The sequence below is a fragment of the Bufo bufo genome, chromosome 7 (genome assembly GCF_905171765.1).
Source record: "Bufo bufo chromosome 7, aBufBuf1.1, whole genome shotgun sequence".
NCBI lineage: Eukaryota > Metazoa > Chordata > Amphibia > Anura > Bufonidae > Bufo > Bufo bufo.
The window spans coordinates 217,846,364-217,990,542 of NC_053395.1; the positions used below are offsets into that span (position 1 = coordinate 217,846,364).

Below are 144,179 nucleotides of genomic sequence, written 5' to 3' on the forward strand. Positions count from 1 at the left end.
CACAACACCTCATCAGGGCCACTACCACTCCCATCCTCTGTACCAGCTCATCTTGCTTCTATACCAGCTCCTCTGATTGGCTGGAACTACTGTCAATGAAATTAAACCAAGGTGGCTGAGGCTACACGCTGTCGAGACGCAGCTACTGAAAGTGAAGGGGAGTCATGTTGAAACCCACAAATTGCTGCAAATTTGCAATACAGACTGTGCAGCATGATGATGTTGGGTTGTACATCATGGGTCATGCTAAAATCACTCGGTAGCCTTGGACTAAAGGACGTTAAGAGTGCAAAAGCTCCTAGAAGAAGCTGAGATTCTATCAGCAAAATATCCATCGGGATGGTCTTCCAGGCAGAGAGACTGGGTACTGCTGCCATCTGTGGGGTCTGTCATCCTGGGGTCAATCACCAATAGGTGTAACAGTAGTATTCTCTTTCAGTGACAACAGTTTACTCTTCCCATGGCTCACACCTTCTCTCGTTGTCAGCACTTTGCCTGGAATCTCTTCAAGGTGGCAGAGGGGAAGAAGGCCAAGATGTGGTTGATATCCACATGTGCTACAGTGTCACCCACTATAGACAGTCTCTAACAGGTGCTATCCTGCACATCTCTATCCTTACAACCCCCTCACACACACTATCCTCTGTCCCTTCATTTCTGGTTTGCTCGCTGGAGTAAGCACACTTGTTCTTTATGAAAATGAGGGCTTCAGTCCAGGGGCGGACTGAGAACTCTCAGGGTCCTCGGGCAAAATAGATCAAAGGCCCCCTTCCAGGCCCCACCCATGTTCCGCCTCCATCCACGCCCATGTTCCGCCTCCAGTCACACCCATATCCCGCCTCCACCCCCGGTCGCAGTCGCACTGCGATCGTTACGCCCTTGATCCCATCACTACAGAAATACAGTGCCCCATACCTCTTACATCCAGTGATGTAGATGTTCTCTCTCTGTCCTCGTATTCTCCTTTCAGACCAGACCACCATTTTGTCGCCATTTTCCGTCTCTGCAGTTTGACAACAAAACATTTTTTAGTTTACTACTTTTCCATCATCCTCCCATCTTCTGGACAAATCATCCTACTACCCCCAATACTGTGCCGCTGTGCACCCCAATATTATACTGCAGAAACAGATAAACCCCCTGATAATACCAGTACCACACATAGCCTCCCCATATAAAATACCCCTTCTTTGTGGCCTCAGTAGAAGCCCCCATAGTGCCCCATAATAATGTGCCAGTAAGAAGTGCCTCTCTTCCCCCCATGTGCCAGTAAGAAGTGCCTCTCTTCCCCCCATGTGCCAGTAACAAGTGCCTCTCTTCCCCCCCATGTGCCAGTAACAAGTGCCTCTTCCCCCCCATGTGCCAGTAACAAGTGCCTCTTCCCCCCCATAAGCCAGTAACAAGTGACTGTCGTCCCCCCATATGCCAGTAACAAGTGTCTCTCTTCCCCCCATATGCCAGTAACAAGTGCCTCTCTTCCCCCCATGTGCCAGTAACAAGTGCCTCTTCCCCCCCCCCCATATGCCAGTAAAAAGTGCCTCTCTCCTTCCCCCCATGTGCCAGTAACATAATCCGGTATAAAAAAAACAAAACACTTATACTTACCTCCATCACACAGCGATGCGATGCAGGCCTCTTCAGGCCTGTGTCCCGCGTTGTACGGCTCAGGTGGCGCGATGACGTTGTTGCGCTGCCTCCACCGGCCTGTAATAGGCTGCTGGCAAAAGGCCTGCAGCCTAACAGAGGAACAGGGAAGGGAGACGCCTCTCCCTCCCCTACAACACAGCCATCTGTATCGCTGTCCTCTGAGGAAGGCGATACAGATGACTATGGAGATGAACGCTTCCACAATGGAAGCGTTCATCTCCCTGTGACCTGCCGCCGCTGCGGGCCCCCTTCCTGGCCGGGCCCTCGGACCACGTCCAAAGTGCCCGACCGCTCAGTCCGCCCCTGCTTCAGTCCCTAGAGTGGTGTGGCCAATACTGGAAAGCTGAGGTGCACCAAGGGGGTAAGCTCCAGGGTAAGCCCTGATTTTAAAAAAGAAGTCTTATTTCTTGGGAATGTTGCAACTGATTTTCACAAGTCAGCTACAGTCCTGATCAAAAGTTTAAGACCACTTGAAAAATGGCAAAAAAATCATATTTTACATTGTTGGATCTTAACAAGGTTCCAAGTAGAGCTTCAACATGCAACAAGAAGAAATGAGAGTGAGACAAAAAAAAATTTGAGCATTCAATTAATTGAAAATAACGATTAAACTGGAACAGGCTGTTTTTCAGCTGATCCAAATTTTAGGACCACATGCCTTTAAAAGGCCAAATCTGTGCAAAGATGTGGATTCATTGTCATTTTCTGTCAGGTAGTCACACGTTGTGATGGCAAAGGCAAAAAAACTCTCCCTTTTTGAACGTGGTCGGGTTGTTGAACTGCATAAGCAGGGTCTCTCACAGCGCGCCATCGCTGCTGAGGTGGGACGCAGTAAGACAGTCATTTGGAATTTCTTAAATGATCCTGAAGGTTATGGAACAAAAAAGTCAAGTGGAAGACCCAAAAAAATTTCATCAGCACGGAGTCGGAGGATCCAATTGGCTGTCCGTCAAGACACTGGACGATCCTCGACCCAAATTAGGGCCCTTACTGGTGCTGACTGCAGCCCCATAACCATCAGACGGCATCTGAGACTGAAGGGCTTCAAAAACTAAAAATGTCTTCAAAGACCTCGTCTCCTTGAACGCCACAGAACTGCTAGTTTGGACTTTGCAAGAGAGCACCAAACATGGGACATTCAAAAGGTGGAAGAAAGTTTTATCCTCTGATGAGAAAAAAATGTAACCTTGATGGTCCTGATGGTTTCCAACGTTACTGGCATGACAAGCAGATCCCACCTGAGATGTTTTCTACGCGCCACAGCGGAGGGGGCGCCATAATGGTCTGGGGTGCTTTTTCCTTCAGTGGAACAATGGAGCTTCAGGAAGTGCAGGGACGTCAAACGGCCGCTGGCTATGTCCAGATGTTGCAGAGAGCATTCCTCATGACTGAGGGCCCTCGTCTGTGTGGTGGCGACTGGGTTTTTCAACAGGACAACGCTACAGTACACAATGCCCGCAGGACAAGGGACTTCTTCCAGGAGAATAACATCACTCTTTTGGCCCATCTTGCGTGTTCCCCTGATCTAAATCCAATTGAGAACCTTTGGGGATGGATGGCAAGGGAAGTTTACAAAAATGGACAACAGTTCCAGACAGTAGATGGCCTTCGTGCGGCCGTCTTCACCACTTGGAGAAATGTTCCCACTCACCTCATGGAAACGCTTGCATCAAGCATGCCGAAACAATAACGGCGGAGCTACTCATTACTGAGTTCATGTTTGGAGGTTGGATTTCTGTTTTGGGGGGGGGGGGGGGGGGGTCTAGTTTTTTTTTGGAGGTGTGGTCCTAAACTTTTGATCAGCTGAAAAACAGCCTGTTTCAGTTTATTCGTTGTTTTCATTAAATTGAATGCTCAAAAAATGTTCTGTCTCACTCCCATTTCTTCTTGTTGCATGTTGAAGCTCTACTTGGAACCTTGTTAAGATCCAGCCATGCTACATAGGATTTTTTGCCATTTTTCAAGTGGTCTTCAACTTTTGATCAGGACTGTATCAGTATAATCAGCAGTGTCAACCCTACTAGCCAGTATGCCTAGTTTAATGGGTTTGATGCTGCTGACAGGTGTTTGTTAAGTGTGTGGCGTCCCAGAGCTTGCTTGCAGTTATAGTTTTGCAACAGCTGAAAGGCTTCGGGTTGGAGAGGATTGTAATAGATGACAGAAAACTACAATGGGTAAGTGAATAGTGGTTTAATGTCTGATGCATTGGAGCCATAAATGAAGCGAATATATCTGAAAATGGATTTTCTAACCAGAGAACACTTGCAAGGAAAGATCCTGTAAAGCAGGAATCTCGCATTTAGGAATGCATCATTGAGCTCAGATTACCCCACTAATCACAAGGTTCAGCACCCCTTCTGACGTGTGTTCTGTGCTACCTGGATAAGCCGCCCTCAGCTATAGGTGGAGGAGAACATATAAAAGAGCACTTATCTGACTATAGGTACCGGAGATTCACCTGAACATCTACTTGATGAGTACCCTCCTTAACTCCAGGTTTGGAGAACAATTGAATGTTTCTTCTCACATGATGCAATACAGTAAAATTCTGCAAGTAAGATGATTGCCAGGTGGCTTCCATGTCATATGTTGTCCGTTATTATGAGAAGTCCTGTGTGTTGACTTACCCTCGGGTTTATATTGCCATTATTCGCGCCAAGCCTGGCTCCACATTTCTCTGAAGTGCTTTGTAATTAAGAAGCTTGGAACATTTTTCATTCAAGAAGTGAACACTGAAGATCAGAGAGACAACTAGTCAAAAAATTGTAGCTTCACAGTCACTTTCCATTTTGTAATGGTTAGTGAGTCTTTGCTGAGCAGGCCTAGAGTTAGGATGTGCTTGTTTAAGCTGCTGAGGGCTAGTCCTAATCCAGGGAACCTTCATCCCGGAGGCTGAAACCTGCCAGACAAGCAACTGAACTGAAATTCTACTCCCAGAGAAAAAGAGAATGGACATTCTTTGATGGTTGAGAACCACTTAAGGCCATGCTGGACTGACAGAGTAAGGTAATTGCCTGTGTATGGCAACAGGTCTTGCTGCATGTGGAAAGGTTAATTGCCTTTGGCGTACACCACACTTCTGAGATGGACTGGCCATACGGATTTGAGATCTGCACCCCGCAGACTGGGCATTGCAGAAGGAGTTAATGAGAATAGAATTGAACGCAACCAATCATTGCTACTGCCTATACACGCCTATAAGGAATAGCCTACTCTGTGATATACCTCAGAACTGTACCTATTGCCACTATATGTACTGCAACTCCCATCATCTATTCAGTAAAGAGGGACTTTGTTGACTGCAACAAAACAGGCTTGGTTATTGACTCTTTAGCACCCTGCTACACACACAGCTAACACCAAGGGTGTCCCCACCAACACCAGGCAAAAGTCCCAAGTCCGAAGTGAAGAAAGGATTGTACCTCTCCATTCACTGCATGTTCAGCCCAAGGAGAGCTGGAGTAGGGTTGCCACCGAGGACTACAACCACCATCTGCTGCCACTCCCTTCCTCTCCATCCCAGCACATTGCAAACATTACCTCCCCAATAGCACTGCCAATCACAATAAAGCTGAAAACACCCCCAGCAGCAGATACTACGATGCAGCACAAAATACAACCCAAGTAGCACCAAATGAATACCACAGTGCAGAACAAAATACCTGACCACCATTTCCACACTGGCAGCAGTACTGTTCCCCTAACTACCACTTCCTACTGGCAGCAGCACAGTCACATTTTAGTTTCTTACTCTTCACAGACTGGCAAAAGCAGGACAGGGCAGGAACAGTGATACTGTTGGAGGAAGGACAGCATCTCTCCTGTAGTTCTCCTTCTACTTTTACTGGGCAAAGCACTGGTAATGATGTTGTCATAGGTCCTTCAGCCCTTCTGACCTCAGAAGTGCACTGGTCGGCAACATCAGTGCAGTCCTTTTCCTACCCCCTGACATACTAGATCATGAGGAGTCTGCCTGGTAGGGGCAAATTACCAGTCCTGTCTGGTAAGGAGAGATATGAAAGAAAAGACTTATATCAAATATTAATAAGCGGCAAGATCTTTGTACAATCTTCTTTCAGCTATAAAAAAAAAAAAAAAGTACACGTAAAATCTAAACAAAACGCTGTAAAACTTACACTGATTAGCCATAACATTTAGACCACTTACAGGTAATGTGAATGACGTAGATTATTTCAAGATGGCAGCACCTGTCATGGGGTGGGATGTGTTAAACAGCAGTTAAGCGGTTCTTGAGGCTGATGTGCTTGAAGCAGAAAAATGGCCAAGCGTGAGGATGTGGGTGACTCTGACAAGGACCAATTGTGAGGAGTAGACGACTGGGTCTGAAAATCTCCAAAACGTCTGGACCTGTGGCGTATCCCCTGTATGCAGCAGTTAGTGCCTACTAAAAGTGCCCCAAGGAAGAAGAATTGGTTGAACATTATCCCCGTAAAGCCTCAGCTTCCAAGCTCTCCCTGCTCAGTCAGAATGACAGCCTAGTCGTCACCTGCAGAGTGGTACGCACAGGAGGGGGGTCGTCGCTCCTGAGTCAGCACATAACAGTATGCAGAAGCACTGAGTAAATCCTGTGATATAAGGTATATAATCAGCTCCATTCTATACAGAGTCACGCTCCTCAATCAATAAACGTAATAATTTATTAGCAGTATAATGTAAATGCAGTAACAGTCAACTCCACCATCTATCATAAGAAGCGAGATACATTCAATCCTGGGCACCACCGCCTGCAGCAGCCCAGAAGCACGGTCTAAGACTGAGGCCGCAGAGGTCAGACAGACATAACCCAATGGCCTCCATTCGCCAACCAGAAAAAAAAAAAATAGATACTTCCCCTGGTTGGCATTGGATGGCAATATATACTGTGTTCACCTGTAGGTGCAGAGGAGTCCATGTGAAAAGGATAGGACCAGGACTGGAAAAACATGGCTGTTGTCTTCTAGAAATAGGGCCACACCTGTTCATGGGTTGTGTCTGGTATTGCAGCTCAGCTCCACTGAAGTAAATGGGGCCGGACAGCAATACCACAGGCAACCTGTGGGAAAGTGTGGAGTTTCTGGAACAAAGCAGCCATGTTTTCCTAATCCTGGACAACCCCTATAATACTTTATGAGGCATTGTGCATTAAAGAGTTTTGATCCCTGTGCCATGATTGTCTGAAGGAGAGTTTAAAGGACCACTCTAAATCACTGTTTTATGCCTAGTGCTCGCTCTGCGGGGGTGGAGCATGAGACAAAAATTCTCTCACTGGTGTTTGAATCCCTGTATCATGCTCCGCCTCTGAGGCCCTGCTTTAGGTATAACAGAGTGCACCAGTTTTGCCCAGAATATTCCTATAAAGATACGTCTCTCAGATATGACACCATGGGATTAGTAGTCTCCATTGAAGTAACCGATGGTCTTAAATACAGCACCGGACAATTAAAAACAGGAACACTGTATAATAGGAGTGTGTTTGTGTCCTCTGGATATGAGGAGTCTTACCCCAGGGTGCGCCTGTCACCGAATGCTACATAGCACGTACTGTAATATGGAGGATGATGATGCCACCTGTACAGGAGAGCGCCATAGTGGCATCGGGAAGACGGAATAGTTTAAAAAATAAATAATACTCCATGTTCTTCATATGTTACAGAGGTGATCTCATAAGCACAGAACGGAGAAGAACCTTCCCTGTCCTACCAGGGATTGTCCACAATGGCGGGGGGGGGGGGGGTAACTAATACTATCCAATCTCCACTGGAAACAAAAGCTTGGGCCTCCATCAATGTCTTCATCAAATACCAGCTGTGGGAGATACGCCCCCTGCAAATCTTGAAAATCCCTGAGAAGGATTCAGAAGATTGAGCTGGAGCTGAGGTGGCCCAACGTCACATCTTCAGCAGGAAGACAGAATTTTTAATAGAAAAAAAGGAGGATGTTTTTTCACAGCCATTTTACAGAAATAAAAGTCGCCTTGAATATTCAAGGCTCCAGTCTGTTGTGCAAGGAGGTTGTGACAGGTTATCCTCTTACTCCAGGTCTGGACACATAAATACAAAAAGTTCTTCAGAGGGTTCTGCCTCCTTGCAGTCTACGATGTTGATCGGGAACCGCTCATATTATTCCTGTGTATTGTGCAGGTCACGTAATCACCAAATCAGTTACGCTATAGTCACTGGGTCTGGGAATGTCCCGGAATGCCACCACTAGGGGGCGTATTTGGTCACCTGGCCCAGCTGCTGAATTGACTGTCCTGGCTTGTTACAGACTTGACGCTGCAGCGCTTCTTCACAATCATGTTGATGTAGGCTCTCATGATCTTGGTGATCTCTCCCACCTGCAGGAATAAGAAGAAGGATGGAGTATTACTAAGAGTGTGGATAAGTAGCAACTACAAATGCAGCGTCCCACTCGTGTACATGGGCACTGCAAATTTTGTCATATTCATGTTATTTGCATATTTCAGTGACTTAGCAGTAAAATCCCTGTTAACAGGCTGTCAGGTGCACTACACTTATTCCTCCACTAGATGGGGATAGCACCATAGTCTATATATACCACAGTTCAGGCCTAGTTGGTGAGTTGTTGGTTGAGGTAGCTGGAGTGAGGAGCAGGGGGAAGGAGAGGAGCCAATTCGTTGTCTCAGTTGTCAAGCCAAGAAACAGGCATAGGTGTAACCTTCCTCTACCACCTACTCTTCTGGAGTGCCAAGTGGACTTTATAATTTCTATGTAAAAGACAAAGGAAGGAAAATAGCCATTATACTAGGCTTTAGGCTCCTTTGTACCAAGGTGAAGGTTTATTAGCTTCCGGCAGCCTCACCGTTACTTCAGAGACAGACAGGCCATCTGTTGTAGCACTTGTATGTAGAAGATAAGAACCTAAACCACCGTTACTGAGATTAGAACAAGGCAAAGAGCTAAATACCAGTGAGAAGATACCTTTCATACTCTAACAAGACTTTAGCCTGATACAGGACCACACATAAAGCCTGTTATAAGGGATTTACAGTATTCAGGTTCCATATACATGAGAGACTGTTTATATCTGGATGTAAATTGCTGTTCAGACCCTGCTTACAGTAAAGTTCTCAGTTGGATTCGAACCCTGTCTCATTCTTCCATCTCCATACTACAATCACTCATCATTTTGCACCACCAAGGTGCTGGCGTCACGGTTTTACCTAATTGAGGGGCCCAACCACACAAGCACCCAGAAAATCCAACCACCATCAAGGGCACCTCAATCCACACCTAGCCAGTGTCCCCTGTAATAGAGTGTGCCCCGGAGAATCTGGTGCTGTTCTCCCCTTCACTGCACTGCTGGCCCAGGGAGGCATCTGCTAAACCGTGAGTACACGAACTATTGCACCCATCGGCCCACCGTGAGCCTCACGTGTTTTCCCCTGCGGTACGGCACGCTGCACAAACGTCTGCTACAACCACCAACATTACTACAACTACTCCACTAATGATAATATAATACCATACTGCTACACTACCACTATATTTCTCTAGTACACTACCACCACTACAACTATATTACTACTACTGTACTAAACTACATACTACTAGAACTAAAAATACCAACTGATTAATACCACCACTACAAATTAACTAGATTTCTATTACTACCACCAATACTACTATTACTAAAGCCTTCTACTACTACCACCACTAAATACAACAATATTACTATTAGTACCAGAACTACTACTATTTTACCACAACTATATTACTACTGCTTTTACTAACCACCACCACAACAGTAAGTACAACAATATTACTACCACTACTACTATTACAACTATATTACTACTGATTTTACTACCACCACTTACTACAACTATATTACTATTCCCACAACACTAAGTACAACAATATTACTACCACCACTAATATAATACTGCTACTACAACTGTATTACTACTGCTTTTACTACCACCACTACTCCTAACTACAACTATATTACTACAACAACAACACCAAGTACAACATTACTACTATTAGGCTACATGCACACGACAGTTTTGTGTTTTGGGGTCCGCAAATTGCGGACCCGCAAAACACGAATGGCGTCCGAGCGCGTTCCGCAATTTGCGGAACAGCACGGCCAGCCTTTAATATAACTGCCTATTCTTGTCCGCAAAGCGCGGACAAGAATAGGACATGTTATTATTTTTTTTGCGTGGCCACGGAACGGACCAACGGATGGGGACAGCACACGGAGTGCTGTCCACTTCTTTTGAGGCCCCATTGAAGTGAATGGGGCCGCATCCGAGCCGCCAAAACTGCGGCTCGGATGCGGACCAAAACAACGGTCGTGTGCATGAGGCCTTACTAGTACTGCAGCTACATCACTACTGCTAGGCTCCACTACTACTAAAACGATATATACTACCACTACACAATTACTAAAACTATAATCGGGATCTTTCTAATGCCCCCATAATGTAATGACCCGGAGTGCCATTACCACTTCTTTTGACGCCTTGCTACATTTCCTATGAGCTAATTTATATCACCTTATATCACTTGATGTATTTCCTATAATGTGCATATTTATTACTAAAACTGTTATGTTCAAGTGTAATAACCTGGTCCACCAGCAGATGGCGGCAGCAATAGGCAGAGATAGTTTCTCTGGAGAGGAACCTTCTGGTTCCTCCCAGCCTTCTCTAGTGAGGAAGGAGCTCAGTGTTAGGGAGAAGTTAGTGAGCAGTTCTAGTCCACCCTCCTGGAGAGGTTGTGTGCTGCCTAGCAGAGCGCTGCCTGCTCTGCCAGGCCCAGAGGCCCTGCCTATGAAGTCTACATGGTTACTTGTCCCCTTCTGGGCTTGCATTGCCTCCTTCCAAGCTGACCCGAAGCTTGAGGTATTCTAAAGCCAGGACAAGAAGTTCCTAGGATTATAAGAGACAGACTGCAGCTAACTTAAGTTCCAGCAGAAGAGGAAGAGTTTCCTATTTATCCAACCAAGTATACAGGGCTGAGAGAGCTACCGCATAGCAGAGCTGAGATTGTTGCAGAGAAGTATTTGCCTGCCAATATCTGCTGATGACCAAGATACTGTTTGGAAGCTGTTTAGATTATCAATTTATGGCAAGTAAAAGCAACTGTTCAATGTTACTACAAAGTCTGGACCCCATTTATTTCACTTTATCCACGTTCACCTACCCCTTTTGCACTGCTTTGTACACATCACGTCTGGGATCCACGGATATCCAGGTAGGAACACCGTGACACGTGTATATAACATCTACAGATACTGTAGGCCATCCTGCACCACTCTGGCAATCCTACCTCTGGGTACCAACATTATCATCTACGAAGGGAGCCTTGTGCTTCCACTGCTTAACCGCAGCTTCACGTTTACTTGCTCTAAAAGAGAGACATATTTCGTAGAAACCTCCGAAGGGTCAAGGGATACCCCAGATGCGGCCCTGTGGGTGCGTTGCAATTACTCCCTCTACTGCTCTATTTCTACTATTAATACTGGACTGTACCAGTACTATATACGATTCTACTAAAATACACTAGTACTAATACTTAGTTACTACATTTACGGTCTCAGACATTCCCCATGCTCTGCTCTGTCCAGGGATTTGGAAGAGCTCATCCTCAGAAACAGTAGGGATCACAGAGGTCGGATGTCCCCTTAACTTAAAGGGGTTGTCCCATCTCAGCTTTTTTAGGGGGCAAGATGGTAAAAACTAGGGATCGACCGATTATCGGTTTTACCGATATTATCGGCCGATATTGAGGATTTTGAACGTTATCGGTATCGGCATCTATTTTGCCGATATTCCGATAACGTATTGGGAACACAGAACGCGCTGCTGACAGCGCGTTCTGTGTTCCCTCCGCAGCACAGGGGAGAAGGAAGCAGTGTCTCCTCCCCCTGTGATGCTGCTGCCGCCAATGGCAGGAGAGGAGACAAGAGGAGGGGAGGGGCTGTGGCCGCTGCGCCACCAATGAAGATGAGTCTTTCATTAATTCATATACAGGAGGCGGGAGCTGGGAGCTGGCTGCGGATCGCAGCTACCGCTCATAGAGGTCGGGAGCCGGCTATGTGAATCTGCAGCCAGCTCCCGCCTCCTGTATGTGAAAGAGAGGTATCTTCATTGGTGGCGCAGTGCGTCCCCCCCCCCTCAAGCCCCCTAGTATTAATCATTGGTGGCGCAGTGCGGCCCCCACCCCCATCCCAATAGTAAAAACATTGGTGGCGCAGTGCGCCCCCCCCCCCCCCCCAGTATTAATCATTGGTGGCAGTGGCCACAGGATCCCCTCTCCCCTGCTCCTCCGATCGGAGCCCCAGCAGTGTAATCCTGGGGCTCCGATCGGTTACCATGGCAGCCAGGACGCTATTGAAGCCCTGGCTGCCATAGTCAGCTCCATGCTGCTGTGTGCACAAAGCACAGAGCAGCAGGGACAGTGTGAGATCCTATTCACCCTGATAGAGATCTATCAGGGTAAATAGGACAAGGGTTCTAGTCCCTAAGGGGGCTAAAAGTTAGTAAAAAAAACCCCACAAAAATATTAAGTATAAATGAAAAAGATTTACAAAAAAATAAAATAATAATACACGTTAACAATAAACATAAATTTTCAGCAGATTTGTGTAGGAAAAAAAAAAATTTCCTCAAAAATAAAAATACCCAGAATATCGGTATAAATTATCGGCTATCGGCCTGAAAGTTGACAAATTATTGGTATCGGTATCGGCCCTAAAAAATCAATATCGGTCGATCCCTAGTAAAAACCACAGTAAGTGTCAGCTGGGGGTGGGGGCGGAGGTATGAAAAGCCCCGGGCCGGCTGCTGTCCGCTGTATCCTTAACTCCCACAGCGGCGGGTAGGAGCTACTCAAACAGCAGAGCACAGCGAGCTCCTCTGTGTGCGGTAACTCAGGAGTCATGGAGGTAGCACAGCGTGCTGTGCTCTGCTGTTTGTGCAGATGCCATTCTCTGCAATGGGAATTACAGAAACACAAGATCGCTCGACCATTGCTTATTCATAATTATATAGTGTGGGCTCAGCATGCACGTGAAATCTGCATCCCCTGAATTTAATGGAGGCCAGCTGGCATTTAGCATAGGTTCCTGTCCTAAAGAGATCGCCTTGCAGTTGGCAGACAGGCACAAATTATTTTGTACAAAATGTATTTGCCAAGCAGCTCGCATTTATATAATTAGCATAGCATTAGCACTGTTATATGTGGCATCATTTTATATATTTTGTGTTTGTAGAGTGCTGTTGCCTTGCATTTGATTGTACCCTGGCAGGCGCATACTGTGGGTATTCCTGTCTTGCCAGGGGATGAGCCTCAAGAATAATTTCCTCTGGTTTTGTACAACAAACCTCAGGCCGACGCGGCAGGAATATTCACCAATATCCACTGTCCCAGAATGCTGGCGCATTTATAGTCTGTGACTGAGCAGGCAGTTCTCAGGAGCCTTCCCAATAATTGGCTGCTTGTCAGAGGAGGTGAGAGCTGCAGTTACATGTAGCAATCACTTCCACCCTACAGGGATGAGCAATGGCTACTGCAGTCACTCGTCCACATACAGATTCTTCATGTGAACAGCGATCTGCTGCCCCGAGACGATGAATTATGTGTCATCATGAACGATGATTTCACCCAATGAGGTGGCGCCTCTACATGGGCCGATTATTCGGAACGAACGTGGGTATAAACATTAGGGTCCGATAATTGTTCCTTTAGTCCATAAATGGAGTGAGGATCACCACGCCATTGGACACACCAGTTACTATTTATGGACTACTTCTCGGACAGTGAATTTTGGTGAATAAGACCTTGGTTGCCGTGCACTCGGTTATGTTTGGACAGATATCGAGAGGACGTGAGACCTTACTTTTGTGAGTAGTTGTCTTAGGCTGAGTTCACATCGGCAATCTGAACTGGTAGAGGAACACACTGTCGAAGTTTACTGTAGCCAGTATAGCCGGATACCACCGTGCACCGCCGGACTCCCATTCACTAGAATAGGATCTGGCATATGTGCTGGTTTTCAGCCAGACAAAAATTGCTGCGTGTAGTAAATTTTTGTCTGGCCAAAAACAGTGACCGGATCAGCGCGCCAGAGTTCACAACGCAGCCTTACTTTACTCCAGAATCGTGCACCAAAATTTCGGGGCATTTCTAGTGAATGCTATTACATCTTAAAGGGTTTCTGCAGTTCTTTTAAACTGATGATCTATCCTCTGGATAGATCATCAGCGTCTGATCGCCAGGGTCCGACACCCGGGACCCCCTCCGATCAGCTGTTTGAGAAGGCAGCGGTGCTGGCAGTAGCGCCGCTGCCTTCTCGCTGTTTACCGCTGGCCCAGTGACGTCACGACTAGTATCACTGGCCTGGGCGCGGCTAAGCTCCATTCAAGTGAACAGAGCTTAGCCGCACCCAGGCCAGTGATACTAGTCATGACGTCACTGGGCCTGCGGTAAACAGCGAGAAGGTCATGGCGCTCCTGGAGCCCCGCTGCCTTCTCAAACAGCTGATTGTCGGGGGTCCTGGTTGACCACCGCCGAGGATAGATCATCAGTTTAAAAGAACTGCAGAACCCTTTTTAAGCCACACTCCTTTGTTGAACAAGTAAGAAAATGTCCACAGACTATAATAGATGTAGTGCGAAGCGCGCACGCCATTTGTTTGGCCCAAATTATGCCAGAATTCTGCGGCATTTAGACCAGTAAACTCCGTGCTTGACCCAGTGAGGACACTGACCTGGGTCGTTTCAAAAAACATTTCTCTGTCGTCTACTGTAATCTTAAAGGTGTTGGGCTGAGGAGCCCCGAAGAAGATGATGTGCTCATACTGAAACGTCTCCAGGGGCTTTGGATCTCCACGTTTGTAAACAGAGACATTCTCTGTGCTGACCCCCAGCCACAAATCATTGGGAAATCCTCCTTCTTTATACTGTGGAAAAAGGACAAAAATCACATCAAATATTTATAATTATCAGATACAATGAAGGCCTAGTACACAGGAACCCTGCCCTAAATACAGATGTCCATACGGGGCAGCATTATAGTAGTTACGGTATATTCTTGTACACAGGAGGCAGTATTATAGCAGTTATATTCTTGTACATAGGAGCAGTATTATAGTAGTTAAATTCTTCTACATAGGAGGCAGTATTATAGTAGTTATATTCTTCTACATAGGAGGCAGTATTATAGTAGTTATATTCTTGTACATAGGAGCAGTATTATAGTAGTTATATTCTTGTACATAGGAGGCAGTATTATAGTAGTTATATTCTTGTACATAGGAGGCAGTATTATAGTAGTTATATTCTTGTACATAGGAGGCAGTATTATAATAGTTATATTCTTGTACATAGGAGGCAGTATTATAGTAGTTATATTCTTGTACATAGGAGGCAGTATTATAGTAGTTATATTCTTGTACATAGGAGACAGTATTATAGTAGTTATATTCTTGTACATAGGAGCAGTATTATAGTAGTTATATTCTTGTACATAGGAGCAGTATTATAGTAGTTATATTCTTGTACATAGGAGCAGTATTATAGTAGTTATATTCTTGTACATAGGAGCAATATTATAGTAGTTATATTCTTGTACATAGGAGCAATATTATAGTAGTTATATTCTTGTACATAGGAGCAGTATTATAGTAGTTATATTCTTGTACATAGGAGCAGTATTATAGTAGTTATATTCTTGTACATAGGAGCAGTATTATAGTAGTTATATTCTTGTACATAGGAGCAGTATTATAGTAGTTATATTCTTGTACATAGGAGCAGTATTATAGTAGTTATATTCTTGTACATAGGAGCAGTATTATAGTAGTTATATTCTTGTACATAGGAGCAGTATTATAGTAGTTATATTCTTGTACATAGGAGCAGTATTATAGTAGTTATATTCTTGTACATAGGAGCAGTATTATAGTAGTTATATTCTTGTACATAGGAGGCAGTATTATAGTAGTTATATTCTTGTACATAGGAGCAGTATTATAGCAGTTATATTCTTGTACATAGGAGCAGTATTATAGCAGTTATATTCTTGTACATAGGAGAAGTATTATAGTAGTTATATTCTTGTACATAGGAGGCAGTATTATAGTAGTTATATTCTTGTACATAGGAGGCAGTATTATAGTAGTTATATTCTTGTACATAGGAGCAGTATTATAGCAGTTATATTCTTGTACATAGGAGCAGTATTATAGCAGTTATATTCTTGTACATAGGAGAAGTATTAGGCTGAGTTCACACGGGCGAGATTTCCGCGCGGGTGCAATGCAGTAGGTGAACGTATTGCACCCGCACTGAATCCTGCACCATTCATTTCAATGGGTCTGTGTACATGAGCGTTTTTTTTCACGCATCACTTCTGCAATGCTTTAAAATCGCAGCATGTTCTATATTCTGCGTTTGTAACGCAGGACAGGCCCCATAGAAGTGAATGGGGCTGCGTGAAAAACGCATTGCATCTGCAAGCAAGTGCGGGTGCGATGCGTTTTTCACTGATGGTTGCTAAGAGATGTTGTTTGTAAACCTTCAGTTTTTTATCACGCGCGTGAAAAACGCATCAAAACGCATTGCACCCGCGCGGAAAAAACTGAACAACTAAACGCAATCGCAGACAAAACTGACTGAACTTGCTTGCAAAATAGTGCGAGTTTAACTGAACGCACCCTGAACGCATCCTGAGCCAATCCGTCACGCCCGTGTGAACCCAGCCTTATAGTAGTTATATTCTTGTACATAGGAGGCAGTATTATAGTAGTTATATTCTTGTACATAGGAGGCAGTATTATAGTAGTTATATTCTTGTACATAGGAGCAGTATTATAGTAGTTATATTCTTGTATATAGGAGACAGTATTATAGTAGTTATATTCTTGTATATAGGAGGCAGTATTATAGTAGTTATATTCTTGTACATAGGAGCAGTATTATAGTAGTTATATTATTGTACATAGGGAGCAGTATTATAGTAGTTATATTCTTGTACATAGGAGGCAGTATTATAGTAGTTATATTCTTGTACATAGGAGCAGTATTATAGCAGTTATATTCTTGTACATAGGAGCAGTATTATAGCAGTTATATTCTTGTACATAGGAGAAGTATTATAGTAGTTATATTCTTGTACATAGGAGGCAGTATTATAGTAGTTATATTCTTGTACATAGGAGGCAGTATTATAGTAGTTATATTCTTGTACATAGGAGCAGTATTATAGCAGTTATATTCTTGTACATAGGAGAAGTATTATAGTAGTTATATTCTTGTACATAGGAGGCAGTATTATAGTAGTTATATTCTTGTACATAGGAGCAGTATTATAGTAGTTATATTCTTGTACATAAGAGCAGTATTATAGTAGTTATATTCTTGTACATAGGAGCAGTATTATAGTAGTTATATTCTTGTACATAGGAGGCAGTATTATAGCAGTTATATTCTTGTACATAGGAGGCAGTATTATAGCAGTTATATTCTTGTACATAGGAGGCAGTATTATAGCAGTTATATTCTTGTACATAGGAGCAGTATTATAGTAGTTATATTCTTGTACATAGGAGCAGTATTATAGTAGTTATATTCTTGTATATAGGAGACAGTATTATAGTAGTTATATTCTTGTATATAGGAGCAGTATTATAGTAGTTATATTCTTATACATAGGAGGCAGTATTATAGTAGTTATATTCTTGTACATAGGAGCAGTATTATAGTAGTTATATTATTGTACATAGGGAGCAGTATTATAGTAGCTCTATTTTTGGATATAGGTGGCAGTATTATAGTAGTTATATTCTACATTACAAAGCATAGGGTAAAATCCACAGCAAATCTGCTAAAAAATTCACATGTACTCACTGCCTTCCCACGGCTCCTATATAGATTACTACTTGGCGGGGAGCTCTTACCTCGACATCAAACAGCGTGGATCCATATCCCGGCCACTCAGTAACAATCGTCATATAATTCACCATTGCCTGGTGCTGGGACATCCCATGAAGACGACTCCATTTCTCCGCTATACTGGTACGTGCTGCTGACAGTTCCTCTTTCACCCACATCTCCATCATCTGTTCTTCCTCCATCTTCTGTTTCTTCATAGAGCCCACTTTGAAGCCACGTTTCAAGGTCCCCTCTAGAAAGCTGGTTCTCCTCCTCTCCAGGGTCTGACCAGACGTGGTGCTGCTGGTTTTAGTGGCCTGAAGAATTTTGTTCTTTAGTCTCTGAACAGGGTAGACATTTTCCAGGGACCATGAAACTTTAGCAAAGTTTCCATGCTGATATTGCAATCTTAAGGCCGCTAAGTGTTGTAAAGTGTCTTCTGGGGCTGGGAAGTGACCACTTGTTAGACTTTCATGAGCCTGGAAAAATTTTAAACCATCAGCCACGCAGTAAAAGCAGAATATGTACCTGTATATTCTATCTTATATTATTTCATGATTTTAAAAAATGTGAAAAAGTGTTTTTCACAATTTGCTTTCCTTTGCAAGGTCTACAGTGTATCTATTCCTATGTGTCGACGACAACACGTCCTGCTTGATCCTGCAGAGTTGTCATGGGGGCACCTTTAGCTTCAGTGTCCATGTCCTAACTACCTTAAATAGCGGCAGTCATGTATGTATGTTAGCGGACATCAGATAATAATCACCTTCATCATCAATGTCCCCATGGCAATACAGGAAAGCAGTGTTGTCATAGGGACACGAGAGAAGAAATGAGTACTTGTGAACAGAGGAACTGCAGATATCGGGGTCTATCACTTACACAGTGTCGCATCCTAATATACCTTACGTTTCAGTTTTTCACCATTTTTAAAATCTCAGTTTGCTGTCAAAGAATGAGAACATTCCACTGAGGGAAATGAATACATACAAGTTTGTAAGGCTTCCAGTACTACGCCTGTCTTCAGAAAGCTCCCCCTAGTGGTGGGTGCAGGCAGAATTTTATCATTAGTCACCCCCCCATCTAGGACAAAACCTGGATAACTATGTCTGCGCAGGAGATTTGGAGCTCTGTATCAGAAACATTAAGCTCTGATCTTTATAGACATATGTATTATGAAATTGATACAGAAGACGGGGCTTATTTTAGTCTTTAGTCATGTCCCTCCAAGGAGTTCGGATTTAACAACTATTAGAAAGATATCGGATGGAAACATAAGAAATTTCACAACTTTTTGGAAAATCCCATCTTTTCAAGATATTCTAGTTTAAGGATATAGGGATGGCTATAATGTCTTTCCGCGACACGGCTCTGATCAGCCAGGAAGATGAAAGATGCTCAGATTCTCTGATAAATAAGACAGACCTGCTCAAACATGAAGGCAAACTCCACGCCCTCTCTAGGAACGCTCTGCACGTCCAGGAAGCAGTAGAGTTTGAAATACAGAGTCCACTGAGCAGATTCCTCCTCCTCGTCTCCTGTGCCGGCAAGTCTGAGAAAAGAGACAGGGGGCGCCACACGGAGTGAAAATACAATAAAAGGAGTGAGTGTGTAAAGAGCTAAAATCTGTAAAGATGTAGTACAGGTTGTTATATAAAGGGTGTGCTCATTTTTGCACATTTTACAATTTACATCTAGAATTTACAATTATTTATCTGGCGTTACATTCTGTATTATACTCCAGAGCTGCACTCGCTATTCTGCTGGTGCAGTCACTGTGTACATCCATTACTTATCCTGTACTGATCCTGAGTTACATCTTGTATTATACTCCAGAGCTGCACTCACTATTCTGCTGGTGCAGTCACTGTGTACATACATTACTTATCCTGTACTGATCCTGAGTTACATCCTGTATTATACTCCAGAGCTGCACTCACTATTCTGCTGGTGGAGTCACTGTGTACATACATTACATTACTTATCCTGTACTGATCCTGAGTTACATCCTGTATTATGCTCCAGAGCTGCACTCACTATTCTGCTGGTGCAGTCACTGTGTACATACATTACTTATCCTGTACTGATCCTGAGTTACATCCTGTATTATTCTCCAGAGCTGCACTCACTATTCTGATGGTGCAGTCACTGTGTACATACATTACATTACTTATCCTGTACTGATCCCGAGTTACATCCTGTATTATACTCCAGAGCTGTACTCACTATTCTGATGGTGCAGTCACTGTGTACATACATTACATTACTTATCCTGTACTGATCCTAAGTTTTACAGCAAGACACGGAGGCTTCGTATTGCTATCTCCTTCTTTACTTCCACCAATAGCAGCAAAGGAGAAATTAACATAAACATAACAATAAAGGACCCTCCCCTAACAGATCCTATAATAAGCAGTGTCCTCTTGCATATCTTCCTCTTTCTTTGCTGCTCCACCAAAGCTAAGTTATATCTGTATTTCATGGAGTTTTATTACATGTTATGAAGCTATTATGTCATTTCCTTGTGTTTATTAAGGATTGTATAATATAAATAGCTTCTGCCCTTTTGCAGGGTCCTTTTTTCCCCCTCATTTGTGGGTATTGAGTATTTGACAACTGTATTTCTCCTACGCCTATTGCGTTTATCATTAGGGGGTCATCCCCCCCCTTTCCCCATTCCATCCTCGCTTCACCCGGCGATTTATTTCATTGTTATCTCCGTTCTTGCTTGGGGTGCGCTCTGCGCCTCCCCTCCTTCCTCCCTACCTTCATTCTCTGCCCCGATTCCTCCCCGCTGGTTCCCGGCGGTCTAGGTGTCGGCGGCAGGTTCCGCTTTGTTTCCCGCGGCTCCGAGATCTCGGTGGCCATTTTGGGGAGCTCCCGCCCGTCCTCTCGCGGGATTTTGTAGTTTCTCTACCGTACAGGCCTCTCGCTCGGCTCCGGATCGGCTCCTGCTCTGCAGCGCTTGGGGTGATTAACCCCTAGTTAGGTAGCTACCTCCTCGGTCTTTGTGACCTCTATTATATAAGACATCCCTAATTAGGTTTTTCTACCACTAGTGTATTTAGTTATAATACCTAAATATGTCCTCTGACCGCTCTCCCTCTGGGTCCAATCCCCCCCCATCCACTGGGGACCCCAGCTTACCAGCTATTAGTGCACAGGCCCTGGAGCTACAACGCTCGGTGTCTAGTGCTATTATTGAAGCTATGGGATCCATGTCCTCTATGATTTCACAGACCATCTCCCAGGCCTTGTCTACCCATGCCCCTGGCCCCTCCACTCAGTTGCCTGTACTTACTAGCCCGCAGCCTACCATTGAACCTCCTGCCCAGGAGACTTTGACTGGTGTGATTCAAGCCACCCATGATAGCGCGCTTAGATCGTGCAAAAGAGCCTTACCGCGCCAGGCAGAAAGGGCGCGAACGTGGAAATGTGCTAGAGCACAAACTAATGATATAGATTCAGATTTGGAATCTGATATGGAGGCTTATGCGGAGGCAAGCGGCCAATCTGAAGGGGAGATGGAGATGGAACCTGAGTTTCCAGATACCGCTGGCCCTAGGCATTCTACCTCTGGGTCCGTGGGCGCGTCCGCCACTGCCCCTAACACGGATTCTACCCTGGTGGATCCCTCAGGCAACCCATTATTTGATCCTGATGCCCTCCACCATCCTAGGTCGGCGGAGTGGCTGCCGGTAGCTCATGTGAGCGATTACCTTGAGCATTGGGTGCGCCGTCCTCTGAGCAAAGAGGCGCGCAGCAAGCTCCGAGCGGAATGCCCCAGACCATTGATCCCCAACAAGGTCTGTGAAACGCCATCTGTGGATCAAAAAATGACACAGTTCTTGGCTAAAACCGGCTGGAATCCCCGTAAGGGGTTAGATTCCGCAATTAAGAGTTGTCAGGATAAACTCCTTGACCTCTTTGGCCCCCTAGCCAAAATCTTTGAGATGGCCGAGTCGGCCAGAGCTGACAGCTCTCCGATAGATCCGGAGGAGCTTACTGGCTGGATACAGAGAGCAATTTGTATTGCGGGCAGCACCAACTCCTCCCTGGCCATTGAACGGCGTAAAGCCATTCGGTTTAAAATCGACCCGAAATTGGCCAACCTGGCACTCACTGAGACAGGGAAGGATGCTCAGGGTCAACTGTTCGGGGATTCCTTCATCAAGGACCTCAGCAGGTACGTAGGTGCATTTACTGCCCTGGACAAGGCCCAGTCCTCCATGAGAAGGGTCTTTCAGGGACGGGTCTCCACTAGGGCCGGCAGTAGTAGGGGCCGTCTGTCCGGCCGCTCCAGTTTTCAAGCCCGCAGTTCGGGCAGAGGCTCCTTCAACCAGAGACCTCCCTTCCAGGACCACAGGGATCCTCCTCCGTTCTTCCCGGCCAGAGGCGGCCAATGGCGTTCCAGGTCCGTTAGAGGGAATCCGAACTTCCGTAAATCGTTCGGTAAGTCTTTCCCCAGTGGGGACTTCTTTGGTTCCTTGTGTCGGGGGCAGACTCCGTCTATGTTCCCACGTTTGGTCCAGCATTACATCAGACCCATGGGTGCTGAGTACGGTACAGGGGTTCCACATAGAACTTACAGGTTCACCAGATCTCGTCCTTTCAACCCCACCCCTGGCACTACCGGACAGGGAACTGGTGGATTTAGAACTGTTATCCCTTTTTCACAAAGATGCGATAGAAAGGGCCCCTCTTACTTCGGGGGGTGTTCTCAGCCACATTTTTCTAGTGCAGAAAAAGGGTGGACAAATGCGTCCAGTGATAAATCTCCGGGCCCTGAACTCTGTGGTGCGCTATCGCCACTTCAAGATGGAGGGGATTCACCTTCTGCGGGACTTGCTGATTCCGGGGGACTGGATGGTGAAGCTGGACCTCAAAGATGCCTATCTTACGGTCCCGATTGCCTCTTTGTCCAGGGATCTCCTGCGTTTCCTGTGGAGGGACGAAGTGTGGCGCTTCACTTGCCTGCCGTTCGGCCTTTCTTCGGCGCCTTGGTGCTTCACCAAGCTTCTGCGCCCAGTCATGGCCTGGCTGCGGAGTCGTGGGGTGCGTCTAGTCATCTATCTGGACGACATCCTCATTATGCACCAAGGTCAGTCGTCTCTGCTTCAGCATCTCCAGTGGACCTCGGACCTTCTGACGGCTCTGGGATTCCTACTCAACCCCGAGAAATCCTGCCTCACACCGACTCGACGGATGGAGTTCCTGGGCTTCACGGTGGACTCTGTTGCGGAATCTCTCAGTCTTCCTTCAGAGAAGTTACGGACGATACGCAAGGAGTTGAGACATGCTCTCTCAACGCCCTCCCTATCTCTACGCCACCTGGCTCGCATCATTGGGCTATTAGCCTCCTCTATCCAGGCAGTCTTCCCCGCTCCACTCCATTATCGGGCTCTACAGCGCCTGAAGATCGCCCACCTCCGTGCCGGTGCCTCCTTTGCAGACGCGGTGGTTCTGGATCAGGAAGCTCGGGAAGAACTTTGTTGGTGGTTAAGCAACTTGGAAGCCTGGAACGGCAGAGCAATCTTCGGATTCCAACCAGAATTCACGGTGGAGTCGGACGCGAGTCTCCAAGGCTGGGGTGCCAACTGCGAGGGTATTTCCATTGGGGGTCGATGGTCGGAGACCGAGACCCATCTTCACATCAACGCTCTGGAACTTCTAGCGGGCTCGTTTGCCATCAGGAGTTTCACCAAGGGCATAGCTCACGCGTGCATCCGTCTACGCATGGACAATGTGTCGGCGGTCCGATATGTCAATCATCTGGGCGGCACCCAATCGGCCACCTTAGCCCGACTGGCGAAGGAGTTCTGGTCCTACTGTCTGTCCAGGGACATCATGATTCAAGCGGAGTACCTTCCGGGTCTTCACAACTACCGAGCGGATCGGAGTTCCCGATGCTTCACGGACGGCAGCGACTGGAGGCTGAATCCGGAGATGTTCTCCACAATCTCGGACATCTGGGGTCCTTGCTCCATAGACCTTTTTGCGTCCCGGCTCAATACTCACCTGCCCAGGTTCTTCAGCTGGCGGCCGGATCCGGAAGCAGAGGTGGTGGATGCGTTTCTCCAGGACTGGTCTTCAGCCCTACATTACGCGTTTCCACCGTTTGCCATGATTCTGAGAATGTTGCTACAGACTCGGCATCAGGTGGCGGAATTGGTGGTGGCGATTCCCTTCTCGGGGTCTCAAGCCTGGTACCCGATCCTCCTGGAACTCCTAGTGGATGTACCTCTCCTCCTTCCGACGCGGACGGATCTCCTCCAGGACCCTCTAGGTGCCCCACATCCCCTTCTGGTCGAAGGCTCCCTTCAACTCCTAGCGTGCCGAATCTCAGGACTCCAGGAGAGGTCGAGGGAATTTCGGAGGCAACTAGACGCCTCCTGGACAACGCTTGGGCTCCCGTCACCCGGAAATCTTACCGGGCAGCTTGGGGATCTTGGGTTAGCTGGTGCATGGAACGGGACCTGGATCCCATTTCGGCACCTGTGACCCATTTGTTGCAATTCCTGACATCTCTCTTTGAAGCAGGAAAAGCTTATCGGACCATCAATTTGTTCCGTTCAGCGATTTCTTCGACTCATCAGGGCTTTGATGGTGTTCCTGCTGGTCAACACCCTTCGGTGTCACGACTTTTACGTGGCTCACGCTTGGCTCGTCCTCCTCAGCCACGTTTCACCACTACGTGGAATGTTTCCCTGGTCCTTTCTTTCCTCTCTGCTTGGCCCGACAACGCGGCTCTTTCCCTCCGTCAACTGTCGGCCAAATTGCTGACCCTCTTTTGCCTGATTTCCTGTAAGAGGGTCTCTGATGTCAGGGCTCTGGATCATGATGCGAGATCCTTTACTCCCGAAGGTGTTACTTTTAACATCACGCGGCGTACCAAGACCAATATTCGGTCTGTGTCCTATCCCTGTTTTCCGTCTTCTCCGGCGCTTTGTCCTGTAGCTTGCCTACGGGAATATGAGTTGCGCACTCGGACTCATCGCTCTGCGGACATCCCGCAACTTTTCCTCTCTATTCGCCATCCCTTTGGCCCGGTTACCAGTCCCACTTTGGCGCGTTGGATGAAGTGGGTCATGTCCCTTTCTGGGATTGATACGGCGGTCTTTACCGCTCACTCGGCCAGGGGCGCGGCTGCCACTGCCCTGGCTGTTTCGGGGGCTCGTTTGGAGGACATTCTGCGTCTGGCTGACTGGTCTAGGGCCACGACGTTCACAGAATTTTATTTCCGTCCGCCCCCTCATGTGTTTTCATCTATTATTGAGCAGCTTTGAACTTGCAATACGAAGCCTCAGTGTCTTGCTGTAAAACTAAATGATTTTCCTATTTCATGACGTAAAGTCATAGTTTTATTAAAGACACGGAGGCGAGTATTGCCCGCCCTGGGTTGCTCCTGCCCACCCTGTGTTTATGATGTTATGGTGATATTTTGACTGTTACATTGTCTTTTATTGTTATTTATGACATTTATTACCGTTTAGGCTTATTTATGGTTCTGTTTATCAGCGACCTTTTAATGTACGACCGTTATAGGGTCGAGATTGCTCAGTTTTTCCCAATTTTTACACTGGCTATATTATTTATTCTGTTTCAGGTTGAAAACCCCTCGGCATATGGAATTCCGTGTTGTTCCAGGTTTCCTGAGATGTTAGCCATGTTGGCTTGAGTTCTTCAGTTAGACGGGCCAGAATGGTCAGTGGCGGAATCAGTTCCAGTTTCGGTTACGGTTTCGGTTATGGTTTGGCGGTTGGTGTCGTGGATTCAAAGAAAGAGGAAGATATGCAAGAGGACACTGCTTATTATAGGATCTGTTAGGGGAGGGTCCTTTATTGTTATGTTTATGTTAATTTCTCCTTTGCTGCTATTGGTGGAAGTAAAGAAGGAGATAGCAATACTCGCCTCCGTGTCTTTAATAAAATTATGACTTTACGTCATGAAATAGGAAAATCATTTAGTTACATCCTGTATTATACTCCAGAGCTGCACTCACTATTCTGCTGGTGGAGTCACTGTGTACATACATTACATTACTTATCCTGTACTGATCCTGAGTTACATCCTGTATTATACTCCAGAGCTGCACTCACTATTCTGCTGGTGCAGTCACTGTGTACATACATTACTTATCCTGCACTGATCCTGAGTTACATCCTGTATTATACTCCAGAGCTGCACTCACTATTCTGCTGGTGGAGTCACTGTGTACATACATTACTTATCCTGTACTGATCCTGAGTTACATCCTGTATTATACTCCAGAGCTGCACTCACTATTCTGCTGGTGGAGTCACTGTGTACATACACTTGTGGTGTAATGCTCCTTACATATAATTGGTACTAGACTTCACAGCAGCATTTACAATTCGGCAGGCTTCAGTGCTGAAATCCCCCAATGTTCTCTGCTTGCTCAATATCTCCATAAATCATTTGGTTAGTGCAGTCTATATAACAGGGCTGCACAGTTATCTAATGTAGAAAGAATTAAGAGCCTCTGCAGTATAGCATCACAAATAGGCTATTACAGGGGTATCAGATGGCAAGCTTGCTGACTGTTTCCTATTGGAACTAGCATAACTATGAACGCCATTTTAACCTGTAGGTCCTGGTTGTCTGATTTTTTTTGTACAGAGATGAACATTTCTAGGCCTCCTATAAACAGAAAATCAGAAACTGAACACGTCCATAAAAAATGAAGATCACTCCAACCTTTCAAACTTTGCAAGTACGTCCGCCACGATCACCCGACTCTCCACTGCCCGGTCTGTCTGTTTGTTGCGTTCAAAGAGGGCAAACATGTTACGGCTGTCATCCATAGACAGTCCACGGATTAATTTCTCCACCACCTGCAACCACATAAATTGCCCACAATTGTCACTTATCTTCTACAAGTTTAAAGGGAGGAAGATGGACTTATAATGGTTTTCATTAGGAGCTGCATAAAACTGCAAGCAGAGAGCTCCCCCTGGTGGTGGCAGCGAACAGCCAGCATTATGTGCATTGTGTGTGCAGGGGATTTTAAGCACTGTATCTGAAAAACAGTTTTCTGACCGATATGAAGATATATTAGGAAATAAAACAGCACAGGGCGGGTTTTTGGGAGCACATGCAGCAAACTGCTAAAGACACCACCACAGGAGGCCTGTGACCACCACAACTCTTCATATTAATTGTAGGTCAATATTATACAGACATTGTATAGCACTTATTAGATTTAGATACTTTGGGGCACATAGTAGTCCCTTCACCTCTACACTCACCTCTCCTGCTGTGGTGTGAGAATTAATACTGATCTGGCAGGAACCTCCGCCATGACAGTAAACCGATGTGGTCATGTTGCTGCGTGTCAGCAGTGCCGAGATCTCTTCTTGTGATGGAACCAGCTCCCTACATTTCGTTTTCTTCAGAGCATCAACGATGAAGTGAGCAAACTGTTCAACTTCAGTGCCAGGGAAGCTGTCCCGCACCCTGGAAGAGAAGAACGCGTCAGAAAGATCCTTCAAGAAAGTATTAATTCTTAAAATGACTGCAAGTTCATATGCATCCACTAGGTGGCAGTGACATTTAAGAAATGCAAATCTGTGTGCAGTAAATAGCAGTCACATATAAGAAGTAATGCAAGTCTGTGTCCACTAGGTGGCAGTCACACATAAGAAGTAATGCAAGTCTGTGTCCACTAGGTGGCAGTCACACATAAGAAGTAATGCAAGTCTGTGTCCACTAGGTGGCAGTCACACATAAGAAGTAATGCAAGTCTGTGTCCACTAGGTGGCAGTCACACATAAGAAGTAATGCAAGTCTGTGTCCACTAGGTGGCAGTCACATATAAGAAGTAATGCAAGTCTGTGTCCACTAGGTGGCAGTCACATAAGAAGTAATGCAAGTCTGTGTCCACTAGGTGGCAGTCACATATAAGAAGTAATGCAAGTCTGTGTCCACTAGATGGCAGTCACATATAAGAAGTAATGCAAGTCTGTGTCCACTAGATGGCAGTCACATATAAGAAGTAATGCAAGTCTGTGTCCACTAGATGGCAGTCACATATAAGAAGTAATGCAAGTCTGTGTCCACTAGATGGCAGTCACATATAAGAAGTAATGCAAGTCCATCTGCATCCACTAAGTTATAGTAACCTATAACAAGAATTGCAACTCCAAGTGAATCCACTAGGTGGCAATAACCCATGACAAGTATTGTAAGTCCATCTGAATCCACTAGATGGCAGTAGAATACAGGTATAATGCCAATAAACATTATAACCTTCCAATAACAGCAGCTGATTGGGGGCTCCCAGAAGAAACCCTCCCTATGATCTGCTCCTTAGAGGATGACCACACGTTCCTTAAGAAAGTCAATCTGTCACCTGTGTAGTGGAATGAGCCATTTTGCAAGCAGCATTCAAGATTAGTGTCCATACTAAAAGACCACCCCAAAATGCCTGTCCCCCCCCAAGAGAGAAGAGACAGGTACACAGAGAGAGCAAACCAATGATCGGCAATGTGCATATGGCCATTAGATCCAAACCTACCTCTTAAGGTGGAATTTAAGGTAGCGCAGGATGTCTCGGCCGGGCAGGAAGGTACAGCTCATACACGTGAGCAGCTGCCAGTGGCGCAGGTTGCCCGGGCTGTTGGGTTGAGGGACATGATTGGTCTGTTTGATCAGCTGGCAATAAACTTCATCTCTTAAGGGTTTCAGGTCCTGGCAGGTCTGCAGGATGCCCTGGATTATAGGGACTGGATCAGGGACGGTCTCGATCTCCTGGAGAGAGTTGAAGATCCTCACCGCCTCGTCCTGCAGCGTGGTGTAACCTTTTTCCTTTTGCACTAGAAGAGACAGATGATGATGATGATGATGAAGCTTAGAGGGTACATTGTGCCATGTGCTGATGTTGGACTGTCACTAGGGACTTTGGGTCCTAGAGGACAGTCCCTCGATCTATCCGTTCTGCATTATTATCAGTAAGGAGGGAATTAAGAAGAACACGTTTATTTGGTATCTCCTAGCATTCATCATGAGAACACTGCATTAATGTGTCCCTCTGTTACCCCTCCTGGAAATGTATGCATAAACTGACAACCAGATGTTACCCATTACCTTGTCCTTGGGGTGTTTTCCCTACACAGTTTGATGGTATCAGCTCTGATTGAACAGTGTCAGACATGTCCTAATGACCAGGGGAATTTTGACCCCCAGTTGTCAATTTATTTATACATTACCAGGAGGAATAACAGAGGAACACCTCAACAATGCTGTCAGGAAATATTTCCATAGTTGCTATTTCATATGTCAGGGCAGCTGACCTCATGAAATCACAGGGAAGACCACACGCATTCTAGGCCCAGTTTCCAAAGTCGGAAACGCGTTAGTCGCGTTCCTGCATCCCTCCTTACTAGTATATGGTGGGACGGAGCTCGATTGCTCTTCCTGGATTTTTACCATATTCATCGTGGATGCAGTCAGGATGTAAAGCTGGAAACTAGACCTTGCCTGACCCTTAGGACCTGGACTTTACTCCATGAACTTTTATTGTCCCCACAAATGAACTTAGCCACGGGTAGGGCATAAAGCCGCCCATCGTCTCCCGCACAGATGATGAGGAGGATACTTACAACTGAGGTTGATGTCCCCATAAGGCAGAGGTAGAAGTGGCGAGTGCAAAGGATGCTGGGTGTATCTTAAGATGGGGTTTCTTCTGTAGGTCTGCTCCACAGCTTCACTGTTTAGGCTGTTCTCCTGATTCAGAGAGAATAGGACAATTAGCACCAATTCTTTTTTTTTTTTCTTTTGCCGGGTGGGGGGCGCAGTTGCAAATAAAAGAATGAAAAAGCACAGACATAACATTTAATCACTACACATCATTAAAAGAAGTCCGCTTTGTCAATTGTGAAGTTTGCAGTACCTCCTCTTCACCACTGGGTGACAGTATAATAGCAAACCTAGAATCAGGATCCTAGCATCACATCTACAGTGTGAGAGTATTTTCAAAATGCGGCATGGAGGACGCAAAAGCACATTTTCAGACAGCAGAATAGTAAGTATCTAGAGGATGAATGAGCACGACCGAAAACAGAGGCAACAACACATAACTAGTGAGTACATGTTTACAATTCTACCATTTACAGAGAGAATTAATGCAGAGATACATTACATTACTTATCCTGTACTGATCCTGAGTTACATCCTGTATTATACTCCAGAGCTGCATTCACTGTTCTGCTGGTGCAGTCACTGTGTACATACATTACATTACTTATCCTGTACTGATCCTGAGTTACATCCTGTATTATACTCCAGAGCTGCACTCACTGTTCTGCTGGTGCAGTCACTGTGTACATACATTACATTACTTATCCTGTACTGATCCTGAGTTACATCCTGTATTATACTCCAGAGCTGCACTCACTGTTCTGCTGGTGCAGTCACTGTGTACATACATTACATTACTTATCCTGTACTGATCCTGAGTTACATCCTGTATTATACTCCAGAGCTGCACTCACTATTCTGCTGGTGCAGTCATTGTGTACATACATTACTTATCCTGTACTGATCCTGAGTTACATCCTGTATTATACTCCAGTGCTGTACTCACTATTCTGCTGGTGCAGTCACTGTGTACATACATTACTTATCCTGTACTGATCCTGAGTTACATCCTGTATTATACTCCAGAGCTGCACTCACTATTCTGCTGGTGGAGTCACTGTGTACATACATTACTTATCCTGTACTGATCCTGAGTTACATCCTGTATTATACTCCAGAGCTGCACTCACTATTCTGCTGGTGGAGTCACTGTGTACATACATTACATTACTTATCCTGTACTGATCCTGAGTTACATCCTGTATTATACTCCAGAGCTGTACTCACTATTCTGCTGGTGCAGTCACTGTGTACATACATTACTTATCCTGTACTGATCCTGAGTTACATCTTGTATTATACTCCAGAGCTGCACTCACTGTTCTGCTGGTGCAGTCACTGTGCACATACATTACATTACTTATCCTGTACTCATCCTGAGTTACATCCTGTATTATACTCCAGAGCTGCACTCACTGTTCTGCTGGTGCAGTCACTGTGCACATACATTACATTACTTATCCTGTACTCATCCTGAGTTACATCCTGTATTATACTCCAGAGCTGCACTCACTATTCTGCTGGTGGAGTCACTGTGTACATACATTACTTATCCTGTACTGATCCTGAGTTACAGCCTGTATTATACTCCAGAGCTGCACTCACTCAGATATTTGCATGTACCTTGATGTCCCGGATGAGTTGCTGGGTCGGAGTCTCTATGGGGGCTTTGCTGTCGATCACTCCCTGGATGGCGTTGGCCCACCTCATGGCCTCATTCAGCAGCTTGGTATACAATCTGTAGGAATGTTTCCTCCCGTACACGACAATGTTCCAATATCCTACAGACAAGAAGGTTTGAGATTACTGGGCCAGGTCCAGGGAGGACAATGACGGAGCTTCCCTGCCCGATCTGGTGACGTCACCTGTCTCCGTGTGAGTCTTCTCATCAGGCTGCACCACAGAGCACAGGCTGTTCAGGACCAGGGTGCCCAGTTTGGATGCCATTCGCTCGGAGGACTTGTAATAATCTAGAGCATTCCGGGTCAGCACAAACCAGCGCCGTTTTAATTTGAGGGACGCCATTTTGTTGCTGTTCTGGACTTCTTTATGGAGCCAACCTGTAGAAGCAAGAACATAAACCATAAGTTAATAAATATCCCATAGCAGCCAAAGTAGTGGTCAGCCATCAGAGCAATTCATATTATATACTATATACATACGCAGGTGTCCCTATGACAATGCTTCCTGGCACTGACTCTCACACCAACCCATTGGAATCCAGCTGATTGTTAGCCATGAGGCCTAACGTCTTAAGGATAAAATATAGGCCAAATAGGACAGGAAGTGTAGTCATGGGGACACGGGCTGCAAACACCTCCGTCCGCTGAATGACAGTAACTGCGCAGAGACTATTGATTTACCTCTCACAAGAAACTCCTGTCCGTCCACCTTGGCCTCCCCTCGAGGCTTCTGCAGCAGAGAGATCCAGTGGTGCATCTCCTCGGGGATATCCGTGTTGCAGTGGATGACCCGGTTTGCAGTGATTATTACAAAGGAGTTGGGTCTGTAAGACAGAGGAGATGTTAGACGTGAACGAGCTGCAGGTCCCGGACCGCACCTTTCAGCACAGTGTGCTTTAGGGCTTATGTAGTGGGTTAATATTGATTTCCATTGTCCTTGGTGGCCCAGTTGGTTAGTAACATAGTACATAAGGCCGAAAAAAGACATTTGTCCATCCAGTTCGGCCCGTCATCCTGGTTAGTGGCTATTCTCTCAAATTCCTGGTGGTCTAGGGTGGTTTAGGGTTAAAGTGTAATTAACCTTTATATAAACTTTTAATATGTTCTCCCTAATGCCCTAATAAAACTCTCTCTAATATACTTTAATAATGAATTTTTTCGATTTTTACTACACTTTTTCCTACCCTGAGCGGTCAGCGGTGCATGGAGTACATTTTATCAATGGGCAGCAGCAGCGCTGTGAGTAGGGGCAGCAGCGCATATTGCTGCCCCTGCCTGTGCCCTCTGGACGATTACCAACTCCTGGTGTAGCACATGGGTACCCCGTACGTACCCTGTACCCATGTACTATGCCAGGATGAGCGGCTCCTGCCTGTGCCCGCTTCCCCAAGCTAAGAGAACTGCATGTCAGCACTTAGCGGAGCAGGCAGAAGCCGCTCCGCTAATCCTGGCATAGTACATACGTACAGGGTACCCATGTGCTATGCCAGGAATCGTGCACGGGGCACAGGCAGGGGCAGCAATGTGCGCTCCTGCCCGTACTCACAGCGCTGCTGCTGCCCATTGATAAAATGGACTCCATACAATGCTGACAGCTCAGCGGTGTACAGAACAGGGTTTTAAGCGCTTTAGGCAGGAAAAAGTGTAGTAAAACTAGAAAATTAATTAATAAAGTATATTAGAGAGAGTTTTATTAGGGAGAACATATTAAAAAGTTTAGATAAAAGGTTTAGTTACTCTTTAAAGGGGTATTCCGGTTACATTAAGTTATCCCCTATACAGACAAGGGGATAACTACTAGATAGGTGGTGGCACTACCACTGGTACCAATCAGAAGAACGAGGGCCCTGTGCCCCCTGCAATGAATGGTTTGGCCAGTCGGGCATGCAGGACACCTGTTCCTTTGATCGGTGAGGGTCCCGGAGGTAGAACCCCCTAAACTGTGTATAGGGGATAACTTATAGGGGTTGTCCAGCCATATATATATATATATATATATATATATATATATATTGTCAGGATAGGTCATCAATATCAGATCGGGGTGGGGTGGGGGTTTGACACCCCCACGATCAGCTGTTTGGTGAGGAGGCTGCGCTTCCTCGTCTTTACACTACACGTCGCCTTGTCTCTAGTGGCAGAGCAGTGTAATTACAAGGAGTCGCTCCATTCAAGTATAGGGAGAGTACTCGTCATTACGCTGCACCGCAGAAGCGCCACCTTCTCTTCAAATAGCTGATCGGCGAGGTGCAGGGCGCCAGACCCCTGATCAGATATTCATGACCTATCCTGAGGCCGGACAACCCCTTTACTGTAACTGGAATACTGCTTTAACACCTAATATTCATGCTCCCTGGGTCCCAATGCAAATCTGGACGAGGGTTTCCAACCACCATGCGCCATTCATAATAACAGGGTCTGTGTATGAGGTAGAGGCGCTTCAAACCCCCTCAGGCACTAGGGCCTGTGTGCAACGCCATATAGTTATGTCTCTGATTCCTGGGAATACTCAGAGCTTTGAATTTTTTTTCTGATAAGGCGCTCCTGGTACAATTTTTCTTCAGAGAATTACCAAGTTAAAAGATAAAATCCTGGCTTCCTGCAGCTGCCACTAGGGGGAGCCGATTGTACAGGGATTATACAGCTCCTCTGGAATAATACAGTGAGCTCCCCCATAACAATGATTGCACCCAATGGCTTCTGGTGGGGGATAATATAGTAAATGAGCACAATTTAAATGTAAATGATATATCAATTATAACGTTTATACATTTTTTTAAATAGTTTTTTTAACCTTCTACATACCTACATATGGGCCTTTTACAATTTCTTTAAACTCCTGACAGCCTCCAGCTTATTTTTCCCCCCCAAAACAGCTCCACCCCGGTCCACAGGCCGAATGTGGTATTGCAGCCTCATTTACGTCTACAGAGCTGAGCTGCTACGCCTTACACAAACATTCTAAGATTTACTACACGGCTAACAGATTTTCCTCTTTGCAGCATTGCCAATTTAATTTAAGGGAGGCATGCTCAACCTGCGGCCCTCCAGCTGTTGCAAAACTACAACTCCCAGCATGCCCGAACAGCCTACAGCTATCGGCCTACAGCGGGGCATTGTGGGAGTTGTAGTTTTACAACAGCTGGAGGGCCGCAGGTTGAGCATGCCCGATTTAAGGAATTGCTCCTTACCGATCAGGACAGTCTGAGGCGCAGACAGAATCGATAAGCCCCACATCCAGGGTTCCCTGCAGGAGACAAAAAAAAGAAGAAATGGATGCGGGTCTCAGGATGGGGTGGGAGGATGACCCCGGGCAGCGGGAGACTTGAAGGAACTGAGACTCCTGAGAACGTCGGTGACTCACACGAAGCCACTTACCACAGCATTCTTGGGGTTGGCTTGTTCATCCCTCATATCTCGCAGCTGTTGGGAGGTCGCGCTGTGAACTCTGCTCAGGACATTGAACCAGCCGCTGCAAGAGGCGAGAGGAGGATCCGGCTGGGAATTAGTCTGACCAGCGATGTTGATGAGCTAGCCCAGGGATGCTCAACCCGGGGCCCTCCAGCTGTTGCAAAACTACAACTCCCAGCATGCCCTAATAGCTGTAGGCTGTCCAGGCATATTGGGAGTTTTAGTCTTGCAATGGCTGAAGGGCTGCGGGTTGGGCCTCCCTGAGCTAGCCAATAAGTCACACAGCTGAGATACCGGCTGGGTTTACACACTGCGGCCAAAACCATGCCCACTCTGTGCAGCCACTAGCCGCATGATGTTGCAGGTAAAACGGAGGATTTCGGCCGCAGCTTGTAAAGCCTTATTCACACACTGCAAAGTTGCAGCAATAATTTGAAGCCAAAACCAGGAGCGGATTTGCATCTACAACTGCCACAAGTCCGCACACAGATTGCTCTCACTCAAAGTCACTTCTTGATATTGATCCGCGCAGAAAAAAAAATCCACACATGGCAAAACCGATTCCCAGTGCACACAACAGGAAAGGAACTTGGCGTGGATTTCGGTGCAGAATCCAAGCAGAAATCGGCGTGAAATTTCCACCATGTGAACATACCCTTACACTACTGCTTGTCGTTGCATTCACTACTCATTTTGGCTTCAAAACACTGAAACTAAATAGTAACCAAGAAACAGCAATGTGTGAATAAGCCTGAAATAGTTCTGCAATAGCAACGTAGGACCTAATATTTCAAACAGCTGATTGTTTGCTACAATGGATCAAGCAAGGAACTGGAGTCCAAGAGCAGCAAAGCAGCACAAAGCTCACTGGATACAAGTGTAGCAAACCTTCAGCTGTGAGAAGTAGTATACAGGCTTTTAGCCTATGCATGTCCATTTATTGACTGCCAGCACAGATCTGGGAAATGGAGAGGAACTGAAACACTAAGGGTATTAGAGGGGGTATTGCCACCTGGGACATTGCCTAGGATATGCCATCAATGTCGGATAGGAGCAGGTCTGGGACCTACACTTATCTCCAGAACAGGACCCCTGAAGTGCATGCGCGGCCACCCTCCATTATGGGAGTTCCCAAAATAGCTGATTGCACCTTGGTTATTATCGGAACTACTAAAGCGATGAATGGAGGGTGCACTGTGCATGCGCGGTGTGCTCTTCTTCACTCGGACCCCATTCACGAGATAGGAGAAGGTCCTAGAGGTGGGACATCTGACAATGATGACATAAAAGCAATAGGTCATCAATGTCCCAGATGAGCCAACCCCTTTAAGTACTGAATTTATGCATTATACATATATAAGAATATATCGTAATGTAGTTTTTACCTCGCGTCTTCAGGAGTCTCTGCCACGATATGATACGTTCGCTCCTCGGTCACAATATCCAGAGCGTTCTCCTTCTCATGGATATCAATGATGGCTCTGAATGACACAACACACCGGAGTCAGACACACTCAGGATGTAATATATACCTCCTACCAGGCTGGGACTCACTTGGCTGTGCGGACGTCGATGGTCCCTCTTAGACGTTCTTCGCTATCGTTCTCAAAGTACATCAGCTTGGATTCTCGTAGCACAAACCAGCGACGTTTCCAGTTGCGTCGGGACAAAGTGGACATCCCACCACCCTTCTTGTAGAGCCAGCCTGATTTCAAAGCTTCCTGCTTAGTCCGGAACCACATGAAGGTTTCGTCTTTGAGGACACACCACCGACGTCTCCACATGTTCATAAGGCCACCGGCTTAAAGAACAAGGTCAACACTTTGTTGTAGCAAACTAGATTTTCCTTCAAACTGAGCAAAGGTTCAGTTTGCTGTGCTAGCACTGTATCTAAATACTTTGGCCAAAGTGGCTACCAAGACCCTGGTGGCCCATCAGTCCCCACTCCCCACCATCCCCCTTAGCTACAGTTCTTTACCAGGGAAATAACGATAGGAGAAGACTGTATCTAAATACCTTGGCTAGAGTGGCTTGATGGTGCCCCCCTACCCACACCCTGGTGGCCTATTAGTCCCTTCCTTAGCTACAGTCCTGTACCAGGGAGATTATGACAGGACAAAACTAATATTATAAGGCCATTATAGTCACTGGTCTTCTAATTACGGTTATCTTGCAGCATATGGCCACCTTAAAAAGAACACTAAGAAGACCCTTAGCAAAGGATGGTCACGTATTCAGGACCTTCATCTACTAGCCAGAATGAGAACAGCCACAAAGAGTGTTCCTCTCACCAGGGAGGACTCCGTATCTCCATGCAACCAATTGATTATAGGATGTATGTGGTGGCGATGTAGGAAAAAAACGATTGCTCCTGGGTTCCTTCACAGATTACAGCTGATCACTTGAAATCTCAGTAGAAGGACACCTGATAAATAGCTTATCATAGGTGGGACGCATATAAATACATAATAATAAATTAACAGATCAAATCCATTACCTTTCATATACAGGTAACTGTGAAAATAGGGTGGGCCCCCTCCATTAAACAGAGTGACGCGTGAGGTCATCAGCTCTTCATCAGTGTCAATATGGCTGTCTGCTTCTTCATCACTGTCCAAGAACTACAAGAGAAATGTTGAATAAACTTTAATAGTCTACACAGAGCTTTTATGACCATTCTGTAACCTCAGCACAAACGTATCCTGCAAAGCTCAAGCAAAACACTAAAGTCCAAGTGGGATAACAATAAAAACCTTTTCTGCGCCCACTAAAATATAGATGAGCTCAGAAAAGTCAATATAGCAAGTGCACGCCAGTGAAAAACAAGAACTGTACACATACCAACCCAACTGGGACACCATGTGTGCAAGCATTGGCTAAGAACAAGAGCAGGCAATGACAAGTCGCCAGCGAGGAACTTTTCTTTTGGTCTGGAATACTCACCGAATCCAGACTGCCACACTGTGAGCCATAGCTGCCAGGCTTGGAGATACGAAGAATCTCCTCATCCGTTAAGTGACCATCACTTGAGTTCCTGGCATCTGTAGAACCTGGTGGACCTTCATCAAACTCTTCATGGTCATAGTCTGACTCCACATCAGGGGGGTAGCTGTAAATGGGCTCTTGGGCCTCGTCGCTGTTGCTCTGGACATCCGATAGACATTGATAAATGCTCTCAGACTTGTCAGAGAGGGCGCTATATACATCTTGAGTAGATGGAGGCTCTAGAGGAGAAACTTGTGAATCCGTGGAGTTGCCGGGAATTTGCGTGTAGGTTCCATTCTCTGAGAAGCTCTCGCTGGTCTTAAAGACATCATCATCATCTTCTAAAAGCAACATTGGGGGTGGAGGCGGTAACATCTCATCATCCGCGTGAAATCCTTCATCTATCTCCTCTTCAGCCAAAGGTGCCACCAAACTACCATCCACATTCATGGTTCCATCAACTCCATTCTCTAAGCTGTTAGCACTCTCATCCAAGTTCCCAAAGTCCAAAAGTTCCAGGAATTCTTGAGCCACCCGAGATGCTTCCTTCTCCAGCTTATGGATCTGTTCCTCCCGCTGTCGAGTCAGCTCATTACGTGTGTCCGTACAGGTGATGGACACTCCCTCTATCTTCTGTTGGTGTTGCAATTTCTCAATCTCTTTTTCCAGTCTCAAGATCTCGTCCATCTGTCGTTGTTCCTCTTCTTGTAGAAGGAGGTTCTCTAGGTTCCGAGCTTTCTCCTGTTCTTCCTACAAGTAAATGTCATAAGGGTCAATACTGGACAAATGTTCTTACCAAATATCTACTGCATAAGGGATGGAAAAAATGTGTTATTTGTTATTGGGTTTCAGAAGCATACAAATTCCAGGATAGGTCCATTCCCTATAACTCAGCAACCAAACATAGTGTTAGATGGTGTTTCTACCAAACAATGGAGAAGAACATCTGACCAAATTAGTATGGACCACCATCTTCTCCTAGTACAAGGGACCCAAGCATAAATAGTATATCTGCAAAACTAACCTGAGCAGCCCTTAGCTCAGCCTCCAGCCTCTCCTGCTCCCTAGAAGAAGAAAAAAGGAGCATTAGCACATTTTATAGGTCACCTCAAGGTAAGAGATCTTTGAAGAACTTGAGTCTTTTTAGATGGAGTTTTTACAAAGAGTATGTGCAGTTCTACAAGAAAAGGAGGTAAGAGGAATTCCATGACTTGGTAGCCCTTTACCTTCTCTCTTCCTCCTCTCGTCTTTTCCGCTCTTCCTCCATCTTTCTTTGCTCTTCCAGTTCTTGCCTCCGTCTTTCCTCCTCTTCTTTCCGCTTTCTCTCTTCCTCCTCTCGTCGCCTCCTCTCCTCCTCCAGCATCTGCTGATACAGGCGTCTCGCAGTCCTCCCGCGCCAGTGCTTCTGAAGCTGCAGAGCAGAGTGTCGGAGCCTAAGGTACACGGTTTTCCAGAAATGAGCGCGATAATTCTTCTGAATTGTGATGATGTTGAGACGCACGTGCTTATAATGCTTCCTGCAAGAAAAGAGAGAGGAAGTTAGCGAGTGGATGCATTCCGCCAAGACCAATGTCAATAAGCATCTCTAGTTTCCTGCTATTCTGTGTTCTCAGCCTCCTTGACCTACAGAATTGCTACTCTTAGGCCTCATGCACACAACCGTAGTTCTGGTCTGCATCCGAGCCGCAGTTTGCTCCGTGTGCTGTCCGCATCCGTTGCTCCATTCCGTCGCCCCGCAAATAAATCCGGAATGCGGACCGCAAAACACACCACGGTCGTGTGCATGTAGCCTTATCCCAAGTCAGAAAGATGGAGCTATTATATAGACTATACAGAGAGAAAAGAGTGCATGTACATAGTAGCAGTATTATAGTAGTTATATTCTTGTACATAGGGGCAGTATTATAGTAGTTATATTCTTGTACATAGGAGGAAGTATTATAGTAGTTATATTCTTGTACATAGGGGGGCAGTATTATAGTAGTTATATTCTTGTACATAGGAGGCAGTATTATAGTAGTTATATTCTTGTACATAGGAGGCAGTATTATAGTAGTTATATTCTTGTACATAGGAGGCAGTATTATAGTAGTTATATTCTTGTACATAGGAGCAGTATTATAGTAGTGATATTCTTGTACATAGGAGGCAGTAGTATAGTAGTTATATTCTTGTACATAGGAGGCAGTATTATAGCAGTTATATTCTTGTACATAGGAGCAGTATTATAGTAGTTATATTCTTGTACATAGGAGCAGTATTATAGTAGTTATATTCTTGTACATAGGAGCAGTATTATAGTAGTTATATTCTTGTACATAGGAGCAGTATTATAGTAGTTATATTCTTGTACATAGGAGGAAGTATTATAGTAGTTATATTCTTGTACATAGGGGGGCAGTATTATAGTAGTTATATTCTTGTACATAGGAGGCAGTATTATAGTAGTTATATTCTTGTACAAAGGAGGCAGTATTATAGTAGTTATATTCTTGTACATAGGAGCAGTATTATAGTAGTGATATTCTTGTACATAGGAGGCAGTAGTATAGTAGTTATATTCTTGTACATAGGAGGCAGTATTATAGCAGTTATATTCTTGTACATAGGAGCAGTATTATAGTAGTTATATTCTTGTACATAGGAGCAGTATTATAGTAGTTATATTCTTGCACAGAGGAGCAGTATTATAGTAGTTATATTCTTGCACAGAGGAGCAGTATTATAGTAGTTATATTCTTGTACAGAGGAGCAGTATTATAGTAGTTATATTCTTGTACAGAGGAGCAGTATTATAGTGGTTATATTCTTGTACAAAGGAGCAGCATTATAGTAGTTATATTCTTGTACAGAGGAGCAGTATTATAGTAGTTATATTCTTGTACATAGGAGGCAGTATTATAGTAGTTATATTCCTGTACATAGGAGGCAGTATTTTAGTAGTTATATTCTTGTACATAGGAGCGGTATTATAGTAGTTATATTCTTGTACATAGGGGGCAGTATTATAGTAGTTATATTCTTGTACATAGGAGCAGTATTATAGTAGTTATATTCTTGTACAGAGGAGCAGTATTATAGTAGTTATATTCCTGTACATAGGAGGCAGTATTATAGTAGTTATATTCTTGTACATAGGAGCAGTATTATAGTAGTTATATTCTTGTACATAGGAGGCAGTATTATAGTAGTTATATTCTTGTACATAGGAGGCAGTATTTTAGTAGTTATATTCTTGTACATAGGAGCGGTATTATAGTAGTTATATTCTTGTACATAGGGGGCAGTATTATAGTAGTTATATTCTTGTACATAGGAGCAGTATTATAGTAGTTATATTCTTGTACAGAGGAGCAGTATTATAGTAGTTATATTCCTGTACATAGGAGGCAGTATTATAGTAGTTATATTCTTGTACATAGGAGCAGTATTATAGTAGTTATATTCTTGTACAGAGGAGCAGTATTATAGTAGTTATATTCTTGTATATAGGAGGCAGTATTATAGTAGTTATATTCTTGTACATAGGAGGCAGTATTATAGTAGTTATATTCTTGTACATAGGGGGCAGTATTATAGTAGTTATATTCTTGTACATAGGAGCAGTATTATAGTAGTTATATTCTTGTATATAGGAGCAGTATTATAGTAGTTATATTCTTGTACATAGGAGCAGTATTATAGTAGTTATATTCTTGTACAGAGGAGCAGTATTATAGTAGTTATATTCTTGTATATAGGAGGCAGTATTATAGTAGGTATTTTATTATTCATAGGAGCAGTATTATAGTACTTATATTCTTGTATATAGGAGGCAGTATTATAGTAGTTATATTGTACGTAGGAGCAGCATTATAGTACTTATATTCTTGTATATAGTAGGCGGTATTATAGTAGTTATTTTATTATTCATAGGGTGCAGTTAAAGTATTGCAGGTTAAATTATCTTGACAATATAAAAATTAACAACTAGTTTTCTGAGCGAGATATGTGGTCAAAGTAGTTTGTACCTTACCCCACTGACTACTCTTGCAGCCCAAAATGCTTTAACCCTTTGATTTTCTGATTAAACAGAATACAAAATCTTCTCTGTTTTCTGAAGCATAATGAAAAAGATATTTTCGCAAACCTCAGCCTTTGCCTTATCACATACTGACGACTAGTTGACGATAGCCGATCAGCTGTTATTAGTGGCTAAGGCGCTTGTGCGGGCACCGATTCCAACTTGCTTGTGTAATTACAATACATTCACTTGAATGGGACGAGCAGTTGTATTTACACTCCCCTAAGTGAGACATCATGCAGGTAATTTTGAAGAAGCAGCAGCGCTATCACATGAGCGCCTGAACCCCTTCACACAACTGATTAGAAAGGGTGTCGGAAGTAAGACCCCCCCCACCCCCACCCTTTAATGATGTGAAAGGGATTTCTACAAATGTTTTACTCTCGGCTCACTGGAATTCGCTCCGTCGCAGATCCAGGCCCCTCTAGATCACTAGGGGGGAAATGAACATAGGATCCTTGACTCCTGGATGGACGGAGGTGGAGGAAAGCAGGAACGTGCATCGCACATCTGACTCCCATCGCTTCCCCTCATCACCGCTGCAGCAACAAACAGTCCCTGAACAAAAACATTACCTTGTCCTACATCCTGCCGCTGACCCCGAGTAGCAGCACAGACTAAAAATAAGGCGACGGATTTATCGTTATCATCTACCTCCAATCACAGCGCCGCTCCTGACAATGAGCGCCTCCGTGTCTTAAACTGGAAGGATTTCTGGTTGCTCTGCTCAGTGCATTGAGGAAATTAGATGGCAAGCTCTTGGGGTCAGGAGATTAAGGGGGGGGGGGGGGGGAGAGACTTTATCATTCCCCCACCCCAGTTTTATGGCAGTAAAATACCGCACACTGCGCGTTTGCGACTTTTTAAACCGCACAATGGCCGTGGATTTATCCACTGCAAAGGACAATGCTGCAGATTTTCAAACCCGTACCGCCGGTCAATTCACGCTACTGATTGTTTATGCAGCGTATGGGATGAGGTTTCTGAAAATCTTCTTCACTTTGCTGATACTGTACAAGGCATGAAAAGAACAGTGACGGCAAATCCGCGACATATCTCCCACGTGTCAACAAACCCATGGACTACAATGGAGAGTGGAAAATCAAGTAGCGGATTTGATGCAGATTTTACCATAGATCTTCAGCAAATCTGCACCAAAAACTGCACAACTGGTCTGGATGTTGCAGGTCTCGCTGGGTGTGAACGCGCCCCTACGCCTCCTTTCTCCTGACATTTTCAAAACTTTTGCAGCCGGCGCAAGAAGGGTCTATAACACAAGAGTAAACTTGGCGTCTACCATGTACTTCTTTTGAACGGCGGAAATCTCTACTGGATCGATCTGATTAACCCCACGTGTGCTGGAATGGGACCGTGTCTGGTAAACAGCGGTATGCACGCGCTACTTCACCTTGGGAACATCTTAAAAAAGGTCATAAAACTAAAATAACAAAACTAAAATCAGAATTAGGTTATCGCTGTAGTGTCTGGACGTAAGCCTTACCTGGCAATGTATCCCTGGATGTAGGCTCGGATGACCAAAGCCGCTCTCCTCAGCTCCTGATCCCGACTCTTCTCCAGACGCTGCTCCAGCGACTCTTTGAGGAACACCTGTCGGTGAGCAAAGACACCCTGTAAGTGAGGCGACAGGTGGGAATTGTGGCAGCGCAGCCCCGCGAGTCTCCCTACTAGGACTATCCTCTCACCCTCCAGCACAGAGAGAAGCCAGGAGCCGTGGGGAGGGGTTGAGCAGAGGAGGAGTAGGGGGCGATCTAAAGATATGAGTCAGTGAGCTGAGAAGGGCATGCACCAGATGATAGAGGACGGAGTAGCAGTGCGCAGATGAAGCAGTGTTCGTCAAGTGTCATATGCAGCAGAGTCCAGTTTGTCTGAGGCAGCAATGCATAGCTTGTGAGATGCCACCATTCATTGCTGGACCTTCCCTTTGTTCGCCTCTTTGGAGGCCCATTGTTTGATCATCTGACTCCTGCAGTCCTATGCAAAACCACAAATGCATTATCATTCATGTCAAATTAAAAGGGTCACAGAGTTTCGGTAGAACTTTTGTTCAGTGGGGGTCTGAGCGTTGAGAAGCTCACATGTATCGCGCTCTCTCTCCTCGCTGAAGGTTATGGGCCCATCTTGAGAGCGGGATACGAGCGCACTTCTCTCTCTTCGTTCTAGCCATCAGAGGGGGCCTCAGCGCTCAGACCCTTACAGAATATATCTCTGACATATCCAAGGTTTTATCAAAAATCAGTGACCCTTTAAGCTCCGCTACCATCGCACACTCCCATAGCAGGGTAAAGCTCGTCATGCTATGTGAATTTTTTTTTATGATTGCACATAGGACAGCATGTAAGCACAATGCATTAACAAGACAAACTCAGCTCTGCTACCTCTGCACAGGGCACACAGGATGGGAGGGACATAGGAAGGCACACAGGATGGGGAAAGAGACACAGGATACAGGGATGGGTTTGCAGGAAGATCCAGACACCTACATAACCCAGGAATGAACGACGCAGAACAGTATAGAAGATGCAGCGCAGACAAGACAAACCACCAGATACCCCCCTTCCCCAAAAAAAAAAAAAAAAAAGACACCGACGAGCTTAGGGAACACAGGCGCGATGATCTGCAGGCATACACACCAAGGGTAGAGTCAGGAGTAGATGGCACTGCCCAGAAACTCTCATCACCCTCCAAGCAGCACGTCGCTCTCTATACTGTGCAGGCAACTGCAGCTGTTTTATTTGGTTAAAAAATATGACAAAGAATCTGCCCCCCTCCTCGAGCTCCCAGCTTCCTTCCAGAAGTTGTTCCTTCCGTTCACAAACAATCGACGGGAGAAAAAGCACATGGAGCAGAGTCAATGAGTTGGCTGGAAGTAGTATGTATGGCATAGAGCAAGGAAGGGGGGTGCAAACTTAAGAACATGGCTGGAGCAGGTCTTCTCCTGAAGGGGCTGCTTGGTGCAGAAAAACTAAAAATGCAAGTTCTTAAAAGAGTGGTCCAATACTTATGCCCTGTATCTATTAGACAATGGCTTTAGAGAGAGAGCGTCTCTTGCTCTGAAGGACCCGGCATGTTTGCACAATACACGGATGTCCCACTGATTTCTTCAAGCACCATGCAATGCTCAACTTCCCCTGTGGGGGTGCTGCAGGGGATCTGCACACTTGCTAAAGCAGATTGCTGTAGGTCCCTATGATCAGGTGGCAGCCGGCGGACCAGTCTAAGGCTGGCCATACACTTTACATCTCTTTCGAATGCTTGTCTAGATGACGGCTATCCCTCCCGACCCCTTCGTCTATATACCTGCATGCTGGCTCAGCCGAGCGTGCATGTGTTCTGAATGGGAGGAGGGAGAAAGCTGCTGCCAGAAGCCTCTGCAGACTGCAGACTATCACCCCTGAGAACAAAAGAATCAGGAATGATGACATTTAAAAGGGCTGATTCTTCTCCCCCATAACATCTAACACCTGAAATTTTGGGACAACCCCATGTACAGAACAGCGGGTTTGGCCATCATTAGTCTAATGTGTTTGGCAGCCACCTGAACAAAAAAGAGGTTTTCCATAGTGGAGTGCCCCTTTAATTTGCTACTGATGACTGAGAGGGTGACTGAAGTGTCCGTCAATGGGATGACTGACAGGCTGTCTCTAAAATTCCCTGCCCTCCTGATCGTTGCTTAATGGAACATAAAATACTGATAAATATATTTTGTGTGGCCATTTTACACGCACCCATGATCAGCTGGATGAACACTGCCCTGTTTAAAAACTGCATGGGGATGAATGACCGTATGAAAACTGCATGGAGATAAAGGATCACATGAAGACTGCAGGGATGAATGATCATATGAAATCTGTACGGGGATGAACGATCGTATGAAATCTGTACTGGGATGAACGATCGCATGAAATCTGTACAGGGATGAACGATCGCATGAAATCTGTACAGGGATGAACGATCGTATGAAATCTGTACAGGGATGAATGATCATATGAAAACTGTACAGGGATGAATGATCATATGAAAACTGTACAGGGATGAATGATCATATGAAAACTGTACAGGGATGAATGATCATATGAAAACTGTACAGGGATGAATGATCATATGAAAACTGTACAGGGATGAATGATCGTATGAAAACTGTACAGAGATGAATGATCGTATGAAAACTGTACAGGGATGAATGATCGTATGAAAACTGTACAGGGATGAATAATCGTATGAAAACTGTACAGGGATGAATGATCGTATGAAAACTGTACAGAGATGAATGATCGTATGAAAACTGTACTGGGATGAATGATCGTATGAAAACTGTACAGGGATGAATGATCGTATGAAAACTGTACAGGGATGAATGATCGTATGAAAACTGTACAGGGATGAATGATCGTATGAAAACTGTACAGGGATGAATGATCGTATGAAAACTGTACAGGGATGAATGATCGTATGAAAACTGTACAGGGATGAATGATCGTATGAAAACTGTACAGGGATGAATGATCGTATGAAAACTGTACAGGGATGAATGATCGTATGAAAACTGTACAGGGATGAATGATCGTATGAAAACTGTACAGGGATGAATAATCGTATGAAAACTGTACAGGGATGAATAATCGTATGAAAACTGTACAGGGATGAATGATCGTATGAAAACTGTACAGAGATGAATGATCGTATGAAAACTGTACTGGGATGAATGATCATATAAAAACCGTACAGGGATGAATGATCGTATGAAAACTGTACAGGGATGAATGATCGTATGAAAACTGTACAGGGATGAATGATCGTATGAAAACTGTACAGGGATGAATGATCGTATGAAAACTGTACAGGGATGAATGATCGTATGAAAACTGTACAGGGATGAATGATCGTATGAAAACTGTACAGGGATGAATGATCGTATGAAAACTGTACAGGGATGAATGATTGTATGAAATCTGTATGGGGATGAATGATCATATGTTGATTGCCACATGTCAATGGCGGTTAGGAGTGCTGCTGACTAACTTTCTACATCACCGATCAAGGCTTGTAGCGAGCAGAAAATCTTCCCATGTAAAAGGGCCCTTCTGCTTGTCACAGACACATAGCGGTCACCACCATGATATGAGGCATCGGGCTGCGCATGGTGCAATGTGTCATTTTTAAATGCACTAAAGGGTTTATGTAAAAAAAAAAAAAAAAAAAGTTCTGGAAGTTTAATACTTTGAGTTTCAAGATCCACTTGCTGTCGTTTACAGGGGTTTCCGGGTTCCGAACATTAATTAACCTATTAAGAGAACAGCACAAGGCTGCACCGATGGACCAAGCGCAACTTCAAGCGGCTGATCGACAGCGTGACAGAGTGAAGAGTCAGACCGCCACCGCTCTGATACGGACAGCCTATCCTAAGGACTTGCTACAAGTGTATCCACTCCTAAACAGTCTGCCCTCCAGATCGATACAATGTATCAGCGCAGGTAAAATGTAGCAACCTATCAGGACTGAGATATGTGCTACTAGACCAGTGTTTCCCAACCAGTGTGCCTCCAGCTGTTGCAAAACTACAACTCCCAGCATGTAGTTTTGCAACAGCTGGAGGCACATTATTTGGGAAACACTGTACTAGAGGATTGTCTGCATCAGGTACAATTGTAACAACCCCTCAGCTACTCAACTTTTCAGTCTCTGCATTAAAAAATAAAAAAAAGCAGAGATCTTGAAAATTGTGAGAAAAATGAAACACGAAGTATCGTAGAAGAAAGTTGCAGAGCTTTTCACTAAGCATCATTGTCATCAGGGGCAGATATGTAGCAGAGCTGTAGGCTGACAACACAAGGGGATCCGATCCTTACGGAGGATGGACGCTGCACGGTAAGGGTTAAGATCAATATTAACTGCGATAACACTTCTCGACTGTTAAAAGAACACGTCCCAAATACTAAGACACAAAAGGCGCAGCCTGTGACCTTGAGCAGAACAAAGAGGCTTTCTGTGCCGCACGCCCGAGGCTACAGGCTCCAGAAGCCGTCCACAATAACCCAGTGTAACCATTCAGGCATGGCAGGCATCCACCAGCTCCCGACTTGTGCCACCCAACTGGGGCAACCCCCGTGTGACTCCCCTCTGGCTCTGTCTTTGACAGATCTCCACGTGATGTCACCTCGCCCATGACCCACACAACACCCTGTACCTCCCTCGCCCACTGCCTCATACCGCAGGGCGCAGTCACCGCCGTCAGAGGGCAAACAAATCAGTCATGGCGGTTTTATCACGTCTAACCGAGCGACTGTCTCTCAGCACAGAAACAATGCTCACTTCATGACGTGAAGAATATTCAACGCGACATTTCATCAGAAGAGAATCCAACAACAGCAAAAAAAAAAGAAGAGCATATCAATCACAAAACCATTAATTGTGGAAGGCTCCAGCTGCCGGAGAACTACAAGTACCAGCACAGCTACTGGGGACATGAGTTATCTACATACAGCACATGCTATAGATAAGCAGGCTTTCCAAATGTCACCACTAGGGGGAGCTCACTGCATACTGTACCTTTTATTAGAGGGGCATTCCCATCCTAGCGATTTGCCCCCATTGTCTGATAGAGGTGGGACCCGCACCTTCTACACAGAGAGCGGAGTGGGGAAGGTGGTGGCTGGAGGACCCCGGGGACGGCCCCCACGAAGCGCCCTCCGCATAGCAGTAAATGGAAGCGCACTGCGCTTGCCCAGCCACCGTTCCCATTCATTTTTATGGGGTCAACGGAAATAGCCGAGCCAGCGCTCATCTATTGTCGGCAGTCCTATAGAAATGAATGGAGGGCAGATGCACATGCGCAGTGCATCCTCCACAACTTCCGCACCTATCAGATATGCCCCCATTGTCTGAGATGGGAAAACCCCTTTAAATGCTGAAACCATGTCCAGTAAGCTCCCCCTAGTGGTGGCCACAGGCAAACAGGTTTTTCCAGTTTTGATACGAGTCTGCATTGTTGTAATTCGCGCCTAATGTACCAAATGTCACACTTTGATAATTTTTTGGCACTTTTTTGCACATGACACTTTTGTCTTGAGCTGTGACTCCCGTGTTTTTTTTTTTACTCCACCTCCCTACTGAAGTAAGATTGCACCTTTGTCCGCAACTTTTCGAAAACTTTTCGAAAAGTCGCCGCTGATCAATGTAGCTAACCACGCCCACTTTTCCACTCATTTTTCTAAAGTGCCCAAAGAGTTGCAAAATCACAAAAATGTCATATTTTTTGCACAACAATGGCGTGTGCCAAAATGTACAACTTTTCTCACAGAATCCTGTTGCAAAGAGAATGATAAACTCACTCCATGCCTGAGCCTAGGACATGGAGTTCTGCACCAGAGGAGCGCAGCTCCAACCACTGCAAAGCTAAATGAATAATTTAAATTCTGAATACTGGAACTAAAATATAACATGGAGATAAAAGATGTATGTATTTGATTTCAGTAGGTGCAACTTTTTCTTTTTCTTTTTTGTAACATTCACTTAAAATGATTAAAAAAAAACTGCAGCCACCACTAGGTGGCGCTCCCTGCTTTTAGATTTGTACAGGCTCTTGGGCTCCCCCTAGTGGATGAAGATCAGTAATGAATTAAAGATCAAACATTCTTGGTTTTCGTACCTTAGTTTTTCCAAGCTGCCATTCTTTTTTAGACTCGTCAAAGGTCTGCAGGAGAGCCGCACATTTTCCCCGAACGTCGTCAGTACTGGTAATATTCTTCAGAAACATCTTGTACCTGCGTGCGGATAATTAGCAGTCAGTATTCCGCAAGGCCGTCAAGGTGGTCAATGCAAGGATGCCACGGAGAGCCAGTGCCACTAATGATCTTAAAGCTGTAGCATTATTACGCACAGAGTATATGAGGCGGCAAAGGATATCTAAAAAAAAATCTGCAAGGTCCTAACATACTTTGCATTGCAGTTTCGTACTGGCATCAACATCATTGCTTGCTGTCAGTGAATGTGAACATTCTTGTTAGGGCGTGAATAGGTCTAACATTTAAACGCACTGCAACCTGCAAATGACTCTGATGCACTTACCTGCTCATGAAGTCTGAGTACTGCCTGCGGACGGGATACCCGGCCCTCCTGATCTTCACCGTCTCCAACATTCCGGAATATCTCAACTGATTTAGGACCACGTCCGGGCTGAACTTATCCGGCAGCTAAAAGAAATGCAAAAAAAATATAAAAAGACCCAAAAGGGGTGAAATCATTTGGATGGGGTTTTGTGGTTTATGTGAATGTGAATATACATTGTGCTTAATTTCTGATCATTTGCAAGATCATTGCTTGCTGTCAATGAACTGTAGCATTCTTGTTTCAATCTACCTAATACTTCTCACAGGGCTTATTACAAATGTATGCCAGCCAGGCAATCTACTGTGAGCTAAACAAACCACCAGCACAAATCCTCTCTCATCTTGGGATAGTTCGTTACAATGTATCAGAGCAGGAAACTGTATCCGTCTGTAGTGAACCTCACAGAGAATGGTGTAGACCAGGCATGCTCAACCTGCGGCCCCCCCAGCTGTTGCTAAACTACAACTCCCAGCATGCCCGAAGAGCCTACAGCAGGGCATTGTGGGAGTTGTAGTTTTACAACAGCTGGAGGGCCGCAGGTTGAGCATGCCTGGTGTAGACTAGATGCAACTGTAGCGGACTCTCAGCTCAAACAGGCCTATTGGATACTTCTCCCATCAATGGGCCAATGACAATAATATTATATTGAGGAATTGCTATTGATGCAAGTAACTAATGGGAATCTTTCTAGTCACTCCAATCAGAGCTTCGTTTTAATCTGGGGGAAATACAGGGGTGCACCTAGCCTTTCTGCTGCCTGAGGCGAAAACTGAAATGGCGCTCCCCCCCTCCTTCCCAATGCCAATTTCTAAACCTAACCCCTTCCCTTCAGCCCATGGCCCTTTGGCTGCCCCCCTCTTGCCCCTACCTGGTGCTGCCTCATTGGTGGCGCACCGCTGGGTAAATAGAGTGCACTCACCTTCTCAGTATTGGCTTTTATGCATCGGATGAAGAAGGGGTTTGAGGTATTCAGCATTGCCATGAGAGAATGGAGGGATTCCTAAAAGATTAGAAAACATGGCACCACTATGAGCAATGATACTAGAGCAGGCATGGCCAACCTGAGGCTCTCCAGCTGTTGCAAAACTACAACTCCCAGCATGCCCAGGCTACCTACAGCTATCAGCCTAAAGCAGGGCATGGTGGGAGTTGTAGTTTTACAACAGCTGGAGAGCCTCAGGTTGGCCATGCCTGTACTAGAGCATAGACCAGAATATAGAAACTTTATTACACACGGATACAACAGAACAGATCTCTGTGAAGTGAATCGCCACCTTTAATTATGTAATTACACCCACTATTCAGTACGTATTTATTTCTTAAAATATATAACTTTATAGGGTATTTTGTGATACAGAGCTCCAATCCCCAGCCTAGACGGAGTGATATGGTATCTTCCTGCAGTCACCACTAGGGGGAGCTCACTGCATAATCTTTATACATTGAACTTAAAGGGATTGCCGCATCTGGAACATTTAGAGCACATCAATAGGATATGCTATAAATGTCCACTAGGTGCAGGTCCCACCTCCGCTCAAATCTCAAGAACGGTGCCCAAAGTGAATGGACAGCAAGCTTTTCAACCCTTTCACCCCTATGGGACTTCAGAAAATAGCCAAGCTCTGCTTTGTCGGTGAAAGGAGCAGAACTTTCCTCTATTCACTGCTATGGGACTTCTATAGTCATGTCCAGAAGTTACATAGAGATGAATGGAGAGGATTCTGCTCATGGGCATTATGCCCTCTGTTCATTGCGGGGCCCCATCCAGGGATACACACCTATCGGACATTTATGGCGTATCCTACTGATATGCCATAAATGTCCCAGATAGAAAACCCCCTTTAATAATATATGCAGTAAGCTCCCCCAAGTGGTGGCAGTAGGCAGACAGAACTTTAGTCATATAACTCTGTGGCTATAGAGGAGATCTGGAGCTCTGCATCGGAAAGATATAATAGGAAATGAGTAATAATATATTTTATCTTATAGGAGGTGAGATTTTATTAGAGCAAGTTGAACAATTATGGCTGCGCTTACCCTGAACTGAGAACTGACTGTCGGCTTCTTCTTCATTGTCCCCATCTTCAGTGTTTCCCCCCCACATCTGCTGGAGACTTTTTCAAATAGATCATAGATAAAATCCAACCTAAGTAATAAAGACAGAAGCGTATGGAGAGGTGTCGGACATCGGACAGATACCCCCGAGTAGCAGAGCTCTCAATAATCTTACCTGCTGTCTCTCAGCATGTTCAAAATGTCATCACGGAAGGTGTCCCTGTTCTTCTCCAGGAAGCCGGCGACATCGTACGTGACCTAAAGGGCCAGCAAAGACCAAGAATCAGACCATTAGACCATAGGCAGTTGCAAACATGCCACAACAGCCGCGGCCAGAAAGCACAGGCAGCCGCGGCCAGAAAGCACAGGCAGCCGCGGCCACACAGCACAGGCAGCCGCGGCCACACAGCACAGGCAGCCGCGGCCACACAGCACAGGCAGCCACACATGCATGGTGCTAGAACAGTCTTCAATAGTCTTTCTGTGTATAAGATATTATCACCTTGTGCCTCAGGATCAGGGTGATGTAAGAGATTCTGTGCACTTACCTCCCCTGCATAGTGCTTGATGCCAAACTGGTTCTCAGTAACTCTAGGCTTCACGTAATGTGGGTTGTTCTGGAACACAAAAAAAGAAGATATGTATTATATAGCAGTAGCTTTCCAACAGTCCTCATCTTCACGGGACTGGTCTATGAAGCGGACCATAAAAAAGTAGGCATTTATGCAACTTTGCATTGAAAAAATGAAGTCTGCATCTGGCGGGGACGTTCTTGGGTGGAGAGTGTGGGAACATAAAAGCTTCAGTGTGCAGCCGCCTCTAGAGGGAGCCTTCTGCCTAAGGATTCAAATATCTCCCTATTAAACTCCGTAAACTACTAGGCTCCCTCTAGTGGTGGCTGCAGACAGGATTTTATCATTCAATGGTCACTAACGCTTAAAACAACTTTGCATAAATCAGTAGCATAAGCGACCACAATAAAATTTGTAATATGTTTCATCAGTGGGAAATGTCTATTTCTTAGGTTATCAGCTGTTTACCCCCCACCCCACCCCCTTTCTCCTTGCTAATTGCAAAATTTTATCATGGATCATCTAAGAAAGAAGATCATACTACACATGTCAATGCAATTTATGGAGCGGAAAGGGGGGAGAGTGTGCAAGAGCTGAGGAGACTGGCAGAGTCAAAAAGAGACTGCACAACTACATAGGATAGTTATAGCTCAGCACAAGTGTTTCATTCACAACCATGCAGGTCAGTACTTCTCTGTAATGTCCTCCATTATCCAGGGGCTGCTTCTGAGTGACTGTGAGACAGTTAGGAAGGAGATTCTCATCTACTTTCTGTGTGCGCAGTGTATGGGAGCTAAATTCAAACTAGACATTCAGCAAGCACAGAGAAAAAACTGCTAAAATGGCAGACACAGGTGATAGAATAGCCAGAAATTAAGAGAAAATATATTATATATATATATATTTTTTTACATAAAATTGTAATATTGACTCATTTCAACGACCATCGGTCCAGTGGTGCCTCTGCTCTGGTCCCCACCAGTCTCTGTTTACTTCTAGGCAGCTGATCATATGCCATCTAAGCCAATCTCTGTCCTCCGTGGTCTTGTGATGCACACTGCTGAGGCCTGTGATTGGCTGCAGCAGTCATGTGGCTAAACAGGCTAGTCTTTGCTGTAGACAAGTAAACAATGACCACTGGGGAGCACCAGAGTGAGGGCACTGGACGATCTGGAATGGTGGGAGATTAAACAGGTGATGAATAGGTCTTTTGTTTATTTAAGCCACCCCCTAACTTTGGGTCATTTTTTAATTTTAGAAAACCCCTTTGAGGAATGAATTGGTGCAGAATTTTGGAAGTAGATAAACCGTAACAATAATACCAAAGTTACAGGAAGCTGGCAGTGTAAAGAGCACTCACAGCATGCTGGTTATGGAGCTTCTCGAGCAGGGTGAAGTCTGTGCCTTTCGGAAAACGACTCTCCTCATTGATCAAAGCCAACAAACCGAGTTTCTATAGATATGATGGGAGAGAGAAGAAGACGTGTGAATCATGGAGGGTAGGACGAGCGAGGACATCACTAAACTCAGTACAGATCTTACCTTTTCCACTAGATCCAGACATTCTGCATTGTCCATCCAGTCAATCGCTTCCCAGTGTATCCCTTCCCTGCAACACAAATAGGTGTATTATAAATGAACATAAGTTCCACAACTTTATAATGTAGTCTGTGCATTTATTCCTCCCCATTTTTATGACTTATGCTTGCTGTCAGTGAATAGAAACATTCACATTAACATCCTGAAGCTGAAAACTCATCCTGAGATACTTTCACATAGCTGGGGGTTTGTTACAATGTATCTGTCTACTCTAGGCAGAGCTCTGTGAGCTCAAAATAACAGCGGCACTAACCTCCCTCCTGTTCTGACTCCAGGCTAAGCGCTCTGTTACAAACTGGTCTGTATATAAATTTTCTGCAAATAAGGTTTCCATCCACTGACAGCAAGGCACAATTTTGAAAAAGGTGAGGGATTAGAATGTAACATAAATCAGAAATTGCTGAATGTGTCATTATACAATTATTTAAGGGGTTGTCCAAGATTTTGATATTAATGGTCTATCCTCAGGATAGTTCATCAATATCAGAATGGTGGGGGTCCGACTCCCGGCACCCCCCACCGATCAGCTGTTGGAAAAGGCTGTGGCACTCCGGAGTCGAACCCCAGCCGATGAGATATTAATAACCTATCCTGAGGATAGACCATCAATATCAAAATCTCATACAACACCTTTAACCCCTTCGCTACCAGCCCCGTACATGTACGGAGCTGGAGTGATAGGCAAACACGGCACCCGCTCGCACGAGTAGTGGGAGTCATGGCTGACGGGTCTCCGCTGTTTTAAACATCAGAGACCCACGGCTAATTACCACGACCGTCAATAATGCCGATCGCTTTAATTAAAGCCTTTAAATGTCGTGATCAAGTGAAATCATGACATCTAAAAAGGGTGAAAAACCCGGGCTTCTTACCGGCATCCTCTGCGGCCAGTGAGGATGCCGGTAATTGATTTTAATATGATGAGTCTTGCTGAAGAGGTGGCAGGCCAACATAAGAAATTAGCAATTCTGAGCAATAAGCTGGATTTTAAAAATCCATGATTGTTCAGAATAAAAAATAAATAAATTTGAATTTGTACGCTCAAATACGAACTTCAAAATCATAACAAAAAATTAAAAAAATATATATATATTAAAATAAAAAAGTTCAAATCACCCCCCTTTCTGCATAATGAAAAAATACATAAATAACAAAAAATATAAACTTCATGGTTATCACTGCGACCAAAAATGCCCGTACTATTAAAATATAAAAATATTTTTTCAATACGGCGAAAGGCGTAATGGCAAAAATGGTCAAAATGGCCAATTTGCCTTTTTTTATTGCTTCTCTAACCAAAAATTTTTTATAAAATGTGATCAAAAAGTCACACACATTCCAAAATGGTATCAATAAAAACTACAGATTGTCCCGCAAAAAAAAATTCCCCATACAGCTATGTGAACGGAAAAAAAAATAAGTTATGGATCATGGAAAAAATGAAAATGCAAAAATGAAAAAACCTCTGTTATCCTAAGTGTTAAGGCTTCTTTACATAAAACTTAAAAAAACGGTTGAAATAAGAAATAAAGAAACGTTGTATATTGTCCTAATTTAAAAAATGGTGTTTACAGATCTTATGAAGATCAGTGTGTCACCATGGTAACAGACTACAAATAAACTCTGCGTAGTCTGATCAAGCAGTCATGGATGTCACGTGATACTTATGTAGACAGTATGGGGAAGACATATGATTATAGAATCAGACTGCATAGGATTTGGTTAGAGTCTGTTACTATGGAGACAAAAAGGCCTGTATAGGAGCCGTAGACATAAAATGATAGCAAATGTTTAAGTTTCTCAAAGAGTCACTTTACTTTCACACAAGAGGTGTAAACACCAAATTTCTAAATCACTTCATTTAAAAAAATAAGTGATGGTCGCTACAGATCACTTCCACCAAATTTGCAGTCCACTGCATGTTGTCAGGCAAGATCCGTCCCTTGTGAAAGAGACACAGAAAATGGGAGTGCGTAAGGCCTCTTTCAGACGGGCGTTGCGGGAAAAGGTGCGGGTACGTGGCAGGAACATGCGCGATTTTTCCATGCGAGTGCAAAACATTGTAATGCGTTTTGCACGCGCGTGAGAGAAATCGTGCATGTTTGGTACCCAAACCCGAACTTTTTCACAGAAGTTCGGGCTTGGGATCGGTGCTCTGTAGATTGTATTATTTTCCCTTATAACATGGTTATAAGGGAAAATAATAGCATTCTGAATACAGAATCATAGTACAATAGGGCTGGAGGGGTTAAATTGTTTTAAAAAAATTTTAACTTAAATTTAACTCACCTTAATCCACTTGATTGCGCAGCCCGGCATCTCTTCTGTCTTCTTTCTTTGCTGTGTGCAGGAACAGGACCTGTGGTGACGTCACTCCGGTCATCACATGATCCCTCACCATGGTAAAAGATCATGTGAGGGATCATGTGATGACCGGAGTGACGTCACCACAGGTCCTTTTCCTGCAATCAGCAAAGAAGGAGACAGAAGAGATGCCGGCTGCACGATCAAGTGGACTAAGGTGAGTTAAATTATTTTATTTTATTTTTTTAACCCCTCCAGCGCTATTTTACTATGCATTCTGTATTCAGAATGCTATTATTTTCCCTTATAACCATATTATAAGGGAAAATAATAATGATCGGGTCGCCATCACGATCGTCTCCTAGCAACCGCGCGTGAAAATCGCACCTCATCTGCACTTGCTTGCGGATGCTTGCGATTTTCACGCAACCCCATTCATTTCTCTGGGGCCTGCGTTACGTGAAAAACGCACAAAACAAAGCATGCTGCGATTTTCGCGCAACGCACAAGTGATGCGTGAAAATCACCGCTCATGTGAACAGCCCCATAGAAATGAATGGGTCGGGATTCAGTGCGGGTGCAATGCGTTCAACTCACGCATCGCATCCACGCGGAATACTCGCCCGTGTGAAAGGGGCCTAAGAGCTACCCGAGATCCTGGGGCTGATGGAAGCACTGCTTCTACACTGCTTCTGAGGAGCAGAGAAGCGCCTGTGTGTCTGTAAAACACTGAAAACAAACATAGTGGCAAGTAAGGGAAAAAACGTCACTGCACATACTGCTAGCAGATGCCCACTGCTTGTGGGAGAAATGCATCTATCTGTGCAGCTGAAGAGGGGAAAAATTAGTCTGAATAAGAAATTAGGGAAGCCCAAAAAAAAGACATTCCTTTACAGCTATGATTGTACAAAGAAGCACAGCCATTATGGAAACTTTTTTGAAAACTCAGGTACACTTTAAGACAAGAAGGAACAAATTGGATACAGATTAGATTGTTCTGCTCCATTACCTGTTATATTCCAGCTGTTCCAGGGAAAATATGTGTTTGTTGAAATATTCCTGCAGCTTCTCGTTGGCATAATTAATATTAAACTGCTCAAACCGGTTCACCTGGGCAAAAGAATAACATGGAGTCAAAAGTGTGCGCTAGTCTAAATTTTCTTGTAGTATATATTGAGGGTAGCGGCGTCTTTTAGACTGAGCACTCCCCGCCCATCTGCCTGGGGCTTCTGAGCAGAGTATAACCCTGGGTTCACACCTGAGCGTTCTGAAAGGAGCGCTCTGTATGCGCGATTGTACGGGCGTTTACAATCGCGCATACAGAGACAAGCGAACACACATTGTCGCGCGTTCCCGAAAGTCTATAAACGGGAACGCGCGACAAAACGCCCCAAAGAAGCTCAAGTACTTGTTTGAGCGTCGGGCGTTTTACAGCGCGATCGTACGCGCTGTAAAACGCCCAGGTGAGAACCATTCCCATAGGGAAGCATTGGTTTCTTCTTGTTGTGCGTTTTACAGCGCGTAGGAACGCGCTGTAAAACGCTCAGGTGTGAACTGAGGGTAAATGTAGCTGGTTCCTACACTGCCCTCAAAATTGTATGCTTAGGTAAGTTCAAGAGAGGCGGTATATTAGTGTTAGGTACCCGTCTGCGGAAGCCACCTTGACGCCTGGTAGATAGGCCCGACACACGTTTGATCAAAAATGTGCACAAAGAGCTTCTATTTTTCCCCATTTATAGTAGGTATAATATCACTTTAATTTAGAATGATCCCCATTTCTCAGCTCTATTGTTTTTATGTGAAATGTTGTGCAGCCATTTTTTTTATCAATCATCAACGGAGTCAAAAGTGGCACAAAATAATCAGTGCCTTGTCTGACCCTTCCTGGTGTGGACGTGACTGCACACGGATGGTCATCCTCCATTAAAGGGATTGTATAAGATAAGAAAAACATGGCTGCTTCCGTCTAGAAACAGCGCTACTCTTGTCCACGGGTTGTGTCTGGCATTGCAGCCACAGCCTGTTTATGTGACTGGGGCTGAGCTGCAATACCACAAACTGCCTATAGACAAAAGTGGCGCTGTTTATGGAATCTCACATAGATTAGTACAGGGGTAGGCTCCTACTACAACTCCCAGCATGCACATTTGCTATACCCTTCTCAGAACTCCCACAGAAGTGGATAAATCCTGCTGGAAGTTGTAGTTTCACAACAGCTGGAGTACCGAAGCTGCATACAGAAGAATCCAAGGCTGATCTGCAGGATTTTTGCTTTCACTTTGGGTGTGACTGGAGTAGAAAACATATTGCTTCAAATCAGTGGAAGATAAGTAAGGGTTCACGCACACAACTGTATGTATTTTGGGGTCCGCAAAACACAGATCCACATCCGTGTGACATCCATTTTTTTTGCAGATCCATTGTAACAATGCCTGTCCTTGTCCACAAAACAGACAATAGGACATGTTCTATTTTTTTGCGGAACAGATTTTTGGACATTCGGTCATTTTCATTTTTTTTGCGGCCCCATTTGAAATGAATGGTTCCTCATATGGGCCACAAAAAAACCGGAACAGACACGGACAAAAAATATGTTCATGTGCATGAACCCTAAAAGAAATTATTTACAAAGTTACTCAATACATTACGTAGATTTTAAATGAAAAATTTGAAAAAACCTTGAGTTCTCCTAGAAGGCTGACTCCATCTGGAAATTACCTGGAAGTTTTCAAATCCAAAAATATCCAGAATCCCGATAGATTTGAAGTTTTCCTTTCCCTTAATACGAGCGTTAATTTTCCCCAGCAGCCAGGAGAAACACTGAGCGTAGAGCGCCATCGCCAAAGAGTCTCGGGAGTCTATAGCCTGCAGGAGAAAAAGAGATGGGAATTACCCTTAAAGGGGTATTCTAGTTGTTACAAGGTATCCCCTATAACTAGGGGTTGGTGGAGGTCCCAGTGATAGGAGAGCAAAGGGAACCCGTACCCCCTTATGTCTCCTATGTGGCATAAAAGCCAATTGGCCCCCTTAGACATTGGGGCCCCATATGACTCGTTGCTACAAATGCCACAGAAACCACCGTTAGGGACCCGCACCAACAACAAATGAGTGCATCCATAGAGATATGAGACCATATGGCCTTGCCAGTGTTGCTGCACTATCACTAAGCTTGAGGAACCAATGGCGGGGGACAGAAGAAGAAACTGGACCACGGGGGCACTCAGTCTATTGCCGACCTCTGTGTGGGAGGGGTACAAACTATCTGACCCCCGACTTGGCAGGTCTTGTGACACAAGAATCCCGTACTCATCTCACCTGCTCGACTGTCAGAGGGGAACTGATCTCTTCCCCCCTTAAAATCATGGATCTCTGGGTGAGGACCTCTGAAAGCTGGAAGGAATCCAATCCCAGAAGATCGGCGACATCGCTCAAAACTGTGGAAGAAAGCAAAGGGAAAGGTTACCGACTTACTTAAAGGGTTCCTAAGCTATTGTTGGCAGTTATCAGCCACTTTGCTCTTTAAACAGAATCTGTATACAACGTGTAATGTACCGACGCAATCAACAGGAATCTACTTATTCACATCACCAAATACATCAAGATCCATATAGATCTGCCACCATTCACACCAGTGAGAACGTAGACGTCGATAGGGATAAAGACATTGATCGGCACAAGGTCTTCATGACTACATTGGAAGTGAATGTGTTGTTGTTACAATCTCTCAGTAGTGCAGCCTCAGGCTTCTGCAGTGGCCTGGTTTGGGGTGGCCCAAATGCTATGCTGGGTCCTCAGGACACCGTCCAGGTGGCACCACGTGTTGCTGCTCTCTGGAAGGGATGGTAAGGTATGGTGCACCCAATGGGAAATAAGTCCAGAGAGTCTGCAGTAAACCAGTGTGCTTTTTTACTGGAGAAATTCAGGTGCAAAACAATACAGGTAATGCGCCGAGCTGGCTTCTCCAGTCTCCACCCAGGGAGAAGGAGGTTCTGTTCTCAGGAAAGGCCTGAGCTAGCTGTCCCACATTCTCAGAAGGCTGGTATCATGGCCAAAGGCTGGTGGCCCAGGGTCTACAGCTCGGTCATCCGGCTGGATCCCTGGTCAAAAGTCTCGGGGCTGTGGCTCAGTATACCAATCTCAGTGTCTTCTTCTGGTCACTCATGCAGTCTGGCAGAGTCTCTCCTATTAAACACTGGTCCCTATCTGCAGACAACTAGGGGCTCTGACTGCTCTCAGTTGCCAATTAGAACCTTCTAGTGGGAGGGGTGGTGTGGAGAAGCACAGCCTAAACAGAAGCAATGTTACAAATTTTGTCTGTCAGAGTGTCAATACAAGTCTATGGGAATGACTAAGCAGTTTTTCCAGACATAAACAACAGAGCTAGAGCAGACAGTCAGAAGGTTGGGATGTCTGTCTTTTTCCCTGCAAAAATTTGCATAGGTAGAAAGTCAAAGTCTCTCAGTATTAGCTGGCTGTGCATTACCCCCTTCCACAGCGCAGTGCAGCTATAGTATAATAACAGTGCAAATGAACAGGATATATTCCAATAAACATAAAATGCAGTTCAACAACATAAAACGGTATAAGTGTAAGCAACAGCATAAATCACAGTGCAAGTCAACCCTTCAAAGTGCAACAAAGTAGGGAGTTGACGGCCCTGCACACTAGCAACAGGCGAAAACGTACACAGTCCAGAACACCCCAGCTTCAGGGCACCGCACTTCATGCCTCCAAGTTCAAGCAATCATATCTCGGCAAGATATTAGAAAATGGAAACAGTTCACACACTGCACGTTGTAATGCTCGTCACCTGCTTTGCTTGTGATCTGAGCGCCCCCTGCTGTCATGAACTCCATATTCCCCAGTTGCAGCGTGCCAGAAAGCAGCTTCCACACCTCCCGGATTTCTTCATCGCTGAAATCCATCACTTGCAGCGCCGTCTGCGACCAGAAATCATCATTTATTACAGGAGAGACGCACAGAACAGACAGATATTAACTTAAAGTGACAGAGGTTAGACCCCTCTCCACAGGTTGTGGGCGATATTGCAGCTAAGCCCCATTCACTTCAGTGGAGCCGAGCCACCAGGCACAACCCACGGACAGGTGTGGTGCCAGCCATGTTTTTCTAATCCTGGACAACCCCTTTAAGAAGCTGATTGCTTATATTTCGGGTTTAGGTTACTGGACTCACCAAAACTTTATTATACAGGTCTCTATCATTGAGGCCTTCGGCCGTCACACACCCGGAGGAGTTGAGATACTGATAGGAGTGAGGATCCGAGAGGGAGAGCCCTTCTGTGAACACAGGATGGTAAGGAGCCAATCATAAAGGGTAACTCCGCTGACAATCACAATAGAATTTTCGGCCCCCCCCCCCCCCTCCTTTTCTTTATGTATAAGGAAACATTTTAAAACTCTCTCATACATTTTGTGTTTCAATTCCTCTTCGTTGTCAAGATCTCTGCTTTCTGTCGGTAATGGTGATACTTTCAACCAGCAGTTGAAAACCTGTAGAGAACTAATACTTCTCACAGCTGAGGGTTTGGTCAAATTGTATGCAGTCGTCGTGATCTAAGTTTGTCACAATGTATCAGTGCAGGTAAAAATGTATCAGGCTCTTTAGCTCCCAGAGGATTGTTCTGACTGGATACAAACCCTTAGCAGCGAGACGTATTAGGCCTGAGTTTTAGGCTTCTAGATGCTCCTGTTCACTGACGGCAAGCAGAGGTCTTAAAAATGATGATGAATTGAAACACAAAGTATCTTAGAGATTGAAAGAATCTCCATCAGTACAATAGTTAAGACACCATGGAGAAGAAGATGGCGGCAGGATTTGGTAATATAGTACATGGTCGGAAAGGACACTAGGACTCTACCTCTTTCTTCTTTACTGGCCCCAGCAAGCAGAGCATAGAATATGTGATAGTTCCTCTCTCCGGGACTCTGCCGTGTCACTCGGGTCTGTTGATGGAAATAAGGAATACAACTGGGAAGGTTAGAAGTGATCATGGTTAAACCTGCAAGAATTAGTCACAGAGAGAAAGGTGTCCTATAGGAGGTGGCGGGATGATCTTACCTTCTCCAGGAGATCTGGTAAACCAGGGGTTAAGGCAAGTAACAGAAAACAATACTATTATTATATAAATATCAAATTCTATTCATCATAGACTGTGCAATGCCAGAAGTGGACACTAGGGGGCAGTCGCCCTCTTTGTTCTGTAGCACATCCCTAAGATCTTTAGGAAGGGTTTATGCAAACCTCGTGGACTGTGGGGCATCATAACGCTAGTGTTTCTTCGATTTACCAAAAAACGTAGCATCGTGACAGGATTTTACAGTAACTACAGTAAAACTTAATTGCAGAATCAGAAAAAAAAAAACAGGCACTCGACATCTGCCAATCACAAATGGAAAATGCCATGAAATTGATGCAAGTTTTTTCGTCTGGTAGCATTTTCTGGAGACATTTTTTATTACTAGAGCATGCTGCCTTCTGGAAAAAAAATGAGTTATGATTAGAGATGAGCGAATTTCATGTTATGAAATTAGTTTGCGCTTCGGTGGTAAAAGCAGAATTCCGTTATGGAGTCAGTTACCACGGACCATAACGCAATTCTATGACGGAATGCCTTTAGAAGCATTCCGTTATTCATTCCGTCATAATAGAAGTCTATGGGCTGCAAAATGGATCCGTCCCTTTTCCGTTATGCAGGGGAGTCCTCTCCTGATCCCGAGTCCTCCCCTGCATAACGGAAACGGGACGGATCCGTCTTACAGCCCATAGACTTCTATTATGACGGAATGAATAACGGAATGCTTCTAAAGGCATTCCGTCATAGAATTGCGTTACGGTCCGTGGTAACAGAATCCATAACGGAATTCTGCTTTTACCACCAAACGAAGCGCAAACGAATTTCATAACATGAAATTCGCTCGTCCCTAGTTATGATTGGACCCAAAAAAAATAAATAAAATGATTTAAAAAATAAATAAAATAAAAAATGAGGGTAATTTATCAAAGACTGCAGTTGTATCCCGGTGTTTCACATCCCCGGAGGAGGCGTTTAAATTGATGTCGCAGGACTCCTCCATAAGCCTAGATTGAAATCTACTCAAACTGGTTTCAATGGTCATTGGCACAACGATGTGAAAAAAAAAAGGTTTTACTCCATTTTCTACCATAGGGGATCATAGTACTTGCATATTCTAGTAGTTTGTCCGGCTACATAAGGGGTGTGGGTATATTTCTTGCACTGTTGAGGTTAATATCAGCTTTTTGAGTATATTCTGACTATACTCAGTGGATTGTGGTATTGTGGTATTATTTTTAGCAGGACCCGAGTAATTCTGCACTTCCACATCTGCAGAGAACGCTCCTGTGTTCACCACGGGTGATGATCTGCTCGTCCTTTAGTCTGTGTTCATTTAGAAAGCGAGAATTGAATTTCTGCTTTCTCTGCATGCGACACCAACTAAACTTAGTTCCTCTGTGGATGAAAGTTGGAGTCATTCGTTTTTCTGGCAGGCTACGCGCTCCATGTCATTATACGCTTGATTAGAAGGATACAGTCCATCACGCGGCCCCCCTGGATGTGGCCCTGCTGGGAGAAGTGCAGCTGGATGAATTTTCCGAAGCGGCTCGAGTTGTTATTGTAAACCGTCTTGGCATTTCCGAAAGCTTCGAGGATCGGGCTGTGGAAGGAGATGAAATTCAGAGGGCAGCGTGAATGTATATACACAGCCGGGGTCAAATCAATTCTGTATACATACACTTTACAGTGTGGGAGCTGTAAAAACACAAGGAGCGTGATCCGCACATACTACATGTTTGTAGATCTTACGTCACCATGTCGTAACATGCAGAATATTGGGTATTTCCTAATACTGACCCATTGAGAGGGAAAATCCAAGAAAATCACAAATATTAATCCCGCTATAATCCGTTACACCATGGCTGCCATAGCACACCAGTTTAAAAATAGTGAGACATTTCTAAACCCCACCCCTGCTTTGTCCAGGAACACCCCAGAACAACCAGACACACCCCTTTAACATCAGCATTTGCATAAACCACACCCTTTTTTTAGGTCCAGTTCACAGGCTAGTTCCATAAAAACTTGAAAAAAGTGGCAAGTACGGTAACCAGAAGGCTCCACCGCCTGTATACAATCAGGATGCAAGGCATGTCCTCTCTCATGTTTTTTTTATAGAACATTCTGAGAATAATTAAAGGAATTTCTCGTTGTAAACTAGTCAATCAACGTATAATGAAAAGACCTGCAACTTTGTAATATATTTAGCGTTTTAGTTCACAAATCAGAATTATCGAGATCTCCGCTTGTGATTAGTGAAGCGGGGATGCAAAAGAGCTCCTAACAAGCTTTGCCTCAGATGTAAGGCAGCTATCCTATAAGACAATGTTTGACCTTTTAAAAACAGGCCTTGAGACATGACTTGTATAATAATTAAAGGCCATGGACACCTTTTGGGGAATTTTTTTAAATTGTTATTATACCGATATTAAAATATGGCATCCCTTTTTTCTGTACAGAGCTGAGATGCTCTAGAAGCACCCTTTGGATTTTGTCTTTTCCGTCACGTTAGGAGGTGACGGACTCCTTATCTCTGCTCTCTGACCTTATAAACACTCATTATAGCTCAGTTCTTATCTTACTGATAAGATTGTGGCCTTTAATAAGTGTTTATGACCTCTCAGTAGCTTTCAGATAAGGTTTATTAGATGACAGCACAAAGTGAAAGTAACATTCACACAGCCAGTAAAATAGTTAACCTTTGTGACAGAACGGCTGAATATTTTTAATAAAGGCCAGTTGAAAAAATTATTTTTGGCCAAAAATGAGTAACATGCAATCATAAAAAAATTGCCTACGAAGGTGTACATAGCCTTTAAGCCAACATTTTATCTACATACAGCTGTTTGTGGATGATTGGACCTCATTAGTGCAGAGCAGAGAGTACTGGCTTAACTGGCTGAGAGGCCTTGGTCAGGATTCGGGACATAAGGCAGTCTCCATAAGGAGAAAAAGTAACAGCATGAAAAGTCTTATAGGCCAGGCAAAGCACTTCAGAAGTTCTTGGAGGAGGGAATGCAAGTGAGCTCTTCGAAAACACTGCCTCTAATGCCACCAGATGTAAGGTAGCTATCCTATAAGTCAATGTATGACCTTTTAGGGCTCTTTCATACGAGCGGATCCCGTGCGGGTAATCTGCTGCGTGAAATAGAGCCAAGCCCCGTTTCGGACAGCAGAGACAGAGCAGTAACATGATTGATAACGCTCCTTGCCTCTCTGTGATCTTTTTACTACAAAATCACAGTGAGATAAAGTTGTCACTGTGATTTTGTAGTAAAAAGGTCACAGAGAGGCAAAGAGCGTTATCAATCATGTTAATGCTCCGTGTCTCTGCTGTCCGGAACGGAGCTTGGCACTCTTTGACGCAGTGGATTCCACGCACGGGATCCGCTCGTGTGAAAGAGCCCTTACACAGGCCTTGAGACATAATTTGGAAAATAAAAGTATCCCCCGAATGAACTCATCTGCACATGCTCTTCTCAGGATCATTGCATGGACTATAAGACTCCTCGCGCCAACGTGGCGCTTTCCAAAAGGAGATGCAGTATACCTGAATCCTGGACTTGGTGAACAAAGCCATTTCTGTGTACATTCCTAGTCTGATACACTGTCCAACTGATCAAAGGACCCAGGGCATCAGAGATCACTACTACTAATGTGTCCGTTTTTTTATTTCTGCATGTAAACAAGGTGTCTATCTATTGACAGCAAACAGAAATCCTGGGAAGGGAATAGAATTGAAAAAAAATCATATTAGAAGGTCACAGAAAATAACGTTCATAGGGGTTTTTTATGAAAATAAGGCGCTAGCAGGGTCCGGCAGGCTGCTCCCCTGCCGGATCCGTACTAACGTTAGCCCATGTGAGAGGCCAAAAGGCCGTTTCGGCCCCATGCTGCAATTTTTGTCCGGCTGATTCTCGGTATGTTTGCTGTGCTGGGGCCGGAGCGGACATCCGGCGGCACACATGGGCTAGCGTTAGTACGGATCCGGCAGAGAAACAGCCTGCCGTACCCTGCTAGCGCATGTGTGAAAGTAGCCTAACTATGTTTGAAATAAATGTTGTCCTACAACTCTTGCTCATATAAGATCCAACGACCAGTGTCCACTGCAGAAGGAACGTGGCATTTCTGACCTGCTCTCCATGATGGCCTCCTCCACATGTGTCCGATTGTCTCCTGCGCAGCTCTGACTCATGGATGATAGGAATTTAAGGAGCAGTTTTGTGCTCTCTGTTTTGCCAGCACCGCTCTCTCCACTAAAAGATATAAAGGACAGTTTCTAAAGGTTCACATTTAAGAATCTTCTAGAAAAACACAATTCAATCTTGTACATAGGAGCAGTATTATAGTAGTTATATTCTTGTACATAGGAGGCAGTATTATAGTAGTTATATTCTTGTACATAGGAGGCAGTATTATAGTAGATATATTCTTGTATATAGGAGGCAGTATTATAGTAGTTATATTCTTGTACATAGGAGCAGTATTATAGTAGTTATATTCTTGTACATAGGAGCAGTATTATAGTAGTTATATTCTTGTACATAGGAGCAGTATTATAGTAGTTATATTCTTGTACATAGGAGCAGTATTATAGTAGTTATATTCTTGTACATAGGAGCAGTATTATAGTAGTTATATTCATGTACATAGGAGGCAGTATTATAGTAGTTATATTCTTGTACATAGGAGCAGTATTATAGTAGTTATATTCTTGTACATAGGAGGCAGTATTATAGTAGTTATATTCTTGTACATAGGAGGCAGTATTATAGTAGTTATATTCTTGTACATAGGAGCAGTATTATAGTACTTATATTCTTGTACATAGGAGCAGTATTATAGTAGTTATATTCTTGTATATAGGAGGCAGTATTATAGTAGTTATATTCTTGTACATAGGAGGCAGTATTATAGTAGTTATATTCTTGTACATAGGGAGCAGTATTATAGTAGTTATATTCTTGTACATAGGAGCAGTATTATAGTAGTTATATTCTTGTACATAGGAGCAGTATTATAGTAGTTATATTCTTGTACATAGGAGCAGTATTATAGTAGTTATATTCTTGTACATAGGAGGCAGTATTATAGTAGTTATATTCTTGTACATAGGATGCAGTATTATAGTAGTTATATTCTTGTACATAGGAGCAGTATTATAGTAGTTATATTCTTGTACATAGGAGCAATATTATAGTAGTTATATTCTTGTACATAGGAGCAGTATTATAGTAGTTATATTCTTGTACATAGAAGCAGTATTATAGTAGTGATATTCTTGTACATAGGAGTAGTATTATAGTAGTTATATTCTTGTACATAGGGAGCAGTATTATAGTAGTTATATTCTTGTACATAGGGAGCAGTATTATAGTAGTTATATTCTTGTACATAGGAGCAGTATTATAGTAGTTATATTCTTGTACATAGGATGCAGTATTATAGTAGTTATATTCTTGTACATAGGAGCAGTATTATAGTAGTTATATTCTTATACATAGGAGCAGTATTATAGTAGTTATATTCTTGTACATAGGAGCAGTATTATAGTAGTTATATTCTTGTACATAGGAGGCAGTATTATAGTAGTTATATTCTTGTACATAGGAGGCAGTATTATAGTAGTTATATTCTTGTACATAGGAGGCAGTATTATAGTAGTTATATTCTTGTACATAGGAGCAGTATTATAGTAGTTAGAGCAGTCAGAAAATTTGGAATAGCCTCTGGAATAGCTATCACTTTGTCTCATACCTTATGAGGACGCACTGGCTGTCATGTCTCTTCCACAAGCAGCGGTAACACTCATTGGCTATAGCAAATATGTGGGGTGGAAGTTCCCCTAAATGATGGCGACTGTATAAATCCACTGCACTCTCATCGTACAACCCTGCAATTTGTTTGTAAGGATTCACTGAGGCCAGAATAGAACCGATATTGGTCTAGAAAGAAGAAGAAAAAAAAAAAAAGAAATATTTTGAATACAATCCATTATTTAAATTGTTGAACACTAAAAAGTAAAACAAAAGAAAGTTTCACGCTTACAGTAATTTCACACAAACATTGTGACATGAACCTTATGGCTGATACAGATGACAGCACTGTAAACACGGACCATGTGTCGAGCGGGGCTCCCCTGAGCTGAACCGACAATCATTCTAATTGACAAGTCCGTCTCTATCTGATGGCGGGGCTATTGGACATGTTGATGTCAGCACACTGCAAGAGCCTGCAGAAGGGCATTGGTGGAGTTGTCGTTTTACAACAGCTGGAGGGCTGCAGGTTGAGCATCCCTGCGTTAGGCAAATTACATTTTTTTTTTCTTAATTTGCTTAGCACCTCCATATTGTGAGACAATTTTTTATTTTATTTTTTCTATTGAGCTGTGTGGGGGCTCCATTTTGGGGAACAACTGGCTTTGTGATAATTTATTTCAGTTTTTTTTCCAAGGTGAGGAAAATAAAACACTGCAATCCCGGCATTGTTCATTTTTTTCATATGGCGTTCACCTTGCAGCGCTTCCACGGAGTACTTCCGCAGTGTTTCTGTACGTGCCTCCGCACCACAAAAAACGAGTGCATGCACTACTTTTTTGCAGTGCGGACCGTCGGATGCGGATCGCGGGCCCCATTCTAGTGAATGTGTCCGCATGTGGCGGCCCTACAGTCGGTACCCATGCATTGCGGTCCGCAGCACAGGCCCGGCCGGCACACGTTCGTGGGCATGAGGCCTAACAGATATTTTTGGAGGCAGCAAAGCCAATTCTGTTCATTATTTTATATCATAAATGGGATAAAGTGAGAGGTTGATTTTTAAATATTTGTGTGTTTTTCTATTATTTTTTTAAAACTTTATTAAACTTTTTTCTATCTTTTGTCATTTTAGTCCTGCTAGGGTTCTTGAGCATGATTTGATCAATGCATGGAAATCAGAACATCTACATTGCATTGTCATTTTACCATCATCTTATTACACCCCGCCTGTGTAATGGGAGTTCTAGGAGGACCCGTGTTCCCGGGGACCTTCGCTAGGCCTCTGGCTGCCATGAACAACTGCTGGAGGAGGAAGGTGGTGATCGGAGACAGAAGAACCCCATCTTTCTAACCATCTAGACGCCACAGTCACTGTGGCAGCTGAGGGGTTAAACAACCAGGATCGGATTTATTTTACCAATGGAGTCTCGAAGTATATTACAAAGTTGTAGAAATTTTCACTAGGCCTCATGCACAAGACCTTATCCGTTTTGCGAACTGCAAAACACATATGTTGCCCATGTGACATCCGCATTGTCTCCGTTTTTTTTAAAAACTTTAGGACCTCTTGACTTCAATGGGTCCGTGGTCTGCGTTTTGTGGCCAAGAATAGGACATGTTCCATCCGAATGTTTGCCAAACAGACACACTGTTGCGGACAGCACACGGATGACATCTGATTGGACAAAGATACAAAATATGGTCGTGTGGATCAGGCCTTATACGGTGATTAGGCGGATAGGCCAAGTTCAGATCTGCGCCATTATTTCTAATGTTCTGCTTCAGTACTGGTACGGAAAAATTAAAATAATGGCTGCGCCAGATTTATCACCAGACCGAAACCAAGTGCGCCAAACAGACTCCATTGATTATAATGGGGTTCATCAGTTTACTGTCATTCCACTGGATAAAATGGTGCAGCATGCTGCTGTCTGGATTTTTTATGATATTCCGTGGCCGAAAACCCACAGCGTATCCTGCGAGTGTGAACAGACTTCATATACTAAATAACATTTACTGAAGGACACTCTACGTTCTAACACACAGGTCGGCAGCTCGTGACTCACATAGATTTTGTCAACTGTGTAACGTTGATGAAGATTCAACATGATGGCGGCTTCATGCAGGTCCGACAGCAAGGACATGTCCTCCACGCCTTCCCTGTTACTCTGATGCATCGGCAGCACCAAATCCCTGGTGAGGGCACTCCGGGGGTACATGAACTCCTGCAAAGACATAACGGAAAATAGTTTTCATGACCAATTTCATACGGATATGAAAAACCTAAAATTTACAGAACCATAATTATACTTGTGTGCATACTAAGCAGTATTATAGTAGTTATATTCTTGTACATAGGAGCAGTATTATAGTAGTTATATTCTTGTACATAGGAGCAGTATTATAGTAGTTATATTCTTGTACATAGGAGCAGTATTATAGTAGTTATATTCTTGTACATAGGAGCAGTATTATAGTAGTTATATTCTTGTACATAGGAGGCAGTATTATAGTAGTTATATTCTTGTATATAGGAGGCAGTATTATAGTAGTTATATTCTTGTATATAGGAGCAGTATTATAGTAGTTATATTCTTGTACATAGGAGGCAGTATTATAGTAGGTATATTCTTGTACATAGGAGCAGTATTATAGTAGTTATATTCTTGTACATAGGAGCAGTATTATAGTAGTTATATTCTTGTACATAGGAGCAGTATTATAGTAGTCATATTCTTGTACATAGGATGTAGTATTATAGTAGTTATATTCTTGTACATAGGGGCAGTATTATAGTAGTTATATTCTTGTATACAGGAGCAGTATTATAGTAGTTATATTCTTGTATACAGGAGCAGTATTATAGTAGTTATATTCTTGTATACAGGAGCAGTATTATAGTAGTTATATTCTTGTACATAGGAGCAGTATTATAGTAGTTCTATTCTTGTACATAGGAGCAGTATTATAGTAGTTCTATTCTTGTACATAGGAGCAGTATTATAGTAGTTCTATTCTTGTACATAGGAGCAGTATTATAGTAGTTCTATTCTTGTACATAGGAGGCAGTATTATAGTAGTTCTATTCTTGTACATAGGAGCAGTATTATAGTAGTTCTATTCTTGTACATAGGAGGCAGTATTATAGTAGTTATATTCTTGTACATAGGAGCAGTATTATAGTAGTTCTATTCTTGTACATAGGAGGCAGTATTATAGTAGTTATATTCTTGTACATAGGAGCAGTATTATAGTAGTTCTATTCTTGTACATAGGAGGCAGTATTATAGTAGTTATATTCTTGTACATAGGAGCAGTATTATAGTAGTTCTATTCTTGTACATAGGAGCAGTATTATAGTAGTTCTATTCTTGTACATAGGAGCAGTATTATAGTAGTTATATTCTTGTACATAGGAGCAGTATTATAGTAGTTCTATTCTTGTACATAGGAGGCAGTATTATAGTAGTGATATTCTTGTACATAGGAGGCAGTATTATAGTAGTTATATTCTTGTACATAGGAGGCAGTATTATAGTAGTAATATTCATTTACATAGAGGTCAGTATTATAGTAGTTATATTCTTCTACATAGGAGGCAGAATTATAGTAGTTATATTCTTGTACATAGGAGGCAGCAGGGCCGTAGCCATAGGGGGTGCAGAGGTAGCAGTCGCTACCGGGCCCAGGAGCCTGAGGGGGCCCAAAGACCCTTGTGCCGCATAAGAAGATACCAGTTTTATAGAAAGTGCATGCTGGTCAAGTTACACCTCTGGCTGGAGGGAAGGGGTTAGGTCAAGAATTTGGCATGGGGGGGGGGGGTTACATTTTTGCCTCAGGCAGCACGAAGGCCTTGCGCTTCCCTACCCCTGGCCACAAAGCACTGAGGGAAGGGGGCCCAAGCTGAACTCTTGTACCAGGGCCCATGAGCCTTTGGCTACTCCCCTGGGAGGCAGTATTATAGTAGTTATATTCTTGTACATAGGAGCAGTATTATAGCAGTTATATTCTTGTACATAGGAGGCAGTATTATAGTAGTTATATTCTTGTACATAGGAGGCAGTATTATAGTAGTTATATTCTTGAACATAGGAGGCAGTATTATAGTAGTTATATTCTTGTACATAGGAGGCAGTATTATAGTAGTTATATTCTTGTACATAGGAGGCAGTATTATAGTAGTTATATTCTTGTACATAGGAGGCAGTATTATAGTAGTTATATTCTTGTACATAGGAGGCAGTATTATAGTAGTTATATTCTTGTACATAGTAGCAGTATTATAGTAGTTGTATTCTTGTACATAGGAGCAGTATTATAGTAGTTGTATTCTTGTACATAGGAGGCAGTATTATAGTAGTTATATTCTTGTACATAGGAGCAGTATTATAGTAGTTATATTCTTGTACATAGGAGGCAGCATTATAGTAGTTATATTCTTGTACATAGTAGCAGTATTATAGTAGTTATATTCTTGTACATAGGGGCAGTATTATAGCAGTTATATTCTTGTACATAGGGGCAGTATTATAGTAGTTATATTCTTGTACATAGGGGCAGTATTATAGTAGTTATATTCTTGTACATAGGAGCAGTATTATAGTAGTTATATTCTTGTACATAGGAGCAGTATTATAGTAGTTATATTCTTGTACATAGGGGCAGTATTATAGTAGTTATATTCTTGTACATAGGAGGCAGTATTATAGTAGTTATATTCTTGTACATAGGAGCAGTATTACAGTAGTTATATTCTTGTACATAGGGGCAGTATTATAGTAGTTATATTCTTGCACATAGGAGCAGTATTATAGTAGTTATGTTCTTGTACATAGGAGGCAGTATTATAGTAGTTATATTCCTGTACAAAGGAGCAGTATTATAGTAGTTATATTCTTGTACATAGGAGCAGTATTATAGTAGTTATGTTCTTGTACATAGGGAGCAGTATTATAGTAGTTATATTCTTGTACATAGGAGGCAGTATTATAGTAGTTATATTCTTGTACATAGGAGCAGTATTATAGTAGTTATATTCTTGTACATAGGAGCAGTATTACAGTAGTTATATTCTTGTACATAAGAGCAGTATTATAGTAGTTATCTGTACATAGGTGGCAGTATTATAGTAGCTATGTTCTTTTGTATAGGAGGCCGTATTATAATATAAAATCTGCAGCTTTTTCTGTTTGCTGAACCATTAATGTTATAGGAGTATTATGAATAATTTCTCTTTAACCACTTATCTTGGTTATAATGAGAGCCATAAACCGTATACAGGAAACTATAAAATAAGGAAAGCATAATCTGCACCGTAAGCCGCCCGCACATTTCTATTTTCACTTCATGACTTTTTGCCACCTACTGGTCATTTAGAAAACTACATGTAATTGAAACATTGATCTGGATTCCCGGCAGGATCTTTTACTGGAATTCAGCTTTTACAGCTTTCAGTCAACAGCTATAAACTTGTAATGACTGACATCATCGCCGCCCTATAAAGCGCAGTCAGGATTGTGACAACTGGCTGTTCACACCACATCCTCCATTTAAAGGCACCACCTGTATCTTGCTTTTTATGGTCAAGGCCGGTGACGTTACCGTACTCGCTTTATATGTGTCAAGAGTTTACAGGAAATTGAGCTTTCAATATGTTCTGGGAATGGTTGCAACCCAATGAGCATCCTCGATCGTTTTGAAATACTTGAATTTCCTTTCAAATTGCAACATTCCCGGGAAAGTCCTTGAGACGTCTTATTCTTCTTCTATCATGTTGTTAATATTATATTCAGCAGTGTCTGGGAAAGATGGGTGACCACCACTATTCCAAAAGGTCTCATCACCCAGCTTTCCATGACCCCCACATTCAGGAGACCAAGAAAGATGGATGAGAACAAACATGGCCATTATTTCTAAAGGGCTTTTCACTGAGCTTTCCCAGCTCCACGTTTCTGTGTTACCCCTTAAAGGGACATTTATGGCATATTGATAGGACGTGCCAGGAATGTCCGATTGGCGCTAGCCCCACTTCTATCTCAAGAATTCCCATAGCAGCAAATTGGCAAAGTGCGCTGGCGGTGTATCTCCTCTATTCACTGTGGGGCCCCATTCTGGAGATAGGAGCATGGACGTGCGCCAATTGGACATTCATGGCACATCCTATCAAAATGCCATAAAAAAATAAATAAAAAAGAGGTCTCGTCACCCAGCTTTTCCGGCCCCCGATTGGCACATTCCTGGAATTCTCCAAAAGCAAGTAGTGGCAGCTGCAATGATTTCCGTGAATGGGTGCCACACGGTGTTCGCAGAAATAGGAGTTTGAATAAGTTGACTGAAGTGATCTGTCTATCTAGATCAGGGACGCCCAACCTGCAGTCCTCCCGCTGTTGCAAAACTACAACTCCCAGCATGCCTGGACAGCCTATAGCTATTAGAGCATGCTGGGAGTTGTAGTTTTCCAACAGCTGGGAGGGCCGCAGGTTGAGGGTCCCTGATCTAGACAATCTTCTGCTGGATAGATCCCCCTGGACTCCACAGCGATACACGTCACATGCACCGATACATTGTAACAAGCCATCAGAAGGGACATATGCGCTAGACTGGATCCAATTCTCAGCCGCGAGATCCATTAGGTCTGTACAGGTTTCCATAGTCTAGACGTAAAAGCGCGCTTCCGTTCTGTGTCAGCGAGCAGAGATCCTAACATGATGATGTAATGAAACACACAGCATATTATTAAGTTTTATAGCGTGAAAACCCCATTCAGCATTACGGTAAAGCATCTGCGCCGTGGGGTGAGGAGCTTCAGTCCGCACGTCTGGCGCTCGCAGAAGGTTTATAGTGGCGACTAAGGGCGGCCATGAATTATTCCTCATCTGTAAATGTCATAAAACAGCCGGGCTCCCCCCACGTCCCTCAGAGCTGCAGGCGCTGCACAGACTGAACTTTACAATAGATTTAAAATTATTTTTTCAGGGTGACATTATGCCCCCCCCCCCCCCGTCGGTGTATTGGCTCCGATGAGTCGTAGTTTTTGCTTCGCGAGACTTCAGGTAATAACTTCAGAAATTAATTTGTACTGTAAATTTTTTTTTCCTGAACTCAGGTTCAGCTCCAAGTGGTACCTGCTCCATCCGAAGTCGATTCGCTCATCCCTAGCCGTAACATCACAGTACAATGGCACCTATCAAGGGGTAGGCAGCAAGTGAACAGCCGATATGGTGGAAGCAGGAAAAATGAGCAAGCGTAAGGATCGGACAGTCTCCAAAGTAGCCGGTCTTCTGGGGTTGTTCCCAGTATGTAGTAGTTAGTAGCTACCAAAAAGGATAGGATCCAAGGATGGAGAACTGCTAACTCAGTCACAGGGTCATGTACATGTCAAAATGTCACCTTTTCGCCCCTCATTAGGAAACACTCCAAGAGCAGGAAATGTCAGAAGTCATGCAGTTGTCACGATGATGCAAGATTACACAACTCTGACCTCATGTAATACTCATTTCACACACCATTTTTGACACGCAGGATCCACCTTCCATTGATTTCAATGGGAAATCTGCACCACACTTCATAAAACTGTGTCCGGGGGGACAACGTCTTGGCCCCGTTTCCACTCAGAAGCCACAGTGGGTGGCTGCACATGGGTTAGCCCCGTTCAGTCTTCAGATCTGCAGCCTAAACTATAAATTCAGGACAGCATCCCCAAATTCTGCCGAGAATACAAATCACCTTTTCCGACATATTTTTTCTACCCGACTCCCCCCCCCAGAAAAACCCTTATACATAAAGTAAGGATGTATAAATCACATCGAAAACTGTAGCTGGAGTATCCCCATCTCAGCATCTTCTTCTGGCCCCTATTTTGGCAGAGACTTTCCTACTACAACAACTAGGGGCTCTGCCTGCGCTCCTTATGTACAGTCTCTAGCTGAACTTCTAGAACATTCTAGTAGGAAGGATGGAGAAGCACAGCCTAAAAAGATAACAATGTTGTGGTTTCAGTCTGTCAAAGACTTGTATACAGTTTCAATAAAAGTCTATGGGAATGACTAAGCAGTTTTACCAGACATGAAACAAGTCTTCAGACATCATCAGAGCTAAACCAGACAGAAGGTCAGTGAGTCTTGTTTTCGCTCCAAAACTTTTCCATAGTCCCTTACTGCAGTGTTTCCCAACCAGTGTGCCTCCAGCTGTTGCAAAACTACAACTCCCAGCATGCCCGGACAGCCTTTGGCTGTGCGGGCATGCTGGGAGTTGTGCTTTTGCAACAGCTGGAGGCACACTGGTTGGGAAACACTGCCTTAATGTAAAGTAACAGTGGACATTTTCTAACTTCTCAGTGCACAGGTAGAAAGTCCCAAAGTCCTTAAACCTTCTATAGTGCAGTGCAAATACAGCAAACAAACTGGATATATTACAACAAATATAAAATGCAGTTCAACAATATACACTAGCATAAGTGTAAACAGCAGCATAAAACATAGTGCAGGTTAACCCTTCATAGTGCACTAAAGTAACTAGTTGATGGCTTTACGTAGTAGCAATAGAGGCAAACGTCTACAAACTTCCATAGTCCAAAGTATCCTTGCTCTAGGGAACTACAGAGGTGTCTCTACAGTCAAATCTGGAACACTGTCATTTTATATACAGCCCTATAGTGAAATGCATATTATCGCTATAGCGAGATATCAAGCACTTTATTCCCAGACATGCCGCCCTATAGCGGTCCATAGCACCTTATAGACTGTGTCCGTTCTTATCAATATTGTATCCAACTAATGTGATGTCTGTATGGCAAAGGAACAGTACTCCAGCCAGTGATCAGCAAATCCATTCATACCAATCGAATTCGTTCAAAAATCAATCTCCTTGAGCAGCGAGGGGCTCGCCCTGACACTCAAGAGACTCCCCCTCCCCAGATTGATAGGGCCAGACCTCTCACCTGGCCCTGTCAATCAATTTTGCGCCTGCGCCATTGCTCTGAGCAAACTACTCGGTGCAACGGCGTAGGCGTGAGATTGACAGTGTCGGGCACGATGTGTGGCCCCATCGACTAGGGAGGGGTCTCCAAGAAGCAGCTCCAGCCCCTCGCCACTAAAGTAGGCCGATATTTCAACAAATTTGATTTGTACGAATCGATTCGCTCATCACTGTTCACAGCTGAGGGGCTCGTTACAAGAAACAGCTCAGAACGAACCCCACACCATGACAGAGCTTCATCCTCCAGGGGTAAACAATAAAAGGTCCCTAATCAATGACAGCAAGCAGAGATGTTAGAAAACCATTTGAATATTTGAGGGGGAACTGGTTCCACAGGAAGGATGCATATCTTTGGGCAGCCATGACGGATTACACTACTCATGAATAATAGATTATATGAAAGGCGACATGACGGTTAGCACAGGATCACGGAATGCCATGTGATATTACACAGACATACGTGTAGCCCCCATGTTTCACACGCCTGGATTTATTACTGCGGAGTCGTTTTTGTAGTGTTATGTTAGAAACTGAATTCTCGGTGTCAACCACAGATCGCGCTCTGCTTTTCCTCACACTCCCTTCATACCACAGGCCGCAAATACCTTCCGTCTTACACTGCGGCCTCGCCTCCTCCAACCAACGCAGCGAAATTCAAAAATGAAGCAACTTTGCAAGAGGTCTTGATTACAAACGTCCTATCGTTTAATGTATGCAGTTCCTATGCATCTCCATGGTAACAGACAACAATTACTGCGTAGTCTGACCATAATCGCGTCCATCTGCGCCTTACATCTACCCTACAATCTGCTTTTTGGAAAGTTGGGGCGATAACAGTCATCAAAACAGATCACACAGCTTTTCCGTACTCCTGAATGACCGCGTTTTATAGAACGGCATATAAATCCCCATTCACATGGTCATACTTGTGGTCCATTTCTTAAGGGGGAAAAATATTTGCAATAAAATATCCAAATCCTATATAGACTGTAAATACAGGAGTGTGAATGCATTCTTGCATTGAGATATAAACAGACCCCTGTGTGTCAGTCTTCACTGTAGGTCCTGGCGTCACATTCACGTACCAGGATAATCTGGGTTGAAGAGGTTTGCTAGTTTTATATAGACATCTTTAGTATTATTCCTTATTAAAGTGTTAGGGTGCTGCTCCAACACTTTCTAATAGAATTTATGTTCACTATTTTCAAGATGTGCTTGCTGTCAGTGAATGAGAGCGCTCTTTGTTACATTCAGAGGCAGTAAACTGGTGCACAGCTCCTCCTGCTCTCAGCTGAGAAGCGGACACAGTTGTAACCATTCTAGACAATACTCTGTGATATAAACAGACTGGACTGATACATTGTAGCAAACTAGAGAGATTAGCGCAGTTGTCAGCTCACAGAGCATTGTCTACACTGAACAGAATTGAGTCCACTTTGCAGGACTGGCTGTGTATAGGGCTACTGCCTCTAAATGACAGCAAGCACATATATTGAAAGTGGTGAGAAACTGATAAAGTCTATTAGAAAGTTGTGGAATTTTTTAATTTCTTGCCCGATGAAACCTTCTAGAGAGAATCTGTTGCTGAAATTCCCGTTCAGATAAAAGGCGTGAAGATGTTGCAGGAGATTCTCACCGTCTTCATGTCTACAGCTCCCTGAAGACCCTGAATCAGCACAAGGCAAGAGTGATGAAAGTAGCCCGGTGTTACCCAATTATCACGCTCCCACGGACGAGCGACCGCTCCGTTTCCCCTTTCAGTTCTTTAATTTGATCGCAATTGGTGCCAGAGTTTTCCCAGAAGAATGTCATCCACGGTTTATGTGCGGCCAAATAAAATAATAAATTAACCCTTTCAGGATCAAAATAATATCTGATCACTAGAATTCTGTCAGAAAAAAAAAAAAACAGCCCCCCCCCCCCAAACTAGAGTAAGCAGTCTATAGTGTAAATGATGAAGAGTCCAATGATGTCATTTTTACCTATAAAGCAGCAGTAAAATGCACCGAGAGGACCCCCGAGCTCAAGCAGGAGTCCTGTCAGTGCAGCTTACTGCTGGTTTGTGGGAGCACAGCGCCGGAATGTGCGCAAGTATGAAGATAAAAGTGGCGTCATTTACACTATACACCGCTTAATCTAGTTTTTTTAATCTAATTAAAGTAGTTTGTATATATATATATATAGCGCCGCCTAATGTTTGTTATTTTTCGTATTTCTCTGTCCTCCTTCCAGAGGTGGAGACACATGCTCAGGCGCCCTGTGCGAGCTAATCTTGTGCCCCCCCCCCCCCCCCCCTTCATCTAAACATACACAAAGAGGAAAACAATCTTTGTAACAAACTTTTTTTTTTTTTAATTACAGATCATTTAAGTGCAAACAAGTACGATACCCAGTGTCACCCAGAGCCAGTCCCCTGCCCCCCTTAATCATACCCAGTGTCCCCTTTACCCAGTCCCCTGCCCTTCTTAGGCTACTTTCACACTTGCGTTCGGAGCGGATCCGTCTGATGTCTGCACAGACGGATCCGCTCCTATAATGCAGACGTTTGGATCCGTTCAGAACGGATCCGTCTGCATTATAGTTTAAAAAAAATTCTGAGTGTGAAAGTAGCTTCAGACGGATCCGTCCAGACTTTGCATTGAAAGCCAATGGGGGACGGATCCGTTTGAAATTGCACCATATTGTGTCATCTTCAAACGGATCCGTCCACATTGACTTACATTGTAAGTCTGGACGGATCCGTTTGGCTCCGCACGGCCAGGCGGACACCCGAACGCTGCAAGCTGCGTTCGGGTGTCCGCCTGCTGAGCGGAACGGAGGTCAAACGGTGCCAGACTGAGGCATTCTGAGCGGATCCGCATCCACTCAGAATGCATTGGGGCCGTACGGATCCGTTCGGGGCCGCTTGTGAGAGCCTTCAAACGGAATTCACAAGCGGAGCCCCGAACGCTAGTGTGAAAGTAGCCTTAATCATACCCAGTGTCACCCTTACCCAGTCCCTTGCCCCCTCAATTAGACCCTGCCCCCCTTAAATTAAGGGTGACAAACACTGGGTATGATTAAGGGGGCAGGGGACTGGATAAGGGTGACACTGGGTAAAGGCAACTGGGTATGATTAAGGGGGGCAGGAGACTCGGTAAAAGTCACTGGGTATGATTAAGGGGGGCAGGGGACTGGCTCTGGGTGACACTGGGTATGATTAAGGCCCTTAAACATACCCAGTGTCACCCATATCCAGTCCCCTGCCCCCCTTAATTAGACCCTGCCCCCATTTAATGAAAGAGATTTGGTTAAAAAAATAAAAATAAGAACAGGTACTGACTATTTGAAGTCTTCTGCTCCCTCCCTGTCGGCAGAGCACCGGCCGCCGCCCTCACACATTGAGCGGATCCTTCCGCGGCTCTCTGTGGAGAGCCCCTAAGCTCCTCCTCCTCCACTCTCCGGAACCTGACCTGGCAATTATCCGGAACGGGTGCCGACCCATTCATGCTGTCCGCATCCGCATTTCCTAAGCGCGGCTCCGGAAAAAAATAAAACATGTCCTATTCTTGTCTGCAATTGCGGACAAGAATAGGCATTTCTATGGGGGTGCCGGCCGGGTGTATTGCGGATCCGCAATACACTACGGACGTGTGAATGGAGCCTAAGGGTCTGTGAAAACCACTGATGGAGCTGTGATAGCCCCGGGTGCCAAAGTTCCTTATATCAACTGTTTGGTAGGGATACTCAATGATGATCTATCCCAAGGATAGGTCCGGTAAGCCCCTTTAAGTTTACATTGGTGTCTGCCACCTCATGGGTTGGACTTCATGAAAGTTGATCCAGCCCATAAAGTAGTTGATGCCAATGTATCATTGTGAATTTTGGTCCAACCCATGAGGTATTTGATTCATCTTCATAGACATTGGTCCAATAGACTAATGAGATTTAGTGGGGATCCACTTGCTTTCTGGCAGGTTTCAGGCAGAGTAAAAAAATGTTGCATTTGTCTGGCCAAGACCTAGCACTCATGCCAGAAAGTGGCTGGATCTCCGCCAGATCCCATTATGGTCTAGGGCTGTGATGGCTAACCTCCTCCACTCCAACTGTGGTAAAACTACAACTCCCAAGATGCACACTTTGCTTGGGTTTTCTCAGAACGCCATAGAAATTAATGGAGCATGCTGGGAGTCGTAGTTTCACCACAGCTGGAGTGCTGGAGGTTAGCCATCGCTGGTCTATGGGTTCAAGCGGTGAACGGCAGTATCTGGCAATGCCGGATCCGATGACCTCTGGCAGGATGTTCTCTGCCGGATCAGGCTACCGCACATGTGAATGTGGCCTAATAGTATGGCCGGCCTTCTTCTAAGATAAAGTATTGGCGTCCGTTGTAATATAAGGCTTCTCGCCACGGACCCGCCTCATTGCGATTAGTACAGTGCGGAGCCTTTGCCACTACCGGTGCGGCGATATAAAAATCTGAAGCAAAGATGAGTCACATAAGCATCAATGTTGTGTACGTCATCTCCACTCACTGAGCCTGCGCCGGCCTCTTCCTGCAGGAAGCTCATTATCCTGGTCTATTTACTTCTGTGTTTAACTAAAAATATTGTTTTTCGAGACCTTAGAGAAAAAAAAAGCCATCAGAGCGACGGGGCAGAAAAGGCGCGAGCGGGGAGAAAATACTCTTTATGCCGTAAACAAGATCATTGGCTTTGTATCCTGTGAACTAAATAAGTAACCGGATGTAAACCGCAAAATCCAGGCTACGTCTGACCCGCTGCGGCCTCCTAGAAAGACGACGAGGGTCTAAGAGCAAAAATAAAAATGGAGGCCCTTTTCAGCTGCTGCCTGACACCAGCACACTACTAACCACACAGCAGAGTCCTGGTGGCCTCGTGGTGTTTCCACGGCCTCCATGGACCCAGCTGCATCTACATGGGGTTCCTCTATGATATGTATGCCCCTTGACTAGGGGGAAAAGGGTGGTTATGAAGTTTCTAAATTCTCCAAAATTGCTCCTAATTTTTTTTATCTTGGGGAGGTTTATCTAAAAATACGTTTTTGGAGCTTTGTCTGTCCAGATCCCATAATGCATTACTGTAAAACGTTACCATCCAGGACACGACCCACTGTGGAACTACAAATCTCCGCAGGCTATAGACCAGGGATGCTCAACCTGCGGCCCTCCAAAACCACAACTCCCAGCACGCCCTAATAGCTGTAGGCCCGGCATGTTGAGAGTTGTAGTTTTACAACAGCTGGAGGGCCGCAGGATGGGCATCCCCTGCTATCTCTTAAATCAGAAGATATTTACATAAGGAGATTATGGCAAGGAGGACAATTTGGTCCATCCAGCTAAACATATATGTAGACGCCATTTACATTATAGAGACTACCCCCCCCCCCCCTTCCCATAGACCTGTGGTGACAATCCACTATGACACATGGCCGTCCTCGTTTAATCTGTCGAAATTCACAGTTTTTGTTAAGCAGGTTAATGAGCAAAGTGACTACTGTGGGTAATGACATGCAGAAGAGGAATCCCAGGCAGAGGAACTCTCGGAGGCATCAGCGGTAATAGTGGAGACGACATTACCTGTGACTACCTGACAGAGATCAAAGACTAAAGGGGTGAGGACCCCACGGGGCTCTCATGGGGGAGGGGACAATTATGGTGGGCCACTTAAACTACAAAGAAATTCTGAATGAGAAAACGAATCCAATAGAGACAACTGGTGTCCGTTTCCAGCGGGCTCGGGGACGCCGCCTGGCTTTTCCTGGACCAGCGGGGCTGGATTTTCTTTTACACATGCGCTGGCCTCCTCTAATCTGTAAAAGGAGAGATGCAGCTGAGAGAAGGGACAACATTGGACAGTTGCTCACAAGGCAATTCCGTACAACACGAATGCAGGTCGAACAGCCTTATGAATACGTTCTAATTGTCAGAATTATTGACGAATATTTCAGGACGTTTTTGTTCGCCCCTTTGATACGTTTCACAGTGAAAAAAAAGAGTCAACGGTCTGATTCTTAGTCGATGGCCCTCGGCTCTATCAGCTTTCCGTAAATTCCTCACCTCAGCGTATCCCGGACACTTCAAAGAGTTGATCACAAAAGAGGTCCATCTGCCCTTAAGGCACTTCACGAGGGGCCGTTTGAAAGGCCGTATTACAGCTCTTAAAGGGGTCGTCACTCAGCTTTTAAAGACTGGTGAATGACAATCGAGCTAGCTATGCTCTGTGCTGCAGCATTAAAAGGACTGTCCAAAAAGGGTCTGAACGACTTAAAAAAATAAATAAGTTAAATGAAAATGAAATAAAAAAAAGTAACTCTCCACAAATCCCCAGCGGATCCTGTTTCCCGAATCCTTCTCGTGTTCCCCGCCAGTCTCTACTTCATGGTCCCTCTGGAGGAACGGCCAATCAATACCCAAAGCAGCAACCTGCCGCAGCCCGCGATCGGCTGAGCAGCGAGATTTCCTGTATTGAGAGGAACCAGGAAGTAGAGACCGTCATGGGGACCAGGAAGCATGGGAATAGGAGTGGCGGGTCGGGGTTAGGGTCAGCAATTTATTTTATTTTATCTTTTATTTAAGATTTTCTCTTTCTTTATTTGGTATTTATTATTATTATTTCTTTTATTTATTGTTTTCTTTAAAGGGAACCTGTCACCGAGATTTTGTGTACAGAGCTGAGGACATGGGTTGCTAGATGGCCGCTAGCACATCCGCTATACCCAGTCCCCATAGCTCTGTGTGCTTTTATTGTGTAAAAAAAAAAACACTATTTGATACATATGCAAATTAACCTGAGATGTGTCCTGTACGTGAGATGAGTCGGGGACAGGACTCATCTCAGGTTAATTTGCATATGTATCAAACCGGTTTTTTTACACAATAAAAGCACACAGAGCTATGGGGACTGGGTATAGCGGATGTGCTAGAGGCCATCTAGTTACCCATGTCCTCAGCGCTATACCCAAAATCCAGATGACAGGTTCCCTTTAAGCCATTCTGCCCCAGGTTTAACTAATTTAAACTCAACCTCAAGAGACACAATGCAAACCCCGTCACGGACAGTTCTAGTGCTAATGACCTCCTATGAAGCGAGGGGGCAATTAGGATAAGGGTCCCGGGGCGAACGCTACCTCAGACCAACACATTACGCACTTGGCTATGCTGTTCTATACTCCTCATTCCCCTATGGCTGCATTATTAGGCATATCTTTCCATGTAGCAGAACCATTATTATAGGGAATAAGCAGATACGTGAAAGCAGGGAAAATAAATTTAATTAGTCTAACCAAGCTGGGCGACAACCTCCGTAAGAGCCGCAATGTTGGCATGTTGAAAATTCACCCAGCTTTCTTAGGCGCATATATCAATTATGAAATAGCTATATCGAGTTGTCTCAAACTTTCTTTCATTCTAGATGGAATACCCTCCAACAGCAGCACAGAGTGTTTGAGGTTCGAGATAGAATCTCAGCTTTTTCTTCAGTTCCTAAACTCTGCCAGAACCAAATCTATTATAGATCCTAAATCCAACATTCATTTCCTGCCGATTTCTCCCTTTGGTTCAGGATTTCTCATCCTCGCCACGACAAAGGCATCATCTATGGCTCATTGCATCCAGCAATAACCACATCCTGCCCTTTAATCGCTATCCCAGGACCCAGCAAAGGGCATTCACACCCACGGGAAATACATGGGGACGCACGCACGCACCCCGAGTCTGGATGACGACGGCTGGAAGTCCCAGATTTTTTTTATTTTATTTATACGAATAATGACATCTTAGCACGAGGGGTCCGACTTAGGAATGTGAAGCATCTTGTACGATAACACCATCCACATCTGCGAACAGCTGGCTGTCTGGGTTATGTCCCCACCACGTAATGAATTACTAAATGCCCTAAGTGGTGGAGGGACCTGAGGCAGAACCGCAGGAGATCACATCCTGGATCAATGGGATACGCAGAGTTAAAAAACCACATTAGCAAAGGACATAAGAGCATTCTTTTTTGATGGCGGGGGAGGGTAGACAATGGCTGCTCTGCTTTCATCTGCCGCCATGCCTACTCAGCAGTATGATATATGATAATTGCCCCCATGTGATGAGCCGCCTGACCACGCAGATTTTATAGGAAAAGTCTTGCAACTTACTAATAATACACTTTACGGGGGAACTTATTCTCCTTACGCCAGGATTTGCGATTTTTCAAATGATTTTTTTTGCGACTTTTCAATGCATTTGTGAACCTTCTAGCTACAATCTGCATTTGACGCGGCCCTCACCAAGTCTACGAAAACGGGGGGAAATTGGAGTAAAAAATTACTAGAAATAATAACTAGAACTAAGGCCTCATGCACACGAACGTATATTCTTTCCGTGTCAGGTCCGGGTTTTTTGCAGACCGTATACGGAACCATTCATTTCAATGGGTCTGCAAAAAAAAAACTGAAGTTACTCCGTGTGTATTCCGTTTCCGTATGTCCGTATTTCCGTTCCTCCAAAAAATAGAACATGTCCTATTATTGTCCGCATTACGGACAAGGATAATACTGTTCTATGAAGGGCCAGCTGTTCCGTTCCGCAAAATACGGAAATGCACAATGACGTCATCCGTATATTGTGCGTTTCAGTTTCCCACCAATATTAAAAGCGCTGCTTGCTTTCAATGAACAGAAGTATCCTTGTTCAAATACATTTAGAGGGTGGCTCACACAGCTGAGCATTTGCTACAAATGTATCCAGTTTAAAATCTCTGCCAGCAAAACAGCCTGGATGCCAGGTTGATACATGCATTAATACTGCACAGATACATTGCAGCAAAACATCAGAGAAGGACAGAGATGTGCGCTGCCGATTTCCTCAGAAGATTGTCTGCATGCAACTAGAGCAAAGCCTTAGCGTTTACTAGTTTCACCCTCTGGATGTAAACAAGAAGGTTTCCACTCACTGACAGCCAGCAGACATCTTGAAAATTGGAAGACATTTTTACAGAGTACATTAGAAAGGACTTTTATATAAATACAGATGATTAAAATAATAAAACTCCATAATAAATTGGATTCTTATTGAACTACAAAAATGCACCATAGTAAATCCATATATATAGGTATAATGGAGAAGGCGACTCTTGCTGTATATACTAAAACAGATTATAGCGACGTTACTGAAGCTCATTTGCTTTGCTGTAATAACCATCAGTCTGTGCACTCACGTGTCATGGACTTTTTCTTACACCCAGCAGCCAATCTAAGGAAGAAGAGCTGAAGTGTAAAGCAATTGTAATTTCAGACTTCAATAGATAATGTAGCCAGACCAGAGACACTGATTACAGCTATGTCCTAATGGACCAGAGCTAAAGAGCAGCCGACAGAGGGGAGAAAGGTAAGCAGGTAAGGTAGTGACATACTGAACAGGACACATCTGTGCTATTTCTTTCTTTCATCTACCAGATCTTACCTGTCCATAGTCACTAGTAAACAGGACATCTCCATCACTGCAAGAGGTGACCGTAGCCGGGACCAAAGTGCCATTTACAACAAGCCACACATGGCCGCCCTGCAACATAATAGGAGGGTAAAAGGTTAAAATGCAGTTTTAGTCACATCTGATATTAATATTATACAGTAGATATTCCTTACTTCTGTCACTCATCACTGTGGGATAGAGCACAAGAATATAATAGTGCCCTCTATGGACAAGTAAATAACTACCATAATACTGCCACCTATGTACAAGAATATAACTACTATAATACTGCCTCCTATGTACAAGAATATAACTACTATAATACTGCTCCTATGTACAAGAATATAACTACTATAATACTGCTCCTATGTACAAGAATATAACTACTATAATACTGCTCCTATGTACAAGAATATAACTACTATAATACTGCCTCTTACATACAAGAATATAACTACTATAATACTGCTCCTATTTATAGGAATATAACTACTATAATACTGCCTCCAATGTACAGGAATATAACTACTATAATACTGCTCCTATGTACAAGAATATAACTACTATAATACTGATCCCATGTACAAGAATATAACTACTATAATACTGCCCCCTATGTACAAGGATATAACTACTATAATACTGCTCCTATGTACAAGAATATAACTACTATAATACTGCTCCTGTGTACAAGAATATAACTACTATAATACTGCTCCTATGTACAAGGATATAACTACTATCATACTGCTCCTATGTACAAGAATATAACTACTATAATACTGCTCCTGTGTACAAGAATATAACTACTATAATACTGCTCCTATGTACAAGAATATAACTACTATAATACTGCCTCCTCCGTACAAGAATATAACTACTATAATACTGCTCCTATGTACAAGAATATAACTACTATAATACTGCTCCTATGTACAAGAATATAACTACTATAATACTGCTCCTATGTACAAGAATATACCTACTATAATACTGCTGCTATGTACAAGAATATAACTACTATAATACTGCTCCTATGTACAGGAATATAACTACTATAATACTGCTCCTATGTACAAGGATATAACTACTATAATACTGCTCCTATGTACAAGAATATAACTAATATAATACTGCCCCCTATGTACAAGAATATAACTACTATAATACTGCTCCTATGTACAAGGATATAACTACTATAATACTGCTCCTATGTACAAGAATATAACTACTATAATACTGCTCCTGTGTACAAGAATATAACTACTATAATACTGCTCCTATGTACAAGACTATAACTACTATAATACTGCTCCTATGTACAAGAATATAACTACTATAATACTGCCTCCTCCGTACAAGAATATAACTACTATAATACTGCTCCTATGTACAAGAATATAACTACTATAATACTGCTCCTATGTACAAGAATATAACTACTATAATACTGCTCCTATGTACAAGAATATACCTACTATAATACTGCTCCTATGTACAAGAATATAACTACTATAATACTGCTCCTATGTACAAGAATATAACTACTATAATACTGCTCCTATGTACAAGAATATAACTACTATAATACTGCTCCGATACAAGAATATAACTACTATAATACTGCCTCCTCCGTACAAGAATATAACTGCTATAATACTGCTCCTATGTACAAGAATATAACTACTATAATACTGCTCCTATGTACAAGAATATAACTACTATAATACTGCTCCTATGTATAAGAATATAACTACTATAATACTGCCTCCTATGTACAAGAATATAACTACTATAATACTGCCTCCTATGTACAAGAATATAACTACTATAATACTGCCTCCTATGTACAAGAATATAACTACTATAATACTGCCTCCTATGTACAAGAATATAACTACTATAATACTGCTCCTATGTATAAGAATATAACTACTATAATACTGCCTCCTATGTACAAGGATATAACTACTATAATACTGCCTCCTATGTGCAAGAATATAACTACTATAATACTGCCTATGTACAGGAATATAATCACTATAATACTGCCATGTATGGAGGACATAACGCATAGACGCAGTCACATCTTGCAGGTTGTAAGTGTATGAGGTCCAGTGGAGACGTGTGATGTCAGGTTTGGTTCTAGTACAGACACTGCCCAGGACTTTTGGGTTTGATTTCTGTACATTAATGACATAAAACCATATAAGCAGAAAACTGCAGGTAAGTACATTGTATAGCGGTAGAGGTTCGGATACACTGGTCCTTCTAATGACATAACATCTTATGTCACATCTACAACATAACAGCAGCAGGAGAGACAGGAGGGGAGATAGAAGCTGATCTGCGAGGAGCATGTCTGCCCGAATAGATGTGTCAGTGCAGACTGCCATCTCCGGGATAATCCGGTCAGGACAACGAGCTCAGGGACCAGGAGGAGGATTGTCACCTCTGGGGACTGAGTGATGAGATGACTGACAGCCCATCACTGACACACAGACCCAGCAGGGCAGAATAAGTAAAGGATGGAATTAGGACTGCAGAGATTTTACCCAGAACTGCAGGCCTGCACTTAAATTATTTAGAAGACCGTATGTCATTTAACTCCCTGCACCAACAGCACGTGAAGAGAATGGCGATGATACAAACAAGGCCCCTTTTAGCTGCTGCCTGACACCACTAGCATGTTCCCTCACATTACAGCACCTAAAATGGGCCCTTCCATCCAGGGGCCCCATAGCAGCTGCATGGACTGCCACTGTAATTCGTGCACACTTGCATTGCGCTGCAGCCATCATTGATTTTGTAAGAAAATATTTTTAAAAAGTCTCAAAACCGTTCTTTTCTGTCAATATCGTTATATGGGTCCCCAACCAGTAGGGTCCCGTATAGCAGATCCTGCATGGGCTGGCACACAACTCTCCTAGATTCCTCAGTGGCAAAACTACCTAGCCCTCAACATATTCAAAATCTCTGCTTGCTGTCAGTGAATGGAAAGTATCTAGTTTACATCCAGAAGCTGAAAACCGCTATAGACCCGAAACTTCTGACGGCCGAGGGTTTGCTACAATTGTATTCAGTCTAGACAAGGCACTGTAAGGTAATGGCATCACTAGCAGAAACTTATTTCTAGATGGTTTACCATCATGGGTCTGTAAAATATACTAGACAGGTGTTGCTGCAGTAACATGGATCCTAAAACGCGTTAGTGGATCGGCTAATAGTTGTCAGAATGTGTCACGGCTCCGCGCTGCATTACAAATAATTGGACAGGACCTGAGGTCTCTCTTCTCCTTCCAATACCCCAAGTGGCCACTTTACTGCATGGACTCATGTGGAACTACTGCAGCTAATTAGAATAATGCCGCAGTGAATGGCTGTCACAGAGCGCTGCGAGACATGACAGGGCAGGGACAAGAGAAAGTGACTGCGTTGAGGTGACCTGAATGATCGCAGAAAATTAAAGGATTACCAATGAAGTGGAATCTCACTGTAAGGGTCCATTCACACGATTAAAGTGACTGAAAAAGACTGATAGTGTAAGTTTATCTTCATATTTAAAGGGAGTCTGTAAGCAGTTTTAACCATGCTAAACTGCTGACAGCACAAGATAGGTGTCGGTATAGCAGTATAACCATACCTTTTTGCAAAGCTTTTTTTTATTATGAGGGGTAATGTGAATATGAAGTTTTATTCTGCCAGGTTCTGCTCCTGCAAGTGCCTAGGAGGCTGAGCTTCACTCTCTGCATCCAGCTCCTTCACAGCCCCTCCCTTCTGCTTTGAGTGACAGCTGTAGCATCCAACCAGGAGACCACTACAGCCCTGGCTCAGAACAGGATGGGAGGGGCTGTGAAGCAATGCAAAGCAGAGAGTACTCCTTGCAAGAGCAGAATAAAAGTTCCTAGTCACACTACTCCTGATGATAAAAGTTCCACACAATGTATGCGTTTAATGTGCTCCCTGGCCCCAACCTAGTGCTGTCAGCAGTTTCACTTTTTAAAACTGATGACAGATTACCTTTAAATAAGAGCTGAATTAAAATACTAAAAGGTAACCAGGTGTTCCCAGCTTAGTGATTATAGCTGTCAGATGCCATCAGTGAGGGTCCAACCTCTGGGACCACCACCATCATGAGAAGGGAAAGCAGCTCTGATTAAGTGCTGCATTCCCCCCCCCCCCCCCCTTTTTTTTTTTTTGCAATGGGCTGTTCCCTGCCACCCGCTGTGGATCAAACTGAAGTTGGCCCCTTTCACCTAAGTGTGGTTCCTTGCATAGTGGACGGCCAGGACAACACTGTGCAAGAAAAAAAAAACGGTAAAAGGGATGCAAAGCCACAACCCCTCGATTCCTTGGATCGCCACGGTTCCCAGAGGTTGGATGACTCAGATCCTTACCGATCCTACCGTGGTGGTATATCAAAGCAGTACGCCATCATTTGGGAACACCCCTTTAATAACGCTAAACAGGCATGTTGACCTATCAGGGCCAATAGGAATAATAAAATACACTGCTCAAAAAAATAAAGGGAACAGTTAAACAACACAATGTAACTCCAAGTCAATCACACTTCTGTGAAATCAAAACTGTCCACTTAGGAAGCAACACTGAGTGACAATCAATTTCACATGCTGTTGTGCAAATGGGATAGACAACAGGTGGAAATTATAGGCAATTAGCAAGACACCCCCAATAAAGGAGTGGTTCTGCAGGTGGTGACCACAGACCACTTCTCAGTTCCTATGCTTCCTGGCTGATGTTTTGGTCACTTTTGAATGCTGGCGGTGCTTTCACTCTAGTGGTAGCATGAGACGGAGTCTACAACCCACACAAGTGGTTCAGGTAGTGCAGCTTATCCAGGATAGCACATCAATGCGAGCTGTGGCAAGAAGGTTTGCTGTGTCTGTCAGCATAGTGTCCAGAGCATGGAGGCGCTACCAGGAGACAGGCCAGTACATCAGGAGACGTGGAGGAGGCTGTAGGAGGGCAACAACCCAGCAGCAGGACCGCTACCTCCGCCTTTGGCAAGGAGGAACAGGAGAAGCACTGCCAGAGCCCTGCAAAATGATCTCCAGCAGGCCACAAATGTGCATGTGTCTGCTCAAACGGTCAGAAACAGACTCCATGAGGGTGATATGAGGGCCCGACGTCCACAGGTGGGTGTTGTGCTTACAGCCCAACACCGTGCAGGACGTTTGGCATTTGCCAGAGAACACCAAGATTGGCAAATTCGCCACTGGCGCCCTGTGCTCTTCACAGATGAAAGCAGGTTCACACTGAGCATATGTGACAGACATGACAGAGTATGGAGACGCCGTGGAGAACGTTCTGCTGCCTGCAACATCCTCCAGCATGACCGGTTTGGCATTGGGTCAGTAATGGTGTGGGGTGGCATTTCTTTGGAGGGCTGCACAGCACTCCATGTGCTCGCCAGAGGTAGCCTGACTGCCATTAGGTACAGAGATGAGATCCTCAGACCCCTTGTGAGACCATATGCTGGTGCGGTTGACCCTGGGTTCCTCCTAATGCAAGACAATGCTAGACCTCATGTGGCTGGAGTGTGTCAGCAGTTCCTGCAAGACGAAGGCATTGATGCTATGGACTGGCCCGCCCGTTCCCCAGACCTGAATCCAATTGAGCACATCTGGGACATCATGTCTCGCTCTATCCACCACGTTGCACCACAGACTGTCCAGGAGTTGGCAGATGCTTTAGTCCAGGTCTGGGAGGAGATCCCTCAGGAGACCGCCACCTCATCAGGAGCATGCACAGGCGTTGTAGGGAGGTCATACAGGCACGTGGAGGCCACACACACTACTGAGCCTCATTTTGACTTGTTTTAAGGACATTACATCAAAGTTGGATCAGCCTGTAGTGTGTTTTTCCACTTTAATTTTGAGTGTGACTCCAAATCCAGACCTCCATGGGTTGAAAAATTTGATTTCCATTTTTTAATTTTTGTGTGATTTTGTTGTCAGCACATTCAACTATGTAAAGAACAAAGTATTTCAGAAGAATATTTAATTAATTCAGATCTAGGAAAATTAATGGGTTCGCACCTGTTCCGCAAAATTGAGGAACGGATGCAGACCCATTTTGCGGACGTGTGAATGGATCCTTACTGAACGTAGTAATACGAGAATATTAAAAGCATAACAATGGTAACAGCAACAATATTATTATTAGTAAAATATTTTATTTTTCTTTATTATTATTAGGTTTATTATTTTCTATTATCCTATTAGAATGTAAATACTACAAGCAGTACATCTCAGTGGATATATGAGAAGGCAGAAGGCATTTCTCCCTTTCTTAATGCACAACCTTGAAGACAAAGAAAGCAGAATCCTAATATCTGGTGGATTGTGTTCAGCATTTATACCCCCCCCCCCCCCCCCCCATCAGCTGAGATAACTTGCATCCCCTCCTATGTGTACATGGAATAGAGGGGGGGACTGGTGCTATGTGCGCAGCCCCCGTAATGTTACATTCCCATGCGCCCACCGCCCCTCACATCTCTGACAGATGCTGTCCATATTACACTTCTTATTAATAGAGTGTCGGATCCGCAGGAAGAAGGCGAGCTCCATAGAGGAAGAGTCTAATCAAGCAGAAATTGTGCTGCCGGCAGCTGTGGGACCCCCAGTAAATAGCTCAGTCTTGTACACAGCAGGGGGGAGCTGGTATCCACTGAGATGCTGCAGGCAGGTACATATAAATATAGGCCTGGCGGGGCATAGAGAAGGGGGGAATACATGCTCAAAGCCTCCTCATAAACTCTATGTAACCTTGCTTTGTTGGTTTTGAGACTGAATTTACAGCTACATGTGAACTGATTCATTCCAGCCTCATCTGGCGACTACTATAGGATATGCCATAAATGCCACCTCAGAGACCCCCACCCACAAGGAGAATGAGGGTCCCTTGACTTCTAGGGTCCCTATGCACAGTCAGCCACCTCTTCCAGATAGGTTGGGTCCTATCTGGAAGAGGATGCAATATATTTAAAAAAAAATCCACTTCCACAGCCTTCCGTTTTTTTGCATACAGTTCCTATGCAGATCTATGGGTCTCCATGGTTACCGACTAAACCCCCCCCCCCCCCCCCCAAAACTCCTATGTATAGTCTCATGATTCAGTCTGGCGTCACTACACTCCCTCTGACACCTTCTTGATAATCTACAGATTGGGGCAGATGGAAGCGAGCGACACTTGTCTGCAGGATCAGACTACACACTGTCTGTTTGTAGTCTGTCACCATGGAGACATATAGGCTTGAATAGGAACTGTATAGAGAGAATACATATCTTCTGTCATCTGTAGTGTCTTAGGCAAGATGACCTCCATTAATGACTAGGAAAAGGTGGCCACAAACGATCTACAATTATACAAATTCTCAGTTCTGTTTCAAGGGGTTGTCCGGCCTGGGTGCTGACCAAACCGATCCTTGGAAATTGTGCTCAATGAAAGGGGAAAAAACAAAAAAAAAAAAACAAAAGTAGAATCACTTGACTACAGTGCTGCCATTCCCGCATCGCAGCCCGGTTCCCAGCCGGGTCACCACACAGATGGTGGTCCCATGACTACTGTGGTCAATCACTATCCTCAGTGTTCACATGTGCAAGAACAGTACGCCACTGCAAGTGACATGTCGCCCTTGTCTTTGTGACCTCCGAAGAGGAGGCACAATGTTTTTTTTTTTGTTTTGTTTTAAATAATTGGGCCCAGGTTCTGAGGGTATGGGGTTGTCTTGGCTCCTAGGCCAGACAACCCCTTTAAGTACTAGGTCATAGGTCGGTATAGGTTTCCGCCTCCACATACTTAGGCCTCATGCACACGACCGTTCAATTTTTTGCGGATAGGCAAAACACGGAACCCGCCTGTGTGTTTTCCGCAATTTGTGGAACGGAACAGGCGGCCCATTGTAGAAATGCCTATTCTTGTCCGCAAAACGGACAAAAATAGGACATGTTTTTTGTTTTTTTTTTGCGGGGCCACGGAACGGAGCAACGGATGCGGACAGCACACGGAGTGCTGTCCGCATCTTTTGGTGCCCCAATTAAAGTGAATGGGTCCGCACCATGAGGCCTTACCAACATTTTAGTTGGTGAATTTGGGGCATTTAAGCCACAACCTGAGAACGCTTTCTTATGGGTGGAGGACAGGCTGAGTTTGCTGGGACCATCTCAGAAAATTAGGAACAGTCCCTGCAAATTCGGGACGGCTGGCAATCATGTACGTAAAACTAAACAGTATTGCTAATTAAAAGGTCAGAAGTAGAGATTTTATGGAAAATAGTTGTAGGAATGATATCTGTGACTGTAGATCTCACCTTTACCATAAATGGTGACAGATGACCACGTCCACCCCCCTTACATTGACTGTGGTTGTGTAGCTAGAACAATGCTGTCTGAAGTTGCTCTCAGGGGACGAGGTTAATTTAATTGTCTGCTTCGTGCGCTTGGTGAGCGAGCAGATGGATTACAGCATCCTCCAAGGTTCTAGGAAGCAGAGCCACCTACAAGCCCAAAACATGACGCCTGGTAACTGCCCTTTTACTGGGGACACATTCTAATATATATACATCTAGGGACAGATACCATGCTGGCGGCAATCATGCCCAAAAGAGAATTCTGAGATGTTACAAACATCTATGGCCCGGCTTCCATTTCTCAAACGGATCTGTAAAATGAAAGCTACATTGTGATTAGTTTCTATGGGCAACTAAGAAAAGTCTTCTGTTAAACAACTTTGACAAAGGAGAACTAAATCAGGCTTAGTTGCCCATAGCAACCAATCACAGCACAGCTTTCCTTCCTCAATAGTGGAACAGGAAATGAAAGCTGCACTGTGATTGGCTGCTATAGGCAACCAGGGCAGTTTTTTCTTTCAGTTTCATAAATCTCCACGATTAGGCCTCCGTTTTCCATAGTTGTCTAGACCTGGTTCTCCATAGCAACCAATCACAGCACAGCTTTCATTTCTCATTCTGTTACTGAAAAATGAAAGCTGCACTTTGATTGGTTGCTATAGGCAAGTAATGCAGTTTTTTCTTTCAGTTTCATAAATTTCCCCGCTTAGGCCTCAGTTGTCTGTAGCAAAAAGTCACAGCGCAGCTTTCATTTCCTATTCTGCTACTGTAAAATGAAAGCTGCACTGTGATTGGTTGCTACTAATGCAGTTTTTTCTTTAAATTTCATAAATCTCCCCATCAGGCCTCAGTTGTCTAGACCTGATTGTCCCTAGCAACCAATCACAGCGCAGATTTCATTTCCCATTCTGCTAATGTAAAATGAAAGCTGCGCTGTGATTGGTTGCTAAGGGGAAACAAAGACAGCTTTTCTTTTAGATGAATCAACATGGCCACCTCTATATAAATTATTGTGTCGGGAATTTTGCCCTTTTAGAAATTTTCCCTTTCTGTAGCGATGACTGAAGGCTCAGCAGACAATGGACGGCATTCAGCTGGCGATACTTTCACCCGCCGCACGGCGAGGACATCACACGGCTTGATGGTGTTTATGACGCAGACAATGAATCATTTGATGGACTCGGCGATGGCTTTGGTTTGGTCTCTCCGACAAATCATTTCTTCCTTGAGTGAACCGCGAGAATCGTTTTAGTCACGGTGGAGCATCTTCGTATGAAGTCGCCTTCGTCAACCCGTCGCATGACCAGAGACCCCATCACTTCACACCATTCTGGTTGTGCTCTTCTGAAGTGACTGTCTACATTAGAAATGCAACCTTTTTATCAATTCCTCAACATTTCCAAAATCTCTGCTTCCAGGCAGTGAATGGGTTATTGCGGTTTACATCAGGAGGCTGAAAAATTTTGGCTACTTTCACACTTGCGGCAGGACGGATCCGACAGGCTGTTCACCCTGTCGGATCAGTCCTTCCGCTATTTCGCCGTGCCGTCCCCATTGACTATAATGGGGACGGGGGCAGAGCTCCAGCGCAGCACGGCAGTGCACGGTGAAAGGCCGCTGGACTAAAGTCCTGCATGTCCGACTTTTTAGTCCAGCGGCCTCTCACCGCGAACTGCCGTACTGCACCGGGAGCTCCGCCCCGTCCCCATTATAGTCAATTTGGACGGAGCGGCGGTCCAGCGGCACGGCGAAATAGCGGAAGGACGGATCCGACAGGGTGAACAGCCTGTCGGATCCGTCCTGCCGCAAGTGTGAAAGTAGCCTTACCCTGGTCTCTTTAAATCAATTACAAAAATACATAAAAATCTGTGTTTATTGCAAAAGAGACGCTCATCATTATTTTTTATGTAAATTGCAGGCTGTAGCCCTTCAGTCATTTTTCCTCGGCAGATTGCGCTGACATTGCGGCCGTCCGGATGTATACATTCCAGGCCACGACGTGTACAAGTGTTGGGAAATACCAGATCTCAGCGCCTGTTGCAACATAAAAGAATTTAGGATGTCAACGATCCTGCCTTTAACAAGAACTGCTTCCCTGACAGAGCGAGGGCCTGATGGAGAACCTACATTTGTCTCCCCGCTGTCCTGACCCCACTGAGATCTTCAGAAGTAATAGCCCCCCGCCCCCACTTCCCTTTACATTTCCTTCCAGTGACTCAGCAACTGCCCCTCCTGCTGATCCTCTGTCTGCATTACTGCAGCGCTGAAGGGGTTAAACCCAGCATCACGGGTTAAGCGCCTGAGCACCCCATGAGCAGCAGACATTGTCTTCCTAAGGGCTCATGCATAAGACCGTATGGCTTTTTCAGTATCTTGCAGTCCGCAAACAACAGATCCGCAAAAAATACGGACGTCCGAGTGCATTCCGTTTTTTGCGGAACAGAACATCTGGCCCCTAATAGAACAGCACTGTCCTTGTCCGTTATGCGGACAATAATAGGACATGTTCTATCTTTGAATGGAAATACGGAAATGGAATGCATACGGAATACCCCCGTTTTTTTTTGTGGATCCAGAACGTGAGCCCTAAACAGAACGTAAGCCCTAACACTCAGGATGGGTGTTCAAGGAAATAGGGGCCTGGGATGGGGCGACAGCCAAGAAAGCAAGGGCTTACTTACCGGTACATCATTCATCTTTTTTCTAGGAAAGCTGGGTGATGATCAATATGGCTGCCCTTACAGCTTCCATAACATTTCTCACCCTAATTCCCAGGAGAATGGGAGAGGTCACTGCCCAGATAGGCAGCCGTGCACGGCAGGGGTCTGGAAAAGCTGGGTAGCGGCTATCACCATTACAAGCAGTAGCTGTCATCTATCTCTCCCAGACAATGCAGACCATATGGGTCATAGGACATTCAGCTTTACAAGACTTCTGCATGGCAAACGCCTGTCTAGTAAGACAGCGATACATTCCTGACTGCCATCATTCAGGGTTCTGGGAACGCTGGATAATGACCCATAGGTCCCAAATGACAGATTCTAGAGGGGCTGTGACCGAACTTTCCCAGACTCCTGAATGATCCATTTGACTAGTAATGCAAAGGCAGGGGTGCACCTAGCCTTTCTGCTGCCTGAGGCGAAAACTAAAAAGACGCCCCCCCCAATGCCAATTTCTTAACCTAACGCCGTTGCCACAATGAAAGTGTTCACTGCCCTTCTGCTGCCCCCCCCCCCCTCTTGCCCCTACCTGGTGCTGCCTGAGGCGATCGCCTCACCTGGCCTCATTGTGGTGCTGCCCTGTGCAAAGGAATAAGAGTTAAGGATGTCTCACTTTTCAACTAGACATACAGACTTAAGCAATGGCTACCCGGCGACACTGGTCGTGCAACACCTGTCGCGGCCAGGATTGCCGAGTAGCGGTGATCCCACAGAAATGCACGGGATCGCTGCAGCAGTCAGTTGGATTTCTTGCAACTACCGCGGCAATCCCATTCATTTCTAAGGGATCACTGATACTCAGCGATCCTGGCCGCGACAGGTGTTGCACGACCCGTGTCGCCGGGTAGCACTTGCCTTACCATCCGGAGCAGGGTCTGGGAAAGCTGGGTGGGATCTACAATGATTATGATCCACATTTCAGATTCTATAGAAGTTGTCACCCAGCTTTCCAAGACTCTGGAATGGCAAATCTTCCAAGGATAGAAGCCGACAAAAAGAGTACAACTACGTTGAGGCACGTGTCGCGCAACATGTTGTGCAATGATAGTAAATGGTGTTGCACTGTGGCGCGACAGTCGCACAAACATCCAACTTCGATGGATTTTTTTGCGGCTGTCGTGTTGCAGTCACAGCATGTCACAGTGAGACACCATTGACTATCATTATAAAAAAAAAAAAATGTTGCGCGACTTTTCTGCGACAAGAAGTCGCGCGACAAATGTCTTCGTGTAGCCCTAGCTGTAGTCAGACATCTAGAAAAGCTGGGTGGGATCTATAATGGTCATTTTAATTCTCACCAAGGACAGATCAGGCACCGAGTTATGCATGGCCGTTTTATAAGACGCCAGACTACAACCACCATCACCCCCAGTCCAAAATAAATAAAAAAAAGTCGGAATCAGGCCTAGTCAGACTCAGGCAGTGACAAAGTGACGAGAAATGTGAAATAATTGACACCGTAGCGGGTGACAATGAGGATCAGCGGCGAGGTGTGTGGACTGGTCACTGGTGGGATATCACGAGTGTGGGCAGAGGCCTGGAGGGCAGAACCCGGCACGTGACACGGCTGCTTTATCATACAAAACGCGGAATGAATAAAATATGAGGCGGATGCAGGAATCTGCTAATGGAGGAGAAAGCCTGGGGGGAGGGGAGCAGAGATTGCAAAATGGGGGGGGGGGGCTATTCCCAGGGTGGTCTGGTACAGCGGAGAAGATAAAGCCTTGTGGGAAAGAAGACAAATGTCATATCATTAACACTTACCGCTCCAGGCAGGTGCATAGAGGAATGCAAGCACACCATAAGGGTAGATTAACACGCGGCAAATTTGTTTTGCGGAAATTTCTGCGACTGTTTTATGCATCTGAATGGGGCTTGCAGAAATCCATGCGCTTGCTGCCCAAACAATCCAAAAATTTCCTGCAATATATTTGCAGTGTGTGAATAAGCCTATGATGCATAGCGTAGAGCAGGTAATTGGTGGTGGGGGGGGGGGGCTATTAGAGGGTTTTTCCACTGGGCTATAAAGGAGTTAGAAACTTGAGGGGGGGGGGGGGGGGGGGGGCTACTTATGCCATGTGATGCCCAGGACAAGTGAATGATGTTCCATTCAGTTTGCACCATTTGTGCGATTTGCATTGATTTTGCCAATTTTTTGTGTCTCCGGGGGTTCAGGGTGGTCAGGAAATCCCTCTATATTTCAAGCTTCAAAGTGAGAGGGTGAAGTTGCATCAATGCCTTGGTCTCTATTCACTTACAGCGTCCAAAGATCATGCGACTGTCGTCATGAAATGGCAAAGTCGCAGGAGGGTGCACACTTAGTGGATGACGCAAATTGTGTGAACCCAAGAGACTTTTAAAAGCGATTGCGCCATTCTATTCTATGGAGCAGGACAATACAAAAGATTAGGGTTTGTTCACACGTGATTAGGAAATGTAAAAAAATAAATAAATAATAATATCGAAGGAAAAGTGCAATTTAACTGTTTATTTTCTTAAAGGGGTTGTCCCATGAAGAACATCCACACACAGGATAGGGGGCGTGCCAGATTGGTGGGTGTCTAACCACTGGGGCTCCTGCTGTTCCTCCCATTTCACTAGAGCGCAACCCCTTTCAATTTAATAAAAAAAACAGCTCCACACGGTGTACCATAGTAAAACCCGTCACACTCATGTTACCGACCCCCAGCTGCTCCCCATTCAGATGCTTTACGGCCTCCTGCCGATCTCTACTTCCTGGTCCATCTTGACACAGGAAATGACCAATTACAGTGAGAGGCGTGTCACCACGGCAGTCAGTGATTGGCTGAGCAGTCACTTCCTGTTTGTCTAGAGCAGGCATGCTCAACCTGCGGCCCTCCAGCTGTTGAAAAACTCCCAGCATGCCTCAGATCGCTGTAGGCTGTCAGAGGATGATGGAAGTTGTAGTTTTGCAACAACCTTTTAACACCACATTTAATGGCCGGAAAACCCCTTTAAAGGAATCCTGTAAAAAATGTTCTGGTGTGACCACCATGTTCCCTCCATCTCACAGGCAGCACTGGGCTACAATGTAAGGACTCCACCAAACAGCTCCTCCTATCTCAGCTTCCCAGAGCCATGGAAGTACGATATGGGGGAGGGCGAGATCCTGGCGATTCCTGCTGTAGTCCCCGAATTTTAAGGCTTTGGGCGGAGTTGTACTTTAAGTTCCGGATACGTCTGCCCAGCAGATTCACTCCTGTACACTACAGCATGCAGATGGCTATCTGGGGTCACAGTGCCCGGCCCCTCACCGCACAGCCATCTCACATCCTACTTTTGTAAGTCCAACAATGGCCGAGACATCTGGGCCCATTATTAAGTGATATATATATAGAACCAAAGTATTTTCCCACACCGCCGGTGCTCGGGGACACCCCCGGCTGCGGTGGTCGCCAGAAGATGACAATATGGTTTCAACGCACTGACACAGTAACAGTACTGGACTCCAGCGAGTACAGGTAACACAGTCCCTGGCGCTGTGGTAGAACTACAAGTGCAGGGACACCTTTGAAGGCGAGCCCCAAATACACTGAAGGGGCATTCTGGCGTTTGTTGTCCTTGTCAACCGACACCAGTTAAGAAATGACAAGTGATACCGCCTCCTATGGACATAAATGCCAGCGCCTTTAGCAAGACTTTAAAAAGTTTTCCCAATTCTGAATTGAAACCACTTTTCCCAAATGTGACAGACAACTGCTTAGATAACAACCCCATTAAATCATGTAGTCTCTGGGGTCGTACAAGCGTGCTACAGAGCTGCCTGGTTACAAGGTCATGTCATGCGGCTTCCCCGATTTCAGTAAACCTTTTAGTCTTCATTCTGATTCCCGTGATATGGAGTTGCTATGTAAGCAATTGCCAGATATTCTAAAAAGTGACTCTACTGAGCAATGAACTGCACAGAACGGAGTCCATTGGAACTCATATATCCCACTATACGTTCGGGTGGACCTAAGGCGTGTGCGACCTCTGCAGTCAGACGGGGGCCTTAAACCGCAACCTGATGAAGATGGCGCCGGAGGTGTCCTGATACCTATTAAAAAATAATACTAATAATTGTATATCAACATTATTAGACACTGTACAGACCGTTATCAGATAACTATATTTGAAAAGGCAATTTGAGCACTGTATGGTGGTACTGTTTGAGCACCATATGGCGGTAATTAAAACATTGTGTGGCACTGCCATTTAGGCAATATACTTGCAGTGTAAGATGGTGAAGGTACTATATAGCATTATTATTATTTTTAACTATATGGAAGTATCATTTATTTGGGCACTATTCTGTACGGCACAGTTATTTGTGCACTGTATGGCGGTCCACAGTATGAAGGGTCGGCTCAGACAGCATCGTCCAGCCCTGTATATGATTCTATATGGAGGACTGAGCGACACCCGTCCTCTCCCTGCCCCTTACAGATAATCGCCGTCTCTGGTGGGCACGAGTCATGCAGAGTTTTCCCTTGGAAGTGGTTTTGGTGACTCACGAGGCGGCAGCTGGTCACCCCAGGAATGCCGCCGTACATTTGCTTACAGACCTGGTTAATATAATTGGCAGTAAGTCAAGAACCGACATTACCTAATGACGACCAGAAATATCAGCCGGGACCGAAATAGCAGAAGGAACAATAATCCGTGCAACGCACACCACTCGCTGTGATCCTTCCGGGCCCCGGGGGACGGGATCTGTTACTCTGCACACCAGATCCGTGTCATTATTACTCGCCAAATCAGGGAATATAAACTTCTCATGAGCAGCTACTGGATTAACCCTGCGCGCGCCTGGCTCCATAGTGTGCACATTGGCGCGCTTCTAGAAACCTCGGTGCCCATCCAGCTCCATTCACACACAATCAATCAGAAAGATGCAAAATCAATAGCACCCCCTTCCCCCCCCCAGCTAGGACACATCCTTTGGCCTCATGCACACGACCGTTTTTCGGGTCCGCATCCGAGCCGCAGTTTTTGCGGCTCGGGTGCAGACCCATTCACTTCAATTGGGCCGCACCCGTGTGCTGTCCGCATCCGTTGCTCCGTTCCGAGGCCCCGCCAAAAAAATATAGCATGTCCTATTCTTGTCCGTTTTGCGGACAAGAATAGGCATTTCTACAATGGGCCGCCCGTTCCGTAAATTGCGGAAGGCACATGGGCGGCTTCCGTTTTTTTTTGCGGATCCGCGGTTTGCGGAACCGCAAATAACGGCACGTTCGTGTGCATGAGGCCCTTGTAATATGCGCCCGGGTGCAACGTTAACCTCTACACTCCTCTGTGATTATGACCCTGGTGGCAGTTGCATTGAGCAGGATCAGTCAACAGCCTTATGCCTATGACAGATCTTTTTTTTTTTTTACCTTTTTTGTGACCATTCTTACTTCTCCAGATATTTGGAGCCACTCGCTTGAATGGCCCTCTTAATCGAACCCGGCATGAGCCCTGCACTCCCCATATCACAGGGTCCTAGGTGGTCATTGATTTGGGGGCCCGCATGCCTCAGCTGTTATGATGTTCTCATCATAGGAATGTCCGATCTGTACAGCAGAGGGGCCGAGGCATAGCGGTCAATGACCCACAGTCCCCAGTGAAGAATTCTCCCAGGCAAAATTCTATTGAGAACAACATAGGGGACAGCAAGTCATTATACAGGTGGCGTTGCTGCCCCCGCCATAGGGGACAATAGGCCATTATACCAGGTAATGTCATTGTCACCGCTTACTGGGATCACACTTGGCCCAATAGTTCCTTACGGCGAGTATATATTATGAATTTCACCCACTTTTATATGAACGTATGGAAATTTTCTATTCTATGACATGCAAAGGCACGCTGCCATCTGCTGCCGCCATGTCTTGTCCCAACCAGGGTGCATTCAGCCCAGTGCATTCCTTTAAAACATACGGCACAAGCCTCGATCTGTCCTTATCCTCATAATAATTGCATGTAGATTAAAATTCAAACAGCGACCCCTATAGGTTGTTAGGAGGAATACGCCCTGAAAACAATAAAATGATTGCAGATGAGGTCATAACTTTTCAGTATGCATGGGACAAACCCCAAAAGCCAGGTAGCCTTAAAAAAAAAAAAAAAAAATTTTTTTATCTATTCGAACCAACTTTTTGGGACTTTTCTTATCGATTTCTAGGGGCGTTCGTATTATCTGCTCGGAGAGGTGGATCTGGTGTTATTACATGGCAGTATTACAGCAGCACGAAATTCCTGACCATATTCCATGGCTGTAAGTAGCATTAATATGACAACCATATTAGGGCTCATGCACAGGACCGTATGTATTTTGTGGTGCGCAAAACACGGACGACGTCCGTGTGACATCAGTTTTGCGATACCATGCAATACAAGAATAGGACATGTTTAATCTTTATTGTGCAACGTCTATGGATCCAGACTGTGCCTCTGATTTCATACAGAATGCAACTATCGTATAAAAATCTGCATATCCCATAATTACTTGCTGCTTGGTGGCATCATATGGCGGTACACAAAGCATCTACTGCTGTGTGGTACACTCGCCAACATATAGGCTTATATATTATATCTTTTTTTCATAGTCATGTGACATTTTCTGGTTGACCCCTCATCTAGATGAAAATAGAAGACCATAAATGAGAATTCTCTGACTTTGTTTGGACCATAAAAACCGCCACCGTTATCTTTACCTTCTATACAAGTCGTTTTGTGTGGATGACAAGCTGAGGGATTTCTTTTTCTCCTCAATGTATTAAATGAATCGAACACTTTTAGCTGAGGAACAATATGACAGCGGATATCGCTCATCTAGACCGGAGCTGAATGGCGGGGGAACGTGAGGAGCCAGATTTAATTAATTCTCTTCACAGTCAGACAGCGGCCCCTGCAAAACGACCAAACAAAAGTGGACAATCTCAGGAGCGAGAATCGAGAATCGTAGGTGTCCAGGTAAAAAGAGGATAAAGATGGATGGACGGCAGGGGGGACAACGAGGAGCAAATAGGCACGACGAGAGAACAAAGCATTCTTCTCTACTGACGGGAGATGAAGCCCAAGCTTCCCCAACACTGCACTGCAGGAGAAGAGGAGGCTCATCACATTTAGCTGCACAGGTCTATTGTGCCAAGAGGTTTTCACCTTCATGTTTAGAAGTCTCATCCACCTTTGTGCCAAGAGGGCTTCACCTTCATGCCCTGCATACCCATCCACCATGGTGCCAAGAGGGCTTCACCTTCATGCCCTGCATACCCATCCACCATGGTGCCAAGAGGGCTTCAACTTCATGCCCTGCATACCCATCCACCATGGTGCCAAGAAGGCTTCACCTTCATTCCCTGCATACCCATCCACCATGGTGCCAAGAAGGCTTCACCTTCATTCCCTGCATAACCATCCACCTTTGTGCCCTGCAGACCCATCCATCCTGCCAAGAGGATTTCACCATCACACCATCATGCCACAAGGATTTCACCTTCTTGCCCTGTAGACCCATCCACCTTTGTGCCAAGAGGGCTTCACTTCATGCCCTGTAGACCCATCCACCATCGTGCCAAGGATTCACCTTCATTCCCTGCATACCCATCCATCCTGTCAAGAGGATTTCACCATCAGACCCTGCATACCGATCCACTATCATGCCACAAGGATTTCACCTTCGTGCACTGTAGACCCATCCACCATTGTGCCAAGAGCATTTCACCTACATGCTCTACATACTCATCCCCTATCGTGCCAAGAAGGCTTCACCTTCATGGGCTGCATACCAATCCACCTTTGTGCCAAGAGGGCTTCACTTCATGCCCTGTAGACCCATCTACCATCGTGCCAAGAAGGCTTCACCTTCATGCCCTGCATACCCATCCACTATCGTGCCAAGAAGGCTTCACCTTCATGCCCTGCATACCCATCCACTATCGTGCCAAGAAGGCTTCATCTTCATGCCCTGCATACCCATCCACCTTTGTGCCAAGAGGGCTTCACCTTCATGCCCTGTAGACCCATTCACCATCTTGCCAAGAAGGCTTCACCTTCATGCCCTGCAGACAATTGTGCCAAGAGGATTTCACCATCATTCCAAAAGCATTCCACCTTCATGCCCTGCAGACCCATCCACCATTGTGTCATGTGGGTTTCAGCTTCATTCCCCGTAGACCCATCCACCATCATTCCAAGAGGATGTCACCCTCATGTCCCAGCAGGATCCTTGTGATGTGTAACAGTCCGCATAGTAACCGTACTTTCCTCTAGTCAGTATTTTAACCTGTATGGGTCCACCTAGTCTGCAAATGCTATGATGGAGGCTTACAAAGGATACAGTGTATTCTAGGAGTGAAATCAAGCCATTGCGATGGGACCAGTGACATCACCGCACCTGAGGTGATGTCACCTAATCTTGTGAGATGCCTCATCAACAGGCTAAGGCCGGCCAACAAACATACAAGTCATCTGCTGGACAACAAACGTTCATTCGGTTGAGGGCTATCACTCCAGACCCCTCCATATACTGTACATGCATGCATGCTCTGCTCAGTTGAGCAGTAAAATGATGGAAGGAAGCTTCTGCCAGGCTCCTCAAGAACAAAAGGATTGGACATGCTGAAATCCAACTGGCCAATCCTTATTTTCTCCAACATCTGCAGTCGAGAGCGTCAAGAAGCCCCCACACACATTAGATGGTTGCCTGGTCCTGTTGACCTACAGGACACTTTTAGACGGCCTGAGACCATAACAAGTGCCCATTGACAATATAATAATGGCGGATCGCTGCCCTGGTTACACGTTCTTAAGCACGCTCATTCAGTTGATAATTGGCCCGTCTTAAAGAGCCCTAAGGGTTGTCACTGTGGTGGAAAACCGATGGTGGGGTTGACTGCTGGGATTCGCGAAGGGGATATCCTGATTAATCTCTATAGCACCATCTGGTTGTCCTGTCAGTCGGCTGCTAGGGACTGACCACGAGACATTACTTGAAGATCTAGCATCTCACCACATGACGCGTTTCAGGCCTCGTAGTGCCAGGCACTAAACATGGCAGTCACAGTGCGATTAGTGAATCCTACACCACGTACTATAGAGAAGCGAAGCTTCCTGGTAGCAGGGTGGATTCTGCATGTAAGGTTTCGGTTACAGGACGCCTCAGGTTGCGTTACACATTGCATAGAAATCTATCCACAGAAAGTCTACTTTCCATTGACTGCTACAAGAGAGAAAGGGTATAAACAGCGCCACACTTGTCTATAGGTTACGTGTGGCATTGCATCTCAGCCATGTTCACTTCCGTGGAGCTGACTTGCAATACCATGCACAACCCCTGAACAGGTGTGGCGCTATATCAGAAAAAAATATTTAAAAAAATTCTTATCCTGGAGAACCTCTATAAATCAAGCAAGGCCACGACTTGTCGCCTGTGTCATGTGACTCGCCATTCACAACTTTTACAAAGCCGCCATGGCTCATCAACTCGAGTTGCCCAATGGCAATGTCATAGAGTTGGGCGAGTCACACAAATGTTGTATCATGAGTCGCGCCGTAAACATTGTGGTGTTGGCCTCAGCTGGCGGCCGACTCATCTGACCATCACACCCCCCGCCACCAGCGACATGACAAGAGGAGCACTATAGCAGTACTGTTCAGGAGTTTTCCTTTAAATACCCCGTGTACTTTCACACTCGCGTTTGGTGCGGATCCGTCATGGACAGATCCGTTCAGATAATACAGCCGTCTGCATCCGTTTGTATTATCTGTAACACAGCCAAGACGGATCCGTCATGAACACCATTGAGAGTCAATGGAGGACGGATCCGTTTATTGTGTCGGTGAAAACGGATCCGTCCCCATTGACTTACATTGTGTGCCAGGACGGATACGTTTGGCTCAGTTTCATCAGACGGACACCAAAACGCTGCAAGCAGCCTCCAGAGCGGAATGGAGACTGAACGGAGGCAAACTGACGCATTCTGAACGGATCCTTTAACATTCAGAATGCAAACTGATCCGTTTTGGACCGCCGACCGCTTGTGAGAGCCCTGAACGGATCTCACAAACGGAAAGCCAAAACGCAAGTTCTATTGTGCAGGGACGGATACGGCTGTCACCCTCGCACTTGCCCAATATCAGTCATCCTGTAACCCTGCGTGGTGAGGAGAGGTTATACACGCGGGGCACTACAGGCGGCACGAGTCCTGCAATGCAGTTCTTGACATCCTCATCATCACAAACTAGTGGAAGCGACCTCTACCGTGTCCTGTAAGGATGATGGGTGTGGTTGTGACCCCTCCACTTCTCGCACCCGGGACACCTGGGTCCACCAACCCAATTCACAGCCACCTCCGATAAATTTGCCTCCAATTTCTCCTGGTCGCAAATGACCTTTTTTTTTTTTTCACACAAAAATGGCCAATACCAGAACGTCGCCAGGACATAACCTATGGCCATAATCGTTGTCCGCCCGTGACTATTTCTGCGCCGTAATCGTCCAGGTAGCATAGTCCTTCCTATCGAAAAAAAAAAGACTCCACAGACCTGTGAGGTCCCATCACCTGAAGAACACGCGTCTCGTCCCGCACTTACCTCCATGAAATACTCCTCCATTACCCAACGAGTTCTTCAGCTTCGCTGTTATCCAGGGTTCCAGCTGCAATGTTTTAAGGGTTAAAAAAAAATTGGGGTCGCTGATGGGTTGGATGATACCGAGTGAATGGGATCTGGTTAATAGCCACAGTCCATGTGCTCCAGCCTTGGTTGTCAGTGAGGGCTTATCTCATAGGTGTCCAACTCCTGCTATTCCAATACAAAGGGCTGGTGCGGGCAGACGGGCAAAGGAGTCCCAGCTTCCCCCTGTGTCCTTTGTTCTCAATTAGAGGGGTTAATTTGGGACCTAAGCAGCAAAAGCAGGACCTGCAGCCCACCTCCCTGTGCAGGAGCAGCATAGCCTTCAATGGAAGAACCTTCAAGGCACATTCACATCTCCCTGTGATCCTGCATTGACCAAGGCTTTAACTGAACTCAGCTGCTCCCAGGCAGCTCCTCCTATGGAGGCCAGGCCTGTGTGGAGGCCAGGCCTGTGTGCAGACCCCTCCTGCGCTGCTGCTGCTGCTCTTCCCTCAGCTCCACACACTGTCATACACTCACAAAGGCTTGCTGGAGCTCGCATTGTCTTCGCCTCTCTGTTTGCAAAAATCGACAGATGCAGCAGGGCTGAGTGTGATGTAGCAGAGCTGAGATTGGCGGAGATGATGCTTTTCCTGGTTTCACATAGGATCGCAGGGAAATCCATCCTCGTACAGAAATAGCGCAGTTCTGGAAAGTTAAAGGGGTTGTCTCCTAATAACGACAGCTGCGGGTCCATCAGAATGAATGGTCAACCACGCAAAGGCTACATGGCGATGTTGGCCACGAAGATCGCCGTGCGGCTATTGTACGGAAATGGGTTTGCAGCTCGGCTTGCAAGTTACCACAACCTCAGGATTGCAAAAAATCCAGAAGTGTAGTATTTTTTTTAAAAAAATTGTGGTTCTGGAGTGGCATCAAGACTATGGCGACATGTAGGGTACAACTACACTGCAACATGTGTCGCGCAACATATTTCAGAACGCTAGTCTATGGTGTCGCACGAGATGCTGTGACTGCGACTGTTTGTCTTTGCAAATGTGGTGTTGCTTTCGGATCATCACCCTAGACTAGCGTTATAAAATATGTCCCGCGACATTACTACGCCAAATAGTTGTGAGACACATATCACCGGGTAGCCCCGTTCACACGACCGTATCTCTTTTTCAGTGTTTTGCGGGCCGTTTTTCCCAGATCCGTTTCTCAGTTTTTTGTTTTTTTTTCAAGTAGTGTTTCCGGTTCCATTTAGTTTTTCCGTATGGCATATACAGTATACAGTAATTACATCGAAAAATATTGGGCTGGGCATAACATTTTCAATAGATGGATCCGCAAAAATGGAATGGATACGGAAGACATACGGAGAGCATTCCGTATGTGTTCCGTTTTTTTGTGTGGACCCATTGACTTTAATGAAGCCACGGAACGATATGATTTGCGGGCAATAAGGCTCCATTCACACGTCCGCAGGTGTTGTCCGCACCCGTTCTGCAATTGTGCGGAACGGGTGCGGACCCATTCATTCTTTATGGGGACTGAATGGATGCGGAGAGCGCACTATGCGGACGAGAATAGTGGCAGTTCTATGGGAGTGCCGGCCGGGTGTATTGCGGATCCCCGCAATGCACTACGGTCGCGTGAATGGACCCTAATGGACCCTAATAGGACATGTTCTATCTTTCAACGGAACGGAAGTACGGAAACGGAATGCAGGTACAGCGTAAGGCCCCCTACACACAACCGTAGCAGGTCTGTGTCCTATTGCGGTCCGCAAACATTGACTTGAATGGGTCCGTAACCCGGAAGATACGGTGCGGTGTGAAACGGAGGCACAGATTGTAAGCACTATGGAGTGCTCCGTGGGGAAAAGTAGTGCATGCAGAGCAGATACAATGTATCAGTCTGAGGGCTCATGCACACGACCGTGTGCCCCCCGTGGCATACAGCGGGTCCGCAATACACGGGCACCGGCCGTGTGCATTCTGCATCACGGATCGCGGACCCATTCACTTGAATGAGTCCGCAATCACAGAGATGCGGAACGGAGGCACGGATTGGAACCCCGCGGAAGCGCTACGCTACGCTACTTTTTTGCGATGCGGATTGCGGGCCCCATTCCAGTGAATAGGGTCCCCGATCCGTATGCGGCTGCCCCACGGTCTGTGCCCGTGCAAATTGCGGTCCGCAGCACGGGCACGGAGCCCTTACGTTTGTGGGCATGAGCCCTGAATTCCACACTTTTGTAGCCCGGATTGGATACAGTTGTAGCGAATCCTCAGCTGCGGGAGGGATTAGGTTTAGTTAACACATTGCATTTGACAGTGCCGATATTCGGATCAAGTCCCCATCCCGTGCGCGAGGCCTCATCCACACGACCGCATGTTTCTATGTTCTCCATGGGTTTCGTCCTACACCAAAACCATCCTGAGAGGTTAAAGGGGTATTCTGGGGGATAACTATTAGATTGGTGGGGTTCCCACCACTAGGACCCCGTACCCCTCAGAACGCCCTGAGCGGCAGCGTGCCTTCCCAGGGTCTCCGTTCTCGTTATCTGTAGGGATCCAAGCACTAGGACCCCCACCCATCGAATAACTTTTAACAACCGGAATACCCCTTTAATTTGGAATTTAGAAAACGGGAACAGGGATTGAAGTGACAATCTGCAGAATATGTCAGCGCCATAGAAATTGGCTATTTGCAATATTTTGCTTTTCCGTCCTTCAGCGTCATTTCAGCCGGACATCTGCTCCCCGGAGGGACAGACATGTTGGTCCTCATCCAGGACACAGTCCAATCATCATTAGTGTCCATTTAACCTATGATGATAAATGAGACGAGGGTCCGCTGCTTGTACCAGGGCGGTCACCACCAGTAGGGACATTCCCTGCAAGGGTCACTGGCAGCACAGACTGGGCCTCTGACAACTCCTTGGAAGCGTTCTTCGCCTTGGGGGCCATCTCACCCACCGCCCCTCCCCCCTCCTCGGGGACTCATTGCGTGGCTGACCTCAGAGACAACAGCTGAAGCCTCTGAAGCTTTTCCCTCATTTCCTCCTGACAACTCATTCTAAGATTTAGCAGATTTTTTATTTTTTTTTGTCACCTTGATCTGAGATATGGAATTACCTGAGTCAGGCTTAACGATGACATCATCAAACCCGCAGTGGACAAAGGCGAGGGGGGAGGGGGAGGCACAGATTTGGCACCACAGGATCTGCAAGGGAGAAATGAGATTAGTGTTGCAATGGTTATTGTCCTCTGATCAGGCGGAGGACCCCCGCCCCCCCCCGCAGTATGGGGACCCCAGGAGGCAGATGTGCCTGTTGATCTCGGGCTGGTGGCGCATTTATCTCCGAGGACCAGGGGGCTCATCAGCTTGAGTGACGGATCATTAACCCCTGCAGCTCAAGTTCACGTCTGCGCTCCGCATCACATAGAAGGCGACTAGAATGGACAATTAGTTTTCTTTTTTTTTGACCACTCGTTATAAATGAACTTTTACTGAGGATATCCGACCGACACGCGTGTCCGATATCCTCACTAAACGCGGCTGAACTTTCTTCCAAATGCACAAAATGAATTCCCCTCCTGATAATTTGTTATGCCTTAGGCCTCATGCACAAAACCGTATCTGATTTTGCGGTCTGCAAATGGCGGATCCGTAAAACACGGATAGCGGCCATTTTTTTCCCTCCTGCACAAATGTCCTATCCTTGTCTGCAAAATGGACATAAATAAGACGTTCTATTTTTTTGCAGGGCCGCGGAACGGACTCACAGATGTGGACATCACACGGCCGTGCTGTCCACATCTATTGAGATCAGTGGGTCTGCATCTGATCCGCAAAAAATGAGGGTTGAATGCGGTCCAAAACCACGTGTCGTGTGCATGAGCCCCTATCCACACGTCAGTGTTTTGCCAGTGATTCCCATCAGTGATTTTCAGCCCATAGCTCTGTGTGCTTTTATTGTTTACAAAAACGATTTGATACATATGCAAATTAACATAAGAGTCATATCTCACTTGTGTGACCAGAGACGAGACATATTTTCAATCTCTGACTCATCTCAGGTTAATTTGCATATGTATCAAATCGTTTTTTTTAAACAATAAAAGCACACAGAGCTATGGGGACTGGGTATTGCGGATGTGCTAGCGGCCATCTAGCAACCCATGTCCTCAGCGCTATACACAAAATCCCGGTGACAGGTTCCCTTTAAGGCCTCATGCACATGACCGTTGCGGTCCCCAATGCACGGGCAACATCCGTGCAGCGTGCAGGACCCATTCAACTTGAATGGGTCAGTGGTCTGTCCACACCGCAAAAAAATATGCCATGTCATATTTATTTGCGGTGCGGAACAACAGAAAGAAACACCACGGAAGTACTCCATAGGGCTTCCGGTGTTCCGTTCCGCATCTCCTTAATTGCAGACCTATTTAAGTGAATGGGTCCGCACTCTGCACGGATGCGGAGTGCACAAGGCCGGTGGCCGTGGATTGCCAACCCGCCATTTGCGGGCCGCCCAACGGCCGTGTGCATGAGGCTGAGGCCTATATCTTATCTCTGTGCAGTGTCCAGTCCTGGTTTTGGCTCACAATCACTGAGGTGTGAATGAGGCTTTACAATCTTTACACATTTCTCTTCTGCCCAGATGTTTTGTTACAATGTATCAGTGCAGCATAAATCTCTCTCCTGCCCTGATAATTTGTTACAATGTATCAGTGCAGCATAAATCTCTCTCCTGCCCTGATAATTTGTTACAATGTATCAGTGCAGCATAAATCTCCCTCCTGCCCTGATAATTTGTTACAATGTATCAGTGCAGGTAAAGGTAGGAAGTGTTTTTTTTCCATCCTGTTTCTATAAATTTCTTTCATGGCCTTATTTTCCCAAAAAACAGCATCCTTAAATACATTACTTGCAACTTTTTTTTAAAGATGTTTTTGTGGCATTATTGCCCAGTTTGTTTCAGCACTTGGGGGGGGGGGGGGGAGATTTATCAAACTGGTGTAAAGTAGAACAGGCTTAGTTGCCCATAGCAACCAATCAGATTCCACCTTTCATTTTGCAGCAGTTTGATGAATCCCCTTGGCGTTCGTTGGCTTGTGTTGCGTTTTTATATAGGAAAGTTGATCCTCCCCCAATAACATAAAAAAAGCAGCGATGCAAAAATGCCACGAGTGTGGGCGAGCGCAGATAAGATCAAATTTCCATTCGGATTTCTGTGCATTTCTGAAGCATATCCGCAATTTCCAGCAGCGTTTTTTTTCATGTGGATTTGAAGCGGTTTTGCAGCAGATCTCCCCCTGCCGTTAAAAAGGCTGAAAGCGCAAGTATAACCGACATGCTGCAGATTGCAGGTCAATTTCTTCAGCTAAACAATCCGCAAACTGTAAACAATCCGTACTGTACTATGCTGCCGTTTTTCCGCTCTGGAATCCACCCGTAAAAACCGTGTGCGTTCCATAACCTGTACAGGTGGCCTAAGGTCTCGTGCCCACGAACGTAAGGGCTCGGTAACCATGCTGCGGACTGCAAAAGGCGGGTCTGCAATATACGGGCCCCGGCCGTGCTTCGGATGAGGACCCATTGACTTGAATGGGTCTGCGATCCGCAAGATATGGCAATAGATAGGACATCGCCTATGTTTTGCGAAGCGAAGGCACGGATCAGAAGCCCACGGAAACACTACGAAGCGATTCTGTAGGCTTTCAGGTCCGTGCTTCCGCACCACAAAAGATATAACATGTCCGACCCATTTCCATATCTTGCGGATCACGGACCCATTCAAACAAATGGGTCCGCATCCGTAGCATAGAGTGCACACAACCTGTGACCGTGCATTGCGGACCGCTATTCATGGTCCGCGGCACAGGCACGGAGACCTTACATTCGTGGGCATGAGCTCATCCTACAGCCATGCTTCCTCCCAACACATGCATGTTAGTAAGGCCTCTTGCATATGACCGTAGGTGTCCCGTTGGCGTATTGCGAACCGCATTTGTGGATCCGCAATACACGGGCACCGTTCCGTGTGCATTCCACGTCACAAATACAGACCCATTCCCTTCAATCAGTCCGCAAATCCGGAGATGCGGAATGGTGCGGAACGGAAGAACGGAACCCTATGGAAGCACCACACGGAGTGCTTCCGTGGGGTTCCGTCCCGTACTTCCGTTCCACAGAAAGGTAGAACATGTCCTATCTTTTTGCGGAAAGGCCGGATCGCGGAACCATTAAAGTGAATGGGTCCGCGATCCGCTGCGGCTTCCCCACGGACTGTGCTCGTGCATTGCGGCCCGCAGCACGGCCACAGGGGCGCACACGTTCGTGGGCAGGAGGCCTGTGGGGCAGATGGAGAGAGCATGACTGCAGGATGGTACAAGATGCTAGTGGGCTGTCAGAGCATGATGGGAGTTGTAGTACTGCATAAGCCGCAATCTGGCGACCACTACATTAGGGTAAACAGGAAATCCCACCTGTGATCATTGTGATTAGACCTGGATTAGGGAGCGTTGTGGAGTCCGTGGGTCTGTATCCAGGTATATAGTCCGCCATTATCCGTGTAATGCCTTGTAATTAACCATTTACAGCCAGACAGTAATTAATGGATGAAGCGCCGACCACAGAAAGGGGGGGAGTTACTTTGTATCATTCACATTGAAATGAATGGGATGCGACTGTGTTGTGAGCATCTCAATGCTCTGCTATGAAGGTTTCAGTTGCGGAACCACAATGTCAGGCCTCCTGCACACGACTGTATGGCTTTTTCAGTGTTTTGCGGTCTGTTTTTCACGGATCCGTTGTTCCGTGTTTTGTTTCCGTTGTGTTTCTGTTCCGTTTTTCCGTTCCGTGTTTCCGTATGGCATATACAGTATACAGTAGCTACATAGATAAAATTGGGCTGGGCATAACATTTTCAATAGATGGTTCCGCAAAAAACGGAACGGAAACGGAAGACATACAGATGCATTTCCGTATGTGTTCCGTTTTTTTTGCGGACGCATTGACTTGAATGGAGCCACGGAACGTGATTTGCGGGCAATAATAGGACATGTTCTATACTTAAATGGAATGGAAATACGGAAACGGAATGCATACGGAGTACATTCCGTTTTTTTGGCGAAAACCATTGAAATGAATGGTTCCGTATACTGACCGTATACGGAATGCAAAAAACGGCCAGTAAATGGGGAAAAAAAACGGCCGTGTGCCGTGTCCGACCATGTAGCCCAGAAATACGTAAATCTCTAACCTGAGCCAACGGGGTATGTGGTTGCATATACCGCGCTCCATGGCGCACATACAGACCCGACAGACGCGCACCGCATCTCCACGCTCCACCAGATGCTACAATATGGTGCCGTACGGAGGCAACATATAGATGCACCATATGGCAGCACAAACCGCGCACACAGCTCTGTACATGAGCAATAAATGAGATACTCACGGGGACCAATAAACAGGGGCGAATATGTCCGCTCCTAGAGTCTAGGGCCATTGCACAGAAAACCGTATTATTATTATTTGCTTCTCCTGAATGTAAGGGAGACAACTCTGTGTGGGCGAGTGTAGATGACGCCTCGGGGAATGAAGGGTTAAGATGGCTGGTAATGAAATCAGAGGAGCTGAAAGCTTCTTGTGGTCCGGTCTCAGCTGCACCTGCCCCCGTGTTATCCAGTGCCCCCCCCCCAACAATGGTCATCGCTCCATCTGACTAATGCATCTCAGACTTTTAGCAGAGAACTATTAGCAATCCCCCCAGGACCCCCGCATACAGATACCGCCATAAATAAACATGGCGCCATCCTCTGACAGCCCCTGGTATCATCCTGCCACAGGTTGCGCTCAGGGTATCCAGCCCCAGCTACTGTAACACCCGGCTCATGGATTTATGTTATTTGCAGCATGCTGGGTGACAACCCCTGCGCCAGCGTGATGGCAGACATGCTGGGTGACAACCCCTGCGCCAGCGTGATGGCAGACATGCTGGGTGACACTGGGAGTGGTCGATGGGTGCAAACGCTGAACACAAATGGGTACAAATCACATCAATGTTTCCAATGAAAATTCATGTTTTTTTATATTTTTCCATTCACTGACATGTGACATCAGGCTGCTGTGGTGTTAGATGCAAAAGGAGAAGGATAATCTAAGAGACCCTGTAACATTCGGAAATCAAGAAAAGGTGCAAACCCTTCCCCACAGAGCTATATATATCCTGTATGCGTGCCTGGTACATGCTGGAGGTAACTGGTGAGTTGTTTGTGAGTCGGACCTCACGCTCCTGTAATTCGCCCACTGGCTCCTGGTATTGCCCACATGGCCCAGGTAGGTGAGTGTTAGGTCCCAAGCTACTTGAGAAACCTCGGCGCGGTGCTCGGGCTCCTACACCGTAGGATATGTTGGCTAATCTCTCAATTTTAAAATCAGTTTGAGGATTTAGTAAGACCGCAGAGTGCACCTGTCTTTGCTATTATTTTGTTATATTGTCCTAAAGCACCGGAGCCTCAGGCAGTCAGGGCTCCATGCATTCCTAGCTGGCACTAAGGTAAGCTCAGTTGGGACTATTGAGGGGCACCCCTAAGGCTGGCACACCCTGCACTGCACATTATATGGGGGCACTGGGGGTCTCCACAGAACGTCTGCCCTACTTTCAGTTTTATTTACTTATTGCTGGAGGGTGCAAAATACTTAGCCGAGCGCTTAATGTAAAGCCGACCGTATGGGAGAGGGAGATAAGTGGCTGCCAGACCCTTCTGTCCCTCCAGACCCCTCTGTCCCTCCAGACCCCTCTGTCCCTCCAGACCCCTCTGTCCCTCCAAGACCGTCTGGCAGCAGCTTATCTCCATGGGCATAAACAAAGGAGCGTGCTGACATTCACCATGCTTGATCTTTCCTTTCCCCCAGAGAAGGCGTGGGGGGCACTATCCGGCTGCCCCCGTACATGCTCTGACTTTAAAATAATGTACAGTCGTGGCCAAAAGTTTTGAGAATTACATAAATATTGGAAATTGGAAAAGTTGCTGCTTAAACAGGACCTTTTACCAGAATAAAGCATCTAAACTAACTATACAGACGTGGAGAGCGGTGCCCAGAGATCCCCCTGCACTTACTGTTATCCCCGGGCGCCGCTCCGGTCGCCCGGTATAGCCTCCGGTATCTTCATAGTTAGGCTCCACCCAGGGGAACCTGCCGGGGTCTCCTTCTCCTATGCTGTAGCGCTGGCCAATCACAGATTTAGTCAGTTTAGATGCTTTATTCTGGTAAAAGGTCCTCTTTAAGTTTTTATAATAGCAATTTGCATATACTCCAGAATGTTATGAAGAGTGATCAGATGAATTGCATAGTCCTTCTTTGCCATGAAAATTAACCTAATCCCAAAAAAACCTTTCCACTGCATTTCATTGCTGTCATTAAAGGACCTGCTGAGATCATTTCAGTAATCGTCTTGTTAACTCAGGTGAGAATGTTGACGAGCACAAGGCTGGAGATCATTATGTCAGGCTGATTGGGTTAAAATGGCAGACTTGACATGTTAAAAGGAGGGTGATGATTGAAATCATTGTTCTTCCATTGTTAACCATGGTGACCTGCAAAGAAACGTGTGCAGCCATCATTGCGTTGCAAAAAAATGGCTTCACAGGCAAGGATATTGTGGCTACTAAGATTGCACCTCAATCAACAATTAATAGGATCATCAAGAACTTCAAGGAAAGAGGTTCAATTCTTGTTAAGAAGGCTTCAGGGCGTCCAAGAAAGTCCAGCAAGCGCCAGGATCGTCTCCTAAAGAGGATTCAGCTGCGGGATCGGAGTGCCTCCAGTGCAGAGCTTGCTCAGGAATGGCAGCAGGCAGGTGTGAGCGCATCTGCACGCACAGTGAGGTCAAGACTTTTGGAAGATGGCCTGGTGTCAAGAAGGGCAGCAAAGAAGCCACTTCTCTCAAAAAAAAACATCAGGGACAGATTGATCTTCTGCAGAAAGTATGGTGAATGGACTGCTGAGGACTGGGGCAAAGTCATATTCTCCGATGAAGCCTCTTTCCGATTGTTTGGGGCATCTGGAAAAGGCTTGTCCGGAGAAGAAAAGGTGAGCGCTAACATCAGTCCTGTGTCATGCCAACAGTAAAGCATCCTGAGACCATTCATGTGTGGGGTTGCTTCTCATCCAAGGGAGTGGGCTCACTCACAATTTTGCCCAAAAGCACAGCCATGAATAAAGAATGGGACCAAAACACCCTCCAACAGCAACTTCTTCCAACAATCCAACAACAGTTTGGTGAAGAACAATGCATTTTCCAGCACGATGGAGCACCGTGCCATAAGGCAAAAGTGATAACTAAGTGGCTCGGGGACCAAAACGTTAACATTTTGGGTCCATGGCCTGGAAACTCCCCAGATCTTAATCCCATTGAGAACTTGTGGTCAATCCTCAAGAGGCGGGTGGACAAACAAAAACCCACTAATTCTGACAAACTCCAAGAAGTGATGATGAAAGAATGGGTTGCTATCAGTCAGGAATTGGCCCAGAAGTTGATTGAGAGCATGCCCAGTCGGATTGTAGAGGTCCTGAAAAAGAAGGGCCAACACTGCAAATACTGACTCTTTGCATAAATGTCATGTAATTGTCGATAAAAGCCTTTGAAACGTATGAAGTGCGTGTAATTATATTTCACTACATCACAGAAACAACTGAAACAAAGATCTAAAAGCAGTTTAGCAGCAAACTTTGTGAAAACTAATATTTGTGTCATTCTCAAAACTTTTGGTCACTACTGTACATGGCCAGCTAAAGAGTTGATGAACTCAGACAAAAGATACTCCTTCCATAAATGCCCACTTCAGTTGCCCCATAAGTGCCTGTCTCAGATGTCTGATAGGAGCCTGCCTCATATAACCCCCATAAGCACCCGCCTCAGATGATACCTCCGATTCTCTCAGGCCCTTGCAGCTTATATGGGGGTACAGAGCATGTACAGGAATTTTTGGGGTGCTGCGCTGGTTCTCAGTCATCAGTCTCGGCTGACGTGGGAAACTGCATGGAGTAATTGGACGCAGTGGAGGAGGATCAGCCACATCGCAGGCAGCAAATCCAATTACACCATGAAACTTGATAATCCGGCGCTCATCCTCCCGTCTCCGCTGTCTGCCTCGTTCTCTCTTTCCACAGATTTTCTCTCATTACCAGAATATCATGTAAACCCTGGGAGGCCGAGGATGCAGCCGGCTGGTATTGACTGGTGCGGGGCGGCTGGGCCATGATTAGCCACTTCAGAGCCTGAGTGCGCTCAGCCTCCGTCCTCATCTCCGCGACGCTGCTCACTTACCGCATTTAAAGTGGGAACTATTAGCATTTGCAAAAGTCTACACACCTGTACAAAATTCCAGATACATGGCCATGGTTACTTGTGCTGAGCGTGCCCAATGTCCCCCCAATAATTACCCCTGAGTTTTCGTCCCTTGAGGGTTGGCACATAGTTGTCCTAGAATTTCCATCCTATGTAGTGACGCAGTGAGTACAGGGCTGGTTTTCTAGGGGGCCTATAATCAAAGTAGTCCCACGATTTGCCTGCATATATCAAATAATACCGCCATACAATGCTTAAGTAATACTTTCATGCAGCTTTCAAATAATACTACTGTATAGTGTGCACATAATGGTGGTAAATGTGTGCATGGATTAAATGACCAAACAAGAACCCATCTCCAAATAATACTGCCACATAGTAAATAAATTATACTTCCATACGGTGTCCATCATTCAATACAATGCCATCAAGTAGAGGCAAAATGCCCAACTAATGTACAGTATCCAAATAATACTTCCTTAAACAGCTCACATAATACTTCCATATAGTTCTAACATATTATTACCATATAGCTCTCACATAATACTGCCATATAGTTCTAACATATTATTACCATATAGCTCTCACATAATACTGCCATATAGTTCTAACATATTACTGCCATATAGCTCTCACATAATACTCCCATATAGTTCTCACATATTATTGCCATATAGCTCTCACATAATACTGCCATATAGATCTCACATAATACTCCCATATAGTTCTCACATATTACTGTCGTATAGTTCTCACCTAATACTACCATATAGCTCTTGCATATTACTATCATATAGTTCTCACATAATACTGCCATACAGACTCACAAAAATCTACCACATTTGTAAGTTTCCAATGCAATTGCACCTTTTCTAGCCATTCGCGCATCCATCATTATTTACACCAGAAACTGCCACAGATGTCATTCTGTCTCATGGACTGCCAGGGGAGGCATAAGGTACGCCTCGTCATAAGGTACCTGCCTCCTCCAGCAGTGTACACCCTACCAATAGTGGCGCCGCACACACCGGCCTTGATAAATCGGGAGAAAGCTGGGTTTGTGACTTTCTTACATCAAAAACGCAGTGTAGGTGAATGATAAATTTCCCCCATAGTGTCTACGTAATACCGGAATATTTGCCCACACAGAATTCAATGCAGAAACAAAACAGTCATTCAGAAAAATGCCCAAATAATACCGCCATCAGCCAGCTTCACACAACTGTGTTACAGATACATTTTGATTCAGTATTACAGCCGTGGGTCCCGAACCAACCGCCGACCCAATGACAGAAAGCATCATAGAGAAGCCGTACTGTGCTGGTGTGACACTGTCCACAGAGTGACTAAATAATACTCCTATTACACATATACACCTCAAATAATGCCATCAAGTAGTGTGTAATAATACTAGCATGTAATATAGTGCCCAGATACTATACAACATCCAAATAATACTCCCTTAAAGCGCTTGCACAATACTGCCTAATAGTTCTCACATAACACTGCCATATATTTCTCACATAATACTGCTATATAGTTCTCACATAATACCGCTGTATCGTTCTCACATAATACTGCCATATAATTCTCAAATAATACTGGAATATAATTCTCACATATTACTGCCATATAGCTCTCACATAATACTCCCATATAGTTCTCAAATATTAGTGCCATATAGCTCTCACATAAAACTGCCATATAATTCTGACATACTTTTGCCGTATTATTCTCACATGTTACTGCCATATAGCGCTCACATAATACACCCATATAGCTCTCACATAATACTCCCATATAGTTCTCAAATATTACTGCCATATAGCTCTCACATCAAACTGCCATATAGATCTCACATAATACTCCCATATGTTTCTCACATAATACTGCCATATAGATCTCACATACTTCTACCATATTATTCTCACATGTTACTGCCATATAGATCTCACATACTTCTACCATATTATTCTCACATGTTACTGCCATATAGATCTCACACAATACTGTTGTTCTCACATAATATTGCAACTAATTTCACAAATAATACCGCCATACAGTGAATAAATAATACTGGATAGTTTTAAGGGTGATTTTAATATAAGGTAGTCCTTGGGGCAGTAACTAAATGGGGGTCATGAGTAATTACCCTGTTGACCCCCCTTTGAACACATGCCCCTCTCTCATATAGCTCTGGATTTGCCATTCGGGGCTCCAGGAAAGTTGGGTGACATTGCTCTTTATAGATGTAAGGCGTTTATACCGCCTGCTGGCAGCATCTTTGATGTAAGGTCTGTATCCTGCATATATGTTACACGTGAGAGGCCATTGTACATGATCCGTCTCTTCGGCGCTGTCCCCTGGTGTTGGCTTTTCCTGCCCCTCCATCTGTCCTCTCCTGTAAACCTCTTCCCCTTCCTCCTCCTCCTCTGGACCTCTCTTCCTTCCCCTCCCTGTTCTTCTCTGCCTTGTCCTCTGTGTCTCTGACCTCATTCCAGGGGTGCGGGCGGCGCAGTGATGTCATCTCCCACCGGAGAGTGGCTGCAGATTATCAGACTGATCTATAGAAGCTCCGGGGACCTCAGAGGGGAAGAGCAGAGAAATCCAATTTACACTTTCATTACTGCATTATGGAATTGCTGGTCTAGCAATTGCCTGAGATAAGAGAATTACTGGAATGAGCAGAGACCTCACGTAAAGCTCCTGGGCCCCCATGCAAAATCTATTACAGGGTCTCTGCCTACAATGTGCCCAAGTGCCACCTCTGCACCCCCCATAGCTACACCCCTGAGAGAGCGACCCCGTACTAACATGTAAGGCTGGCTCCTAATGAAACCTCGGCCGCAGAGGTGAAGCTGGCCTTAGGGTACGGCATCACTGGGTGGACATCGCTGCAGATTTGTCGCATCCACTTTGCTGCTGCTTTCAAACGCTGACCACTTTCTGTGGCTGTAAACTAGAATGTCCCCATTCACTGACAGCAAGCGGAGATGTTGCAAAGGCCATGACAATGAAAAGCAAAATATATATGAAAATTGTAGAACCTTTCATTATACAACCTTTAGTAATGCAGGGATGTTACCCAGACTTGTTAAGGAAGGAATCTGGACAATAACCGTTCTTTATCGAATTGCTATCTGTGTAATCTGATCATTAAAAGGGTAATCGAATAAAACAAGCTCTCGATTGTGACTCATTCAAAGGGATTGTCCAAGACCTAAAGATTGAGGACCTATCCTCAGGATAGGTCCTCAATATCTGATCGGTGGTGGTCAGACAGCCGGAAGTCTCACCGATCAGCTGTGACATCACGTCCATCGGTTACATGGCTTTTTGCAGCTCAGTCCCATTCAAGTGACTGGTTATGCGCTGCAATACCAAGCTCAGCCACTATACAATGGACAGCGCTGTCCCTGGTGAGCTGTGAAGAGGCAGCAGACAGTTGACGGTCAGGGGTGCAGCCAGATGACCTATCCTGAGGACGCCCCCTTTAATTCCTAACCTTCCTATGTCACCAGCAGACAGATATACTGATGCACTAAGAACCATCTCCCATGGGAATCCCACCGACTGTCGCGGAGATGATGCTACATTTAAAGGGTATCTGTCAGCAGTTTTGTACTTGACACAGGCTGACCTGTTACATGTGCGCTCAGCAGCTGAAGGCATCTGTGTTGGTCCCATGTTCATATGTGCCAGAGAAAAAGTTTAAGTGTATGAAAATGAGTCTCTAGGAGAAACGGGGGTGTTACCATTACACCAAGAGGCTCTGCTCTTGTCACGGTGGGGAGAGGGGGAAATCCCCCACAGTACAATGCCAGATATTAAGAAAGCCACTAGGCCTGGAAGCCAAGATAAGGGAGCAGGTCACCTCCTATTGCCACCCTCATCCTATCCCTGACCTCCTAACCGCATGAGCGAACCCAGATGGTAGGAGGGCTCATGCACCGGAAACTGGGCCCTAACTAGCCCTGATGATCCCTGGTAGTAAGGTCTGGGCAAGGAGACAACCGGTTCATCCACGACACTGATGAACCGGAGTCTCACACAGGCCTAGCAACTGGGAACGGCAGACAGTGCACAGCTACTGGATCGGCAGGTAAGAGACAAGAACAAAAAGCACTTACCTGCCGCAGCAACAACGACAGCTGGACCCCATGAAACAGTACTGGAACCCTAACACCTAACAGGACACAGCACAAACAACTCATACGGGAATCCAGCACACCAGTAACTGCCTGGACCCCCATGCGGACAGGATACATGGTGGCCCCCGGCAGAGCTGCGCACTGACATTTGGTTCCCCCACCGGGGAACCCCAGGGAACCCCTTCCGGAGGTACAGACAAACAGGGGAACATCTAGCATCCATGCCGGACAGAATACACCAAATACTAACCAGACACGGAATAACAGCTAGACGTACAACAACCCCAGAACATATACCCACACCAAACATAACAACAGGTAAGGTAGGGAAAATGGAGTAGACATAAGGAATACATTGCTGGAGACATCGATGTCCCACTAGGTGGCCCTAAAGGACTGGGCAGATGGAACACCCTGGACTGCAGCAGAGCTCCAGCCCAAACGACAGCTGAAGTACAACTGAACCCAGCCAGGGAGCCATAGGAGATAAAACCCTAATAACCCCTCAAGCACCAGACAGGGGAGGAACCAGGAGAAGGGGAGAAAAGCACATACAAGCCGACATCAACGCGTTGCCCCTGGCAACCGGCATGCACGGCAACGTGTCACGCGCAAAACACTGAGGCCGTGACAGCTCTCTCTGCAACTTGCTGTACCCTCTGCACCTTGATTGACAGGGCCAGACAGTGTAAACCTCATCACACCTGGCCCTGTCAATCAAAGTGCAGAGGGTGCAGCAGCTGCAGAGAGAGCAGAGCCTTTAGGTGTAATGGTAACACCCCCGTTGCTCCTAGAGGCTCATTTGCATATATCAAAACTTCATTTTTCTCAGCAATGCGGGCACATATGAACGTGGGACCAACACAGATGCCTTCAGCTGCCGAGTGCACATGTAACAGGTCAGCCTGTGTCAGAGGTACAAAATGTCACGATCCCTCCCGTGACAGAGGTTAGAAGATCTGAGAGACTTGCATCACGTGAGGTTATCTGACAGCCTCTCGGTTTTCACTTTGCAGTGTTGTTGCTGGTGTGACCACACCTCTTGTTTCAGGTGTAGCTTGTGGTCATCACTGCTCCTCTATTTAGTCTGGACTCACACTTCTTACCATCTGGTTGATATTCTCTGCCTGGAGTTGGAAGAGCTGGTGTGTGGTCCTCTTTTGAGTTCCTGCTCATCCATTTTCTATATAAGATAAGTGTACTCCCCTTTGTATTTTGTTGTCCGCTTTTGCTCATTGTTTCCTATGCCTCAGAGAGACGCTGGTTCGTTCATCTGGGAAGGAACCAGTGGTCTCAGACCCTGTCACTACGCCTAGGGCTTTTCAGGGTTTCTAAGGCCTAGGTTTCCGATGTATGAATATTCCCACCTTTAGGGTCTATTCATACTGACAGAAGTCAGGACTAGGTTTAGGGTTTCCTAGATGGTGACCTTTTTTCCTTTCCCTAGCCTTGAGGCCTAGTTTCGGGTCATTTTCCTTCTGTGGTCATTCTGGTGTTCCTCCTCTTCCCCTACATTGTGACACAAAACTGCTGACAGATGCTCTTTAGAGGAGCACTAATCCCAGAGTCTATATTAGAATCCATTGTTATCTGTTATCAGCCATTTCTCTGAAGTTCCAGAAAACTCCATGCCTCCAGGATCACTGCTTTATATGACACATCTGCAGTGCCGAGAACCTCCAGGTACCTGCATATACACAGGTAGTGTTGCACAAACTTCTGTTTTCAAATTCGGCGTACAAGGTTCGAGTTATCTAAGAATTCCGTTATGGATTCTGCTACAAGTTAGCGCAATCCATAACATAATTCTTAGATAACCCAAAGCTGAACCTTGTACGCCAAACTTGAAAACAGAAGTTCGCTCATCCCTATACATGGGTGTGCCTGATATCAGCCGCTCCTCTTATTCGGCTACTTTCACATCTACGTTCTTAAAGTTTACCGTATACGGAAAAGCTGGGCAGCAGCGTGCCCCACCGGATCCCCAATGACTACAATAGTATCCGATGGGGATCCAGCTGGTTTCTGCCATGAGTGCAGAGTTTCGGACGGTGTATGCATCATTTGTCACCGGCCGAAACCTGGCACTCAAGCAGGAAACCGTCCGAATGCCATTATAGTCCATGAGGTCCGGCGGCAGCTGCCGGCTACACGGTGAAATCCAGCAGGCTGTTCTTCTGTCAGATTTAAAAATGCAGATGTGAAACCAGCCGATCGCCGCCGCCGCACTATAATAAGCTGCCGATTTTAGGTGTTATCAGGGGAATTCCTGTGCAGCCAACGCAAAACCAAATTTTCGGCCGGCACGGTGATATAATATTAACCACCTGCTCTCTCCGGCTCCACCTGATTGTGTCATTGCTGCTCGGAGCTAGAAGTAAATTATTTATACGGACGGCTCCTGGGAACCTTTCGTAATCCTGACACAAAATGGATTGCCAAGGACATCAGCGACATGTCAGCATTAGTAATTCATAAGCACAGTCGCTGCTTGTTCAGGAGCTGCAGGTTGATATGTGCTGCGTCCTACGGTTTGCTGGGAGCCCGCGGTCGGTAGAAGCCGCAGATGTGACTGGGCAGAAGAGCGACACCAACCTCATGGAGAATAATGACCACGGAATGTTCTATGGAGATCAGCGAGTAATGGCCCGGAAAAATCTACGAGTCACATAATACGTATTAAAGGGGTTTGTGTCCTACACCTCAGTGTTCCACGGACAGCACACGTCCCCATTAATTATGATGCGTATATTCACACATAAGAGTTTTAGCACGGTCCGTGTTTTTTGCACGGATGCATGCTCTATTTTGTCTGTGTTCACGGATACATCATGCCCCTTATCGTCTATGGGTCAGTGAAAATCACGGATGCAACAAGGATGCCGTCCGTGTTTCACGGATCATTAGGAAGAGATGGTTTGAAAATTATTTTTCAGCTGTGCAGTGTCAGTGAAACACGAAAGACACGGACCCAAGCGTCTGGGCCCCATAAGACACAGGGGCCCCAGGGAAGACTTCTACCTTTACACCCCTGTATGGGCGCAAGATGTTTGCCTGCACATGCACAGCCCTTCAGTGGTTCTATGGACGAGCTGCGGACATTGATCTCGGTGTTAAAGGGTTTGTGCCAAGATATAAATGTATCCGCTATCCTCAGGATAGGGGAAAAGCAACCGATCGGTGAGGGTCCGACCTCTGGGACCCCCCGCCAATCATAGGAACAGGGGTCCTAAGTAGGGATGAGTGAACTGATTCTAACAAATCGATTTGTCCCATCAGCAGGACTTCTCCACCTGCCAGCGGCCGTCCCCGCGGGTGTAGAGGCACCCACTGGACGCTTGATTGACAGGGTCGGCATCTCGTGCCCCTGCGCATGAGCCACTACTCTGAGCAGTGGCCCAGGTGCAACACTGTCAGGGCTGGACACGATGTCAATGAAGTGGCAAGTGGTCTCTTCTTCTTCACCTGTGGGGACAGCCCCTCACAGGTACGGAAGTCCCGCTGATGAACCGATTTGTTAGAACAGTCCCCCATAAGAATGGTTGAGCGGTCAAGTCCCACAGAGAACGAATTCAGCAGCAATGTGCATGCTCAGCTGACGCTCAATTCATTCAGGGGACCCAGGACCCCTGTCCTCAGGATCAGCGGTGGCCCCAGAGGCCCCAACCCCCACCAACCAGATGCTAATCCCCTATCTTTTACATACCCATTTAGCTGGCTGACTCTGGACCCAGGGCTGATACATTTTATTTACATACAGATACAATGTATCAAACAGCAACAAACTATGTATTGCCAGACTGTTCCCATTCAGTTTCAGCAAGCAGAGACCTTGAAAACTGGAAACAATTGAAAGGCAAAGTATATCAGAAAGTGGCAGAACTTTTCTTTTTTTGAATCAAATCGTTTTTATTAAACAATAAATACATATTATAACATAATACAATATGTTGACTTTTTCTTTCTTTAAATTATCCACGATGCAGATTCAGTGAACAACAATACTCATAAGTATATCACCACTCAGTATTATCATGAATCCATACACTACATATACCATTGCTAAAACATATTATGGGCAAAAAAAATTACCAGAAACTTGACCTTTCCAAACTCCCTCCCCCCCTTACCCTACCCTAACCCCCCAACCCTAACATTGGTCTTGACCATCACATGACTATATAACCACGTGGGTATGAGATAACCATTCAGTCCACATTTTTTCAAACTTCTGAGGGCACCCTCTCTTCACAAACACCCCTTTTTCGAGTACCAGCATGTCATGCACCTTCCGTTCAAACTCACTCAGTGTAGGCGGACTCCCCTGGATCCACCTCATAGCGATCAGTTTCCTGGCCACATATAGCAATCTCCCCGTAGCTACCCTAACCGGTTCATTTCCTCCAATTTCAGACACATACCCCAGAATACACACCTTAGGATCTTTTTGAATTCTTAATGTCAATTTACTATTAATCATCTCTACAACTTCCTCCCAATAATTAGCAACTACTGGACAAGACCACAACATATGTAACAAGTCTGCACCATCTTCCATACACTTTGGGCACTTGTCATCACCTCTTACTCCTATCTTTTTCAGGAACACCGGTGTTTTGTACACTCTGTGTATAATAAATAGTTGGGACAGTTTGCCCTGTTCACTTAGAGACACCTTGGGGACTGCTTCTAAAATATCTTCCCACATATCCTTAGACATATCCCCCACGTCAGCCTCCCACTTTTTCATTCTTGAAAGCGGATATCCCTCTAAGAATTTTTCCATTAGAAGAGCGTACACCTGTGATATTAACCCTCTTTTTCCCCCTCCCGACGGAAGAACAAGCTTATGGACCACCTCCATTTGAGCTATCACACATCCCTTCCGCATCGTGACCCCAAGGGCATGTCTTATTTGAAGATATTTATAAAACCACTCCTTGGGGATATTAAATTCCTGCTGCAGGCTTTGAAATGACTTACATGTCTTGTCCTTAATTAATTGTCCAATTCTCGTCACTCCATAAGTTTCCCAGTTCCTAAGTCCTGGTATGGCCAATAGTTCTGGCAACAAGTGGTTCTTTCCAATAGGTGAAAGTTCACTAATACCTCCCACTCCTCTTAGCAGCTTCACTTTTGCCCAAACTTTTTTCATGAGTTCAATCAGAGGAAGTTTTTCCCTCCCTGCATGCATTCCTAAACCTTCCAGAATGCCCATGAGGTCACGACTGCCCAGCCAATGCTGCAATATCTGCCCAGTCATATCCGGTGCTTGTAGATCAATCCATCCCTTAAAATGCTGACATTGGGAAGCCAAAAAATAAATCCATGCGTTAGGGACAGCTAAGCCCCCTTCCGACTTAGAATACTGCAATGTCTCCAGTTTGATCCTAGCCTGTCCATACTTCCAAGTAAGATCTCTAAATATAGAGTGAATTTTCTTAAATCTATCCAGAGGGATCCAAACTGGAGCATTATTCAGTATATATAACAGTTGGGGCATCATAACCATTTTTAAAAGGTTAACTCTACCTACCACCGAAAGAAAGAGCCTACACCATGACCTCACTTTAAGCCTAAAAGTAGCTAGCAAAGGGGATAGATTTAGTTCTTCAAAATCCGCTAGTCTCGGTGTTATATGTAATCCCAGATATTTAAATTTATCCACCCAGGGCACCAAACTATCTACTTGTCTGCCTACCAGGGCCTGCCCGTCAATTGGCATCAAAGAGGATTTCTGCCAGTTTATCCGTAGTCCGGAAAAGCTACCAAATCTGTCAATCAATGCCATGGCCGTATCCAGGGACGCACCAGTATCGCCCAAGAAAAGTAGGGTATCATCAGCGTACATAGCCACTTTATTATGCAGTTCACCATATCTAAACCCCTCTATACTTGTAGATAAGCGAATATGCGCCGCCAACGGCTCTATTGCAAGAGCAAACAATAAGGGCGACAGTGGGCATCCCTGTCTGGAACCCCTGGCGAGGGGAAAACAGTCTGATAATCCTCCATTAGCTCTAATTCTCGCCTTAGGGCTAGAATACAGAACCTGTACCCACTGAATGAACCGTTCACCAAAGCCCATAATTCTCAGGACCCCCCACAAATACCTCCATTCCACACTATCAAACGCCTTAGCGGCATCAAGCGCAAGCAAGGCCCTGTCACCACCATTGTCCGCCGGAATATTTAAACTAGTGTACAGCCTACGAAGGTTAATAGCCGTTGATTTTCCTGGCATAAATCCCGTCTGATCCGGATGTACTATGGACAGAATTACCTTGGACAGCCTGTTCGCCAACACCTTCGCCAGTAGCTTAACATCAGCCGTGAGAAGTGAAATTGGCCTGTAGGAATCCGGTATTTTAGGATCCTTCCCAGGCTTAGGCAAAACCACAATTATAGCTTCCTGCATCGAATGTGGTAACGAACCTGCCTCCAATGAGTGCTCAAACACCTTAAGTAATTCAGGGAGTAATATCCCCTGTAGTTTTTTGTATATCTCTACTGGGAGACCATCAGCTCCAGGGGCCTTACCACTTGCCATGTCCCCAAGTGCAGCTTCCAGTTCCTCTAGTGTAATCGGCTCCTCTAGCCTCTCTCTATCTTCTTCTGACAGCACCGATAACTGCGCCTCCTCTAGGAAATCCTTCAGGGCCTCATCAGAACTAGATCCAGTGGAAGTATATAGAGATACATAGAAGCTTTTTAAAATTCCTAATATTCCTTTTGTGTCCTGACAACTGTTCCCCCTGTCATCTCTCAACTCCTGAATACAAGAGGAGCCTCTCTGAGCCTGCGAGACCACTGACAACAAATGACCCACCTTCTCTCCTTCCTCAAAAGATCTCTGACGGTAAAAGCTTCTCTTTCTATCTGCGGCCTGTACCAGATGACATCTCAGCTGCTCCTGAGCAACCTCCAGCGCCTCACTACTAACCATGGTGGGGGATCTACTAAACTCTCTCTCAGCCTCGGACACTAGTACATGCGCCTTGACATCCGCCTCTCTGGTCCTGGATTTATGTTTGTTGATTTCTTTCATCAGAACTCCCCTCAGAAATGCTTTCATGGCGTCCCATACACCTGGTATCGAAGCCGACCCTGTATTGATATCAAAAAATTCCTTAATTTCCATAGAAATCCCAGATAGGTCACCCAACACATTCAACCAATGAGGATTACACTTCCACAGCCTCGGTCCCTGTCTGAGCACCCCCAGGCACAAGTCAATCTGCACCAGAGAATGGTCAGACAACGACCGAGGATGATAAACAACATCCCTAACTAGTGGTAGCATTATGTCGTTAACAAGGGCCAGATCTATACGCGATAGTGAATGGTGCGTGGCGGATCTACATGAATATTCACGCTTATCCGGGTTACGCCGTCTCCATACATCTTGCACTCCTACCTCACCCAAAATATTCCTGAGAGCCGCACTCCCCGGTGAACCACCTGCTCCCTCCACCCGGCATCTATCTAGGGAGTCATTCATCGTGCAATTAAAGTCCCCAACCAACAGCCACGGCAGCCCAGGGAAGTCCGCCACAAAGCCCATGATCTCTCTTATTAATGGGGAAGCAAACGGTGGAGGCACATACACAGACACCAGCACCAGCTGTATTCCATCCACCTTACACACCACACACACATACCTGCCCTCAGCGTCCACACACTCCTGCATATGTTCATACCTGATACTCCTATGCACAATCATACTTACACCTCTAGAATGAGAGGAATGAGTTGAATGTAACGCATGGATCACCCAATTTTTATTCATCCAGTGTAAATTTTCTCCTGTCAAATGCGTTTCCTGAAGACAACATATAGCCGGCTGAAACCGCCCCAGATACTGAAAAATACACTGTCTTTTCCGTGCTTCAGCCATCCCTCTCACATTCCAGCTTAAGATTCTAATCGCCTGTGACATGGTAAAATTTTAAACCATATTTGAATCTCACACCCCATTCAGATAACACTCGCTCATAGTTCAAGACCCTAACCTTCCCCCCCAACCTTTTCCCTACCCCCCCACCCCCCTCCCTCCCTCTCATACTCAGGTTACTGTAGCTGGGGAAACCTTTCCCTTTCTTATCCACTTCCCACATTAAAACAAGGCAATCCGAGAGCAACATGCCCTTCAACCTACAATAAGCATAACAATTTATAACACTTTTCCTCAGGTAGAGAATCCTCCCCACAACTGAGAAATACATTTTACTATCATTACCGCCTGCTCCCTCCTCAGGAACTACCATTTGGTAGCATTACATAATACACTCCCTAACTGGTGCAACATTTAAAGCAATCCTAGAGTGTAAATGCATATATAACTTAAACATAAGAAACGTATATCTGCCTCCTTCAAGTGTCCAGGGCCCCACTTCTCAATTGTCGCTCGTGGACGTCCAGCCACTGCGTCGCCTCCTCCGGATCTTCAAAAAATCTGGTGGATCCCAATGCCACCACACGCAGTTTAGCAGGAAACAGCATAGCGTACTGGACTTGTAGAGCTCTCAGCCTTTTCTTTATATCCATAAATCTGCTTCTCCTCCGCTGCACTTCGTTGGAATAATCCGGAAATATGGATACTTTCACCCCATTCAGGACCATCTCCTCATTGTCCCTAGATTGTCGCAGGATAGTGTCCCGGTCTTTAAAATGGAGTATCTTCGCCAGTATGGGACGGGGAGGTCTGCCAGGCGGAAGCGGCCGCATGGGGACTCTGTGCGCCCGCTCCACCGCATATAATGAGGATAGACCTTTTTCATGAAATAATTGGTGCAGCCATTTTTCCACAAATTCGGTGGCATTATCCCCCTCCGTCTTCTCTGGCACACCCACAATCCGCAGGTTATTCCTTCTGGACCTGTTCTCCAGGTCATCTGTTTTGGCGTATAACGCCGCTATATCTTTAGCAGATGATTTTGCCGCCATTTGCATAGGCTGGATAACGTCCTCAATAGTGGACACCCTCTTCTCCAATTCAGAGGTGCGTTCTGTGATTTTGTGTAGGTCATGCCTAATTAAAGACACATCCGACCTCAGGCTACCAACCTGTACTGTAAGCACCTTCAGTGTGCTGTTACAACTGGCCACAGCGGCCATAATATCTTTTAGAGTAGGCTCTGCTCCATCCACAACTTTAGGGCCTACCGCGTCTTTTGCCGGCCGTGCAGGGGTTAATGGCGGCCAATTTACCGCGTCCAGGGTCTCCCCGTCGGTGGATTCATCCTCTTGTCCAGAGGAAACCTGAGCGTCCATCTCCTTCTCCTCAGCCCAGTCTCCCCCAGCACTCTCCGTGCGAGCAAACCTGCTCAGCTTTGCGGCAGCCGTCTGTCTCGTCTTGGGCTGTAAGGCCGGCCCCTCTTCTTCCTCGGCGCCATGCCGACTCTCCTCTGGCCTGTCACAGCGCGGCCCTTTACCGGACTTTCTAGGCATGTCGGGACTCAAAAGATCAGCACCACACTCTCCTGTCTCCTCTCAACCACCAGGTAGGCAAGGATCTGCGAAATAGGGGGTTGCTACCACTCTAAAATCAGGATGTCTGCAGGAGCTCAGTGCGGTGCGACCTACTCCATGCGCTCTCAGGCCACGCCCTAAGTGGCAGAACTTTTCACTATGTGAGTGTGTAACACAGAATCCTGTGGTATGATCAGCCGTGGTGTCATCTCGCGTGACGTCACCCTGTTGTGAGTAATATCGCAGGCTGCAATCATCTGACCTTATCTACCTCCACGGCTGGTGGGCAGGGAGAGGCTGCATTGCATGGCCATGAATCAGCCCCAAAACATGGAGTCTGCGCTGAGTTATAGGGAGACGGTTCCCAATGTATCCACATAACTCAGTAATGCATCAGGGTGACGGCTCACATCCTCCATGCTGACAGCATCCACAGTCCCTTCCTTCCCCAACAAATGGAAGTGCACCAGGCGAACAGATGACAGATTTGTGATGCTGTATCTGCACCCGCTCTACAAGTTCTCTTCTGAGAAGTTAGACATTAGAGGAGGTTACATGACATTAACCAAACATGGCCGCTTTCTACCAAAAACAGTGCCGCTCCCATGTCCATGGGGATGTATGCCTGCAGTGAATGGAGCTGAGCTGCACTACCACACATGGCCCATAGAACAAGAGTGGCGCCGTTTCTGGTAAAAAGCCAGCATGTTTTTCTAACCTCAGCCCCTTGAAATGGTTTCTTAGACTGCGTTCACATCCCGTTTTTCCCATCCATTTAACGTATGCAAAAAAACATATACATTAAATGGATGCCTCAGATTGATGCCATACAGTGTCATCCGTTCACCATACAGTTCCATTGTGAAAAAAAATATACTTTTTTTTACCGGACTGTGCAGGATACAAGAACATGGTGTGCTGCGTTTTTGTATCCTTTTTTTTGGTAATGTATACGTCAAATGGAGGCATAAAACCCTAAGTTGTATTAGTGTATAGAAATTCTAGCAGTCAACCAATATGGCTGCTAATACAACCACCAGCGGAGCTGTCATCCAGCTGCCCAGATTCATGAACTAAACATATGTAGAGTTTGCAGCAATACATACTGAACTGCTGGCACACAGTGACTCCACCAGCAGAATAGTGAGTGCAGCTCTGGAGCATAATGCAGGATGTAACTCAGGATCAGTACAGGATAAGTAATGTAATGCATGTACACAGTGACTCCACCAGCAGAATAGTGAGTGCAGCTCTGGAGTATAATACAGGATGTAACTCAGGATCAGTACAGGATAAGTAATGCATGTACACAGTGACTCCACCAGCAGAATAGTGAGTGCAGCTCTGGAGTATAATACAGGATGTAACCCAGGATCAGTACAGGATAAGTAATATAATGTATGTACACAGTGACTCCACCAGCAGAATAGTGAGTGCAGCTCTGGAGTATAATACAGGATGTAACTCAGGATCAGTACAGGATAAGTAATGTAATGTATGTACACAGTGACTCCACCAGCAGAATAGTGAGTGCAGCTCTGGAGTATAATACAGGATGTAACTCAGGATCAGTACAGGATAAGTAATGTATGTACACAGTGACTCCACCAGCAGGATAGTGAGCGCAGCTCTGGAGTATAATACAGAATGTAACCCAGGATCAGTACAGGATAAGTAATGTAATGTATGTACACAGTGACTCCACCAGCAGAATAGTGAGTGCAGCTCTGGAGTATAATACAGGATGTAACTCAGGATCAGTACAGGATTAATAATATAATGTATGTACACAGTGACTGCACCAGCAGAATAGTGAGTGCAGCTCTGGAGAATAATACAGGATGTAACTCAGGATCAGTAGAGGATAAGTAATGTAATGTATCTACACAGTGACTCCAGCAGCAGAATAGTGAGTGCAGCTCTGGAGCATAATACAGAATGTAACTCAGGATCAGTACAGGATAAGTAATGTAATGTATGTACACAGTGACTGCACCAGCAGAATAGTGAGTGCAGCTCTGAGGAATAATACAGGATGTAACTCAGGATCAGTACAGGATAAGTAATGTATGTACACAGTGACTGCACCAGCAGAATAGTGAGTGCAGCTCTGAAATATAATACAGGATGTAACCCAGGATCAGTACAGGATAAGTAATGTAATGTATGTACACAGTGACTGCACCAGCAGAATAGTGAGTGCAGCTCTGGAGTATAATACAGGATGTAACCCAGGATCAGTACAGGATAAGTAATGTAATGTATGTACACAGTGACTGCACCAGCAGGAGCGACACCCGCCAATCAGCAGCCTCTTCCAAGGCCAGTGACATCACTGTACATCGGTCACATGGTCTAGTTGCTGCCCAGCCTCATTCAAGTCAAAGGGGCTGAGCTGCAATACCAAGCACAGCCACTATAGATGTATGGCGCTGCCGGAAGCCTGCATCATTCTCCAGAGCTGCGGTTGGTGTGGCTGCTCCCTGAAAGAGCTGATCGGTGGGGGTGCCGGGACTTGGACCCCTGTTGATGTGATAATCATGACCTATCCTGACCTACCCCTTTAAAGCAATTACAGCATGCGTTGTGTAGCTGATTGATAAGAATCCTCAGTCAGGGCTGACAGGACAAATGTTCAGCAGAGAAGCCGATGACTTGAGATTCATATTGCAATTAGTGGACTGATTACCTGATAATTAGAAGTAAGTAGAGAAGTTCCGGTAAGCAGAAATGGAATTGAACGCAGTCAGCTCTGCTTTATTGTCGCGGCCGGGTAGCTTTATCTCTCCGTTTTCTAGTCAGTCAAGGAACCTGAAATTCTTTACCATCAGTCTGATCTGTGCTGAGTCTCCTTTCCATAAAATATCAGAATTTCCCCATCAGTCCTTTTTGGGGTCCTGTGACAATAATCAGATCACAAGGTGCCCCCTGCTGGTCCTCCAGTGCTCCGCAATAAAACCGGGGAGCAACTGGACCATGTCTGTCCCTGCAGCGCCACCACAGGGGGAGTAAAGCATTACACAGTGTCCATTCATATCAATGGGTTGTCTGTATAACGCAGGACAGGGCCAGTCCTCCAGAGCAAGTTCTGCGCAGACTCTGATGAAGCAGAGAATGCTGGAGGATCTACTCTCTGCTTTTGCACTCTGCAGAATTGTGAATGCAGCTCTGGATGTACAAGTTCAAACTGAAGATCAATACAAGATGGTTTATAAAGCTATTATATTAGATTTTTTTTTAGATTATATACAGTGAACCTACAGTAGGGCCCTTATCTGGTGTAACCAGGAGATACCAGTCGCACCGTGGCCCTGGTGCGAGCCAAAAAGCCCCACTACCACGTACGAATACGCCAGTAGTATAACTATTATGGTAGGTGAGGTTCCGTGTAGCAGACCTTGTATTGGGACCCAGGAGCTTCCATTTAAATGGGTTGTCCTTTACATAATATGGATGACCTATATTGAAAATAGGTCATCAATATCTAATTGGTTGGGGTCCGACCCCCGGCACCCCTGCCGATCAGCTGTTGGAAGGGGTTACAGCTTGTGACGTCAACTCCATCAGTCACATTGACTTTCTGCAGCTCAGTCCCATTTATACTTGAATGGACCTGTGCTGCAGTACCAAGGACAGCCACTATGCAATGTATGGCGCTGTGCTTGGTGAGCTGTGAAGAGGTTGAGGTCTCATCTGAGCACCGCAGCCCCTTCCAACAGCTGAACTTCGGGGAAAGGGGAAGTCGGACCCCCAACGATCAGATATCATAAATATCTACGTCCCCCTTATCCTGAGCCCCTCCACAGCTTCCTGAGACATGCACGTCTCCCCGGACCCCCATTACACCGTCCGGCTACTGTTGCAGTTTCCCATTTTATTCAATGATACAAAGTAAATTAATTTAGCAGCAGTGATGATGTTCCCCCCCCCCCCCCCACCCTCCTCACCTCGGATAGACGCATTCGTCTGACTCGACAGCAGACACAATCAGCACGCGCTCTATTTGTATAAATTTAATTAGTATGAAATCAGCCGTCAGTTCCTTAATTAGCTGAGGGCCCTGAAGTCTTAAGCAGTGGCTGCAATAGGAATACCGTATCCGCTGTAAATCCTCTGATGACAGAAAGCTGATTAATCTCATTTAGTAACGCTTTGTTCTTACTTGTAGTAAAATTCTGTACTTTAACGCATGGGGGGGGGGGGGGCATAACAGATGCATCTTATACATGACAGGGGTTATATGAGAATAGAAAAACATGGCTACTTTCTTCCAGGAACAGCGCCACTCTTGCCCACAGGTTGTAGGTGGTACTGCAGCATTGTGCAGCTCAAGTGAATGGGGCAGCTACAAAGAAGAAGAAAGCAGCCATGTTTTTTACTCTCACACAAGCCCTTGAGCTTTTCCTTCTACTCTCCAGAGGACTATGGAGCTTGTAATGTCCTGTGTTTTAAAGGGATTATCCAGGATTGTAAAAACATGGCTTTCCCCCCCCCAAAACAGCGCCACACCTGTCTCACAGGTTTTCTGTGTTATTGCAACTTAACTCCATTCAAAGTCTATAGGAGACTCCCTCAGACTTTAATAGACAAAGCCACAGGCATGTATGGCCACTACTCAACCTCTTCTCAGTTGGATGGGATTGCCGAACGTCCATAAAGATCTCACTGTAACTAGAAAATGAAGGGCCAATCACAAACTTTTACAGCTTCCACTATGGGCCTGCTAGGGGTAAGTTGGTATCTGTGATTTCATAAGCCAAGCCGAGAGATTAATTGCCAAAGAGACTAAAACTAACCCTAAAATGTTCTTCAATTACATAAATGGTAAAAAGTATAAATCTGAAGGTGTCGGCCCTTTACAGAGTGATGAGGGGGGAGTTGCAGAGAGCGATGAGAAGAAAGCAAAACTATTGAGTATTTATTTTTCTCCACTGTATTCAATGAAGAAAATAAACTGTCAGATGAAATGCAGAATGTAAAAGTCCGCATTAAAAGTGGCCTGTGACCCAGAAAGAAGTACAGCTGCATCTTAAAAAGATGAAAATAGACAAATTGCAGGGACCAGATGGCATACACCGCTGTATCCTAAGAGAATTAAGTAATGTCATAGCCAGACCCTTATTTCTGATATTTACAGACTCTATGCTGACAGGGAGTGTTCCACAGGATTGGGTCATAGCAAATGTAGTGCCAATATTCAAAAAGGGTCCAAAAACAGAGCCCGAAAACCATAGGCCGGTAAGTTTAACATCTGTTGTGGGTAAACTGTTTGAAGGTTTTCTAGGAGATGCTATCTTGGAGTACCTCAATGAAAATAAGCAAATAACGCCATATCAGCATGGCTTTATGAGGGATCGGTCATGTCAAACTAATTTAATCAGTTTCTATGTGGAGGTAAGTTGGCGAATCAATGGATGTCGTATATCTGGACTTCTCCAAAGCATATGACACTGTACCACATAAAAGGTTAGTATATAAAATGAGAATGCTTGGACTGGGAGAAAATGTCTGTATGTGGGTAAGTAACTGGCTGAGTGATAGAAAACAGAGGGGGGTTATTAATGGTACACACTCAGATTGGGTCACTGTCACTAGTGGGGTACCTCAGGGGTCAGTATTGGGCCCTATTCTCTTCAATATATTTATTAATGATCTTGTAGAAGGCTTGCATAGTAAAATATCAATTTTTGCAGGTGACACTAAACTGTATAAAGCAATTAACACGGAAGAGGACAGTATACTGTATATATACTACAGAGGACAGTATGCTGCTACAGATGGATCTGGATAGATTGGAGGCTTGGGCAGATAAGTGGCAGATGAGGTTTAACACTGACAAATGTAAGGTTATGTACATGGGAAGGAATAATGCAAGTCACCCGTACATACTAAATGGTAAAACACTGGGTAACACTGAAATGGAAAAGAACCTAGGAATTTTAGTGAACAGCAAACTAAGCTGTAGAAACCAGTGTCAGGCAGCTACTGCCAAGGCCAATAAGATAATGGGTTGCATAAAAAGGGGCATAGTGATGAGAACATAGTCCTGCCACTTTACAAATCACTAGTCAGACCAAACACGGAGGACTGTGTACAGTTCTGGGCTCCTGTGAACAAGGCAGACATAGCAGAGCTGGAGAGGGTTCAGAGGAGGGCAACTAAAGTAATAACTGGAATAGGCGGACAACAGTACCCTGAAAGATTTTTAAAATGAGGGTTATTTACTTTAGAAAAAAGACGACTGAGGGGAGATCTAATAACGATGTATAACTATATCAGGGGTCAGTACAGAGATCTCTCCCATCATCTATTTATCCCCAGGACTGTGACGAGGGGACATCCTCTGCGTCTGGAGGAAAGAAGGTTTGTACACAAACATAGACGAGGATTCTTTACGGTAAGAGCAGTGAGACTATGAAACTCTCTGCCTGAGGAGGTAGTGATGGTGAATTCACTAAAAGAGTTCAAGAGGGGCCTGGATGTATTTCTGGAGCGTAATAATATTACAGGCTATAGCTACTAGAGAGGGGTCGCTGATCCAGGGAGTTATTCTGATTGCCTGATTAGAGTCGGGAAGGAATTTTTTCCCCCTAAAGTGGGGAAAATTGGCTTCTACCGATCAGGAGATTTTTGCCTTCCTCTGGATCTACTTGCAGGATAACAGGCTGAACTGGATGGACAGATGTCCTTTTTCAGCCTTATAAACTATATTACTATGTAATCGTAAAAACCAGCCAGAGTAGGAAATGTGAGTGGTGGGGTCTCTTTGGACCCCATGGCGGTGCCTTGTCTCTGCAGTTAAAGTACTTGTTACTTTGCTCTTTACAGGGGCAGCAGCCATAGTGTGAGCCCAGCTGAAGTGAAACTCCCGCTATTTGTGATATTTTGGAAGAAGACCTCTCCCACAAACACCTTTAAATAAAAAGGGAAGTGAAATGCCTAACCAGGAAACCACAAAGTCTGCAATAATCATATGAAATAGGGAAGTACAACCCAGAAGTGACCCCAGATAGTGGGCCCGTTCTGACTGATCGCTCCGTCACGTGATGTCATGTTTTCTGCAGTCTTCTGCTTTTGTTTAGATTTTTCTAAAAATGTTGCGTAAAATATTAGGACATCCATAGCTGGTAACATTTCTAGTAACACGTTGTGGTATGCAGTCATATTTAGGGCATTCTCCTTCCCCCCCAACAGGCCATCATGGAGGATCCAACAGAAGAAACTGCTTGTCCTCTGTTAGCACTGAGAAGGCTATTGTCATGGTCTTACCTGCTTGCTGCTCTCCTTCGTTTGACATGTGCTGGCGGCCATCTTGGGTCCTGGGTTTCTTGTAGCCTTCCACCCTGCGGCTCCTCCTTCCCCTGGGAGGAGCTGGATGCCTAGCTCATATATATAGGAGGTCTGTGGCTTCAGTTCCTTGCTTGGTCCTCTTGTGTTCACATGCTTCTAAGACTGCTGCTGCTTCTGGTTCCTGATCCTGGCCTCGTCTGACTACCCTGCTGGTTCCTGATCCTGGCTTCGTCTGACTACCCTGCTGGTTCCTGATCCTGGCTTCGTCTGACTACCCTGCTGGTTCCTGATCCTGGCTTCGTCTGACTACCCTTCTGGTTCCTGACCTCTGGCTTCGCAAAGACTCTGCTCGGTTTCACCATCCGTTTGGACTTTTGCTTTACAGCTTTATTTTCAATAAAGCCTTCTTATTTTCACTTATCTCTTGTTGTACGTCTGGTTCATGGTTCCGTGACATTAGGACCAAGCCATGAATTCTGACGGTACAGGGCCATCCTCGCTACCCACGCTGGTTGCCAGACTTGATCAGCAGGATCACCTGTTGGGTCGGTTCGCTGTGGCGTTGCAAACCCTGCTTGAACGCACGGCTCATTTCGCTCCCGTTGCCGATGGGTCGGTTGTCGCTCCTGGGCTCGCTCCTACTGCCGCTCCGGTTGTTGCGCCAGAGTCTACCCCGACACCTGTTGTTGCGCCTGCGGTGTTTCGGGGTATGACCGGTTCTGCCCCTCTTCCACAGCGCTTTGGGGGAGAGCCAACTCAGTGCCGAGGTTTCCTTAACCAGGTGGGCATTTATTTCGAGTTGCTGCCACATGCCTTTCCTACTGAGAGATCAAGGGTGGGCTTCTTGATCTCGCTGCTCTCGGACAAGGCCTTGGCCTGGGCCAGCCCTTTATGGGAGAACAACAATCCGGTGGTTGCCGAGTTTTCCGGTTTTGTTGCTTCTCTTCGGAAGGTATTCGATGTGCCGGCTCGTGCTGCCTCTGCTGCGAAGCTCCTTATGTCCATCAGACAGGGTTCACGATCCGTAGCTGAATACGCCATTGAGTTTCGTACCCTGGCAGCAGAGGTGGGCTGGAATAATGAGGCTCTGGTCGCTGCTTTCTCTCATGGTCTCTCGGATGCCTTGAAGGATGAGGTTGCAGCTAAGGACCTACCAGTTGAGCTCGAGTCTCTTATTTCTTTCCTGATTTTGATTGACACCAGACTCAGGGAGAGACCTTCCTTTAAGGAGAACCTGCGGAGGTCTTCTAACAGATTGGTGCCTACGTTTGCTGTCCCACCCGTGCCTCCCTCTCCTCCCACGCCTCCTGGGGATGACTTGTCTGGGGGTGAACCCATGCAGCTGGGGTTTGCTCGCCTGTCCGAGGGGGAGAGGGCACTCCGGAGACGCGAGGGCCGATGCATGTACTGTGGTCTCGGTGGGCATTTTCGGTTGGCATGTCCGAACCGTCCGGGAAACGCTCGTACCCTGAGATCCTGTCGGGGGCAGATCTTGGGTGGAGTCTCCTCGTCCCCGGTTTCCCGTGTTGACAAACCACTGATCACTGTTGTCCTCTCCTGGGTCGGGGGCTCGGTGACGACCCAGGCGTTGGTGGACTCTGGTGCTGGTGGTTTGTTCATTGATAGTGTGTTCGCTGCCGCCAATTCCATTCCTCTGCAGGCTCGAGGTTCCCCACTGGCTCTTGAGGCGATAGACGGCAGACCCCTTCTGCCGCCACACGTGACTCATGAGACGCTTCCAGTGGGAATAGCCATTGGTGCCGTTCACAGAGAGTCGGTCTGCCTCCAGGTTATTTCGTCTCCACACTACTCGGTGGTCTTGGGGTACCCCTGGCTCCAGAAGCATAATCCGACTTTCGATTGGAGATCGGTCGAGATCCTCTCGTGGTCACCGCAGTGTGGGGCTAGTTGCATCCATGGGTCTGTCAAGTTGCTGTGTACTTCCTCGGACTCTCTGTTGCCTCCTGAATACGAGGAGTACCGGGATGTATTCGATAAGGTGCACGCGGTTGCCCTACCTCCGCACCGCCCATACGATTGTGCCATAGAGTTACAATCTGGTGCCGTTCCTCCTCGTGGCAAAGTCTATCCACTGTCGGTAGCGGAGAATGAGGCCATGGAGGAGTACGTGAGGGAGGCGCTTTCACGCGGACACATTCGCAAATCTTCGTCCCCGGCAGGGGCTGGATTTTTCTTTGTGAAAAAGAAGGGCGGTGAGTTGAGGCCTTGCATCGATTACAGGGGTCTCAATCGCATCACGATCAAGAACACTTACCCGATACCCTTGATTTCCGAGCTGTTCGATCGCCTTAAAGGGGCCACAGTCTTTACCAAACTCGACCTGAGGGCGGCATATAACCTGGTAAGGATCAAGGCGGGCGATGAGTGGAAGACCGCGTTTAACACCAGGACCGGTCATTACGAATCCTTGGTTATGCCCTTTGGGTTGTGCAATGCGCCCGCAGTCTTTCAGGAATTCATCAACGATGTTTTCCGTGACCTGTTGCAGCAGTGTGTGGTAGTCTATTTGGATGACATCTTGGTATATTCTGAATCCATGGAGGCCCACATTCTGGATGTCAGACGAGTGTTGCAACGGTTACGAGAGAACAAGCTGTTCGGTAAGCTTGAGAAATGCGAATTTCACCGATCCCAGGTAACCTTCTTAGGTTACATCATTTCCGCTGAGGGGTTCTCCATGGATCCTGAGAAGGTTTCGGCTGTCTTACAGTGGCAACAGCCCAGTGGTCTTCGTTCCCTGCAGCGCTTTTTGGGCTTCGCCAATTATTATCGGAAGTTCATCAGGGACTTTTCCATGCTGGCCAAGCCTCTCACGGATCTGACCAGGAAGGGCAGTAATTCCCAGGTCTGGCCGCTCGAGGCCATCCGAGCTTTTGAGGCCCTAAAGTCCGCCTTTGTGTCGGCTCCGATTCTGTCGCATCCCAACCCTGGGTTGCCCTTTGTCCTCGAGGTGGACGCGTCTGAGACGGGAGTAGGCGCCCTTCTGTCTCAGCGTAGAACACCAGAGGGTCCTCTGCTTCCTTGTGGGTTTTACTCCCGGAAACTGTCTTCCGCGGAGTGCAACTATCAGATTGGTGACAGGGAGTTATTGGCCATCGTGCAGGCCCTTAAAGAATGGAGGCACTTGCTCGAGGGTTCGGTGGTTCCGGTTCTCATCCTGACGGACCACAAGAATCTGACCTACCTTTCTGAGGCCAAGAGATTGACACCACGTCAGGCCAGATGGGCTCTGTTCTTGTCACGTTTTAATTACGTGGTCTCCTACCTACCCGGTTCCAAGAACATCAGGGCGGATGCCTTATCACGGCAGTACTCCGAGCTGTCCAGGGAGGAGTCGATTCCGACTTCGGTCATACCTCCGAATCAGATCCTGGCCGCCATTCGCACCAGCCTGACCTCTCCCCTGGGTGAGCAGATTTTGGCGGCTCAATCTGGTGCTCCCTCTGGGAGACCCAACGGCAGATGTTTTGTGCCTGAGGAGTTGCGCACTCGGTTGTTGCGAACCTACCATAACTCCAAGACCGCGGGGCATCCTGGAAAGAATCAGCTGTCCTGGGCTGTTTCACGTCTGTTCTGGTGGCCTTCCCTACGTTCCGACATCGCCGCATATGTAGCGGCATGCTCCGTTTGTGCCCAGAGTAAGTCCCCTCGGCACCTTCCGTTGGGCCTTCTGCAACCCATAGCCACCGGGGAGCGCCCATGGTCACACCTGGGGATGGATTTCATTGTGGACCTCCCTGCATCCCGAGGCCATACGGTCATTCTCATGATTGTGGATCGGTTTTCCAAAATGTGCCACTGTGTTCCTCTCAAGAAGTTACCCTCTGCACAAGAGTTGGCCACGATTTTTGCCAGGGAGGTCTTCCGGTTGCACGGTTTGCCTAAGGAGATTGTG

At 45.4% G+C, this 144,179-nt stretch overlaps 1 protein-coding gene across 1 annotated transcript; it reads right to left on the bottom strand.

Annotated features, from left to right (window-relative positions):
- Nucleotides 1–6,286: 6,286 nt before the first annotated feature.
- Nucleotides 6,287–108,382, bottom strand: LOC121007492 (unconventional myosin-X-like). Its single transcript, XM_040439434.1, has 41 exons — nucleotides 107,963–108,382; nucleotides 86,285–86,383; nucleotides 69,924–70,082; nucleotides 67,859–68,046; nucleotides 66,235–66,357; nucleotides 63,577–63,701; nucleotides 62,086–62,099; nucleotides 61,886–61,970; nucleotides 61,201–61,304; nucleotides 60,818–60,947; nucleotides 59,323–59,441; nucleotides 58,726–58,872; nucleotides 57,017–57,117; nucleotides 53,647–53,713; nucleotides 53,465–53,557; nucleotides 52,081–52,149; nucleotides 51,708–51,790; nucleotides 51,515–51,623; nucleotides 50,397–50,477; nucleotides 49,436–49,560; nucleotides 49,017–49,131; nucleotides 42,852–42,958; nucleotides 38,514–38,804; nucleotides 38,312–38,351; nucleotides 37,246–38,037; nucleotides 36,800–36,923; nucleotides 35,857–36,103; nucleotides 35,688–35,783; nucleotides 34,270–34,363; nucleotides 34,083–34,138; nucleotides 31,573–31,715; nucleotides 31,075–31,269; nucleotides 30,833–30,990; nucleotides 29,173–29,296; nucleotides 28,089–28,386; nucleotides 26,821–27,028; nucleotides 26,270–26,406; nucleotides 18,977–19,103; nucleotides 17,578–18,030; nucleotides 14,389–14,580; nucleotides 6,287–7,984 (listed from the first exon to the last, which is right to left on the bottom strand). The coding sequence occupies exons 1-41, from the start codon at nucleotides 107,981–107,983 to the stop codon at nucleotides 7,871–7,873; spliced, it is 6,153 nt and encodes a 2,050-aa protein (XP_040295368.1). The 5' UTR covers nucleotides 107,984–108,382; the 3' UTR covers nucleotides 6,287–7,870.
- Between the last annotated feature and the right edge of the window lie 35,797 nt (nucleotides 108,383–144,179).

Bases quoted from the DNA above. Each gene is read 5' to 3' on its own strand.
- LOC121007492 (XM_040439434.1), bottom strand. From the start codon at position 107,983: ATGGAGGAGTATTTCATGGAG. The intron at 61,305-61,885 runs GTAGAGTCCTAG...CTGTGTTCACAG, and splicing joins GGCCAGTAAAGAAGAAAGAG to AAGGGCTCTCCCTCTCGGAT. The intron at 26,407-26,820 runs GTGAGTGTAGAG...ATGTGGTTGCAG, and splicing joins CTCACACCACAGCAGGAGAG to GTGGTGGAGAAATTAATCCG.